Source organism: Sorex araneus, chromosome X (genome assembly GCF_027595985.1).
Source record: "Sorex araneus isolate mSorAra2 chromosome X, mSorAra2.pri, whole genome shotgun sequence".
NCBI lineage: Eukaryota > Metazoa > Chordata > Mammalia > Eulipotyphla > Soricidae > Sorex > Sorex araneus.
This window is the reverse complement of record NC_073313.1, coordinates 9165464-9290565: the sequence shown is the minus strand read 5'-3', so window position 1 is coordinate 9290565 and position 125102 is coordinate 9165464. Positions and strand designations below refer to the sequence as shown.

General features: G+C 56.1%; 1 protein-coding gene across 5 annotated transcripts; it reads right to left on the bottom strand.

Moving 5' to 3' along the window:
* Window positions 1-3700: 3700 nt before the first annotated feature.
* On the bottom strand, window positions 3701-65302 carry LOC101551001 (transducin beta like 1 X-linked). 5 transcript variants are annotated; one of them, XM_055122921.1, is made up of 16 exons: window positions 65215-65302; window positions 26452-26538; window positions 22156-22261; window positions 13035-13180; window positions 11456-11723; window positions 10619-10751; window positions 10328-10469; window positions 9810-9873; window positions 9616-9713; window positions 7560-7620; window positions 7043-7164; window positions 6093-6167; window positions 5885-6012; window positions 5181-5346; window positions 4761-4862; window positions 3701-4653 (listed from the first exon to the last, which is right to left on the bottom strand). In XM_055122921.1, the coding sequence occupies exons 3-16, from the start codon at window positions 22211-22213 to the stop codon at window positions 4627-4629; spliced, it is 1590 nt and encodes a 529-aa protein (XP_054978896.1). In that variant the 5' UTR covers window positions 22214-22261; window positions 26452-26538; window positions 65215-65302; the 3' UTR covers window positions 3701-4626. The 5 variants fall into 5 exon arrangements, with proteins under 5 accessions (XP_054978896.1, XP_054978897.1, XP_054978894.1 ...); XM_055122922.1 differs by lacking the exon at window positions 65215-65302 and adding an exon at window positions 65075-65093; XM_055122919.1 differs by lacking the exon at window positions 65215-65302 and adding an exon at window positions 64772-64837.
* Between the last annotated feature and the right edge of the window lie 59800 nt (window positions 65303-125102).

Here is a 125102-nt window from a genome sequence, read left to right as displayed (position 1 = left end):
AAGTTGTCCCTGAGCACAGAGCCAGGAGTAAGCCCTGAACACCGCCAGGTGTGACCCCCAAACAAACAACAGGAAAGGGGGCAGACGGGGCGGGCGCTCGGAGCTGCTCTGGGCTTGATCTCTTGCCCGAGGTCCGCAGGAGATCTCTGAGCGAAGGGCAAGGACAACAAAAGCCAAACACCGAAAAATCCCCAAAGAGAAGGGCGGGCGGGAAGGACAATGGATGCGTCTGCAGAGGCTCTGTCCAGCCACCCCCTCCCCGGAGGCCTGCGCCAGCCCAGCTGCCTCCCCCTGACTCCCCCCTGCCCCCGCCACCCAGACATCCAGGTCGGCTGGAGCCAGGCCGACTTGGCTGAGGCCACGGGCCGGGGCCCCTGGGCAGTCAGGAGCCGGGCCAGGCGGAGGCCCAGCTCCCACGGCTTGCCCTGTCCGGGCGCCGCGGTCCCCATCTCCATCTCGGTCTCCAGCCACTTGGGCTGCAGCCGAGCGTCCGGAGGCCAGACATGCCTCCCAGCCGACCACCGGCCCCTCCTCAACCTTTCTCTGGGGCTCAGTATGAAATGCAGGAGGCTGACAGGTAGGAAGCGCGACCCACGATGTCCACCTCCAATATGGGGGCACACGGGCAGCCCGCAGTCGTCACGGAGGGGGTGGACGGAGCGCCTGTCTTGTACGGCGCCTACCCGGGCAGCATCGGGGCCACGCGCACGCCATGTGCACGAGAGCATGAGGAGGACGAAGGGCGGCCGGCAGCCAGTGGCGAGTGCACAGCTAGTGACGTCGATGGCCGTGTTGGTGGCGACAATGGTGAATGCTAGTGGGTGGCTGCAGTTCGGGCCCTGCTTAGTGCTCACCCCTCAAAGGCCTGTCCAGGACGGTCCTGCTCCAGGGCACCAACTAGGCGGTGAGGCCGGGGACAGGCGCTGTGCCGCTTCTCAGCACCAGCCTGCAGGCTGGTGCCACACACAGGGGCCGCGCAGGCTCAGCCAGCAGCCGCGCCACACGCTCCTGTGTGGGCCAGCCTGAGTGGCCGTAAGTGCAGCGGACAGGGCGTGTCCACCAGCTGCGAGCCTGTGCAGGGAGAGGGGCATCCACCCTCTGCCCCCCTCTTTCCTCCACGAAAGGCAACACAGCCACGGCCGGGCTGGGGTCACAGACACACACAGCCCATGCCCACGCTGGGTTGGGGGTCACAAAAACAGCAAATGTCCACAGTCAGGGTTAGGGTCACGGACACGCACAGCCCATGTCCAGGCGGGGCAGGCCTGGAGCCCAGAAACATCAGCACAGCGGGGCCTGGCGTGGAGACAGTTGTAGAGTGGGCACGACCAACGCAAAGCCAACCCGAAGGGCACTCGCAGACCCCGCACCCCGGGGCCAGAGCGTGAAGTCCAGCGGCAAGGGCGTTTGCCCTGGACACAGCTGACCCAGGTCCATCCTGGCACCCCACAGCGTGCCCTGAGCACTGCCAGGTGTGATTCCTGAGAGCATCACCAGGTGGGGCCCAAAAAGCAAACAAAGGAAAAAAGAAAAGAAGCCCGGTGCCCCGTCTCTGCACCCGGCACCTCATCACGTTCCTTCAACCCAGAAGCCGAGTCGCCCTGGGTTGGGTCCAGCCGGTGGTGCCGAGGGCCTGTGCAGGCCCCACTCCCACCCTACGCCCCAGCCCTCTGAGCTGCCTGCCCAGCCCCCGAGACCCACACGAGTGCCTGAAAGCCCCGTAGTGGCCAGCCCGTCCCAGGGGACCCTTGGCGCCCACCCGAGGCCCCTGGTCCTGCTCGCACCCCTCTCTCCGGGCCAGCTCTCAGCCTTCGCATCGTGGGGCGCCCTTGGGCACCGTGGCCTGAGGGGAGGAACCTTGCTGGTGAGGCCGAGCACTGAGGAAGGCACTTGCCCGGCCCCTGGCCTGGCCTGTATCAGCCCCCAGCAACGCTGAGCACAGAGCAGCCCCCCGGCCCCGCCCCTCTCAGACCCGGAGTCCAGGAACCGCGGGAGACACAGCAGAGCCTTGCACGGGGCCTGGTGGACACCCACCCGGAATCCAGGTCACCCCCCCACAGCAGGACCCGGACAGACGCTCTGGAGGACTGGCCAGGGCACCCGGCACGGCCCGAGCAACGGGGAGCAAAGGGACACGTGTCCTGCAAGGGAGGGAGGGAGGGACGCCAGCTTGCAGACACGCCGACCCGGCGCCACCCGTGGACAAGCCCCCGGCAAACCAAGCCACCAGCTCCTCCAACCTGAGGCTGGCACCACGGTGCCCGAGTGCCGGCCACTGTCACCGCCCTCCCCGCCCCGGGCCAGCCCAAGGACGCAGCTCACTTCACCCGGGCCCCCGTAGCGAGACAGTGCCTTACTCTGCACGCCACGGCGGGGCACGAGGCGAGTGGCGGGGGCCCGTCTGACAGTGAACACGGCAGGGCAGAGGCCCCGAGTGGGGTCCGGAGGCGGCAGGAAGAGTGGCGGCTCGTTGGTGCATCGTGCCAGGTCTGGAAGCTGAGGGCCCCGAGAGAAGCTGGGCCCACACCCGCCTTCAACCCAGGGACAAAGTTTTGAGTGTGGCAAGGACAGGTCCCTCCCGGTGCGTCCCGCACCACCCACGCAGCGTACCTGCTGCCGCCGAACGCCAGCACCCACCCAGGGCCCCTAAGGGCCCCGCAGACATGGCGGCGGACAGCACAGCGCCCCACCCCAGGGCTGGCCGTGTCCGCATCTCGCCCCGGGAACCCCGGCTCGGCCAGACCTCACGGTTCAGCTCCGCGTCGCTTGGCACCTGCCAGCACCCGGGGCGTTTCCGGCAAGGAAGACGCTAAAGGCGCAGTGACGAGCTTCACAGCCAGGGCTTCTGTGATGTGGCCACGGGGACACACACCCCAGAGAAGGGCCCCCACAAACCGCAGCGCACAGCTCACGTGCCATGGGGATGCAGCGCCTTAGGGCAGGGCACAGCTCACGTGCCACGGGGACCCGATGTCTCAAAGAAGCTTGAGAGTGCCCGGAGCAGGACATGTGCCAGCATCCTGGTGGGTGCCGGCATCTGCTGATGGGGTGGGGGGGTGGGGGCGGGTCCCCTGGTCATCGTCCTCTGCTTGCTGGGCAGATGGCCGAGGAGCTCGTGGACACAGGCCACAGAGGCCAGGCCACGGGTCCCGCTTCACCTGTCCACCATCTGGCCTCCAGGGAGATGCCCCTGCCACTCACCGCCACTGCCTGCCCCCGTCAGAACGGCCTGTCACGGCTGCGAGTGGGGCCGTGACGGAACCCCCTGCGCATAGCCCGGCCGGCCTCGCCACAGGCCGGAGCCCAGTCTCCCCGCTCCGGGGACATGCCGCCTGCGGTTGGGGCGGGGCTGTGAGGGGTCACCATCCGCAAAGACCAGACACCAGTGCCACGACGCAAAGTGCTGGTGACAGAAGACACAGGCACCTCTTCCCCCCAAAGAGAGAAAAAACTCAAAGCCTCCAGAAAGATTCCTTTCGGGAAAAAGTGCAGCCGAGAGCTTCAAGCCACCCGCAGTTTTCCTCGTGCTGTGCTGGCAGGAGCCGGGGCCACAGGGTCACTCAGCTGCCCCCCGCCCAGGTAAGGACACTCCTGTCCCACCTCCATGTTGGAATCTGTTCCTGTCCCTGAGAGCCCGCCAGCTCCCGGGACCGACCTGTGTCAGCGCGAGACAAAATGTGTTTGAAGGCCACGCTAGGATTTTTTTCTTTTTTAATCATTTCAACATAAAAATAACTGTTTTTGTTTTTGTTTTTTTGCAAAAATACTCAGGGCTCTTCTTCCTCTTATAAGTCTTTCCCCCGCCCACCCCCATCTGTAAAAAGCCCCTCGCCTTCGTACATAAAGCACTTAGTAATGCGCCAAAAAGTGCCCTGGACATCAACCCGATGGACATCTGAAGCAAGAGGGACGCGACGGGAGGGAGGGGCGGCCAGACACACGAGCTGGACGGACAGATGAACAAGACGGGGACAGAGGGCTGGGCAGGGGCGGGCACCTGAGACAGTGACCCCCGGTCCCCTCCCCAAGCCCCAGGCCACACGGTCGCAGTTGACCGGAAACTACCCAACGGGGATAGTAGAGAAGCACACAGTGTGCGGGTCACAAAGCCGCGCGCCTGTCACGGCTCGCCTTCGGTGGCTCCGGGCGTCCTGGTGACCGCCACGTCCGGACTGCTGGGGACACGAGGGGCGTCTCCGAGGCTGGCCTCGCTGCCCTTTGGCTTCACCGCAGCGCCGCGTCCTTCCTTTTGGCACAGCTGTTCCCGGCCACCCGCTTCGGGAGTGGCGGGCACCTGGGTCCCGAGGGGGTGTCAGGGGCCCCTGCTCCTCGGCAGCCCCGGGAGGGGGCCTGTGCACGCGCTCCTGCCTCACGCCCGCGCCAGGATTCCAAACAAACAAACGAACAAACAAACAAAAGAAAACCAATGGACCCTCGTGTGGCCGGGGCTGCGCGGATTCCCAGCCGCCTGGACCGCAGGCCGCGCCTCGTGTCCGCCGTGCAGTGGACAGGGTGAGTGAGGCGACACGTTGACGCCGAAGGCTGCCACCGCAGCTGGACCCGACGCCGGCGTCTGCTTCCGGGCCTCCTTGAAAGTCTGCGCGTCTCGGCGACCCCGCGTGGCCTTCACTTCCGCAGGTCTAGGACGCACACCTGCAGGGGGCGACAGCGGCCCTCACCTCGACACGGCAGCCCCTGCTTGCAGCACACGTAGCCCCCCACGCCGTGCCTCGTCCCCATGGCCCCAGGGAGCTGCTTACAGAGCCGTCGGACGCGCTGGCACCCACTTTGTCTCCTCGGGCGTTCCAGCACACCTCGAAGATGCCGCCGGTGCCCCGGTAGCTGTGTACCAGATTCCCGCTCTGGAAGGCAAAGCCGAGCGTCAGCGTGAGTGGGGCCATGCCCCCCGCAGCCCGCCCGCCGCACCGCGCCATTCGCACGCGGGAAGCGACTCAGGGTCGGGTACACCCACACCCTTGCCCACAACCTTCTTTCTGGGGCCAGCGCGGCCCAGGAAAACCTGGCCCCGTGGGACGCTAGGCCAGCGCCCGGCCCACTGAGCTACCTCTCTGGCCCCGTGCTCACGAGTCATTCTCAGTGGAGTTCGGGGGCGGTGGGGATCATAGCTGGGTGGCCGCTGTGCCAAGCCTGTGCCCCCCCAGCCTGCCCACATTGCTTACCTGGGTGCTCCAGATGTGCACACACTTGTCGAAGGAGCCGCTGGCCAGGTACTTGCCGTCAGGGCTGAAGGCCACGCTGTACACGGGCTCCTGGTGCTTGGTGAGTGTGTGCATGCACACGCCGCGCTCCACGTCCCACAGCCGCACGGTGGAGTCGAAGGAGGCGCTGGGGAGAGCGCGCAAGCCGTGAGCTCCCCCGACCACCCCCGGGCCCACACGCCTGCTGCCCGGGCCCCGGCCCGCTCCAGAGGCAACAAGGCGGAGCCACGAGGCCCGTGTCTGCTCACTCCGTCTGCCGCTGGTGGGCGGCACCACACCCCATGCACTCGGGGACTCACTCTCGGCCACGGTCCCCCGCGGGCTGGGGGGGTTGCACCCAGGCACATGCTCTAGCAACTCAACATCCCCCATGCTCCTAGCATACGTTTTCTTTTTCAGGGTGATTGGGCACAACCCAAGGGTCACTCCTGGCTCTGTGCCCAGGGATCAGCCCTTCTGGGGCACGGGGAAGCCATCTGGGGTGTCTGGATGGAACCTGGGCCAGGCAGGGCAAGGCCCTCCCCCTCCCCCCAACACCCCCCCCCCGGCACGGCCCCAGCTTAAAGTGCCTTTGGGACCCTCTGGAACGTGCCAGCCGGCAGCTGTGACGGCACCGTGCCCCTGTCATCTGGCCAGCCCGCCCCTGCCAGCCCCCGACCCCGTACCTGGCCAGCATGTTGCTGGCGTTGGGGTTGTTGGTGGCCGACCCCATGGGGCTCCACTTGATGGTGTAGATCTCTTTATTGTGAGCTTGCAGATCGTGGACACACGTGTCCTGCTTCATGCTCCAGATCTGGGGGGACACAGGCAGCCGGTGAGGGGACCGCGGGCCCACGGGGGTGGGATGCAGGGGGTGGTGAGGCAGGGCTTTACCTTCAGCGTCATGTCATCCGAGCAGGACGCCAGCAGCATCCCCGATGGGTCCCACTTGATGGCGTTGACCTCATTCTGGGAGAGAAGCCCGCGCAGGGGTGGGGCCGACCCTGAGTCCCATGCAGGGAGCGTGACCGCCAGCAGGGGGCAGCAGTGAAACATCGGTGCCCACCCTGAGCCACACGTGGACACCTCGTAAGCCCTGACGTAAGAGCTGGTGGAGCATCAGCGCCCAGCCTGCGTCCATGGCCCTCCAAGAAAACGGCATCCCAGGCAGAAAAAGCCCCGTTGCACAGCAGAAAAAAAACACCGCGTATGATGAGATTTACCCCCCCACACACACACAGAGTGCATCTTCCGTGCTAAGCTAGTGCGAGGGTGGGGAGCAGATAGGAGGGACGGGGGCCGCCAAGGGGAGCGGAGGGCATGCACCCCAGACACAGACACACATACAGACAAGACACAGACACACAAAACTCACACACCATACAGATAAAACACACACAGACACACATAACAGACACAGATACCAACAACATACAGACACAGACACAGACATGGACACACCATCCCAGGGCAGGGATGCTGTTTAAAAGGTGGAACATGGGCTGCAGAGGAGACAGCACAGCAGGCAGGGGTTCGTGTGTTTGCACACGGCCAACCAGGTTTGATCTCCAGCACCCCGCACGGTTGCCCGAACCCGAGCACGAAGTCTGAGTACAGGGGAATCTGCAGCCTTGAGCACCACACACACATGCACGCAAACACATGTACACACACACAGAGCATTTTTAAAGGGGGGGGGGGAACGGTGAGCCTAGCACTGCATCACAGCTACCCTCTGCCACCCCGGAGACGCTTGGCCTCGCTCCCCCGACAGACACCCTCACAGGTGCACGCCCACCCAGGTGTGTGTCCATGGTCGAGCCCCCTGCGCACCCCCCACTCACTGTGTGCCCCTGGAACGTCTTGACGGGCCGGTCGCAGCCCAGCCGGCAGACATGGATACACATGTCAGTGCTGCACGAGGCGAAGGTGCTGTTGTTCTGCCAGTCCACGTCCAGGGCAGGAGCTGTGGGCACGGGGCGTGGCTAAAGGGGGGCACCCTGGGGACCCTCAGCAGTGCCCCCCTGCCTCACACCGCTTCACACGCCAACCCCCAAGGTGTGTTGGGGCGGGGGGAAGGCGTAGCGCGAGGGTCCCCTGGGGCTCTGGGCGAGCGCAGCAACAGGGCCACGGCATGTGCCAGAAGGGCAACCCTGGGGGGGTCACCGTCTCGGGGACCCCACTAACACCTCCCTCCTCGAGCCAGAGGTGGGTGCCGGCGTCCTGAAGACAGCGTGCCCTGTGCAGCGCCCACCCCCGTTCCAACCCCGGCAGGACAGATCCCAGCAGCGCCAGGACACCCGCTCCCGCCGTGACAGGTGACACGGTGGGCTGATGCAGGCCCGCAGGTGCGACACTCACCGGAGTGGAAGGGAAACTGCTGCTTCGACTCGCCGGTGTGCGCGTCCCAGATGATGGTTGTCTGTGCTCCGCAGACGGAAGCAATGCGTCAGCAACCGCCCCACGTCTGGGCCGGCCCCACCCAGCAACTGCCCCGGGACCCCTGTGGTGTGGGGCGCCCGGCTCGCAGCCCACACGCCACCGCGCCTGCGTTGGTTTTGGGGCCACACCTGGCAGTGGGCAGAGGTGACGCCTGGCTCTGCGCTCAGCGGGCCCGATGGGTAGCTCTGGGGACTGGACCCAGGCCGGCCACATGCAAAGGAAATGCCGCCCACCGCCCCCCCCCGCCCGCTGTGCTCTTGCTCCAGCCCCGCTTCTGCATGTTGGTTTGCGCGCGGGAGGCCACGGCCGGCAGTGCTCGGGGCTCCGCGCAGCTGGGACAGCCCGGGCCTGAACCCGGAGTGGCCACACACACCCTGTCGAGCCCTTTCTTTTTGGGGCCATGCCCGCTGCTTCTCAGGCGCCGTGGGCTCCCGCGTGAAGCCTCTGTGCCTGCCCTGAGTGACGGCCCGGGCAGTACCGGCGCTCCTGAACTCCAGCCCGCGGCAGGGACGAAAACAGCACTGGGAGTGCTCAGTCTGTATCCACCGGGGACCCCCAAGGGCCCAGGAACCCGAGACCTCTCCGTGGCTCACTGAAGGCGGGTGTGCTCCGCCCACGGCATGGATCCCCACCACACGGCCAAGCTGCGACACGCACGTGCCTCAGACGACAGCACCTCCTCCCGAGTGGCCTGCTGCCTGCCCGGCATCCTCCGGCCGAGCCCACGAGCAGGGATGTGGCTTCTGCGGAAGCCGAGCTTCCTGGCAGCCCCCGAACTAGCCGTTTCAGACCAGCCAAGGAAACTCTCCTGACAAAAACAAGCCGCGAGCTGCTCTTGGCCCACGGGCCTGTTTCCCAAAAGACTTCTGCAGAGCACCACAAGGCTCCTAGGGGGCATCCATGGCTTCCTAGCAAGGTACAGAACTCAGGTGAAAGCCCTAAACCAGGTTTTCCAACGCTCCCAAACTATTCTAACTATCTCTCCGCAGCGAGAGACCGTTACACTGAAGTCATGAAATTTGCTTATAAGTGGATGGTCACGGAGAGCATCATGCTCAGTGAAATGAGTCAGAAAGAGAGGGACAGACATAGAAGAACTGCACTCATTTGTGGAGTACAAAATAATATGAGACTGACAGCCAAGGACAGTAGAGACAAGGGCCAGGAATATTGCCCCATAGTTGGAAGCCGCCTCACGAGCTCGGGGAGAAGGCAGCTGGGATGGAGAAGGGGTCACTGAGTCAATGATGGTTGGAGGGATCGTTTGGGATGGGAGATGTGTGCTGAAAGCAGATAAAGGACCCAACGTGATAACCTCTCAGTGTCTGTATTGCAAACCATAATGCCCCCAAGTAGAGAGAGTGTGGGGGAAATTGTCTGCCACGTAGGCAGGGGGAGGGGTAGAAAGGGGAGAGGATACTGGGGACACTGGTGGTGGGGGCGAGAGAGAGAGAGAGAGAGAGAGAGAGAGAGAGAGAATCATGTAGCAAACAGAAGGCAGCCCAAGGGGCCTGAGCTGCCCCAGACTCCGCGTCCCCACGGGCCAGCAGGCTCCCACGCCTGGGGCACACGCGGTCCCATTCTAGGGCCCCTCCACGAACACAGTGCTCCGAGAGGAGCTCGGCCAGGACAAGGCCAGCGTGACAGGGCACTGGCACGGCGGCTGGGCGCTTGCCTGGTGTGCAGCTGACCTCGGCTCAGTCCCCGAGCACCGCCAGCAGTGCGAGCAGATACGGGTGTGGCCCCGAAACAAACCACAATGAGAGCTCAGCAGGAAGCGCTACCAAACCATATTCCAGCACGGGAAGCCCAAGAAGGCAGAGAGTGGGTTTAATCCCTGACACCCCACAGGGCTCCCCGGAGCACCTCCAGGAGTGACTCTTGGGCCCCAACACAAACACAACAGACACGCCCCCAGGATTTCCTGGGATCCCACTGGGCCAGCAGGAAAGGCACCTTGGGCGGTAATACTCACTTTGTCCACACCTGCGCTCAGAATATAGTTCCCCTTCTTGTTCCACTTCAAGGCAAAGATGGGGCCTTTGTGTTGGCCTAAGGTGCTGGCAAGGTTACCTGCGGTCAGAGCAGAAACGCACCCGTGTCCAGCCCAACACGGTCATGTGCATGCACCCCCACCCCCATCCTGCACCCCCAATGTCAGGACCTTACCGTCTCCCGTCCAGATTCTGGCAAAGCCGTCATAGGACCCCGTGGCCAGCAGTGTCCCGTCACTCTGCGGGCCGGGAGAGAGAAGCAGCTGACAAGAGCCGCTCAGCTAGGGATGGGGAGCCCTGCCACCCGTCCACCAGGACTCAGCGCCCGCATTCTGCACGGAAGGAAGCGCCGGGAGACCGCGGCAGCCTGGACAGACGGACGTGGCTCTGTGACACCCCGCAGGATACCTGCATGTCTACACCTGTGGCCCCAGGGGTGAGCCACCCTGCACAGGACCACACATGCATGCAGCGCCTAAGCATGTGTGTATCCCGGCCGAGCGTGCGGCCCAGAATGAACATGCGCACCCCCCATCGCAAGGGCGCGGACCCCCAGCATTTGTGCACGTGCCCCGCAGCATGTGTACGCCCCGAGTATTCGTACGCACGCCCCGAGCACTTGTGTACGAGCCCTCCCAGCACGCGCACGCGCCCGGAGCAAGCATCCCCTGGACTGGGCGTCGGGACGCTCACGTTCCAGTCCAGCGAGGTGACGTCCTTGTTACTGGGCACATCGTGGCCGCCCTCGCGGATGCAGTGCCGCAGCACCAGCTGCGTGGAGCCCCCATTGCTGTTCTCATTCAGGTTCCAGATCCGCGCCGTGGAATCCCCGGACCTGTGGGAGGGGCATGTCACGGGGGCCGGGCCGGTCCTGCCCGTCTGGGGCCCCAGGCAGCCGCCGCCAAGGACGGGGTGTCTCCTGGCGCCCCAAGGCCAGGCGGTGGTGGGGGACCCCGTGGGCCTGCCCCCCACCGCGAGTCTCACCCCGAGGCCAGCAGGTCACTGACAGGGTTCCAGGCACAGATGAAGACCTCGGACTCGTGGCCCCGGAGCACCGTGGCCTTGCTGGCAGGAATCTCCACGTCTCCGTCGATCTCCATGGGTTTGGAATGGTTGTCTGCGGGCAGAGAGGCTGAGTGGGGGACGGTCGCGGGCTGGCACCGAGCGATGCCACGTGATGGAGCCCAACTAGGTGGTCACGGGCTGTGACGAGGACACAATGGGAGGGGACGCCAGAGGCAGCCTGCACCTCTGTCTCTGAATCCCCCGTTTCAGAATCATCACCCGGGGCTGGAGTGAGCGGGAGGCGTGGGGGAGCGCCTGCCTCACGCAGCAAACCGGGTTCAATCCCACCAGCCTGTAGACTCCCCTGAAAATTGCCAGGTATGGCCCCCAAGCAAAACAGAACCAACCCCCCTCAAATGCCAGTCTGGGGCGTGTCCCAAACTGTTCCGTGGGCTGTGGGGCCACCTCCCCTGAGACGCAGAGTGGCTGACTCAGTGCCGCACTCCACATTCAACCGGGGGCCCGGCACATGGACGGCAAGCCCCCCAGCCCAGAGCCAGGTCCCCGGCGCGTGCACTGTGCGGACGGGGTGCCACAACACCCACACAGGCAGGCCAAGCGCCCGCTGCCAGCACACCCTCTCCCCCTCACTGGCGAAGCCAGGCAAGGACGGGAAATGCAGCATCTCCCCAGTCTGTGGCGCCAAGGACGTGCGCCCCTGGCCGGGATGGAAACCAGAGCCGCAGGCCCCACGCTGGCCGGGTCCCGCCAAGGGACCACCGCGAATGTGGCCGAGGCGCCCGCAGACACACTTACTGATGGTGTGTGCTCCATTCTCGTCCCCGTTCACCGTGGCCTCTCCGTTCTTTGGTGCATTCTGCTGGGACACAGCCCCTGGTGCGGCCGTGCTCGGCGTGGCCGCGGCTGCCGAGGCCGTGGTCGCTGTGGCGGCCGCAGCAGCGCTGGCCTGCTGCTGGGCCAGCTTCTCCCGGAAGGCCTGCTGCCGGGTCTGCACCACATCGGGCATCACCGCGTCGATGAGCGACAGGGACTCGATGGGGCGGCCGTCGAACACCGTGCCATCCTGGGGAGAACAGCCCCACACGGCTCTCGGTCCGGCGGCTGCCCGACGAAAGCCCGGCCCCGGAGGCCCTCGGAAGACACCTGGCCTTGCGAGGGGGCGTCTGGGCGGGTACTCTGGTACGTACCCTCCCAGCACTCTCTCTCTCACACACCCACACCAACATACTCAATCACACCCACTCACACTCAGACTCACACACTCTCTAACACATCCACAATCACAGACTGTCCCACATTCACACACACACTCTCACACCCACTGACAGACACACTAACTCTCACACACACACACACACTCTCACATTCACAGACACATACATACTCTGTCTCACACACAGCCCCCGTGGACACGCCGTGGCCGGGCCCTGTGCAGGTGCGGGTACAGGAGCAGCCCTGAGGGCGGGCTCGGACACGCGTCCAGCTTGTCCCTTGCAGCCACAGCTCGGCTGAGTGGGGACGCTGCTGGGCTCGCTGCTGCTGTGGGCTTTGGGGCTGGGGAGACCGTGGGGTACCCGGAGAGTGCGGGGTCTCCTCCGTGCCAAGTGGGGCCACTGTTCTACGTGTCCGGCCTTTACTGCTCCTCCCACTACGAGAATGATTTCCACAACAGGGGGACCCGAGCGATAGCACAGCGGGAGGACGCTTGCCTTGCACGGGGCTGACATGGGTTCGATCCCCGACCATCCCACAGGGTCCCCTGAGCTGGCAGGAGTCATTGCTGAGCGCAGACACACGTGTCATCCAAGTCTCACTGGGTGTGCCCCACATAGGTGGTGACCTTTGCGCTCAGAGTAGTGCTCACCGCTCAGGGCCAGGGGGGTTACAAGCAAGGGTGCCATTTAAACCTGTGGAGTAGGCCCAGAGTGATGGGACCACGGGGACGATGCTCGACCCAGGTTCCATCCTGGCATCCCATAGGGTCCCCTGAGCACCGCCAAAAGTCATTCCCGAGCACAGAGCCGGGAGTCACCCCTGAGCATCACCGGGTGTGGCCCCAAACAAAACAGAACAACAACCAACCCAAGGGCTGGCAGGAGAGACAACGCAGCCTGAGCCCTGGCACCCGAAAAACTGCACGGAGCACAGAAGGAGCCCTTGAGCACTGTGAGACAGAGCACCCCACTCCAAAGGCCAAAATAAAAGAAGTTAAGTCAGAGCTCGGGACACATTCTGCCCCACAAGCTGCGCCACGTGCCACAGAGGCCAGCAATGTGCCACGGGACCGAGAGTTTCTGAGTGTTTATGGGAGCCGAGGGCTGTGGTGGGGCGGGGGCGCCTATGTTCCCAACTTGCAGGTGCCAGGTCCACGTACCTCGTTGATGCTGATCTCGGCCTCCACATACTGCAGCCCCTTCTGCAGGATGGACACGAGGGCAGCCGGCGGCACGAGTGTCCCATTGATGTTGCTCTGGCTGATGTGGCTCTCAATACCGAATGTGAAGGCCGAGTGGGAAAACCCTGCAGGCGACAGAAAGGGGGACGGTGAGCACTAGCGGTGCAGGGGAGGAGTCCCCAGGAGAGGGAGGAAACGCAGGTGGCGGGGCCCAAGTGTGCGCCTGTCCCAACCACTGAGAAATCCTGTCACCAACCCTAGGCAGGGAGGAACCGGAGCGAGAGCATAGCCAGGAAGGCGTTTGCCTGGCACGCGGCCGACCCAGGTTCCATCCCGGCATCCCAGCAGTGAGTTGTGAGTGCAGAGGCAGGAGTGAGCCCTGGGCATCAGTAGGTGACTCTACTCCCCCACCCCCAAAACCACCCCAGCAGCGAGGGAGGCCTGACCATAACACGGCACATATTGCCTTGCAGGTGGCCAACCCACCCGGGTTTAATCCCCGGCACGACGTAGAGTGCCCATGAGCACTGCCGAAGTGATCCCTGAACAAAGAGCCAGGAGAAGGCCGTGAGCACGACAGGCGGGATCCCAAAACATACTGACTCCAGGGGCACGCACTCACTCATAGCATCCACTCAGGAAACAGTTCTGGAGAACGTCCTTCGTTCACGGGCTCACGCACACGGGGAACGTCCTTTATTCATTCCCTCATTCGTCCCCACCACGATGGAGGTTAGAGCATGCCTGACCCCTTCCCTCTTACCACACGCAGCCAGCCCTGGGCGTGTGCGCGGCCGCTGCCAGTGGCTCTTCCCCCGCTTAGCCACTGCGGGGAGCTCACGGCACACGGCTGCAGGGCACCGTCCCCTTGCTCGGATTCTGAGACGCCATGTCTCCCCCTGCCAGCACAGAAAGCTGCAGCCTCTGCTCACAGAAGGGCAGAGCAGCTTGGCTGGGCCCGGCCGGAGGCGCAAAGGACCCCTGAGTTTCTCCGTCAACCTTCTTTTTTCTATGCCCCCCCCCGCCCCTTAAACTTTATATAAGCACTGTGGTTTACAGGTTGCTCATGATGATTCGTTACAGGCATTCAACACCCCAGGGCCCGTCCCCCCGCCATGACACCTTCCCTCCACCACAGTCCTCAATTTTCCCAAGCACCCCTTAAGCCACAGCAGGCCCTCAATAATTTATTTTATATTGGTTGTCATCAATAACGTGCTAACAGAATAATCAAAAAAGTGTTTCCTTAGAAAAAAGCCAGGGAAGATTGTTGAATCTCATCATGGAACCATTACATCCTCGTCAGAGATTACCAAGATGCTGCTCCAGTGTAAACACCCTGTATTTATACTTTGTTCATCAAGATCGGTTGCCTTCTACATTACATCCCATCCATTCAGGTGTGCTACTACTCATGGTTTATCAGTGTGGTACAGTTTGAGATGTTGCTCCAGGAAGTACAAAATTTTTCACAGGGTGATACAGCTGGAGTTAAATTTCTGAACTGGGTGGTTGGTGTCTTTGGGGTGTGTGCTGACTGCCAGAGCTTTAGGAAGTACAAGGGTATGGGGGGAGATAGCCCATCCTGACTCAGTGAAAGCCTGGAGATTTCAGTCACAAAACCTGCATATCTGAGTGTTTCAGCAGATTAACTCCTGGGTGAGGCTCATCCCGAGCAGTGGGGTCCAGCCAGGAGCATAGTGGCGACTGTGAAATGTGGAGGTTTTCAGCTGTTGGGGTTCCCTTTGGGTGGATGCTGGGCTCACCCACTCCCCTCCGGGCTGCCCTGAATGTTTGTCAACGTCTTTAAACACAGAATGCGTGATTCTCTGGGGATAATGTCCAGCTGCAGATGTGGACCATCTTGTTGCGTGGGACCAGGGGCTGAGTCTTTAGACAGCTGACGATGGAGAGGTCCACGGCAGGACCAGGAAGGAGGGCCGGGCGGCAGGGTCTCTGCTTCGGTCTGTAGGACATGTAGGTGAAAAGGTACCTCAAGGAGCTGAGGGGAGAGTCCCCGGTTTGCCGCGTGCAAGAGACTCTGGCACCTGTGTCGCTTCAGAGACCTTTGTGCGGGGCAGCTGGCCGAGCTGCTTGTGACGCGTCGAGCACCTCTGTGTGGACCTGTCCCCTGCTTCCCACTCGGATGGTGGACGCTCTTAGCTCGCCCTCCCGCTTCCTCGTCTCTCACCAAAGCACTCGAGGGGGAGCGTGGTCTTCCAGCCACGAGGAGGAGGGGCTCTGGGTCCTGCCTTCAGCGCAGCCGTGACCGTCCAGCACGCAGGACCGGAGGCTCTTCTGGGTGTCGCTGGTGGGTGGGGATCGGGTGCTCCCGAGCCTCGGGTTGACTTCTTCCAGAGCAGAGCTGGCCACCGCTGTGGGCCTCGCCTCCGTGCAGAATGCTGCCTGCCCCCAGACATTGATGGGGTGCCCTCTGAATACAGCCGGAGAGGCCAAGGGCGCGAACCCGTGTCCGTCACTTGAGCCTCCTTGCAGGCCACCCCCATTGGGCGGGGCTGGTGCTCTCGGCACAGCGCTCGCCTTGCCTTGGGAGTCCTGGGCCTGACCCTGGCCACGGCACTCATAAAAATTGAGACACAGGTGCCAGAGTCTCTTGCACGCGGCAAACCGGGGACCCCCACATCTGCCCCGTGCACTTGTTGGGAAGAAGAGATAACTGAGAGAACTGAGCAGGCGCTTGGTAGCTGGTGCCAGAGGCCCGTAAATCCCAAACGGCTTCACCGCAGTCACTGCGGCCGCGCAGCCCACTTCCTGGCCACTCTCAGCTGGCCGCAGTCACCAGGATCTGTCTCCAAGCACGAGGAAGACAGCTCAGCGGCCCCAGGGAAGCAAAACCCCATGCACCCTTTTCTCGGCAAGCTCTGCTGAAGCCCGAGGCACTGGCCTGAGGCAGAGACCAGAATCTGTGCCTTTTGGACTAGGCACACTTGGAACGCTGCTGGGTTCCGTGGGACACGGTGTGTGCAGAGGTGGGACGTGCTTCCTTGTGATGCTCGAGACGCTGAGGTAAACTGAGCGGTGGGGACCAGCTTCCGGCCCGAGGTCTGCAAACCAAGTTTCACTGGTGTGCAGTTGTGCTTGGGGTCATGCCTGGGGACGGGCTGCCCGTGACAGCGGGGGAATCAGTGCCACAGGAGCGCTCAGGCCTACAAAACCGCACTTAGAAACGTGCCCCAGTGCACAGCTGTCCTCCCGCGCGCCCCAGGGCGGACGGCCTCAAAGCAGCAGTACAGAAGCATGGATTTCAAACTAGCGACTGTCGTGTGTGTGTTTGTGTGTGTGCATGCGTGCATGCGTGCTGAGCCCACAACCAGCAGCGTTCAGCCACGCTGGGACTTGAAGCTGGGCCTGCCCTCCAGCCCTGCAGCCCCCTGGGACCCGCCGCCAGCTGCAGCGTGCGCGGTGCGGAGACACGAGAGCAGCGCGTGCTCCAGGGCAGGGCAGCTCACTGGCACCGGGAGGCAGGACGGCGACGTAGGCTGGCGGACACGGCGCACGCTCACGGCTGGTCACAGTCACTCTCAGCCAACGTGCTCCCAGGGGCCGCTGCCCGCGCCTCTGGGACGGGCCCAGCCCACGTGGTTAAGCCGCTGCCTGAGAGGGAGCGGGACGCGCCAGGCGCGCTTGGAGCTTTCTAGGGGAGGGGACGATGCCAAGCAGCTCGCTGAGGGGCCAGGGGGAAGTGGCGGGGGCCGAGCATAAGCCAAGTGTGCAGGTGGCAGCCTGGACACCCCGGAGCACAGAACCCCCCACCCCGGCCTCACCAAGTAGAGCCCAACAAGGAGAAGAAACAACAGCCACGTCCTGCCATCGCCACCAGTTCAGGCTGGCCCTGCCCAGAGACTCCCGGAGAGCCGCGAGTTTCGCACGCCCGCAGGAGCACGCCCGCGCGGACGGGCTGTCCAGGGGAGCCTGGGAGCACCGGCACCGCAGGCCACCCTCGGCTCAACGTCCCGTGGAGAGACACAGAGATTTTCAAGAAAGTTCCTTTCCTTAAGAATTCAGAAATCTATTTCTAGTAGCAGACAATGTAAAGTGACCGGGAGCCTGCTACGGGGAGACACAGACCAGGGCGGAGGGAAGGGGACAGCGCTGGTGGGACTGGGGCCGGCATATGCAGTGCCTGGGACAAACCATCACGGATAACCTGGTCAACCATGGCGTCTAAATAAAACGGGAAAGAAAGAAAAAATATAAACGGGAAGAAAATACAGTAGCAATAGGCTGAACACACGCAGCCACCATGAGCTGGATCCCCAGCAGGGCATGCCCCCCTGGGAGCACTGAGGCGAGAGTCGCCATGAGTACTGCATGGGAGACCCCAGCCCGACAGACAGGAAAGCCTTAAAGGCACCTTTCCCCCTGCTTGGAGGGTCACCCAGAGAAACTGTCGGGCTCCAGGAACAGGACACACTGCCGCGGACAAACTAGCCCCAGGGCTCTGCAGGGTAAGGGCTTCTCCTCGACGCCTCGTTGATTTAACTTTTCTCTACTCTGTTCGTTTTATTTATTTGCGTTCCTTCTTCCTTTCATTGATGTCGGGGGTTGCGGGGACAGTGATCTGACCCTGAATGCACCCAAGAGACCCTCGGGTCACGGTGGTCAGGCCGGTGACCAACCCCCACCCAGGAGCAGCGACACCCTGGGACCGGTACGATCTCCCTGACCTCTCCAGAACCATTTTCAGCCGGTTCTACGTATCTGTGGTTTGGCTGCACACCCAGAAGCCGCCGAGGCAGGCTGACTCTCTCTGGTCCTCACGTCTCAGTTCAGGCTCTGCGCACAGCAGTGCCCCCTGGTGGTGGGAAGGGGGAAGAGAACCTACGTCCTTTTCCTGACTCAAAGGCCCTTTTTGAGGGTGGGGGGTGTGCTTATCGGTTGATGCTCAGGGGTTACTTTTGCCTCTCCACGAGGAATTGCTCCTGGCGGTGCTTGGGGGACCCTACGGGATGCCAAGGATCAAACCCAGGTTGCTGGTGTGGAAGGCAAACGCCCTCTCTGCCATGCTATTGCTCCAGCCCCAAAGGCCTTTTAAACAAGGTAATGTCAGCATCTTGTACAAGGCACTCGGAGAAGATTGGGAGGCAGCTTTGGGCAAGCCCCGAACCTCTGGCGCATTAAGAGAGAAGAGACATTCCCACTCCTCCCTGGAAACGCACCAGAGACAAAGGCCGACCTGGTCCAGGAAACCTGGGGGTAAGCAGCCCCTCCCGTTCATGGCACCGATTCCTCACCAATATAAACGCTGTCCTCTGAATTATGTAACCTCCCCCACCCCGCTACGGGGGGGCGGGGGGGACCTTCTATTCAAAGTCAGCTACCCCTAATTATTTTATTATCTGCCGGAGAACATTCTTGGCAGACTTTCTCCTTCCTCGAGGGAAAAAATACCATGGAAAATTTTAATGAAATTGGGGAGTGCATTGAAAACATCTATTTGAGCTCTGCAGCTGCAGGAAACCAAAGGCAGGCCAAGAAGATAAAGGAGGAAGAAATGAGAATCCCAGGAAAACTCCCGGGCAGACGATGACAGACACGACTCTGAAATCTCACATTTACAAAATGAGTCAAGTCTGGTTTTCCTTTCCTTTACTTTTTTTTTTTTTCTTTCTTTCTGGATCACATCCGGCGATGCTCAGGGTTACTCCTGACTCTGCACTCGGGAATTACTCCTGGCGATGCTCGGGGGACTATATGGGATTGCCAGGGATCGAACCCTGGTTGGCTGCCTGCAAGGGCAATGCCCTCCCCGCTGTATTATTGCTCCAGCTTCTCAAATCTGTTTTTTCAAGATAGGTCTCCCCCCTTCCTTTAGGAGGGAGGAGGCGAGCAGGGGAAATTCATTAAAGCCCAAATTTTATGTTTGATTTGGGGGCCAGACCCAGCTGTGCTGGGGGCTTCCTCCTGGCACTCAGCAATCGCTCCTGGAAGCGACTGCATGCAAGGCCAGCACCTCCCTGCTGTGTGGTCTCTCCAGTTTCTCAGGATCAAACTGAGGGGACGTGGGTACTGGGACACCTGATGGGGACACCCACGAACTGATAGACGAGGCATCTGTCCACGGCCTCGGGCGCCCGGAAAGGGCCGTGGAGCAGAGAAGCGCAGATGCGAAACGGGAAGGCGGAGACGCGTCCCCGCTGAGCCCGTGCTGAAGACGGCTGGCACCCCAGGCACTGCCACAGCGAGGCAGAGGCCCGAGCCCCTTCCTTCCCACCCCAAACAGAGCCGGGGCTCCATTCCCTTCACCAACGGCCCCAGCAGCACTGTGTGAGGCGGTGCCAGGGTCAGCCTAGTCTCACACAGCTGGCCCCGCTCGGACCCCCTGCACCAAAAGGGCTCCCCCGAGCAACACTAAATTTTACTGAAAAAATAAAATAAATAACACACACACATAGGTGTCCACAAGTGGGTCTCAGTCATACAATCAACCTCCCAACACCCATTCGTCCATCAGTGCGCATTTCCCACTACCAATGTCCTCAGTTTCCCTCCCGCCGCCCCCCTCGCCTGATCTCTCTTCCCTCTCTCCTCTCTCCTCTCTCCTCTCTCTCTCTCTCTCTCTCTCTCTCTCTCTCTCTCTCTCTCTCTCTCTCTCTCTTCCCCCCCCCCATTACAGTTTGCAATACAGGTACCGAAAGGCCATCATGTTTGTCCCTTCACCTCGCCGTAGTGGTCCCGTCTCTATCCTCGCTGCCCACCCCCTCCACTTGTGGCGAGCTTCCAACGTGGACCCGTCCTCGGGGCCTTGTTTCCACTGCCTTTGGACGCCAGTCTCGAACTACCTTTTGTTACGTCCCACCAATGAGTGCAGTCACTCAGTATCCCCACGACTCTCCCCAGGTCCATTCATTGACATGCGACTTGCATGACTCCATTTTTTCTGGCCGAGCACTTGCCTTGCACGCAGCCTGCTTCGATCCCTGGCAGCCCACAGGGTCCCTCGAGCCCCACCAGGAGTGATCCCAGAGCAGAGAGCCAGGAGTCAGCCCTGAGCACCGCCGGGTGTACAGCAGGTAGGGCATTTGCCTTGCACACGGCCAACCCGGGTTCGATTCCTCCACCCCTCTTACAGAGCCTGGCAAGCTACCTGTGGCGTACTGGATGTGCCAAAAAGCAGTCACAACAAGTCTCACAATGGAGATGTTACCGGTGCCCACTTGAGCAAACCGATGAGCAATGGGATGACAGTGTTAGTGACTGCAAACCACAATGCCCAAAAGGGGGGGAGGGGGAGGGGGAGAGAGAGGAGGGGGGGCGAAAGCCTGCCACAGACAGGCAAGGGGTGGGGTGAACAGCGGGGACTCTGGTGTTGGTAAATGTCCATAAGTGAAGGGACGGGGCAGGGGATGGAACACTGCATGTCCGAAACCCAACTAAGAACAACGTTGTAAGTCTACACCTCACTGTGATTCAATAAAAAATAAAAAATAAATCCCCGAGCGCAGAGTCAGAAGTGACTCCTGAGCATCACCCAAAACTGAAAATAATACCCCCCCCCATCCACACTGTACCCACAGCGCGGCTCGGGCCCCAAGTTCAAGCCCCAGCTCTGCCCCTGGCTCCTGGGCCTGACCAGGCCCTCAGCCGACATGGGGCCATGGAGGAGCTGAGCGTGGGGGGTGGGGGCGGCAGGTTGTGGGGGGTGGGGGCGGCAGGTTGTGGGGGGAGGGCGCACCCGAACCCACAGCGCTGCTGAGGCCAGGCCACGCTCTGCACAAAAGAAAATCAAAGTTAAGAAAACAAACAAGCGAAAAGCTGCCTGCTTCGGAATGACTGGTAGCCCCCAGCCCCGGCCCGTCCCGTGGGCAAGAGGAAAGCACAAAATACCTCCTGCACTTCGCTCGGGATGGACGGGGCGGGAAACGGCCGCAGTGACCAGGCAGTCTGGGGCCACCGCGGCTGAGACTCGGCCAACACAACGCTCAGTCGGGGGGCTTTGGGCTTTTTTTTCCCTGCTTTTTGGGACACACCCGGCAATGCTCAGGGGTTCCTCCTGGCTCTGCACTCAGGAATCACTCCTGGCGGTGCTTGGGGGACCTTATGGGATGCCAGGGATCGAACCCGGGCTAGTTGCGTGCAAGGCAAACGCCCTCCCCAATGTGCTATGGCTCCGGCCCTGCTCTGGGGTGCTGGGGTGGGGGAGGGGCCCAGCAGGGCTCAGGAGGGGTAGCAGGGCTCAAACCCAGGCCGCCCTGTCCACCCCCTCCCCAGCCTACACTCACATGAGATGCGTTTCACATTCTCTGCTCCTGCCAAGCCACCATAAAAATAGCAAAACCCACGCCGCCGGGCGTGAGGGACCCAAAGTCCAGTCTGGCTGCTCTACCTCCTCCTATGGTCGGTTAGTCAGAGCCTGGCCGTGTGTAGCCAGCAAGATGGTCAGCAGCTGGCCGACGTCCACCTCGGAAATCGTGGCAGGAGACACACGCACCGCACCTGAGACACGAGCCCACCTGCCCACGGCTCCTGGGCCAGCTGACTGCTCCCAGCAGCGCACACGACCCGAGGCCCCACGGGGCCCAGCTCGGCCTGGGGCCCAGCAGGACAGGGCGGTGCTCCCAAGTCCATTGGGCTGACAGAGAACACGGCGCAGAGCGCGGCCATCGGGCAGGGCAGGGCGGGAGCGAGTGCCTGGCCCCATCCCACACCCCTCACGGCCCCGTGCGCTGAGCCAGGACTGGTCCCCAAGTGCCCGTGGGTGCGTGCCCGCACGCCCACCCACACCAGCCGTAGGCTATTCCTACGCTCAGAGCTCGGCCGGCCCGGGAGGTGCCGGAACAGCACTCACCGAGAGCACTGGGGGCCGAGGCCAGCGGGGAGGGAAGAGCAGGACAGGGCATCTGAGCGCGCTTCCTCACCAAGGACAGCTCATGGCCCGCCTGGGCCCCTTGCACCACCTGGGGGAGTGCAGCCTAGTGGGTAGCTCTGGAGCCACGCCGAGGCGAATCTGTCCCAACTTCCTCTCCCAGACAGAAAAGGCAGGGAAAGTCCAAGACGCCCGGCTCAGCACAGCCCCTGTCCCCGGAGACCCAACGGCCCACCCTCCCCACCCGACACCCCGCCACGGCCCGCGCCTCACCTGACTCCTGTAGATACCGATACACCAGGAAGTTGACCTCGTCACTGGTTATGCTCATCTTACTTCACCTGGCGGTGAGGAGGTCGCAGGAAGCAGCAGCCGGGCTCTGCGGGAAGGAGAGATGGGAGGCGACAGCTTTGACACCGGGCCTCGCGCGAGGCTGTGTCAGGGAGGCTGTTCATTGTCTGCTGTGGTTTGTGAAACGCATTCCCTTGGGGGAGCCCAGAGGAGCACCCCGAAATACCAGTAAGACTCGTGACGGGGAGCCAGGCGGGAGGACGGCAGGGCTGCAGGCACGGAGCCAGGAGCACTGCCGGGAGTGACCCTGAGTGCAGGCCACGACAGCTTGAGAACTGCCGGGTGCGCCCACCCCCCTGGAAAGCAAAAACAAACCACCCCTGACTCGGGGCGCGGAGCGACAGTCCCTCGGGAAAGCCGCGTCCTTGCCTGACGGCAGCCCCCAAGGAGCCCTGGGAGTCAGCTGAGCACAGGCCCGCACCGCAGAACCCCTCCCACTGCGTCCTTCTGGGCTGGGGTGGGAGGGGTGACTCACTCCCCCCGGTGCTCCTGTCCGCGCTTGCACATAGCACGTCCCCTCTCTCACTGCCCCCAATTTTTTCTTGCGGTAGGGGGATGTGTGTTGCTTTCTAGCAATAGTTAAAAAAGAATTTTGTCATCATTTTTTGCCAAGATGCCAGGGGTGGTCCCTGGGCTGGCCTTGGGCGAGCAAAGCACCCTAAGCATTGTCCTGTGTGGCCCCCACGTCAGGAGCATGTAAACTGTGCTGGGGCACAGCGGGATTCTCAGGGATCACGCCTGGCAGGCGCGGGGGGGACCAAACCTGAGCGGGCGACGTTCAAGGCAAACGCAGATCTGCTGGGCCTGTTTCTCTCTCTGCAGGGAGCTAGTCACGAGGAGGGCGGGGAGAGGGCAGCTAGGACCAGAAGGGACCACTAGGACAGTGGCAGCTGGAAATGAGCACTCTGAGTGCGGAAGGGAGGGAAAGGGACATGCATGAGAACCTCTCGGGGGGCGGGGGGAGAGAGACGGCGGGGGTGAGGGGGAGAGGAAGAGAGGGAGAGAGAAAGCGAGCGAGCGAGCGAGAGAGCGAGCCGCCAGAGCCGCAGGTGGGGGAAGGAGGGGCGGGAGGGAACCCGGGGACACTATGGCAGAAAGACACTGGTGAAGGAGTGGGTGCTGGAAATTTGTATGACCGAACCCCAATCATGTGCAACTTTGTAGCTATTTATCTCAAGGAAACTTAATTAAAAATGTTTTTAATTAAAAATAAAAGAAGACTCTCTAGCTTCCCAGGAGGGCCCAAGGAGGCCCAGTGAGGACCCTGTGCCAACAGCTGCCACACGTGCCACCCAGGAGTGGCTTCAAGACTAGGTTGCTCAGGCCAGTCTACATGGCCGCCACCCGCCTCTGCTCCCAGCCCCCACGGCAGCGCCGGCTCCCTACGGGTCTTCCCCCAACGGGATGAGTTTACCTCCACTGCAGCTACGGCCGGCATCAGCTGGACGTTTGGGGGAATGCAGCGCCGGGGGCCGCCAGGGCCGCCAGCATCCACTCAGCCTAACGAGCTGTCGCTCTGAACCCAGGGCTACTTGCAGATAAACGTGCGTGGGTTCTAACGCAGACACACACACACACACACACACACACACACACACACACAGACACACATTCTCAGATGAGCTGCAGGCAGCAGGGCCTCTCAGGGACGCGCTGACGCTGCAAACATCACGCACTTGTTTTGCCCCTTTGCCTGGCCCTGAACCAATAAGCATCTCGGCCTGGCTCGAGATCGCTGACGGTCTGGCTACTTAGGCCGGGCGGGGGATGTGGCTTAGTGGCAGAGCGCGTCCTGGCGTGTCAGTCACAATGGGCCCGCACGGGTGTGAGAAAAGAGAAATAGGAGACAGAGCAAATGGATTGCACAGACTGTCAGCCGGCTGAGGCCGGGGCACGGGGCCCTCTCACGGCCAGCCACGGCTCATCCTCGTCACCTTGTCCACTCAGAGATAAAGGTCATCACTGGCCCTGTCATGCCATGTGGCAGGAAGCTGAGCGCTCAAGAGAGACGGTTCATTTATGCCAGTCCCAAACCCGACACATGCAACCTCTGTTACTCGTGACTGAGTCACTTTGTGACTGCCAGGTAGAAATCAGAGAAACGAAGCTCAGGGCAGAGAGAGAACTGGGTGAAGGTGCTGGGTCTGCCCGTGGCCACCCAGAGTGATCCCACATCAGCCCTGACATGCGTGGCCCCAATCCCCATCCACCCCACCAGCTAGAAAAAGAATTTATGAACGTGTTTCGGTTTTCTTTGGGGGCCACACGGACAGATGCCCAGGGTCTCCAGTCACTGCTCGGGGCCCCTGCGGGATGCAGGGGACGGAGCCGCCGCTCCCAGAGCACAGCGGCCCCGGGCTACAACACACAGCCTCGAGGCCACGCGGGCCCAAGCAAGGGGAAAGCAGGGGACTGTGCTGTCACCGGGATGGAACCGGAAGGTCTTGTGTGCAGGGGGAAGAAGGTGGTCAAATGCCAGCCCACCTCACTGATGTCTGGAATCCAGGACAAGGGAATGCCACAGGGTGGGATTGAAGGGGCCAAGCCGTCCCCAGATTACAGTCCAAAGGGCCCAGAAGAAGAGAAATCAGGGCAAAGCAGAACGAGGCGGACGGCAGCATGGCAAGGACAGGCGCGGCATGGGCGCTGAGCCAGCGCAGGGCCAGCAACACTGTCGTCTGCATGCAAACCACAGGAATGAATTTTAAAAATAAAATGGGGGGCTGGAGTGACAGAACACTGGGAAGGGCACTTGCCTTACATGAGGCCGACCTGGGTTCGATCCCCGGCATCCCAGAGGGATGGGGGCAAGCATCAGCAGGAGTGATCCCTGAGAGCAGAACAGGTGGCCCCCAAGCCAACACTGCTGAGTAGACAAGGTAGGGATTAAACCCAGGCACCTCCTCTAGACCTCTGAGCACTGCCAAGACCGATCCAGGAGTAAGCCCTGAGCACCGCCAGGTGTGACCGCAAAAGGAGGGGAAAAAGATGCATGTCGAGCGAGCAAGCGTGGGGTGAAGGGACCCGCGGACATTGTGGAGGGAAGCTGACACTGCTGGTGGCACCAGTGTCAAACCACTCTTTTAATATAGGTCCACTTCAAAAACTTAGCCACCTTGGCTCGAAGAAAATGATTGTGGGGAACCATCGTCTGCCTGAAAACTTAGCACAAACAAAATTATAAATCACGTGCCCAAATAATTTCATCACAGAAATACCCACAAACAAATCAAAAAACAAAAACAAACGAACAAAACACAAAACCGAAACCCAACAAAACCCTACAGCACTATTCACAATCAAGGCCAGTCACAAACTTCACTAAGCAGATTGCAACCTTTTTGTCCCCTCCTAAACACTGGTTTTCAAATATGTACATGGGGGTTTGAAGCGACAGGACAGCAGGTAGGGCGCTTGCCTTGCACACAGCTGATCTAGGGTCAATCCCCAGTGCCCTCTCTGGTCCCCGAGTCCTGCCAGGAATGACCTGTGAGCACAGAGGCACCGATGTCCTGAGCACCCATGTGTGGCCCCAATCAATTAAATATTCAAGGAGGAGAAAAAAAAAAGTAATGCACAATGCTTTTATAGGCTCACTTGGAGTAGTGAAGAGCTCGGCTGGCTCAGAGAAAATTGGTCCTCTGGCCCCAGTATGCAAACACCACATCCGGGTCCCAGAGAGTCCAGGCTGAGACGCCGCCTCCCGCACAGACGGCTCAGCCCTGTGGGCGGTGTCTGCAGCTGCCCTCTTTACCGACACTGCTTTTGGTTTTGGAGCCCCACCTGGCGATGCTCAGGAGACCCCACGCCGTGCCGGGGAGCAAACCTGGGTCAGCCGCGTGCTCCCCGTCTATATCAAGGAGGGCCAGTGACCCCATCTGCAGACACTCGAGACGGTGTTACACCGCCACGAAGGCAGAGAAGGAAGAACCAGGAGTGAAACGACAGCTATATTCTCATATGTTCAATTTGATTTGGTTCTTTTCCTGTCTTTTGGGGTCACATGCGAAGCTCAGGGGCTCCCCCTGGTGCTGCACTCGTGGTGGTGCTGGCGAACCATGCGGGATGCCGGGGTTGGACCCTGTTTTCTCTCTCTAGGGGTCACATCCAGTGGCCAGCATGACGGAGGGGCGCAGCTCAGCCCAGAAGTACTCCGGGCCCCCCGGCTCAGATGCCCCACAGGGCGGCGCCCTTGGCGAGGACACGGCCGGACCTTACCTTTAGAGTGACTTCATGTGTCCACGCCGCTCCGGGGAGCTGCCAGCATTGGTCACATCCACGACGGTGCGTCCGCGGGGAGCCTGTCTGCAGAGAATTGAGGACACGTGAGAAGGAGCCATCACCGGAAGCCGCCACCAGGCTCTGCCAAGCCTCTGCCCCTCGCCTTATGACGCAAGCCGCTGGAGTCAATGGCCGTGTTTCCATGTTCCCATCTTGGCAAGAGGCGTCTGAGAACGGTTCCATCAGCACTCCCCCACCCCCGCTGTACCCCGAGCTCAGAAACACAGAGCAACAGTCGCAGAGAGTCCAGGGCGGGCCGGGCACTGGCCTTGTCCGGTTAGAGCCCCAAGCTCGGTCAGGGATCACTCTAAGCACAGTATGGGGACAGAACGCCCACAGCACAGCCAGTGGGGCCCCCAATAAACAAGAACAAAGAATAAATAAAAGCTGGATAAGGGCGTGCAGTGTCTGAAGGAGGGGGATCCCTTGGTCAACCTTGGCCCAGAGCCTACGGCCAAGGAAAGAAGGAGCAGAGGAGACAGCACAGCAGGAGGCCTTGCACCGGCAGACCTGGGTTCGATCCCCCGCCTGCCATAGGGTCCCAGAGCACCACCAAGAGTGGAGGGGAGGGGGAAAAAAGACAGGCAACTAGCGACAGGGAGCTAGGGCACAGGTGGGAAGGAATGAGGGGCCGAGTTGGGGACACAGGGACACGGGGGGAAGGAATGGAGAGCTATAACCAGGCTGCAGGCAAGCACACTGACCCCCAGAGACCCAAACTTGAAGCCAGCTGAGAAAAGTGTCTGTCAAGGCAGGCCGGGAGGCGCGGGAGGGACCCAGGGGACACTGGAAAGGAAGTCGCGCCGGAGGCGGCATCTAACCCCGACCACAAATCACTTTCTAAATCAACGATGCTTTAATGAAAACAAAAGATGCGCGAATAAAAACAGCAACAACCGAGACCAGATCCTAGATGCCAACGCCGCCAGCCCTCAGCACAATGAACACTCGGACCCGCGGCCTTCCCCAGGCGTCTCTCACACCACCTCGGAGCCGGGCCACAGCTAGATTTGCACCAGGGGCGTGTCAGGGCTGGAGCAATAGCACAGGATAGCACAGCAGGGAGGGCGTTTGCCTCGCCAGCCCGGGTTCGATTCCCAGCATCCCATAGCACCGCCAGGAGTAATTTCTGAGTGCAGAGCCAGGAGTAACCCTGAGCATCACTAAGTGTGGCCCAAAAAGCAAAAAAACAAAAACAAACAAACAAAAAAACAGCCAGAGGGGCACCGAGTCATTGAGTCACTGGCCCATCGAGGAGAACCACAACAACCACAACAACCCCCCCCCCCCATTGTTTAAACTGACACTGAACACTGCCTGAGAGAAAAATAAGACAACGCTTCCCAGGAGAACCTGGCTTGGGGCCCGGAGAGGAGGGCGCTTACCTTGCACGGGACCCCCAGGTGTTTGAGTCCCCGCATCCCACAGGGCCCCTCCCCTGAGAACTGCCCGAGAGCCAGGAGGGACCCCGGAGCCTCACTGGGTGTGGCCCAAACACCAAAACACCCAAAAAACAACAAAAACACCTTCAACAACTTGGCTTTGATTTGGTACACAGACACGCACGGTGAGCACGGGACTGCAGAGTCCCCCACACTCCTCAGCGCCGCTCTGGCTGCCGCAGCGTCCGAGACGCAGCCAGGCCTAAGAGGCAAGCGTCTGCAGAGACTCAGCCATCGGTACGCTCCTGCAGGACAACGGACCACCAATGCACGACAGAAGCGTCAGCAGCTTGGGCTGCAGAGATGCTACAGTGCGGAGGGCACCGGCCTGGCACCCCACCGGGTCTCTGAGTCCCAGGAGTGACCCTCTGCGCAGAACAGGAAGAAGCACCCCCGTCTCCTAAAGGGCACCAGGCTGCATTTCCCAGGGCGCCCCTGCGAAGACACCAAGTGCAAAGGTGTTCGCTACTTAGGAATTTCCAGACCTTAGGAAAGGGCCCTCCTGTTTCTTAGGATAGTTAAAAAAAAAAAAAACAAAAAACCCAAGATTACAGAGATTGTTTCCCAAAGCAGGTCACACTGCAACCTCCTCCCGCCCCCACAGGTTAAAGAAGGTAAACTGAGGGAGGAGATACCCACTGCTTTTTCTTCTCTAGGAAAGAGGGCCGTTGGTCAGTCTATATGAGAATTCATGACATGGAAGATAAAACTTACAATCTGGGTCAATCTCCCCGTTCTTTTAAATGACACTGAAGAATGATGAGTGAGGAACCGAAATGTGTCTACAAATGGACTGAAAAGGACACAAAATCCAACAGCTGAAGGGAATACTGATTTTGCTGGGAAAAACGGGAAATTCCATTTTCTGGAGTGTATATGTGTGTGTGTGTGGAGGGGGAGATGGAATCACACCATGCTCCTTACGGCAAGGAAGCCAAAGTCAAGTTTTCAGGGCTGGCCTTCTGAATTACGGGGCGAGGGACAGGAGGCTTCTGCTGAAATTGCCTAATGCCACCAAGTATCAAAATATGGGCAGCTGTCACCACAATAAGCCCCAAATTGCTAGCAAATTAAAACACTAAAACCCGTAATAATTCAATAAGTGATTAATACATAAACAGCTCCTATTACAAGCTGTTCCGGGTTGGGGCGAGAGGGCGACAAAAAAAGAAAAATCTTTTCAATCGAAATTCTTAATCTTTGGTCTAAAGCAGATGGTAGTAACAAATGAGCGTCTTGGAATTGAAAATAATCATTTATATGTAGATACGTGTTGTTCAATTCGTTAGCGTATAATGAACATCGTCTGTTGTAACTGCAGGGGGGATGGAAACTCGAAATGGGGAGAATAACACTCCGACACAGGGCATGTCAACGTGAATTACGTTGGCTGCCAGAAAGAATAAAGACAAATAAGAAATCTTATGACTACCTGGTCGTTACCATATTTCCCCGTTAATCGAACCCGAATAGAACCATCTTTCATAAAGAACACTGGGAAAAATTATATACACTAGCCTGGAGCGATAGTGCAGCGACCCGGGAGAGCGTTTGCCTTGCACGCGGCTGATCAGAGTCCGATCCCTGGCATCCCATAGGGTCCACATGGCACCACCAGGAGTGATTCCCGAGTGCAGAGCCAGAAGTCAGCCCTGAGCATCGCCAGGTGTGACCCCAAAAGCAACAGATAGATGTCACGTGTACACGGCAGGTGTCCTACCCATTATGCCACCTCTGGCCTCTCAACAATCCCCCCACCCAACCTTTCTTTTGTTTTTTGCCTGCTGCCTATTTGGGGGCTTCGGTCACATCTGGCGGTGCTGTGGGGAGTGAGAGTTCCATATGGGATGTCAGGGCTGGAACCCGGGGTGGCCATGTGCAAGGCCAACGCCCTCCCCACTGTCCCATCTCTCTGGCCCAGCACGTCCTCTTGTGTCTTCTATTTTTTTTTGGGGGGGGGGGATAGTGCGGGGGCTGGAGAGCTCGGGCCACATTGCAGTGGTGCTCAGGATCACCCTTGGCTTTGCACTCAGGGATCAGTCCTGGTCAGCTGCAGGCAAGGCAGACACCCTCTCCACTGGACTATTTCTGTGGCCCGAAAACGCTGAGAGTTTTTTAAAATTTTGCCAAGTTGAAACTTACTGATTTATAACTTTCAATAAACAACTATGACTTAGAAAATCACTGAGAGCTGATTTACAAAACTAATAATTTTGCTTGATAGTTGCTTTACATAAGAAGTCTGGGGGCTGGAGTGATAGTACAGCGGGTAGGGCGTTTGCCTCGCACAAGGCCGACCCGGGTTCGAGATGGTCGTGTCACTGTCCATCCCGCTGTTCATCAATTTGCTCGAGCGGGCACCAGTCATGTCTCCATTGTGAGACTTGTTACTGTTTTTGGCATATCGAATATGCCATGGGTAGCTTGCCAGGCTCTCCAAGAGGGATGGAGGAATTGAATCTGGGTTGGCCACATGCAAGGCAAACGCCCTACCCGCTGTGCCATGGTTCCAGTCCAGCGATGGTCATGATGGATGAACATAAACGTTCCCTCTCTCATGCTAATAGGAACAGAAAGTAGGACGCTTCCAGAGTCTGCCTCCACAGGAAGGGAAATGAGGGCCCCTCCTTCCTGGTTCTTCCCCCACCCTTGAAGAGCGTGTGCTCGGAGCTAAGCAGACACAAACGCACAGCTCACTCTCATACCAAATAATAACAGTAATAATAATAACAATAATAATCCCGTTGCTCATCGATTTGTTCGAGCGGGCACCAGTAACGTCTCTCATGGAGAGACTTATTGTTACTGTTTTTGGCATATCCAATACGCACAGGTAGCTTGCCAGGCTCTGCCGTGCGGGTTCCATACTCTCGGTAGCTTGCCGGGCTCTCCGAGAGGGGCGGAGGAATCGAACACAGGTTGGCCGCGTGAAAGGCAAACACCCAACCGCTGTGCTATCGCTCCAGCCCAATAATAACAACAACAACAACAAAAATGTGTATTTCCCCCCTTCCAGGCCATATCCGGTTTGAAGGGGAAGGATGACATTTCGCCGGGCCGTATTGGGAAATCTCACGATGCCGGATATCGAACACAGATCTCCTCCATTCTTTTTCTTTTCTGGTTTTTGGGCCACACCTGGTGACCTTCCGGAGACCCTAGAGGGTGCCAGGGAGTGTGACCCCTATCAGCCACATGCAGGGCAAGCGCCCTGCCCACTGTACTGCTCTCTGGCCCCGTCTCCCAGCCGCCTTCTACACGCATAGCCCAGTGGGCAGCCTGGCGAGTTTATTGCTTTTTTCTTGGGGGGGGGGGGGGTCACGGCCAATGGTGCTCAGGATTCACTCCCAGCTCTGTGCTCAAGGGGATCACCCCTGGCCGTGCTCGGGGTGGGACCCTGTGGGATGCCGGGGATCGAACCCGAGTCAGCTGGGATTCCCAGTCAGTGAGGCGCACAGCACAGTGGAAGGGCCTGAGTGAGGGACAGACAGGCCCGACGAGGCCACTCTGCCCACAGCCCTGCCTGCAGCCCCGCATGGTGCCAAGGACCGAGCTGGGGCCGGCCCGGGCAAGGCAGCGCCTTACCCCCGTCGGACTCTCCAGCTCCAGGCGCGTCCAAGTTCTAAACACATGTGCCAAGGGCCCCCGCCTCGCCTGTGGCCGCCCACCCAGACTCCACCCACACCTCCTCTGGGCCCCTGGGCACTGCCAGGAGAGACCCCGGATGCAGAGCCGGGAGCACGCTCTGAGCACCAACAGGACTGGCCCCAAAACACAGGCCAAAAGGTGGGTTTTTTGTTTTGTTTTAAAGCCACAGACTGTGGAGCTACAGGGTGCACGGGAGGGGGGGGGGAGCGATGGATTTCCTTCAGGGGGACCGGTCACTGGCAGGTGGGAGGGAATCTGGGGTTCCTGCATGCAAATCTTGGGTGCTCCCCGACACAGAAGTTCTCGAATCTGTTCAGGAATTACAGAAATGCCACAGCCCACACCTCATGCGTTAGTCCTGGGAAGCTGGTGAGTATCTGTTCTTGGGGGTCTAGTGGGGCTGGTTGTGTCTAGAGCCGGCGATGCTCACCACTCCTGCCAGGGCGCAGAGGACGCTATGGGGCAATGGGGGGTCAAGCCCCGGGGATCAGCCCTGGTTCTGCCGTGGGCAAGGCAAGCGCCCTCTCCACTGTGCCATCACTCCACCCCTGGTATGCCTGAGAAATTCTGGGGACAGGATGAGTGACCATTTCAGGCTGCATCGTGTCCCCGTGACACGGAGGTTGATGCCCTGTCCTTTCCCTTGTCCACCGGACCCCGGAAACGGCTGTGATTTCACACTGGGCCGCGTGAACGGAACTTTACGGTACTGCACTCAGCCCACCCCCGGCACAGAAAAGCTTTATTTCATTTTTAAAAAGCTACCAAACACCCTCAAGGTCCCAGAGTGACATTTCCATGATTTCACAGAAATGTCATGGATCTTAAAAAGAAAAAGGTGGGCCACAGCGCAGCAGAAACTTTGCAGGGCTCGAGCCCTGGGACCACGCAGCCAGCCCGAGCACCCATCCAAGTGTGGTCCCTAAATGAATCGCCAATAGAGACAGCAGGAGCAGGGGTGCCGAGCGGGGGGCAAGGGCGGGTATCTGTGAAGCGGGCAGGGTCGGCCATGCAGGTGTGCGCCGGAGCCAGCCACCAACGCGAGGACGCAACACACAGGTGGGCTTCGCCGCCCCTGCTGGCCCTGGTGGGCCTCGGGGAGCTGCATTTGCACCCAGCCCAGTCCGAACTCAAAACCGGCCTCGTGTCTGCCAGGCCGGACAGGCAGTCCGGCTGTGGTGACCACTGGGTTCAAGGCCGCATGGCACCTGGGGGCCCTCGGGACGCTGGCGACCAAAGCAGGGTCAGGGCGATGCAGCCTAAGCCTGGACTAGCACAGACAGTGCAGGGCTGAAAGGAAAACCCCAGGCCCATGGGGTCTGCACAGCCGCACAACGGGTGCGTCCTGCACAGCTTCGGACGGGACCCACAACCTCAGGGCTGACCACGTCCTGTACCAGGTTCTCTACCAACTCGGACCCACGGCACCTCTGTGGTCTCGGACACACGTACCCCTCCACCCTCGGATGGAGCAAGGCACCCCTAGGCTCCCGTGGACCCACGGCAGCCTTGCGGGCTGAGACCGGGGTATTTCTGGGTCTCTGAACAGCCGCGCCCCCACATCGTCGGGGTGTCCGTGCACATCTCTGGGGGCCTGGCCCCGTGGGAGCTCGAGGGAAGGATCATTTGGAACAGAGGTTCCACCTGTACTCAGATTTGGGGGGCTTGGAAACAGACATTTCGTCAATCAAAGCCAGCCAGGAAAGCCACCGACAGAAGGCAGCAGATGTCAGGAAACGCCGCCTGGGGTGACCCGTGCCTGGGCAGGAGACACTCACACCGCAACGCGCTGGGTCGACATCAAAAGCCAACATGGCTTCACGGGGCCGCGAGGCAGAGGCGCGGGAGGAAGCGCCCGACAAGGTTCATCCTGATCTTCCTATAGGGCCCGGCCTGGTCACTAGCCCGCGGCACCCCGCGCCCCACCCGCCACCGCGCCAGCCTCCTGGAGTTTCCCACAGCCGCGGAGCCCGGGCAGCAGTGGGCGGAGGGCAGCCTGGCCCGAGGACGGCCCACGGCCTTCTGGGCTCACTGTGAACTGCAAAACGGTGAAGACCAGAGCAAACACCCAAACAACACCCTCTGGAAGAACTGTACAAGACAGACTGCAGGGAAGGACGGAGAGGGTGGGACAGACAGAGAGGAGAGGGAGGGAGAGAGAGGGGGGAGGGGGAGCAGGGAGGGAGGGAGGGAGAGACAGAGGGTGGGACAGAGAGAGAGGGAGGGAGAGGAGGGGGTGGGACAGAGAGGGAGAGACAGAGGGAGAGGGGGAGAGAAAGGGAGGGGGAGAGGGGGACAGAGAGAGAGGGAGGGGAGAAAGAGGGAGGGGGAAGGGGAGAGGGAGGGGTACAGAGAGGAGGGAGGGGGAGGAGGACAGAGAGGGACGGGGTGGGACAGAGAGGGAGGGGAGGGGCGAGGGGGAGGGGACAGAGAAAGAGGGAGGAGAGGGGTAGGGGGGCAAGGGGAAGAGGGACAGAGAGGGAGGGAGAGGGAGGGGGACAGAGAGAGGGAGGGGGAGAGGGGGAGAGAGGGAAAGGGCGAGGGGGAGGGGAACAGAGAGAGGGGGGGAGGGGAGCGGGGTCGGGGGTGAGGCGCCAGGGGCTGCAGCCCAACGCAGAGGGCTGGAGGTGCGTCCCGCGCCTCCGTTGCAGGAAGAATGTACCGTGGCGGCGCAGCTGCGGGCGGGATGGCGGCGGGCGCGAATGCGAGCGCGGGTGGATGAGGGGCAGCACTTCCTTCCGGTGGGCGCGCAGGGGGGGTCCCTTGACCTCCTTGACCCTGACCTTGCGCACCGGAAGCGGAAGCGGGGGTGAAGCGCAGGGAGGCCTGGTGGGGGGCGGCGCGGCGTTGCAGATGCTCGGGCTCGCTGTTTCGTCTCCCGACTATCACCTGGCGCGCACAGCGGTTCTCCTTACAGGTCACTGCAGTGATTGGGGGGGGGGGGGTCACACCAGCGAGGCTCAGGGGCTACTCCTGGCTCTGCACTCTGGCGGTGCTCAGGGGACCCTATGGGACACCGGGGATCAGGTCATCTGTGCGCAAGGCAAACGCCCTCCCCACATCACCGTGCTTTGATGTTAGCTTCTTTTCTGTGAGATAATTAGCCTTTAGAAATGCAGGTGGCGCAAGGCCCCAGCCCACGGCCTCCCCGTCTGTGGAGCCCCGAGACGGCCAGGCCCCGCATCATGCCGCGGCTCACGGGCCGCAATCCACACGGGACCTGCAGCAACGGGCTCTGCCACGAGATGAGACGGACCCTCAAGGACCGGAGACGCCTTGCAATCAGTCTGAGGCCTCAGGCCCACTGCCCTTCCTACTATTTATAAGTTTTGCTATTTCCAAATTTCATGTTTCCAAATTAATACACCATCTTCATTAAAAAAAAAAAAAAAAACCCAACCCTGCAGGATGCATTATAGAAACACGGCCAGTCAATACGGCATCAGCCCCAGAGGTGTGAGGCCCTGGATGGGATCCCTTCCTCCCTTTTCGCCCTCACATAAATGATTTAATATTCATGAGTTGTGGCAAAACTCGACATTCTAATCCAGGCGGACAGCTTGACACGTTCAGTGTGAAAGTACCAGCCGCCGCAGAGAGGAGAGAAGGAAGGACGCCTTCAGCAACCCCGTGTCTGCCCTCACCGATGCGACCCACGTGCAGTGCACGTGGCGGGAATTATAACGGCAGTGGGGACTTCACCTCGAGAGGGACATGGATGTCTCCCGACGAAGCGCCATCTCGGCACCGCATTCCACACGGAGGCCAAGACAAGCATAGCACGGAGACACAGCCACACCCCCGGGAGGCTATGGCAAAGGGAAAGGCAGTACTTCCAAGTCCCGGGTCTGTTCCTCAGCGTTTGCCATCGGGGTAAATTACAGAGAGCGAGAAAGAGAGGAGAGAGGAGAGGAGAGAAAAAGAGAGAGAGGGAAGAGAGCATTAGAGGGAGAGGGAGAGAGAGAGGGATGAAACATCCGAATTGAGATAGGTGGATGGCGCGAGAGATGCAGTTAAATCAGAAACTGCAGCAAGTCCTGGGCCCACCGGGCCGCCCCGCGCAGCAGCTGCCAGTGAGCCGGTAACAATGCACCCTCCCCCCGCAACAGACAGGCCCAGTCAGCCCCTCAGTCCTAGGAACCGGCGGCAGCACGGGGAGGCGAGGAACAGCCCAGTGCATCTCTCCCTGCCCAGCCCAGCCCCGAGCATGTATTACTCAGTCGCCTGACGCTCCAGCGTTTCCTGTGGCTCGCAAACTGCCTCCGCCTCCCCATCACCGGGAAAGGTCAGCCCCACTGGCTCCAATATACTGAACAGACAGCGGATTCCTTTTCCCAACAATCAGAGGCAGCCACTCGCTCACGCAAACCCCGACAATCGAGGGCACATCGTCCCCCACAGCAGGTGACTCTGGAACTGCGCTTTCGTGGCAGACACTGACACATGGACACAAGCACACAACCATGGCCCAGGCCACTGAATGGATGAGTGTGGGAGCATACAGAGGCGCAGGTACACACGGTTTGTACACATGTGCTGCACACCTAGGGACACTTGCATACCACAGCCGTGCAATATGTGCCCACATGGTGGTACAATGTACACACATGCAGCATGCCAAGGCACACGAATGGACAACAGCCCTCATACCTATCAACAATGCAAGGCATAGGTACATGCGTGTGTTAACACACAGAAGCTCACATGCTTGCACAATGAAGCCATGGATACAAACACATGCCCATGTAAATGAACGGAATGTGCACACATGCACAGAGCATGCCGACACCTTCCATGCTGACTAGCCAACACCACTATCCTGACACGCCAACACCCCTTCATCCTGAGGCGCCAACACCCCTGCATGCTGACACTCATGCAATGCACCTGTGTACAAACACGGGTCCCTATGTCAACGCAGAACCATGCAGGGAGGCCCTGTGGAAGGGGCAGACACAGGCCGACACAGTGCAGACATGGCCAAACACACATCACAGGACAATGCACGACACTCGTGAGCCCTGTGGGGGGATGTGTGGCTGCGTGCCTGTGCGCAACACATACGTGTGCTGACTTGCTTGAACAGAGAATCTTAGTGCACATGTGCTTGGCATCAACCAGCACAGAGTGCATGCAGTGCCACTAACACACACTTAGATACACACACTGGCAGTGCCCCGGCGTACAAATGCGTGCACCTGTCAACAGACTCCTTCTACACACACAGTGTACCCATGTACAACCGCACATGAAAGCCAGCACATGCAGGGAGCTCAGAGCCCCCGGCGTGCACCTCTGGACAAACATATGCACACATGTTCACAGTGTACCCTGTAGTCACGTGTGAACATGTCAACATGCCTATGGAACACAGGCATAATGCACCTATGTACAAATACATGCACATGTGTTCACAGTACACCCATGTAGAGATGTGTAAACATGTCAACACACCTATGTAACACACGGGCATAATGCACCTATGTACAAATAGATGCACACGCATTCACACAGTGCACCCATGTAAACACATGTATAAATACGTCAACACACTGATGGAACACAGAGACACAATGCACCTATGTACAAATACATGCCCATGTGACAATGCACAAATCATAGTCCCAGGGGGACTGTGCATACATGGGCACACATGCCAACACATGGATACATACAAGCTTGAACTGTACTTGGTACAAGCACATGCAACATCTATCAATGTACACAGGGCTCATGCACTGTCCCAATATGCCAATGTGTTTCAACACACCGACACATGTATACATGTCACACATTTGTAGAGCATGCAGTTACAAATGTGCATGCATGTCTGCACATAGCAACACATCGAAGCGCCTGCTTGCACCTCTCTACAGGAACTCACATGGTACTCAGATGTGTAGACATGGGCAACCATGACAGTACTCCTGTGCACACGGACATACACAGTGCACTGTGTAGACACACACATCACCTGCTGCTACTAACAGGCCTGCATAATGCAACTAGGTAGAAACATGTACCCACATACAACAAGACATAGGCCCAGGGGAATGTGTGCACATGTGTACAAATGCCAACACATGGGTACACATATGCTTACACAGTACCTGTGCAGTTCATGTACACAGGACTCATGCACTGTCCTGATACAGCAATGTGCATGTATGAACGCATCCCTGGAAACATGTTTCTAGGTCAACAGTCCTGGTGAGACACACACGGTACATCCACAGACACACACACTCACAGGTCAGCACACAGCAAGGCACCAGAGCTCACAGCCTGCGTATGCCGCAATATAAACACCTGCACATGAGTTCACACAATGCACTGATGTGTAGACACCTGTGAACGTTTCAACAAACCTATGTATAAACACATGCAAATGTCAGAGCACACACAGTGCATGGTGTAGACACATATGTGTTAACACACACACAGGAGCTGGCGTGCCCACACAATGCAACAACCTACAAAAACAGGCCCATGTGGCAATGCACAGCCAATCATAGGCCAAGAGGTAATGTGCACACATGTGCAGACACACCAACACAGATACATGCACACCTGTACAGTACGCCCAGTGCAAACACGTGTGACACATGTCAATGTGCACAGAGCTCACGCACTGTCCTAATACACACGTGTACCAGTGAACAGACTCCTGGACACACACAGCTGCAGAAAATAGCCACTTATGAACCTGTTCTCATAGCTCTGCACACAGCCACACAGCAGAGCTCAGAGCACCCACGTGTTTGACATGAGATTGCAAACGTGTGCACATGAAGGCTGGAGCGACAGGACAGCAGGGAGGGTGTTTGCCTTGCACGCAGCTGACCCAGATTCGATCCCGGCATCCCATATGGTCCCCTGAGCCCTGTCAGGAGTGATTCCTGAGTGCAGAGCCAGTAGTCAGCCCTGAGCATCGTCAGGTGTGACCCCCTCCCCCCCAAAAAAACCAAAAAAAAAAAACCCCACAACCCCAAACAAAAAACCACGTGCATATGAGCTCACACAGAGCACCAATGTACAGACACGGACAAACATGTCAGCACACTGGAATGCACGACACACACATGTACAAACACATGCACGCCTGTGAATGCACACAAGCTCACAGGACACCTGGCAAAGATCAAAGATGACAATTTGCAGCTCGGGGCTCCCACGACAACAGGGCTAAAATGCAGGCCCGACACGGGCAGAGCCGGGCGCTGTGCTCGCAGCCATGGGACAGCATAGTCACCCTTTGTGTACCTGCTCTGCGCTGTGGCATCTAGCAATGCTGCCAGCGCACCGTGATGGCTCGGCAGGCAGGAAAGCCCTGTAAGGCTGGGAAAAGTTTGCAATCTCAGGCCCAAAAACAGTTGGCCTCGCCGCTTGAAACAAGGTGCATCCCTACACATCACTAGGCGACGGTGCCACTTTGCAGCAGCACAACAAACAGAACCGTACCTCACCATGATGACAGAAAAGACAGTTATCAACCAATTCTGTTGTTCTTTGCTTTGGGGCCACACCCAGTGATGCTCAGGGCTTATGCCTGGCTGTGCCCTCAGGAATCACTCCTGGTGGTTCTCAGGGGACAACATGGGATGCCGGAGCGAGCGACGGTCGGCAAACACCCTCCCCGCTGTATTATTGCTCCAGCCCGTTTGATTTTTGTAGTGAGTTTTTTTTTCCCCCTCCGGATAAACCAATCTGGGAACTGAACAATGGGGCGATGATTATGCAACAGAACACGGCCCGACAAGGAAAGCGGCGTGTCCAGGCTCCAGCGCGCAAGGCCAGGCCAAGTCTTGTGAACAATCAGGCGATGCCACCAACTGGAAGAGCCTGCGGCCAGACAGAGGGTCCAGCAGGGAGGGCGCTGAACCCAGGTTCAACCCCTCATTCCATACGGCCTCCTGGGCACCAGCAGGAGAGACCCCTGACCAGCGCCAGGTAGGGCCCTCCAAAACCTCAACCCAAGAAAACAAAGAATAATTAGGTCAACACGGGCTTGGCAAACGAGGTGCAGCCACTCGGCACCTGAGCGTGCTTCCTGGGCCCCACCTGGCCAGGCGGGAGCACGGAGCAGCTGCATTCGTCAGGATGGTCGCCAAGGAAAAAGCGGGTGCTTGGCCGTCTTGGGCATCGGCAGAGCAGCAGCTGAGTGACAGGACAGCAGGGGGGGCGCTGGCCTTGCAGGAGGTGCCACGCCCCCACCAAGAAACATGGAAAGCTGACATCGGTGACGTCAGAAAGTCCATTTTCTTCTGTCACACAGACCCAAGTGAGATCTGCTTTGACCACACAGCTCAGGCTGGGTTGGCTCCTGCTTTGTCCCTGCTCTGTCCGTCCCCTGTACTGTCCCCTGCGGCACAGAGCGGGAGTCGCCTCCAGACAGGACTTCCAGTGCCGGGGGGGCGGGCACGAGTCCCAGCAGGCCCCAAGTCCAGTGTGGTCTATTTACAGGCGTGTCCCACACCACCACAGGCCACTTGCCCAGGTCACCGCGAGCAGCGAGCAGAGCACTGGGATTGGGGCCAGCCGGTCCAACAGGCAAGGGCTCCTGCCCGGCACACGGCCAAGCCAGCCTTAACCCCCAGCCCCGCTGGCATGATCCCTGAGCACGGAGCCAAGAAGCGTGGCAGCGACCCGCAATAAAAACAAACAACAGGACGACGTGGCGGGAGGGCTTCCAGGGCCGGCAGCAGGAGCGCAGGACGCCACCACCGACGCATCTCAGCTCAGCCCGCTGCCCGGGAGGCCCGGGCGCCCCCACACCCAACGCCCGCCAGCACCCCCGCGCATCCTGAGTCGGCCCTGATGCGCAGCCCCCGGAGTCACACGTTCTCGCTCCTGACAGCCCGGTAGGGGCACCGCAAATTGGGTGGGCAAGTCGCAGAGACGCCCGCTCGGGTCAGCGAGCGAACAAAGCCGCGCCGAGCACTGACCTTGAGCAGCTAGGAGACAGCACGCAGGGACCAGCAGGAGCGAGGAGATTATTTTGGGCCTTGTGAGGTGGGTGGCAAACCGGGGACACTGGTGGAGGGAAGGTTACACTAGCGGTGGGATTAGTGTTGGAACACGGAATCCCCGGAACAACTGGATCACGAACCACTTTGCAAATCACGCGCTTACAAAATTCCAAACATTAAGCAAGAAATAAAAGTTTCTTGAAAAAAAAAAAAGTTTTTTGAAAGAAAAAAATTTGTTTTTTATTTCAAATTGCCACGTCCTGTCAATCAGCAGCTACTGTCAGGCCCAGCTCTGCCCAGCTACGCTCACACCTGGATCAAACTGGAGTTGCCACATGTCACGCAGGCCCTCCCGCCGTGCTATGGCCTCAGTCCCACACTTCATGTGTTGGTGTCATATCTGGTGGGCCAGGGCCATGCCTGGCCGAGTTAAGGCCTGTACAAGTGTGGCTGGGCTGGGAGTGCAGGGCATGGAACTGCGACTGGCTACGCGCAAGCAACTTCAACCCTGGGGGGCGGGGTGGGGGAGAGAGTGAGAGAGAGACAGAGAGACAAACAGAGGCCGAGAGAGACACCACCAAATCCCCCACCCGCTCAGTCGTGCAGGGGGAGAAGCCGAGCCCCACCCCATGACAGGCTCTGCGCTGCACCCTGTGAGTGGCCTTGGCTGTGCAGAACACGGTGGCCATGCTGAGTACGTCACTGCTCCGGGCAGCAGGGGGGCCTGCCCCCTGACTTCCGCACACAGCAAGAACACCCAAAGAACTCTTCAAGGAGAGAAAAGTTTTCGAAGGGCTGGAGAAATGGCACGGCCTGGTGAGCCTTGGCCTTGCACGCAGCAGACCCAGGCCAGAGCGTGCTCTGAGCCCCGCCAGGACTGAGCCCAGAGCACCGCCAGCATGGCCCAAAGGCCCCTGGCTCAACAACAACAACAAAAAGGATTCAATTCATCAGAATATTTCCCAGAGGAAGATAAGTATCACTGCTAGCCGAATCAGGGGTCAAAGGAAAAGTCTTGTCGGCTTACTCAGGAAGGAAAAGAGAGCGACCACTACCACTATCAAGACAATCAGAAGGAGCACGCGGTCCTCTTCCGAAAAGCACCATGTGAGATGGTGACAGCCACGAGGCACCTGAACACAAGTGAAGCCTTTCCTTGTGGCCTGCTGAGGGGCACAACATTCACCACACACGGCTTGCACGCCAGACAATCACTTCGGGCAGCACCATGGGGCCCACAACTGGTTCCGTCTCTGCTCGTTTGCCAGACACTGGCCAAGCCGCTGACAGCCACCGACAGCCTCCTCCCTGGTCAGACACAAAGTGACTCCTGGGGTTGGAGCGACAGCACAGCGGGGAAGGTGCTTGCCTTGCATGTGGCCCACCCAGGTTCCATCCCTGGCTTCCCATACGGTCCCCCCAGCACCGCCAGGAGGAACTCCTTACCTCAGTGGGGTAAAAGCATTTGCTGGCAACACGTGTATCCAACTGAGCTGAAAAGGAGGGTGCATTGCCCCAGATACAGAGGCCTCAGTCAACACAGAGCGCCTGCGAAGTCGGCCCGCGGCCCGCAGCCCACGGCACATTGGGCTCCGTCTGCACACGCCAGCTGCAGGAGCAGCCCATGTCAACTGTGTCTACCCACGGCCACTGTGCTGCCCGTGGCTGCCCTGTGGAGTAGCCTGAATCCTCCTCAAGATCACAAGAAGAACCAGGGCTCCCGGGCTGTAACAACCATCCAGGGAAGAAGACAGAGACAGCTCAGTGGGGTAAAAGTATTTGCCGGCAACTGCACGTGGCCGACCCCAGCTGTACCCCTTGGCAAGGCCTGTGTCCCTTCGAATCCCTGCTGGGAGTGATCCCTGAGCACTGAGCCAGGAGCAAGCCCTGAGCACCACCAGGTGTGCTCATGAGCAAACCAACAAAACCACAAACCAAAAAACTCTATTAGCAATCAAGGCCGCACACCCTCACCGGCGCTACGGCTGCGCCAAGGGCTCCACTCCAGCACGGCACAGAAAACGTCTCCACCGAGACGCCAATTTGTAAGTAATTCCCGGGGCCCGGCAGCCTCCGCCCCACCCTCCACAGCCGCAAAGGCCAAGGCACCCAACCCACCCCCTAGAGCCGTCTCATGGCAACTCACGGGCCGATACCGCACACCCTGAAGCCTCAGGTCCAAGCGGCCACCAACCAGTGAATCAAGTCTTGCACTCGACCTTAACAACCCTGCGATCAGCTAGGACAATCATCACCTAAACTGATTTTCACCATCTATTGATTTTAATTTGGCAGCTTTATTAAAGCAATGTTCATTCTAGAACCGCATCAACAGCCGTGAGCTTTTTTTCTACATTAAAATAAATAAAATTTAAATTGGAAGAAACAGGCGGCAGAGACAGCACAGTAACTGGGTGCCTGTGTTGCACTCAGCCGACCTGGGTTCAATTCCTGGCACCCAAGTAGTCCTTGAGCGTCACCAGGAGAGACCCCTGAGCACAGAGCCTGGAGTAAAAGCCCTAATTACAGGTGGCTATGACCGAACAAGAACCTAAGGGGACACCGGGGAGATCTTCACTCAAACCAGAGAGACAGTCCAACGGGCAGGGCACTGCCTTTGCATGCTGGGCCCGGGTCTGAACCCTGAGTGAACAAGCCTGAGTACTGGTGGCTGTGGTCCCCACAGTAAGAACAGTTATGATAAGAAATCAGAATCAGTAGAGGCACAAACCCATTCTTAACTCTCGGGTTACAGCAAGCCCCGCAGAGCCCCACCCCTGCAGGGGTCCGCCAGAGGCGCAGGGGTGAGTACTCTGCAGCCACACGCCATCCTTCCCGCCCTCACTCGCGGCCTCCACCCACACAAGTGTGGGATCCTGAGACTTGCAGCCATGACTCGCCCAGGCGGGGTGCAAGCCACACAGGACTGTGCACTCACCCTGGAGAAAGACCCCTTTTAAGGTCCTGCTACCAAGCCGTTCAGAGTGAGCTAAAATACAACAAAAACCAAAAAAGCTAAAGAAAGACGGACAAGCCATGCAAAGCACAGATCCCACAAAAACCCCCAAATTCCCTCGGCCTAATGGACTCCCCCCCGCAGCCATAATCCCTCAGGCACAGAAACAAGTGACGAATGACAAGGTGCCTCTTGCAGGCAGACCTCCTGGACTGTTATTCCGGTGACACAAACAAACAGACGCACACTACATGACACCCCCGTGGAATCACCTTCAGGCCACATCTCAGAAAGCAGCTACTTCTTTGACACACAGGCGACAGTCACCCTGTGGGGAGGGATGGGGTGTGCGGCCTACCCTGAGGTGTGCCGGGAGCTTGAGCAGCCGGAGGCAGAACCCAGGTTCCCTCCATCCCGACTCAGGACCCAGAGTTTGGAGCAAGTGAGCAGGCACCCAGCGGGAGGCAGGAACAAGCAGGAGACACCTCGGTGGCGAGGAACAGGAGGCGAGTCCTGGGCACGGCCTCAGGCATCCCCGAAGTGCTCACCTCTGACAATCAGGAAAAAAGGGGACCTGAGCAATGGGCAGTCGCCTTGACCTGGCCAACCCGAGTTCGATCCCTAGAGCACTGTCAGGAGTGACCCATAGCACAGAGCCAGGAGAAGGAAGGAAGGGAGGGAGGGAGGGAGGGAGGGAGGGAGGGAGGGAGGAAGGAAGGAAGGAAGGAAGGAAGGAAGGAAGGAAGGAAGGAAGGAAGGAAGGAAGGAAGGAAGGAAGGACACCCTCCCTCAAGGAACAGCCCAGTGTCCATGGGCCCTGCCTGTCCCCCACAGAATCCTGCCTGTCCCCGTGGGTCACACACCCAGAGGGCCCATGATGCAGGCCAGCCACTCCTGCTGTTTCACACCACACCGGGACGCCATGCCCTGGACAAACACGGTGTAAGGGGCCACGGGGGCAGCTGAGAGAGAGCCAGAGACACAGAGAGAGTCAAAGAGAGACGGAGAGAGGCAGAGCTAAAGAGTGAGAGTGAGAGACAGCGAGGCCAGAGGCTGCCAGACACAGAGCCAGAGCGGGCTGGCACCGCAGCCCCGGCAGAGCCAGGAAGGCACAGTCCGGGCGACCTGCCACCCCTCCCCCCAAGAAAAACCTGTTGAATGTGGCTGTGAGCAGGACAGGCTCCTGGCTGCGCTGGAGCCGGGACACCGCGGGCGTGGCAGTATGGGTGACATCCGGCAGGGCCTCGGAGCCCGGAAATGCCCTTGGGCCCGGGGCCAGCGGGCAAGTCTGACTCGGGTATTTCCTAGCTGAGCCCCGGGCTCCCCACCTCTGCAGCCCCAACAAATGACAGGGGGCGCTGTGCGTCCTTTCTGCTCACAAGCCCCCATCCGACACAGCAGCTTACACGCTGGCACCTCGGCCAGCCCCCCCCCTTGCTGCTCACGCCTCCCCAGTGTCCCTAACATTCGGTGGGGTTCGGCAGTGTTGTTTCAGGGTCCCACCTGCACTTGTCAGGGCTCACTCCTGGCTCTGCACTCAGGGATCAGGGACGCCGGGGAGGGGACTGTGTCGGCCGCGTGCAAGGGGCGTGCCCTCCCCGCCTACTACCCCCCCCAGCCCAGAATGTGCTTTCTACTCTTCTAACCCTCTCTGCCTCTGGCGGCCTCTCGGGGGCTGAGCCAGAGGGAGGAAGGACAGGATAAAGCCTGTCCCCAGCCCTCGCCTCCCTGGGGACGCCAAGCTCCAGAAGGGCGGGCACTGGGAGGCCTTGGAGACGGGTTTTCTGGAAAGGTCACTGTGGCCCGCGTCCAAGCAGAGCTTCCAGAGCCCGCGGGGATTTTCAGACACCGAGAGTGTAAGCGAGGCACCCCGGGCCAACGAGCCCGCACAGCAGGGGGGCTGGCTGTGCACAGGCCGGATCTGCACTGGGTCCCAGGAACGCAAAAAAAAAAAAAAAAAAAAGAGGGCCCAGAGATAGCACAGAGGGGAGAGCATTTGCCTTGCGCATGGCCCATGTGGGTTTGATCCTCGGCATCCCATAGGGTCCCCGGAGCATGGCCAGGTGTGACCCAGAAAGCCAAAGAAAAAAAAAATCCCAAACCAGATCAGCCCACCTTCCATGCAGATGGACAGGCACGCCTTCACACCACTCAAGGCTGGGAACAACAGGGGCTGCAGCCAAAGGACAGCAGTTTGCCTTGCGTGCGGCTGACCAGGGTTCAGTCCCCCGCATCCCATAGGGTCCCTGAGCAATGCCAGGAGGAATTCCTGAGTGCAGAGCCAGGAGAAATCTCCAAGCATTGCCAGATATGACCCCAAAAGCCAAAAAAAAAAAAAGGCTGAAAAAACTACCTAGTTCCTTCCCAATCTCCTTTGGGGGGACGGACCGACGAATTCCATCGTCTGGATCAGAGACGCCGGCCTTGAGCCTCAAAGCTGATGGGTCCCTGGCGGCTTCTCTCGGTGTTGCAAAGAAGGCCCAGTGGGCGAGAGCACAGGCTTTGCTTCCGGGAGCACCAGAATCTGCCTGCAGCACTGAGCCGGGATCTAACCCCCAGCATCCCCAGCACGTGTGAGTGGGTTCCCCTTCCCCAGGAAAGACAAGCCTGGTCCACGCCAGCTGCCAGGGCGTCAGCCTTCCCGCCCAGCACGACGCGGCCCCATCAGCTCAGTGGCACAGACGTGGTGCAAAAAGGCAGGAGGCACCTGCAAACGGTTTGCAGCTGGATCGTGGGGTGTGTGTGTGAGAGAGAGAGACGGGGGGGGGGGGGGAGAGAGAGAGAGGGAGGGAGAGAGAGAGAGAGAGGGAGGGAGAGAGAGAGAGAGGGAGAGAGAGTACACGCACATGTCCATTTCCCTGGGCGTCCACGGTGCCCTCTCCTCCCAGTGCCCTGCGCCGGCAGCCCTCGACTCCACCCCGAAAGCCTGCAGCCCCCGCAGGTGATCAAGGGGTTCTGACTCCCGCTTCTGCACACAACTGAGCCCAGCTCCATTCCGGGCACTGCACAGGATCTGTGGGGCACAACCAGCGTGGCTCAAAAGTACTCCCCAACCACCAGCCCCCTCCCATAGTAACGCCGGCCGGGTTCAATCCCTGGCATCCCATAGGGCCCCCTGACCACCGCCAGGAGTGATTCCTGAACCCCTAGCATCCCTGGGAGTGGCCCCAAACCAAAGAAATCCCCCAACCTGTAAAAAAAAAGTAAGACTTAAAACCCTTAATTCCATCTCGCAGGGGATTCTCAGAGCCCCCCCAACACACGAGCATTCAGAGACGTCAACTGCCTTCAGGCAGCTAACTTTCCCCAGGGAGCCGAGCACGCTCCACATGTATACACATATGCGTGTGTGTGCGTGTGCATCTGAGCACACAGGGAGATAGGTCCTGCACACAAGCCCAGTCACCCGGGGGATCCACACAGGCTCCTCTTTTGGGAGGGAACTCTGAGGAAACCCCCAAATCAATCCTCGGGCCTCTGGCGGGCATTCAGGGTCACTGAGCATGCGCCTCCGATTCCCCACGGAGCAACGCTTCCCGGGGTACAGGGAGCCCAGAAAGTATGCTGGAGCCCGCGGGGGGGAGGGGGGTGGAGAGAGAGAGAAAACACATCAGTGTGACGGGACAGAACGAGAGTGAGCGAGTGCCCAAGTGAGCGAGAAAGTGAGTGAGCGAGCAAGAGCAGAGTTAAGGCCAGTCTTGCACGCAGCTGCCGCTGGCCGATGCTGGCCTCCCCCTGAGCCTGTCCAGCTTCCCCTGGCTTGTGGGGCACTTCAGGCACGGCAGCGCCACGCGATCCTCCGGCTCAGCTGGCGGAGCAGGGCCCGCACCACCGGAAAGCCACCCCTGTGCCGAGGTCAATGCCCCGGACCTAAGAAAGACACACCTAGAGCCAGCTGGCTGCAGGCAGGGCGCTGGATCCCCGGCACCTGCACGATCCCCTGAGTCCCGCCAGGAGTGATTCTGAGCACAGAGCCAGGAGTCAGCCCTGAGCATCATCGGATGCGGCCCACAAGCCGAAATAGAAAAAAGGGAAAGGAAACGAGGCATCGATAACCTAATGAAATACTATTCCGCTCTAGACAAAGGTCCTGCAAGCTGCTGCCATGTGGGACTCAAGCTGGCCGGAGCAGGGCAGACACAGAATGGTTTCTCTCGGGGTGGAACAGCTCAAAGGCAACAGACCTCGGGGCCTGAGCGACAGGACAGCAGGGAGGGTGTTTGCCTTGCATGTGGCTGACCTGGGTTCAATCCCTGGCACCCCATAGTGTGCCCTGAGCCTCACCAGGAGTGATTCCTGAGTGCAGAGCCAGGAGGAAGCCCTGAGCATCACCAGTGTAACTCCCCCCACCCCCCCAAAAAAAAACCCAGGCCAGAGAATGGAGGTTACCATGGTGGCAGGGGATAGAGCAGGAGCTAGAACAAGGTGAAGGGGCTGGGGTGACAGCACAGCAGGTAGGGCATTTGCCTTGCATGCAGCCAACCCAGGTTCGATTCCCAACATCCCATATGGTTATCTCCCCCCACCCCCCCCCGCTGAGCACTGCCAGGAGTAATTCCTGAGTACAGAGCTAGGAGTAAACCTTGTGTATTGCCGGGTGTGACTCAAAAGCCAAAAAAAAAAAAAAGAACAAGATGAAGAGTGGGACCCAGCCACAGGGCCCGAGACCCAGCTGGAACACTTGTGTGCCTGGACCCCATCACAAACATGATCTAAGTCACGGGGACTGCAGCAAAGTACGTGCCGTGTGCAAAGCCACCTCACTGCATTCTCAGTACGCAGAGCCATGCCTAAGGACAGGTCACGGGCCCTGTCTCTGGCCACCAGACCAGCACCCCACACTAGAACAAAGATGAGAGCCGCCAGTCATGGGGCCTTTCAAAGCCCATGTATCAGCGTGGGCGCCCCATGGGCACCACTTCCCTGGGTGATTCAGCAGCTGAAAGCGCCAAGCCGTGTCCCCACAGGAGACAGCTCGAACACCGCCAAGCGCCAGCCCAGGGCTGGGGCCGCCACAAGGCACGAGAGCACTTTTGTCCTGCTCTGCCACTCCCCAACAGAGGGGCAAATGTTTCTCATGGGCTGGGGGTGGGCCAACAGGGCGGTGCTCAGGGATCACTCCTGGCTGGGCTGGGGGAGCCTTACGGTCTCAGGGATGGGACCTGGGTCAGCTGCGTGCAATGTCAGAGCCCAACCCACTGTACTATGGCTCCAGAGCTGAGACGCGAACACGCCCCCGCCACCATGCTTCTTGGGCCACCCCCAGCAGTGCTCAGGGGTGACTCCTGGCTCTGTGCTCATCCATCACTCCTAGAGCTGCTCGGGGGAGCACTATCTGATGCCGGGGATGGAACCCAGGGTCCGCTATGTGCAAGGCAAACGCTCTCCCCGCTGTACTATCATCGTTCCGGCCCCCGGAACTTAAAAAAATAATTTTAAGAGAATAACAAATCAGAGAAATAATACCTCCATCCAGCATAAAGGGTCCCCAGAGAAGATTCTAGAAAAAGATGAAGCCCTGCCCCCCCCTCTCTCTCTCTCTCACACACACACACACACACACACACACACACACACACACACACACGTGATGACAGCCACAATTGCTCAATCACAACTTGCGCGTAGAAGGAAGCCCCTGGGAATGGCCAACCCGTGCCATCTGTGCCCTGAGAGCCAACCCTCGGGGCTGGAGCAACAGCACAGCAGGTAGGGCGTTTGCCTTGCACACGGCGGACCCAAGTGGGTTCGATTCCCAGCATCCCACATGGTCCCCCAAGCACTGCCAGAAGTGATTCCTGGGTGCAGAGCCAGGAGTTGGCAATAGCTGCTGATGCCGTGGATGTCTCCCTTCTTGTACAACAGAACGGTTCTGCTGGTTTTCCATTGGGATGGAATCCTGCATTCAGACAGGTAGCGTGTGAAGAGCAGAGCCAGTGTATTGATGAGTACTGGCGGCAGATTCTTCAGGTGTTCGGGTCAGACCTTGTCTGGACCGGGTGCCAGTCCACTTACACTTCTTTACTGACGAAATGGTATGTCAGATTTCGGAAGGGAGAACGCTGGGAATGACAAATCCATCCTGCGGAATTTTGTATGTGGGCAGGTGGACATGGTTCTTGAAGAGATCCGAGTAGAAGTCGTGGATAACCTTCTCCATTGCCCTTCTGGAAGGTATGACTGATCCATCAGGACGTCGGAGGGCAGTCATCTTGGTCTTGTAGTTGGCGAAGGACAGGCGAGCGTTTGGAATACTTTTCCCGGCTTCGGCTGCATGAGCCAACACTGCTGCTCTTCTCTCTTTGAGGTCTTTATCATTTCTCTGCACAGCTTTGCGAGCTCCGACATCGTGCCAAACCACATTGGCAAATGAGCTTGAGAGTTTCCAAAGACAGGCGTCTTTTTGTGGCTTTCTCTCTCTGGGTGTTCCTCGCACAATTGTGGAGGTGCTGAACCTGTCGATCGTATTCCTTGTTGATGTTGTCAATGATGGCATCTTCCCATACTGCCGCAACAGTGCGAAGGAGCTCCCAATTGGTGGTCGTTCTGGGAGTTCTCTTCTTAAACTTTGTAGCCCCTTCTCCCTGCTCCGTGAAGTAGAATTTCACACAAAGGAGATCATAGTCTGATCCTATTTGGAATTTTGGGACAAAAGCAACATCGGTCAGGCAAAACCATTGACTGAATATGATGTGGTCGATTTTGTTGTGGAACTGTCCACCGGGAGATTCCCATGTCCAGCGTTTAGATTCAGCCTTCTGGAACTGCGAGTTACCATAGATGGTCTTGGTCGACATGATAAACTCAAAAGTCTCTCACCCTGTTTGTTCCATTCTAGGCCGTGGGTCCCAATGTGGAGTTCTTCAGGCAACCTTCTCGGTCCTATCTTGGCATTAAAATCACCAACAATGATCTTGTAGAAGGTGTGGTCTTCTTTATAGAACTTCTCCAGCTCCATGTACAACCTCTCAATTTCTTCTTCATCGTAGTTGGATGTTGGTGCATGGACGACGAAGATAGAAACTGCCAGCAGTGAGCCACATCTATTCAAGCGTAAGTGTCTGATTCGGGTTGTTAGGCATTCAAACAAATCAATGCTCCTGACCAAGTTTGTGTTGACGAGGACACCGACACCACTGACGCCTCTACTGTCACATGTTCTGAGGAACAGTTCTTCTCCAGTGTCAAAAACGGTGTGATGTGATCAATGCCTTCTCCTTTCGGTAAGACCAATACGTTGTACTCGGTGTCTTGCACTTGCACCATCAGGTCCTCGATGGATGCTTCCGATGCCAATGTACATGCATTAAAAGTGCAGACAGTCATTTTAGTCCTTCTTCGTTTTGGCAGCCTGGTTCGGCTCTGAGATTTTAGCAGTCTCTCTTTGCTTGTCCTTCTCAACGCTGCCATATTGGGGGCTCTTCCAGGGTCAGGGGAATGAGGCCCATTTTTGTTACTATTTTTGTCATATCGAATACGTTACGGGTAGCTTGCCAGGTTCTGCCATGCGGATAGCTTGTTGTAACAATCTGCACGCTGACAAACACGCCACACACCTTGTGCATTGGCGTGCTGCTTACATACAGAAAGTACTGGCCAGATCGACACAGTTGATCCAAGAAGTCCAGCCCTACACCTGCCTACACCTCTGGGCAGCACCTGTTGGTTCGCTCTTTGCAGGTTTGACACCGTTGCAGCCCCCTTGCCATGCTGAGGCAGTGAACCATGGAGGTTGGTGAACCTTCCTACTCCTCACTATCTACAGTGGCTGGCCCCCTCCCTATCCTCCCTTATCTACAGTAGCTGGCCGACCCTATACCTCCCTTATCTACAGCAGATAAACAAAAACCAAAAGACTGAAATTACACAGAATGAGGATCTCCTTGATAGAAAGCTCTAGAAACATGCAAATGGACTTACTGAAGTGATGCAAAGTCCCTGATCCACTGATGCTGCAAGAGGGTAAGGAAGCGCCAGACACACGGCAGTGATGGGCAGGATTGCAGGTCCTGCTGTGTTCACACACAGGCCTGTTGGTGGGCGGGTAAAAGCTAGAGAAGATAGAGCCAGGGCAGCTGGAGGGGGATGGCTGAGTCCCAGCACCCGCCCAAACAGAGCCCCAGCAACTGAAAACCCCCAAAACCCTGTCACCACCACCATGCTCAAGGCCAATCTCCACACCCTCAGACAAGCCTCATCCATGAGTGAATCTGTTGAAAAACTCAGGTATGCGGGTTTGTGACCGAAATCTCCAGGCTCTCATGGAGTCAGGAATGGGCGACCTCCCCCATCTCCATATGCTTCCCGGAGCCTGGTAGTTACGCCCACAAAACAAACACAACAAGCAAACCTAAAAAGCAAGAGCCTCGTGTGAAATATAAGTGCATGTAAGTGCATGCACGTGCACGTGCGTATACACACACACACGCACGCACGCACGCACGCACTGATGCACACAAGGCGCTCCTGAACCCAAGGTTCCAGACCTCCGTCCCCTCCCTCCGTCACTGAGCGCCATTCTTTGCAGGCCTGGGGAACATCGTTACATTGGAAAAACCAGGCAGCATGTGCAACCTTTAAGATGCCTCACCCCCAAGTCTGTAAGAGCGTCAGGCATCGCCCCCTGGAAACCTGCACACGACACGGTCACTATTCAGGTCACTGTGCTCCGGACAAAGGCAGGGGCTTGCCCCCCAGCTCCGCAACCACCAATGCCTGCAAAGAAAAGAAGGGTGCGTGGCTGGAGGGCAGTACAGCAGGGCGCCTGCCTTGCACGTGGCACCCCCGGCCAGAGCACCAGGCCACAACTGAGTCTTGAGCATCGTCAGGTGCGATGCAAAAATATAAAAGGAACGAGGGGCGTGCAATTGCACAGGGGAGGCGGATGCAGGAAGGAGGACGGCCACGTGACGGGGGCTCTGGGGTTCTGGCAAAGCACTGAGGTCTGCCTTGCATGCGGCAGACCCGGGTCAGGGCCCCAGCACCCACAGCGTCCCCTGGGCCCACCAGGAGTGATCCTGACTGCACGGCCAGGAGTAAGTCCTGGTGTAGTCAAAAAAATAAAAATAAAAACAAGACTCTCTACACTGAACTGGGCCCTGTATGAAAAAACCCCTCCAGATTCTCAGCATATATGTAACATAAAATGAGAATATGTGTTTAATTATATTACATCTGTCACTGCCACTGTCATCCCATTGCTCATCGATTTGCTCGAGCGGGCACCAGTAACGTCTCCATTGTGAGACTTGTTGTTACTGTTTTTGGCATATCAAATACACCATGGGGAGCTTGCCAGGCTCTGCCAATCGTGCAAGGTACTCTCGGTAGTTTGCTGGGCTCTCCGAGAAGGGTGGAGGAATCAAACCAGAAACTCTACATGCCAGAAGAGTGGAGAGAGATATTGTTTGAAAAGACAAAAAACAAACAAACAAAATAGTCTTTCTCTGGCAATGTTATTTTTCTTTCAAGTAGGAAAAAGAAAGAAAGGCTTACTCAGACCAAAGGCAAGGGAGTTCACCACCTCAAGGCTGCACTTGGGAGCTCTTCAAGCTGGTACATGTAAAAATATACATACATATTTTAGGGGCGAGAAAGGGGAACACCTTAAAAAAAAAAGCCCAGTACAGGGCAATCTAGAGGCAGGAAAGAGGCATCCAAGGGGCCTCCGTGTGGCCAGGAAGGCTCAGAGATGACAGAGGTCAGCGAAGAACGGTCAGTGCTGGCCCACCTCAGTAAGAACCGCTACATCCACTAGAGGCGCCAGAGCGACAGTACAGCGGGGAGAGCACTTGGCTTGCACACGGCCAACCTGGCTTCTACTCCCCGCAGCCCATAGGGCCCCCCCCCCCCCCCAGCAGTGCTAGGAGTGATTCCTGAGTGCAGAGCCAGAAATGAGCCCTGAGCATCACAGGGTGTGTCCCAAAAGGAAAAAAAAAATCTGCTAAAGAATGGAAAGAGGCACTAGGAAGTGGCTATTTCTTTTCCTGTTCTGTTTGCTTTTTGGGTCACACCCCAGCAGTGCTCAGGGGTTACTCCCTGGCTCTGCTCAGGAATCACTCCTGGCGGTGCTCAGGGGACCCTATGGGATGCCGGAGATCGAACCCGGGTCACCCTCTGTTGGACTATTGCTCTGGCCTGGAAGAAGCAATTTCTTTCTTTTATTTTTTGGTTTGCTTTTTTTTATTTTGCTTTTCTGGGTCACACCCGGTGATGCACAGGGGTCCCTCCTGGCTCTGCACTCAGGAATTAACCCTGGTGGTGCTCAGGGAACCCTATGGGATGCTGGGAATCGAACCCGGGTTGGCCGCGAGCAAGGCAAACACCCTACCCACTGTGCTATTTGCTCCAGCCCCGAAAGGCAATTTCTAAGACCCCTAAATGCACAGCTTCAAGAAAGGTCTTGCAGCAAAATCTGCGTGCACTGGGTTAAAAGGAACCTGGCACGTCAGGTGAACCCAAAGGGAAAATTTTATACAGATCCGCTGGCAAACCTGGCAAACCGCACCTGGGAGTGTTTGCCTGTGCAGGGCTAGGAGTTACAAGTATCCATGTGAATCCCAAGAGAATATGGCGTGCATCTCCACAGAAAGTCCACCTGTCAAGTGGGGGCCACCAGACACCCACACCTGTGGGGCCAAAGGTAACTGGAGCCCCCGGAACGGTTACTTTTAGCACAGCCTCTCCACACCCCTTAATCAGTGCAGCCCTGCAGCGTCTAGGTTTAAACATCTGTTCACTTCTGAGTTTCTTAGGACACGGGAACGGGAGGGAGAACCGTGCATTCTGCTGTCTGCACTCACCTTTCTGCAAACCCGTCCAGGATGGTCCCCACCACCATCCCCCACCCTCTAAAAAAAAAAAAAAGACAAGATATAGCTAGACAACCAGAAAGCAGAGCCCAGCTCCTCACGCAGTAGTGCGAGAGAGCGCGCTGCGTGGGCTCACTCGGTCTTTAGCCTCGTCACATGCACTGTCGTTCGCCACGGAGAAATCACTGTGCTCACCTCAGATTTCCAATTACCAAGCTCCACACACCATTACTGGGGAAACTGTGTTTTGTTATTTCAATGGAGTCTGGGGGGGTGGGGAGGGGTGACCCACACATTCAGGGTTCCCTGGCTCGATACTTTGTACCAACCCAAGCGCCAGCGCTCACAGCCTGTACTGTGACCACCGGAGGTCTCCCTGAGCCGCTCATCTGAAACTGAGGTGGGGCCCACAACGCGTTAAGTGCATGATAGTAGGAACTGGGCACACTGAGCAGCAAAGCTTTCACCACGTTGCAGCTGCCCACACCTGGACAGGTAGACTCCAAGGGACAGCTGACACAGCAAGAAATGCTTTGTCATCCCTCTTCTCACTTGGAGAGGGAGGAGACAAGAGGTACAGCGGAGCGGGTAGGGTGCTGACCTTGCAGGCACCGCCCTGCTGGGACCCCCGGCACCAGGGGTGGGTTCCCCAAGCCCTGCCGGCAGTGACTCCTGAGCACAGAGCCAAGAGCGAGCCCTGAGCACTGCGGGCTGTGACTATGACCCCCCCCCAACCAAAATATTTTCAAAAGGGAGCACCTTTCCAAATAACCCCAGTTCAGACTGAATTCTTGACAGGAAGTAAGTGGGAGCATCTCCCCGGAGTCAGCAATGGATAGAATTACTTTTAAAAATCCACGTCCTGGGGCTGGAGCGATAGCCCAGCGGGGAGGGCGTTTGCCTTGCACACGGGTGACCCAGGCTTGATTCCCAGCATCCCATAGGGTCCCCCGAGCATCGCCAGGCGTAATTCCTGAGTGCATGAGCCAGGAGTAACCCCTGTGCATTGCCGGGTGTGACCCCCCCCATTTTTTTTTTTTTTAAATCCACTCTCTGGGGCTGGAGCAATAGTACAGCAGGGAGGGCATTTGCCTTGCACATGGCCGACCTGGGATCGATCCCCGGCATCCCACAGGGTCCCCCAAGCACCACCAGGAGTCATTCCTGAGAGCACAGCCAGGAGTAACTCCTGAACATTTATAATATAAATAAAAATAAATACAGTCCACTTGCTGTTTCCCTTCTGAAGAGAGAAGCAACCCTGCTCCTGGCAGGTAAGCGCGTCAGTGAGCAATTCGCCCTGCACGCGGCCACCACTGCCAAGGTGGCGCAATGAACAGCGCCCATGGGACGACAAGGGCCCCGCTCTCTGCAGGGGCCACAAAGGGCACGTGGAGGGGCAAATCCCGGGCGCACACACAAGAGTCTAGTTCTATCCCCGAAACGAAAACAAAAGGGGGGGAAGGAGGAGGAACTAGTGAAGGGCGCGCGTGGTGGACAGCAGCAGAGGGGTCGGGACAGTGAGGGGGCGCGCAGCAACCCATCAGCGTCACCCAAAGGCTGCAGGTGAGAGCCAGCTGCGCTCCCACAGGAAGAGGGAAGGAGAGAAGAGGGGAGGAGGGCAGGGGAGGGGAGGGAAGGAAAGGGAACCCCCCGCCCCCCGCAAAGACCGAGTTTTTCTCTTTTCACTACAAAGCACTGCACTCTGAAATGTGCCAACAGCGCCAGCAGTTCATGTGGGCAGACACAGGTGCCACACCTGGCAGGAGACACTCTCACAGCCCTGGGCGCGCCCCAGCTCACACCACCTCCTGGTGGGAGCCCCCGGGCCGCTGGAAGCAGCAGCGCTGCAGAAACGGCGTTCAGTGAGAGCCCCTGCAGCGGCACCTCTTGCAAACGCAAGGGCTTCTCGGCACAGAACGGGCCCAAGCTGGCCGAGCCCGGCACGCCTGCTCTCCCGTCACTGCAAAGCGTTCCTTCACCAGGCACGCCGGGAAGCGGGGGATCGCAGCCACCACACTTGGCACCCGTGCCGGGGGCACGGCAGCTTCTAGATGCCACGGGGGCACAACAGGGTCTGCCCTGGAAATGTCACCACGGACACCGTGTCCCCAGTGACTGGCGCGTCGCAACCCACTAACAGTCACACTCCAACCACTGACTCAAGAGCACCCCAGGCAGTGGCTGTTCAAGGACTCACTGGTGAATCGGCCACCTTGGGCAGGTTCTTCCTAACGGGCCTTGGGCTCCACCAAGTGCCAAATGGACAGAGCCCAGGCCTGGGGCCTGCAGAGCGCGTGCTTCGGCCCCTCCCCCCACCACACCCCCACACCCTGTTCCTTTACTGCACACAACCCTGCGCGCACTATACGCACTCCAGGCACTGCGGAACGAACACAAAGACGGGCTCCAGGCAGCAGGAGATTTCCACGGAACAAGCGCCCGAGAGGCCCTCCCGCCCCCAGCCTCAGCGCGCCTGCGGAGGAAAGCCACTAACGCAGCTGGGCGATGCTGCGGCGGGCAGGGCGCAGGCCGGGCTCGCAGCCAACTTGGGCGGAGCCCCAGCATCGCGTATGGTCCCCCGAGCCTGCCGGGGTCGTTCCTGAGCATGGCCTACTGGGGCCCCCAAAACAAACACAAAACACCTCAGCAAGCCGTGCACGTCACCCATGGCCCTGGGGAACTGCACCTGGCCTTGGCTCCCCGAGCATGTGGGGTGCCTGCCCGGGACCATGACCTCCTCACAGGAAGGGCCCTGCGAGCGGAGGGGGCAGCCCACGGCCTCCCACCCCTACACCGGCGGCCACTCTGCTCTGGGCACCCCTCGCCGAGAGCCACCGACGGACCTGCTCACCCCCACCCCACGGGCCTACACCGGCTGACCCCCACCCCATGGGCCTACACCCAGCTCACCCCCACCCCACGGGCCTACGCCGGCTCACCCCCACCCCACGGGCCTACGCCGGCTCACCCCCACCCCACGGGTCTACACCGGCTCACCCCCACCCCACGGGCCTACACTGGCTGACCCACACCCCACGGGCCTACGCCGGCTCACCCCCACCCCACGGGCCTACGCCGGCTCACCCACACCCCACGGGCCTACACCAGCTGACCCACACCCCACGAGCCTACGCCGGCTGACCCACACCCCACGAGTCTACACCAGTTGACCCACACCCCACGGGCCTTCGCTGGCTGACCCACACCCCACGGGCCTACGCTGGCTCACCCCCACCCCACGGGCCTACACCGGCTCACCCCCACCCCACGGGCCTACACTGGCTGACCCACACCCCACGGGCCTACGCTGGCTCACCCCCACCCCACGGGCCTACGCCGGCTCACCCCCACCCCACGGGCCTACGCCGGCTCACCCACACCCCACGGGCCTACACCAGCTGACCCACACCCCACGAGCCTACGCCGGCTGACCCACACCCCACGAGTCTACACCAGTTGACCCACACCCCACGGGCCTTCGCTGGCTGACCCACACCCCACGGGCCTACGCTGGCTCACCCCCACCCCACGGGCCTACACCCGGCTCACCCCCACCCCACGGGCCTACACCCGGCTCACCCCCACCCCACAGGCCTACGCCCTCCCGCCTGTTAACCCCCTCAGACCCCAGCAGGGGTCCCGAATACAGGACCCGAAGTGACAAGGGCCACCCAGGAGCACAGGGGTGGGGGCAGGGAGACATTCCTGCCGGCACAGGTGGGTGTCCCTGGTCCAGTGATGTGGACACCGAGGTACAGCCCCCACCAAATCTACGTTTGAAAGAGCAGCAGGGGCTGGGGTCGGCAGACACGCTTCACAGCCTCCCCGGGACGCTCCGTGGCAAGATACGAGGGGAAGTTACTGCCTGCCCCCCCTCGCCCGGCCCTGTCCCGGCTCCACGCATGGCACCTGGGAAACCCACAGCCCACAGCTGTGAGAAGCCACGTTGTCAACACCCGCACCTCCTCCTACCGCACAAAGGCACCCAGAGCAGCTTCGAGACTCACCCTGCAGCTGCTCAGCGCGCCAAGCTAGCCCAGGGCCCCCGTCAGCTTTGGTGGCCACGCGTGGTGCTGACGTGGCACCGAGACACCAAGCCAGCTCAGAGCACGCCACCCCCACCCCCCCCGCCACACACCCAGTAGCTTCAGCGGCCGGTGCTGGTGCGTACGCCCATCACGCCACAGCGAGCACTGAAAGGGGTCAGCCCACCTGGGGACACGACCCCCAGGGGCGGGAAGGAAGATGGGGTGACTGGGGGGGGCAAAGGCTGACAGATTCTCACAGGAACACGGGGGTGAAGGGTTAGTCCTGTGCCCGGAGTAGAGGGAGGGTGAATCCATGCACAGGTGCCATTCATAACACCCACCCCCAAGGGGCAAGGGATGGTATAGAAAGGGGCACTGCAGCCCCGCTGATATAGACAGGGGCACTGCAGCCTAGCTGGTGTAGAAAGGCACACTGCAGCCCAGCTGGTGTACACAGGGGCACTGCAGTCTAGCTAGTATAGACAGGGGCACTGCAGCCTAGCTGCAGGGTACCAGGGTACAAGTGTGCAAAGGCTGAAGAACGCTGCCCTCAACTCAGGGGGTGGGGGTGAGAATGGCAGACAGACAGCACGACGGCGGCAGAGAGTCACAGGCCTGCAGCAGATGTAACTGATGCCTTGAGTTTTTGTCATTTGTTAACAAAAACACCGGTAAGACAAGGCCAACAGCGTCCTACCTGCCCAGTCTTTGGGGGCGGGGAGACTGGAGTGTACCCCAAACTCAGAAACACCCACTTCTGGCCTCCGAAGGCATCACAACTCAGTTGTGCAACATCAGGGACAACTGCACAGGGGTGCGTCTGGTTGGCAGGGGTGGTACACGAGCCCCCACTAGGAAGCCCCGCTCAGGCCTGGCTCAGCAGAGCAGCCGGGAGACCCCCAGGGTACGGCATTTCCCTGCCCGCAGCCCCACTGACACCACCAGGATCCGAGTCACGGAACTCGACCACGGCAGGCCTGGTCGCCGGGAACGCAAAGGTTAGAGAAGGCGATGCTTGAACAGACCCTTCCAAGCGTCCAGGAGCCAGCGCGCCAAGGGGCCGGGCCTGGAGCGGTGGCAGCAGTGGTCAGCGCTCGCCCTGAATCCATCCCAGCACCCCTAGGGGCCCACCAGGCCCCTGAGCACAGAGCCAAGAGGAAGCCTGCGCACCGGCCAGTGTGGCCCCCCAAAACCAAACGAAAGACGAAGACGCGAATCAAGTCTCTCCTGCCACCCGCCCTGCCCCACCCCGGCACCAGAAGTTCTGGCCACGTCTGGGGACCAAAGGGCAGAGGCTGCACACTTGGCCAGTGGCCAGGAGGCATTCTCGGTGCCGTCTCCGGCGGGCAACGGGGAGCAGGTAGGAAAGGCCAGGGGGTGCTGTGGGCTGACACCATTCCACAGGGACCCTCCACCAAGAACCCAAAGGCTGGGCTGTCCGGGAGGGCAGGGGCCAGTGCGGGCCGCAGAGCTCGGACGGCGCCAGGAGTGAGCCCTGAGAGCGCGGGGCACACTGGGCAGGGCCATCCTGGCCGCTGACCGCCCTCTCGTCTCCCTCGGAAAGGTCGAGAGCCCACGCTGCCCTCATGGGTGGGGTCCCTGCCCGCCACCCCAGGCGCGGAATCCAGGAAGAAGCAGCAGGAAGGGACAGGAGGAGCAAAGGGCGGGGACACCCCGATCCGCTCAAAGGGCCTCTGACTTCCGTCCTGCTAAAAATAGGGTGGAAAAAAAAAAGTTTATCTTTCCCACTTGGAGAAAAAGGGGAAGAAAAAAAAAAAAAGGATGTTTCGAAGGTTTGGCTTCCAGATCAAAACTGTGTTTGTGTGGGCCGGACCCACAGTACAGCGGGGAGGGCGTCTGCCTTGTACGAGGCTGACCGAGGTTCGATCCCCGGCATCCCACAGCACTGCCAGGATAATTCCTGTGTGCAGAGCCAGGAGAAACCCCTGAGCATCGCTGGGTGTGACCCGAAATCAAAAAATAAATAAAACCAACACACTCTATTTGCGCAGCATCAGGAAGAACTGGACAGGGTCCATCTGGTTGGCGGGGCAGCACACACAGCCCCACGGGAAGCCGCAGTCGGGCCTGGCTCAGCAGAGAAGCCAGGGGGCCCCCAGGGAAGGGCCTGGTGCGAGGAGCCAAAACTGACGCGGGCGTCCCCAAGATCCAGCAAGACATAAGGCAGCTCAGACCAGACCCGAGCTCTCAAAGGCCTCTGACCAAGCCCACGTCCAGTGCTCACAAATGGCAGGGGTTCGGGCGAACGGACAGAGTCACCTCTGGGGGCTCCCCTCACTCACACTTACTTAAAACTTTTGTTTTTCCAGCTTTAAACACCGAGGTTGACAGAGCTGCTCCTGAGGTTGTTACGGGCATCCAATAGCCCAGCTGCAAGGCCACCACCACTGTCCCCTTCCCTCCACCCAGGTCCCCACTTCCCAACCGCCTGTCAAGCCGGCCCCGTGGCAGGCCCGCAGTCATTTCCTACTGCCTCTTACCCCTCGGTGGCTGACAGAAGGGTGGAAACACATTTCTGTGAAAGAACATTAGTGAGAACGGTTGCAGCTCACCGTGGGGTGGGGGTGAGTCCTCGTCGTGGGGGGGTTAGTGTCCTTCTGCGTCCGTGACTGTGTTTGCCCAGAGTAGCTGGCTTCCGGGTTATGTGGCACCCGGTGCGACGTGTCAGTACTGGAGAGTTAACCCACTGCCATGGAAGACAAAACTACGCAAATGACACATGAACTCAGGTGGGAAAAATAAACCACCCTGACTCGGGAAGCAGGGGTCAAGACCGCAGTGACGACACCGACCCGCCTCTTGCTCGAACTCCGCGTAATTCAGGGACGAATGCAAAGACGCACTTGGGTGGAATGCGTTCCTTATCTAACACCAAGACTCTGAGGCCAAGAGCTTAGACTCGGAAAACCTGGGGGTGTGGGTACCCCGAACAAGCCGGGACTCAGAGCACAGAGCCTTCATAGTAACCCAGCCCCCACCTGTCAACCCCCACCCCCCGAGCCACGCGGCAATTAAAGGCTGGGGGGAGGTGTCCGCCCTCCACCACCCATACAGGCGGTCAGCTCGGACTTCTGGCCACACCTTTATCCTAGCCAGTGCAACTGAAGCACAAAGCCACCGTCAGACTCTGTCCAAAGCTACACGTTCAAAAAAGAATGCTTCCCGGAGTGCTTCTCGCCTCTGAAACAGATCCACAGCACTTGACTCTGAAAGCACCTTTGCCAACGTGGGGGTTGCGGACAGACCCGTGTGGGCTTTAGACCACACGTGCGGAGAGCAACAGTACCTAGGATGTCCAGAATCCCACACGGTCTCCCCACAGCGTGGCCAGGACTGATTCCAGAGATCAGAGCCAGAAATGACCCCTGAGGTGTGGCCCAAAAGCCAAACGAAGAACTGCCCACTAAAACGGCTGACACGAAACAGGCTCATCCCAGGAGTGGGGCGGATGAAAGAGAAAACTCAAAGCCTCCGTCTGTGCCGAACAAACTTCGTTAGTGCTGAACCTGCAGCCACCCCCCTGGGGGCCAGGAGCACACACAGGACCACGCTGCACAGTGCCACAGGGGGCCCACAAAGGCTGAAGGGTCCTTCCTTTCTCAAGCTCCAAAGCCCTCTTGCTGAAACCGCTGTACAGGCCAGCACGGAGCCCTCAGAGAAACACTCCCGCAAAGCTCTGGGCCCCCCCGGGGTTGGCAGCCACCTGGCACTGGGGCTGCGGTGAGTCACCATACCTCCGTCGACACCGACGCACGTGGTCAGCTGTTCTTCTGGGCAACTGAGCGTGGACACGGATCAGGGGACAGACTTGGAGGGCATGCAGAGGAGAGAGAAAAGGTGGTTCCAACGCTTTTCGGGCACTTGCCTCATACCGGGCCAACCCAGGTTCATTCCCCAGCCCCCCATATGTCCCCAGGAGTGATCCCCGAGTGCAGAGCCAGGAGTCATATGCCACCACCGAGTGTGCCCCCAAAACAAAACCAAAAGGAAAAAAGGATCTTGGGGGGCGGGGGAACGTAGGACCACAGAGACAGGGGAGTGGGTAAGGCCTTGCATGTGGCTGAGCCAGGTTCCATCCCGGCGTGGCATGCGGTCTTGTTAGTTCTGCCATTAGTGATCCCTGAGCACAAGTGAGTGTGACCACCAAAAAAAGAAAAAAAAAATTTTTTTTTTCTTAATCCAAATGAGAAGAGGGATACTTGGAACTCATAAAAGGAAACTCCACCTCAGGATCATTGAGATGAAAAGGAAATCCACCTCTGGGTCACTGAGATGAACTTCGCAGAATCTAACCTTCCTTCCTTTCCCTCACCCGTCCGTGGTCCGGTTCCAAGGCAGCAGAAAGGAAATTAGTGGCCAGTGTGAGGAAAACCCTCACCACATGGCATTTCAGAAACGTAAGGATAACAATTTCATCGGTCCAGAAGCGCAACAAGCTCAAAGGCACCGGTAGTTCCAGAGTGTCAAGAAAAAGCAAACTTGGCCACGAGCACTAGTCTCTCTTACCGGTCTCACGAGCCAATGAAGGGCGTTTTACACGCACGCATGAAGGCCCCAAGGCCTCAAGGTCAATGGCAGCAACGTCAAAGGGTGGCTGCCTTCCACCAGTCCACGTTACACTCCTCCAAAGAGCCCACGTGTACCACCTGTGCAGGAAAGACCCACCTGAAACTCCCAGAGAGACTCACAACCGACAACACACAACATCACAGAAGCCCCCTTCCCACAATGCCCCCTGGCCCCCCAATGGCCAAGCCCGGCCCAGCCCAGGGGTTGCCCAGCTGCCATCGTCACACGCATTTCTGAACATTTATCTGCCCATGTCGGGAAAGGGCTGACGAGAGAGGCCGAGGTTGGGGACACTCTGGCGGACACTCATTTTCAAGGGCTCCAACCGTGTCCTCTCCAAAAGTGCCCGCATAAGGGGGTCCCTGGGCCACTCCGGGTGGAAAACCCGCGGGTGGGAGGGGGTCTCTCCAAACTCCCCCGTCTCTGCCCCAGAGAGGACGGCGCTCATGCCCACTCCCTGACTCCCCGGCCCCACAATCTAGCGAGAGGCCACGAAGAAGAGTTTTTTTCCAACTTCTTCCTGGCTCAGTCCAGGATTCAGACGCCGGTTTCCCAGCGCGCCTTGGAAGCGCCAGAAACCTTAACCACCAAGGCGTCGTGCTCGGATCTGAATCGCAACCTTGCACCCGGAGACTCTCTCAATCTCCACCAGCTTTTTTTTTTTTTTTTAAACAGTGGAAAACTTTTCCTAGCATCCTGCACAGCCACTTGGCACCCTCCACCAAAAAAAAAAACAAACCACGAAACTTCCCTCCAAGGACCTTCCCGGGGCGCTCCCGCCCACTCCCACCCGCACGGCCCGGCGGCACCCTGGCGGCACCCTGCCCCCGGCCAGGTAGAAGCCGCCACCGGAAGACACTGCCGCTTCAACCACATGTGCCCTGTCGGGCAGAAAAAAAGTAGCACCAGCCGCAGTGGCTGTTATTTCCTTGGGGGTGGGGGAAGGGTCTCGCTCTGCAGCGTCTTGGCGACTGGAGGGGACGGGTAGGGGGTGAGAAGACAAAAACGGCGGCCCGGGACTGGGAAGCGCCGGGACGGCCGAGCAGGCCCGGGCGCGCACGTGAACTCCAGGCCCGGAGCGGGGCGCGCGCGCCAACGGCGACCTCCAGGCGCCCGCGGGGCCACCCCGTCCCTCTGCCGGCACCCCGAGCGCGGCCCTGGGGAGCACGCCCCTAGCGACGCCCGCCGGGGGTGCGATGGGGCGGGGGGGGGGATCCCCGAAGCAACAGGTCGGCGCCCTGCAGCCCCGCCGGGGGTGCAGCCCGGCACCTCCCCCCCGCGCCGGCGACGTGGCCCCGCGCCCGCGAGTCCTGCCGTTTCCGCGCCCGGGGGCTGAATGGGGGCTCCCCTCCCCCCACGGGGCTCCCGCCAGACAAAGGGGCGCTCGGGCCGGGGGGCGCGTGGCGCTTCCCCCCGCGGCCCGCCGCCGCGCCGCCCCCGCCGGGCATTGTTCGGCCGGCCGCCGCGCGCCCCCGGCCCGGGAAACGGGGCGCCCGGGACCCCCGGCAGCGCGGGGCGGCGCCGGCCCCCGCCCCCGCACCCGGCGCGCCCGCACTCACCGTGTCGTCCCGGCCGCGCCGCGGGGCCCGGGGCCGCCGCCGCCGAGCAGGGCCCGGGGCCGAGGCAGCCGCGCGCGCCCCCCGGACGCCCCCACGCGCGCCGGCGCCGCAAAGTTTGCAGGGAATGGCCGCCGCCGCCCCGCGCGCCCGCACCGCCGCGCGCCCCCGCCCTGCGCGCCCCCGCCCTGCGCGCCGCCGCCCCCGCCCACCCCGCCGCCCGCGCCCACCCCGCCGCCCGCGCGCCCGCCTACCTGCGCCCCGGCCCCAGCCGCTCCGTGTCGCGCGCCGGGGACCCGAGCCGCCACCCCCGTGATTTGCAAAGAGGCGGAGGGGCGGGGGGGAGGGGAACCCGAGCCGCGGCCGCCGTGCCCTTCCCCCACCTCCCCGAAGAGGGCCGCGCTCCCGGCCCGCAATGGGCCGCGACCCCAAACTCCGCGGCACTGGGACACCCCGACACACCCCCCCCCGCCTTCCCCCGCGCGCGCCAGTCGGACGCGGCCTTCCCCATCCCCCACCCCATCCCCCATCTCCTGCCCCCGTGGGCAGAACTGGACCTTGGATTCAAAGCCCCTCCCGGGGAGGAGGCAGAAGTGCTGGGGGGAGCACACGCGAGCACTGCGGAGTGGAGGCCCGGAGCTCCGAGGGGCCCTGGGGGGAGGGGGTGCAGCGGGGTCCAGCCCTGGGGACGCCTCACCCCTGCGCGCTGCGCGCCGCCGGCTTCCGACGTCGCGCGTTTGCAAAGACTGTTTCATGTTGCAACGCCTCGCCAGGCCCAGCCCCGGCTGCACCCGGGGCCCCGGCGCCGCTTCCTCCCTGCCACTTACTCGGGGACCCCCGCGCACCTCCGCTCGCCCCACACCCTCAGCCCGGGTTTCTGGCCGGGTGGACACCTCTCCAGCGCGCCCCTCCCTCGGCCATCCGCAACACTCAGCATTTTGCACGGGAGCCGCACTAGCTCCCTTCCCGGGACCGGCTGCAGTTTCGGGTGCAGACTAGGGACTGGACGGGGCAAGGGCTACCCACCAAAGGGTCTTCCCGGGGGATGCAGAAAAACAAAAAGAAAAGAAACGTCGGACCTCCTTCACCCCAGCCAACTTTGCTAGCCCGGGCAGACGTCAGTGATGTTCAAACGGCCGTTGCGAGCTACCTCGCCTCCCGGAGCACCTCAATTTTAATTTTTTTTAAATGCGTCTCCATAACTGTGAATCTAGAGAATGTGTCTTATTCTGTATCGCTGGCCATTCAAGGCATTTCCCGCCCCCACCCCCATGCAAAAAAAAATGTATATATATATATGTATATATACATTCAAATTAAAAGAGTTACAGGGGACCTTTCCTCGAGTCCGCCCTTCTGGGACAGTGCAATAGAAATTTTAAAACACACACACAAAACCCCAAAGTGCACACACACACGCCCCAGAGTGCTCAGAGGGGCGTCCCGGGCCACCCAGCCCGGGTTACACGTGCTTCCCTTCCCCCACCGCCCGCCAGGGCTGGGGGCGGGGAGCGCGGCGTTTTTTCCGCTTGTAGGGTCACATTGTGGTGGCTGGATTCTCCTTTCGCCCTGCTCAGTCATTCAGATTTGGAAAGTAAATAACAAGTTGACATCATTACGGCTCCGGGCGGCGCGGGGACGCGGCCCGGGCTTACCGCACAGCCTCGAGTAGCCGCGCAACCACAAACCGCCCAACCCCACCCCCAGTCCGCTTAAAGCTGCAGGGGAAATTCCCCCGCGGAATCCCATGCAAAGACCTCTTTTCTTTTGTTTTCTTTTCTCTTTTCATTTCTTTTCTTGCCTTTCCATTTCTTTTCTTTTCCTTTTTCTTTTTTGTCTGTGTTTGAATGACTAGGCAGATGCCAATCATTTAAAGTCTGGGAAGGAGAGGTGGAATCCTCACTCTAAATGGACCCCGATGCTACTAGTTTTAAGAGGATCACTAAACCAGCCACTCAGATTCTACCTTGCCTGTTTCTTGACGTGCCCGGCGCCTTCTAGCAATTAAAAAAAAAAAAAAGAGTTCTTCGCTTTTATCACAGACCAGGATTCACCAGGGACTGTCAGACCTTGGAGAGAAAACCTCAACATCACCCCCCCCGCCCCACCCCCATCTCTTTCCGAAACGCTGCGTCGGCGGGAAAACGAAACGATTTCCACTGGTTTTGCAGATTTTTTTTCCCCCTAACGTGCAGCCCTGCAAAGTGGGGGTGGCGGGTGTGGGAGGAGGGGAGGAACAGGCACGCTGATAAAAGATTAACAGAGAGGGGGTGAGCCCCTGATCGCAGCCGTGGCGCCGGGGAACGGTATCTCTGGTGCAGAAGAATGATTATTTTGCTTGCTGACTTGGAGGAACCAGCGTTCAAGAATGTACTTGTAACAAACGCTATCTGCATCCCCCTAGCCCAACAGTAGCCAGCGTTTTCATTCAAAGGCAGGAGGAATTCACCCAAATAGATGAATCTCATAATGACAGGTTCCGTGCAATGCCCACGAGGTCATTGCCTTTGTGGGCGACTCGGGGCTGGGGGAGGGTGAGGTTGACCAAACCGAGACAATCCTGCTACAGGGCTCAGCTGAATGGGAGAACCCAATGGGCCCAATGCGCTGGGCTGACACGCTGTGCTCATCGCTGACAAGAGCAAGGACATGTGTGGAGAAAGAATAGCTTTTTAGCCAAGGGTTATGGAACAACTGGCCATCTTATGCAAAACAATAATAAATGTACCGGCCCGGCATTAATACAGCAAGTAGGTAGGCACTTGCCTTGTGGCTGGCCCAGATTCATTCCCGGGGGCCATCTGCGGGGCCCTGAGCACCACCAGGAGTCATCCCTGTGAGGAAGGGCAGGAGTAAGCCTTGAGCACAGCTGCATGTGGCTCCAAAATAAAAAAGTATTAAGAAAACCAAAATCTAACCTTTGAATTTGAGGGAGGGTTGGCTTTTTGAGTCCCACCTGGCGGTGCTCAGGGGTTATTCCTGGCTGTGCACTCAGAAAGTACTCCTGGCAGTGCTCGGGGGACCATATGGGATGCCGGGATCAAACCTGGGTCTGCCGTGTGCAAGGCAAACTGGACTATCACCCCGGCTCTTAACCTTTGATTTTATCTTTCTCACAAAAACTACTTCAAAATGGACCATATGCCTGAATGCAAAAGTATAAAATACCTACATGGTTACATTGGACTACATGTAGATTACTTTGGTTTAGATACCGTGCCAAAAGCATGATCTGTGAAAGAAAATAATAGATAAATTAGATTTCATTAAAATTGGAAACATCTGCTCTGTAGAAGACACAGTGGCGGGAAATGAAAAGACAAGTCATAGACCGAGACAAAATATTTACAAAATCCTGGGCCGGAAACATAGTACAGCAGGAAGGCACTTGCCTTGCACTTGGCCAAACTGAGTTCGATTCCCTGGCACCCACTGGTATCCTCCGGCTCCCGCCAGGCGTAATTCCTGAGTACAGAGCCAGGAGCAAGCCCTGAGCACTGCCAGATGTGTCCCCCCAAACAAAAACAAAACGAAAATTTTGCAAAATTCATGTCTAGCTATGGGGGTTCGCATCTGAACCATGCAAAGAACTCTCAAAATCCAGCAGCAAGTAAGCCATCCGCCTAAAACAGGCTGTCCATCACGAGCCGTCCATCACGGAGGAGATAGACAAATAACAGGTAAGCCGGCAGAGGCACTGAGCATGCTGAACCTCTGGCAAAGGCACCTGACAGCAGCCAGACACGGGCCGGGCATGAAGCGCCACGGCAGGACACGCGGCTCTCATCTGTTGGAGTCCAGCTTAGACCCTTGGCACGGAAACAGAAGGTCAATAAAATTAAAAACACCATCAGCGACAACAGTCACTCCGTTGTTGTAGGTGAATAGGCTGAAGCGGGGAGCAAGAGGTGCGTTCAAGAAAGGTGCGCTCTCCCCCTCTGCTTGGCCCCCCTCGACCACCCCGCCAGAAATGTCCTTCGTGAATTAGGACTGGTAAACAGTCTGCTCTGAGCCCCTCCGCTGCAGGAGCGCTGGCCCCACCCCGCCAGCGCCACCGGGCAGCCTTGTAGCTTCCTCTCAGGCCCGCTGGCTGTGCCCAGCGTCGGAACTGGGGCCCCCACCGCCCACCTTCTCGGGAGCCACGGACTCAGGCTGGAGGGAGCAATTGCTCTTCGCAGGAAAAGGAAAATTCCCTCCTCACTCCTGCCGGCTCCGCCTGCCTTCCCTTGCAGAGAACTTCAGGAGGCGGTGGGAGAGTGCAGTGAAACAGTTTTCTTGGAAGACATTTATCTAGGGGTCAAAAATATAGGACAATGGGCAGACTATTTGTCTCGTATGCAGCCTGTATGGATTCAAGCGCTGGCAGCCTACAGGGTCCCCCTAACCCCGCCAGGTGTGATCCTTGACTGCCCTGAGCGCTGCTGAGTGTACCTGTCCCCCCACCCCCCCCAAAGAAGAAGTCGACCAGAGAGAGATCGAGCATGGAGCACACCACTTGCCTTGCACAACGCTGGCACGGGTTCAATCTTCAGCACCTTATAGGGTCCTCCAAGCCCCGCCAGGAGTGATCCCTGAGTGCAAAGTCAGGATTATCCCTGAGCACCGCCAAAAAGAAGGAAGGAAGGGAGGGAAGTTTGTTTAGGGAAATAGGGCGGGGGAGGGGGGTGGAGAGACAGAGACAGAGAGACTGAGAAACAGAGACAGAGAGACAAAGAAATAGGAGAGACAGAGAGAGAGAGGGAGAGAGGGAGGGAGAGAGAGAGAGAGAGAGAGAGAGAGAGAGAGAGAAGGGAGAGAGAGAGGGAGGGAGGGAGAGGGAGAGAGAGAGAAGGGAGAGAGAGATGAGTGAACTTCTCCAGGGGCAAAACTAGAGACACACTTGTGCGGTGCGCTGCAGACCCGTGTCCAGGCAGACAGTGTCCACCATGTAGCCTGGAAGTCTTCCTCTCAGGCAGATGTTCGAGCCGTCACTTCCGCCAAGTTTACTTTATGTACACTTTTCCCAAACAACCCCCAAATTCTGTTGCTAGGGCGGTTGGGGCAGAGGAGGGGGAGGGGGAGTCTGGCAGCGCGGCGGGTTAATCTTTGATATTCTCCACAGGGTTTCATTCCAGCCTCTCCTCCCTGGGGGTCCAGCCACTCTCTGGGCCTGTAATTCCGCATGTCAAAGGCTTTCTGACCTCTTCTGATGCGTTTGTTTTGAGTTTCAAAGGTCTTCAAGCCCCTGAGCTGGTTCAGCCCCAGATAGTGACTTTTCCCTGTGGCCATTCCCAAGTTCCCCAACCCCCATCTCTCGGCCTGCAACTGTGGCATACTAACCGGTCAGGGCTTTTTTTTCCCCCCCATGAAAACACTTAAGGCTAAAAGTAGGTAGGATGGCAGAAATTCTCCGACACTGCTGGTGGCAATGCAAAATGGGGCAGTGCTTTGGAAGACAGTTTGGCAGGTGCCTCAAAACTAAGTATATAGTACAAGCTTCGTCTGTCTAGTACAAATAAACTACACACAAATATCCAGTCTGGGGGTCCGACTGATAGCATAGCGAGGAGGGCACTTGCTGATCCAGGTTCGATCCCCGGCATCCCACAGGGTCCCCCGAGCCCCACCAGGAGTGACCCCTGAGCACAGAGTCAGGAGTAAGCCCTGTTCTCTGCTAGTGTGGCCCCAAGACCAAACAAAGCAAAAACCAAACAATCTGGTCCCAAGATTCTTATGTAGATTATGTCTACATAAGACCCTATGTCCATTGAAAACAGACGGAGGGAACACACTCAAAATCTTCCCAGTGAAACTTCTGACAGCTTGACTCATCACTGCCAGGCAGCGAAGGCCACTCGGAGGGTCTATGGCCATGTGTGCGCCAACCAACGTAGCAGCCCGAGATGGCGGAATATTATTCACATATGAAAAGAGATGGGGGGCAGACTGGAGCGATAGTACAAGCAGTTTGTGCCTTTGCCTTGCACACAGCCGACCCAGGTTCGATCCCCCAAGTACCACCAGGAATAATTCCTAAGTATTGCCGGGTATGACCCAAAAAGCAAAAAATAAAATGAAAAGACAGGAGGGGCCAGAGAGATAGTACAGCAGGTAAGGAGCACGCCTTGCATGCGGCCGACCCCAGTTTGATCCTCAGCATCCCTGAATACCACTGGGAGTGATTCCTGAGTGCGGAGCCAGGAGTAACCCCTGAACATCACCGGGTGTGGCCCCCAAAACAAAACACAGGGAGGGAGGGAGAGAGAGAAAGACAGATAGACAGGGATAGAGACAGAGAAAGACAGAGACAGAGAGAGACAGAGAAAGAGAGAGGGGGGCGGCCTGGGAGGAGGCGCTGAGCGGCTGGGCTGGAGCCCCGGTACCCCACTATTGCATAGCTCCCCGGACAAGAGCACCAAGCTCAGAGCGTTAAGTAACCCCTGAGCACTGACAGGCGTGGCCCAAATATAACCTCAAAAAAAAAATTAGATAAATAAATAAATAAATAGGATAATTTTCTCTGGAGGCAGATGAGCCCCGGAGCGTCTCAGGAGCCTGTGGACTGCCTAGAGGGACTCCGTGCTGGCAGTTTTGGAAAAGGTCAAACACTACAGACGGTTTCTTTGAAAAAAGAAAAAAAAAAACACTGGTGGGGCCAGAGAGAGAGTACAGCGGGTAGGGCAGCTGCCTTGCATGTGGCTGACCCAGGTTTGATCCCGGCATCCCATAGGGTCCCCAGCCGAGCACTGCCAGGAGTGTTTTGTGAGCACAGAGCCAGGAGTAAGCCCCGAACAACACCCAGTGTGCACCCAGAACAAAAACAAACTAACAAGGAAACATCCTGAAAGGCCAGACAGGGCTGGGATGAGGGGGACGGTACAAATGCCCCCCCCCCCATTCCTCTCTGCAGTAGCTGGAGGGTATTATTTTTTCTAAGCAGACAAGCCGCAGAAACTTAAACACAAAGCCAAACTGTCAAGCCACCTCTGAGGTGTATAAATTAGAATTCACTCATTGTGACAGCTGAACCACACTTCGAAGAGAAATAATTCATGTCCTTGGAAACAGGGCCGTGGAGGGCTTGTGGCGGGTGGCGATTCTGCACAATTGCTCTGGAAACCTAAAACTCTTCTAGGTTATTAACGTCCCCTTCCCTGCCGCCCCCCCAGCCCTTGCTTTAGTGGTGGTTTAGATAACTAGAATTCACACACACACACACACACACACACACACACACACACACACACACACACGTTGTTGGAGCTTGCCGTAGCACTTTGTTATGGTACCAAAGGACAGTGTCCTGGGATCACACTTGTCATTTGGGGGGTGGGGGCTGAGCTAGGGATCAAATTCACCACCGCACTCGAGAACAGTGCTCTTTTGCAGGAAACTGTCCCAGCCCCCTGCCCTCACCCCAACCCAAAACTGTTGTTTTGCAAAGATATAGTACAGAGATGGAGGCACTTGCCTAGCATGTGGCCAACCCTGGCTGCACACGGTCCCCAAGCCCTGCCAGGGGTCATCCCGGAACACACAGCTGGATAATCCCCAAGCACTGCTGGGTATAGTTCAAAAATAAACAAAATGATAGTGGGAATGGTACTAAGCTTGTTTTAAGTTTAATTGCCCAGTTTTCATTGGATGCAATAGGCAATTTCCCCCAGGTCTATCTGATTTTCTTTTCCCTTTTCTTTTCTTTTTTTTCTTTTGGGGTGAGTGGTTGAGGGGTGGGGTTGAGGCCACGCCTGATCAATCCTTGGGGGCTCAGGGAACCGTATGGAGGTACTGGGGACCAAACCTACGTTGGCTGCATGCTAAACAAACTTCCTCTTCTCTGTGCTCTTGCTCTGGCCCTCCATCCAGTCTCCAGAGATCACTCACACAAACACTCACATTTGTTTCCATGACTGGTATCTTTGCCTTGTTTGCTTGTTTGTTCTCTCTCTCTCTCTCTCTCTCTCTCTCTCTCTCTCTCTCTCTCTCTCTCTCTCTCTCTCTCTCTCTCTCTCTGTGTCTTTCTCTCTGTCTTTCTCTCTCTCAATTTCTTTTTTCACTGGTGTCTTTGGAAAGTCTTTATCTGGTACACTGACCCAGACTTCAGGAACCCTCTTTCCTCATTGCTTTAATAAAAATATATAAAATATATATATTAAAAACATATCACTGTAGGGGCTGGAGCGATAGCACAGCGGGTAGGGCGTTTGCCTTGCATGCGGCCGACCCAGGTTCGATTCCCAGCATCCCATATGGTCCCCGGAGCACCGCCAGGAATAATTCCTGAGTGCAGAGCCAGGAGTAACCCCTGTGCATTGCCAGGTGTTACCCAAAAAGCAAAAAAAAAAAAAAAAAATCACCGTATCACTGTCATCCCATTGTTCGTCGATTTACTTGAGTGGGCACCAGTAACGTCTCCTATTCCACTCAGCCCTGAGATTTTAGCAGCTTCTCCTTACTCATCTTTCCCAATGATGGGAGGCTCTTTCAGGGTCAGGGGAATGAGACCTATCGTTACTGGTTTTGGCATATCGAATATGCCACGGGGAGCTTGCCAGGCTCTGCCGTGCAGGCAGGATACTCTCAGTAGCTTGCTGGGCTCTCTGAGAGGTATATATATATATATATATATATATATATATATATATATATATCTGTTACTGTATTTGCGATATGAATATGCCATGAGGAGCTTGCAAGGCTCTCCGTGTGGGCGATAGACTCTTGGTAGCTTGTCAGGTTCTCCAAGAGGGAGAACAAGGCTATTATGTGGCTTTTAGATATATATAAAAATTACATTAAATTAAGTTTAAAATATTTAATAAAAATTAAAAAAATAATCTTTTTGTCTATTTGCTTATTTGTCTGGACCAAACCTGGCACCTGGTGGTGCTCAGGGTTTACTCTTGGCTCTGTGCTCAGGGATCACTCCCGGTAGGGGTCAGGGGACCCTATCCACATGTGGTCCAGGAGTTGAACTTGGGTCTGCCACATGCAAGGCAATAACAGAATCCACTGTACTCTCTGGCCCTGAATGCTAGTCTCTCTCTGTCTCTCTCTCTCTGTGTCTCTCTGTGTCTCTGTCTCTCTCTGTCTCTGTCTGTATGTATGTCTCTCTCTCTCTCTCTCTCTCTCTCTCTCTCTCTCTCTCTCTCTCTCTTCTCCTTTTGGCCATTGCGCTTTGCAGTACAGAGATTGAAAGATTCTCGTTTATTAGGACTTGTTAACCTTTCCGGGGCCTTGGACCTTCTCAAACAATATTCTTTCGGAGAGTGGTTTCTGCCCTTCTCTCGTTTATGTTTTGGGTGGGGAGAGGAGCAGTGCTAACGGGAACGAGGGATCATGTCCAGGGAAACTAAGTGTCAGATTTGCAGGTTTGAAAGTTCAGGGTCTGGACCCACCTGAGGCTGGGGCGATAGGACAGCGGGGTGGGCGTTTGCCTCACTCATAGCTGACCCGGGTTCCATTCCCCGCACCCTATATGGTCCCCTGAGCCCGCCGGGAGTGATTTCTGAGTGCAGAGCCCAGAGTCAGCCCTGGGCACCACTGGCTGCGACCCAAAGGCACCCCCCAGCAGTGTTTGGACACAGACCTGGCCCGTGGTGGATGTACCTAATAGTGCCTAGCAGTCAGGGGGCGCCGGGGGTGGGCGCCGGGGGTGGGCCCCGGGCCAGTTCATGCAAGACATACGAGCGTGGGGCCGGCGAGACAGTACAGGCCCTGGCACGGCATGCCAAGCTCAGCAGCCATGATTCCTGAGCGCCGAGCAAGGAGTAAGCGCTGGACACAGAGGGATGTGGACAGAAGCGAAAGCAATCAAAGAGAAACAAAACAAAGGTCAGTGCAGTCCTTCCCACTGCCTGTGGGCAGTGGCATGGACCAGGATGCAGAGACCTTCCTGTCTGTTGGTGGCCTGCCTGGGACAGCCCCCATTCTGCTTCCGGGGCGCGGGTTAAGGGAGTGTGTCGGGGGAAGGGGGCCAAAATCATACTGGTGCTCAGGGGTCCACGAGAAGGGGCTGCACTGCAGGGTCCTTGCACCGACCCAGCACCCCCACCCCCTGAGTACTCAGTGACCGAGCTGGACTTGAACCCCAGAGCACCAATGACGTGGGTGCGCCCACAGCATGCTCTGTCCCCAGATGCTGCAGGGACGCTGGCCAGTTCTTTGCCTGCCCCGAGCATCTGACTCTGCCCTCCTCACATGATTTCCACCCACTCCCCTGCCTTCGGCCGACGCCCCAGGGAGCAGGCCATGACGTGGCACCCACCTGCTTCCTCTGGGCCCTGGCCTGTTGCACAGTCTCCTGTGCCAAGACACGGGGATGGATCAGAGCGTGGACATCCCAGGCCCCGGGGCCCGGCCCTGTGCCCTGTGTGAAAGAAGGGGCAGTGAGCCCGGTGGCCGCTGTGACCTCCAATCCTGGTTTTGTGGCCGCCTTAACACTGGTCCCGTGGCCTCTACACCATTCCACCCAGGAGCAAAGAAGCGAAGCCTGAGTTCCCTCCAAACACGGATGGCACGCGTGACCCCATACCTGGCCCCTTCCCACCCCCCACAGTAAACCTCGGCCAGCCATAGTTCCAGGACGCCGGGAGCCCAGAACTGGCCAGACCCCTCCCCCTTCTCTGGGCTTTGTGCTTCAAAGGACATTCTTTCACAATGACATACCACTGGCCTGCGCCCAGCGCACTTCAGTATCGCACTTCTGAGCAGCGTAGCGAGCCCACCTGGGAAGGGACGACTTCAGAGCAGAACGCAAGGGCAGCAGCGCATGGACACTTGGAATGCACGGGGTGTGAGGGGCCAGAGAGATAGCACAATGGGTAGGGCGCTTGCCTTGCATGCAACTGACACTGGGTTCAGTTCCTGGTGCCCCAGAGGGTACCCTGAGCACCACCAGGAGTGAGCCCTGTGTGCAAAGCAGGAGGAAGCCCTGAGCACTGCTGGGGTTATGGAGAAAGAAAGAAAGAAAGAAAGAAAGAGAGAGAGAGAGAGAGAGAGAGAGAGAGAGAGAGAGAGAAGAAAGAAAGAAAGAAAGAAAGAAAGAAAGAAAGAAAGAAAGAAAGAAAGAAAGAAAGAGAGAGAGAGAGAGAGAGAGAGAGAGAAAGAAAGAAAGAAAGAAAGAAAGAAAGAAAGAAAGAAAGAAAGAAAGAAAGAAAGAAAGAAAGAAAGAAAGAAAGAAAGAAAGAAAGAAAGAAAGAAAGAAAGAAAGAGGGGCTGGAGCAATAGCACAGCGGGTAGGGCGTTTGCCTTGCCTGTGGCCAACCAGGGTTTGAATCTCAGCATCCCATATGGTCCCCCGAGCACCGCCAGGAGTAATTCCTGAGTGCATGAGCCAGCAGTGAACCCTGTGCATTGCCGGGTGTGACCCCCCCAAAAAAAAAGAAAGAAAGAAAGAGAGAGAGAAAGAAAGAGAAAGAAGTGAAAGAAAGAGAAAGAAAGGAGGGAGGGAAAGAGGGAGGGAGGGAGGGAAGGAAGGAGGCAGGGGAGAAAAAGAAAGGAGGAAGGAAGAAAAGAAGAAAGAGAGAGAAGAAAGGTAGAAAGGAAGGAGAGAGAAAAGAAAAGGAAGAGAGAAGGAAGGAGAGAGAGAGAGAGAAAATGAAGAGGGGGCTGGGGTGATAGCACAGCGGGGAGGGCGTTTGCCTTGCACACGGCCAACCTGGATTGAATTCCCAGCATCCCACAGGGTCCCCTGAGCACCGCTAGGAGTAATTCCTGAGTGCAGAGCCAGGGGTTACCTCTGTGCATTGCCGGGTGTGACCCAAAACGGAAAAAAAGTGAAAAGACGAAAGAGGGAAGGAGAAAGAAAAAGGAAGGAAGGAAGGAAGGAAGGAAGGAAGGAAGGAAGGAAGGAAGGAAGGAAGGAAGGAAGGAAGGAAGGAACTATGCCAGGATTACTTTTCCTGCCTCCATCACTGGATTGCTCAATAAACCACCTTAGATGTTACTAATAAAACTCCTTTAGCTCCAAGTGTCCCCGGCTAACGAGCACTTACCCTGCATTATGTACTTGGGTCAGTGTGCTGTGTGGTTTGCTGCTCTGCCCGGCTGCAGCCTTGAGAAGTACCCAGTGTCCAGCACCTTCCATTCTCCCTGTGCACTCAGTCTCGGGGAGCTGAACGGCTTGGCCAGCCCCTGGCGCCTTTCCCAGCGCTGTGAGCAGGAGCAGTGGCACCTGTGGACGCGGCCCTGCAAGTGCCCCAGGACTGAGGCACTGACTGGTCCGAGAGGCCGGAATGTTGTCAGGAGGCACTGTGAACTAAAGCCACGGGGATCGGGGACGTGCATAGAAAGATCGGACTCACTTCCGGGCGGCGGGATTCCTGACACAGAGGCATTGCTGATGCAGCTGGGACCTTCGCGGGGGACTCAGGGAAGGGCTTGAACCATGGCTGGCCATGCCCAGGGCACACTCCTGGCTCTGTGCTCAGGGTGCACTCCTAGCTCTGTGCTTGGGGCTGACTCCTAGCTCTGTGCTCAGGGCTGACTCCTGGCTCTGTGCTCAGAGTGCACTCGTGTCTCTGTGCTCGGGGCTCACTCTTGGAGGTACTAGGGCACACTCCTGGCTCTGTGCTCAGGGCAGACTCCTGGCTCTGTGCTCAGGGCTCACTCCTGGCTTTATGCTCAGGGAACACTCCTGATGGTGCTCGGAGAACCATAAGTGATTCCGGGGACCAAACCTGGGTCCGCTATGTGCAGTCTAACCACTTAACCTCCTGTACTCTTTTCTTTTTTTTGGTACTGTCTCCTACACGCCTTAAGCAAGGTGTACTCAGAACAGCATTGCAAGGGTCCTCTGACAAAACCCTACATCCTGGGGACCAGAGGGATAGTACAGCCAGTGAGGGTTTGCCTTGCACAAGGCTGACCTAGGCTTGATCCCTGGCAACCAGGATGGTTCCCTGAGCACTTCCAGGAGTGATTTCCTGAGCACAGAGCCAGGAGTAAGCCCTGAGCATCACTGGGCATGGGGAACCCTCCTTACCTCCCCTATCCCCCCTGAAAAAAACCCGGACTAGAAACTAGAGCCCCTGAATATTGCTCAGACATTGCTTGGATGCATTGTATACACCTGTCTGGAGCGCAAACGATGGGTAATACACAGAGATGCATTGTATACACCTGTCCGGGGCACGGTAGACAGGAAGTACACAGACTGTCTTCTTGGGGCTTCGTACCCAGGAGCAGACAAAGGGCCCGTGTCACTCCTCTAGTGGGGGAGTCACTGGCCCATCCGCGGTGACCCGAGGGTGCCCTGGTGCTTTAGGGACCGGTCACGGTACCCCCAGCTGGCAGATGGTGATAGACAAATGATGGAACAGGGCTTCCAGGCTGGTTGGCATCAGTGGCCTTTATCCAAGTCTCCCAGAGTTAGTTACAGAGAAATCGTGAAGGGTCGGGGTAGTAATTACCCATAGGTGGGGTTGGACATTATCATAAACAATGAACAGAGGTAAAGCCCTTCCTTCAGGGGAAGTTCTCCTAGGAGATACTCAAGACAAAATCTCATCTAACTGCTAGGCACTCTAGATTCCTGCTTGGAGATCCACCCAAGGGCGGGATTCCATCTGAGGCTGTATTGCTTTCTCATTTCCTTAGCCAGTATCCATTTAAACAGTCATCTTAAATTTACTTCTGAATAATATTTCTAGCAATGTTGTATGGACACAGTGAGAGATGTATTAAGTTTAAAGGGTTGCTCTTCCTGGGGACATTATGTGTGCATGCGGTACGCATGTGTGACTGCATCTGTGCTTTCATCTGTCCGTGAGTACACACCGCATGCCTCTGTGCGTCGGGACACTTGCGTGTGTCTCTGCCTCTGCACATGTGAATAGGCATTGCACGATTCTATGCATTGTATGTATGGCTCTGTATGTCTATGTGTCTCTATGCTTGCATGCATGCATCTTTGTGTGCATCTGTGCGCCTGCATGATGTTAGCACATATTGCATGCACCTGTGCATCTGCAGGCATACATGTGTCTATGCATCTATATGTGTGCATGCATGAGTCTGTGCATGCATCCATACACGTCTGCACGTCTGTGCTTGTGTCTGTGCACCTGTACATGAGTATGAATTGCATCCATCTGTACACATCCATACATCTGCATTTTACGTGTGCATATACACTACATGATTCTATGCACTGTGTACATGAGTCTGTGTGCATCTCTCCACATACATGCATGCGTCTGTGCGCTTGCATGAATGCATACTGCATCAGTCTGTGCATCTGTACATATATGTGCGTTGTAAGGAAATACTCCCACGTGAGGGATGTGTGTTCGCGGACTATCCGGGCGGCTCTCTCACCACCCGCGTTCGGTGCTCTCTAGCCGCTGTGTATGGACAGGATCGGGACAGCTGTAGGCGATGGGCAGGTGAAGGAAGAACGAGGACCAGGCTGGTTGCTGATTAGTTACTATTTATTTAATTTCTTGTCTCTCCTCTCCCATTTGAAGCACTCTCCTTTCCTAGCTCCTCATTCCTCGATCATGCTCAGTTCTCTGAACTGCATCTTGCAGGCAGAGCTCTCCCTCTCCTAGCTTGGATTCTGACCTTTGGATTCAGACTCCCTGCTTCCCCCACCACCCGTATTTATCTCTCTCCTCCTTGCCCTCGGGGCTCAAGCTTCACCTGGTTTAGAAGCAAAAACAATTTAAGGCAGCCATTCCTGACAGCCAGCGGGCAAAATACCACTTAAGGTGTTTTTCTCCTTTAGTTATTTCTTATGGACACAGTAAGAGATACATTGCGGCTTTTAGGGCAGCTCTCCTGGCAACATCTTGCCACAGACTCAGACTACAGCGCTCAGGCCAGATTAATCATTCCTAACCCTAGCAGGGCCCAAATCTAGTTACTACTTTTTGGATCATGACAGCATCTGTCCATGACCAAGCTCTTAACTTATAGTTAAGCATTAGACACCTTGGCCAGACCCATCTCGATGCTAGGGTAGCACGTAGCTCACCGCTTGCCCTGGGTCCATCCAGTCCCTCTTACGGACCCTGCTTTTGGGGGTCTAGGAAGTAAGGGCAGCTGAGGCTTAGGTCCAGAGAACAGATGCCCGGGAGGAAAATATCATTTAGAGTCAAATGACTCCCAGGTTACAAAAGCATAGCATTTACTACAGTCTTCCTGTGCCCATGCAAAAAGGACATAGCTCTGAATATACTATACAAAGGATTTAAGAAGAGAAAAACAATATTCACAAGTCAACAGAACACAAATAAAGAAGTTACAAATAAACACGGAGGAAAGGGAGCACTGTGATGGGAACAATCCAACAAAACTAAACTACCTGAGGCTACGTTAGTCCACAGTGTATCTATGCATCTATTCCGTGTATATATACACGTCTGTACATGTGTGCATGTCTGTACGTGAGCATGAGTGCATCTGTGCTTGTGGGCGTACGTCTGTACGTGTGTCTATGCATCTGTATGCATGTGCGTGCATGAGTCTGTGTGCCTGTATGTACATATGCATCTGTGCGTATGTATTGTGTGCATTTATGAGTCTGTATGAATGCGTGCATGTGTTTCCGCATGTATCTATATATATGCCTGAATGTGTCTGTGCTTGTGTATGTGTATCTACATGTGTGTGAGCATGTATTATGTGCATCTGTGCATTTGTATGCATGTGTGCATGTGTCTGTATGTGTGTGCACACATGTGCACATGCTTCTGTGTGTGTGCGTGTGTCTGTGCACGTGTCTATACATGTGCTAGTATGCTTATATGCCTGGGTGCATCTGTCTGTATGTCTGTATGTGTGTGTGTACATACCTCTGTACTTGTGCATGAGTGCATATGTGCATCTGTACATATGAGTGTGTGCATCTGTACATATGAGTGTGTATGTGTCTATACGTGTGTACATGTGTGTGCTTGTGCATGTGTGGGGTGTCTGTACCTGAGTACATCTTCCTGTGTGAGTGAATGCATGTGTGCATATGTACACCTTTGCATGTTCATGAGTGCATACGTGCGTGCATATGCGCATGTGTGCATCTATACGTGTGCTTGCACCAGCTTGTGCATGTGCATTTGCACACATGCATGCGTGGGGTTGTACAATTAGGTGTGTACATGTGGGTACATGTCCATTCAGGTTCAAGCAGTGCTGCCCCTTGTGTGTGTGTAAGTGCAGCTCTCCACGGACTTGGCATTTGGGAGAGATGCACTGGGGCAGTCGGGATGCTCAGGGACTGAATTGGGTGTGGGGGCGCTGCACAGGTAAATGCACGGGCCCAAGGGCCCCAGTCCGGCACTCCTCTCTCCCCAACATGCTCCATCTGGCACGATTATGCACCCCCAGGTGGTGGGCCACCGCAAAGCAAAGTGTTGGATTTCCTTCCTTCCTTCCTTCCTTCCTTCCTTCCTTCCTTCCTTCCTTCCTTCCTTCCTTCCTTCCTTCCTTCCTTCCTTCCTTCCTTCCTTCCTTCCTTCCTTCCTTCCTTCCTTCCTTCCTTCCTTCCTTCCTCTTTTTGGGTCACACCCAGCAATGATGGGGGGGGGGAGGTTTACTCCAGACTCTGCACTCAGAAATTACTCCTGGCAGTGCTCAGGGGGAACCATTTGGGATGCCAGTGTCTGAACTCGGGTCAGCCACTTGCAAGGCAAATCTACCTGCTACACTATCGCAACGGCCCCCAAAGTGTTTTCAATATTTGTGCAAACACTGCTCTTTTCTAATGCCATTTCGTTGTCTAGTGCTGGGGAGTGACCGTGAATATAACCCATTGTGCTGATATCAGAGTGAAATCAGCCCTCTGTGCTATTTCTGTCTCATATAAGCTAAAAGACATTTTCTATATATAAAAAATAGAGGAATCTGTGTGTGTGACAGATGGCTATAGGCATGCATGCAAACAAACTATTAAATACGATAGTAGAATATATACGAAGAACACACACAAAATTTTAAATATACACAAGACTTTAAATCCAGTAACCCTATTAGAATAGTAAAAAATAAAATAGTATGAGTCCTGGGCCTGTCTCAGTGGCGGAGCACGTACTTCTCTTGCGCATGTGAGGTCCAAGGTTCAAATCCCTGACTGAAAATATAAATAAACTAATTAATTAATAAAACCTTGTTTCCAAGTATTTAATTCTTTTGGATGCAATTGTAAATGATATTATTTAAAAATATTCTTGTTGTTCATTTGTATCTAGAATTGTAACAATTTGTTTTGGTTTTTTGGGGTGATGTTCCGGGGTTACTTCTGGTTCTGTGCTCAGGAATTACTCCTGGGAGGTGCTCAGGGGACTTTAATTCACTAACAGCCTTGAAAAGACGATGTGAAATAATCACTGTTTGCAGATAATACACACAGAAGCCCTGAATACGCCACTAAAATTATTAGAAATAAAGCATAAAGAACAATTGGTGACTATCAAAATCACTTATTAAAAAATCTGTTGCAGGGCCAGAGTTATAGTATAGTGGGGAGGGCGTTTGCCTTGCATGCGCCCACCCCGGGTTCTATCCCTGGCATCCCATAGGGTCCCCTGAGCACACCAGGAGTAATTCCTGAGTGCAGAGCCAGGAGGAAGCCCTGAGCATTTCCAGGTGTGGCCTAAAAAAGAAAAAGAGAAAAACAGAGAGACAGAGACAGAGACCAACAGAAAGGGGCAGGGCTTGGAGAGATTCAGGGCTTCAGGTGTGTGTTTTGCTTACTGCTGACTGTGGTGGCCCCGTGGCACTTCATGGTCATGAGCCCCCAATCATTGCCAGGTCCAGCTGTGGTGACACCACGTCCCGCAGAATCCCCTGTAAGCCCCGGCAGCACGGCGCCCAAACAGAACCGCATCCTTGTACCTTTGCATTGACCCCCCTGCCTGCTTGGCCAGAAAGTGTACCTGCATCTCCAAATAAAAACACTCCAGGGGCTGGAGCGATAGCACAGTGGGTAGGGCGTTTGCCTTGCACGCGGCCAACCCGGGTTCGATTCCCAGCATCCCATATGGTCCCCTGAGCACCGACAGAGGTGATTCCTGAGTGCAGAGCCAGGAGTAACCCCTGTGCATCGCCAGGTGTGACCCAAAAAGCAAAAAAAAAAACACTCCAAAAAAAAAACCACCCCAAAAAGATGAGATCAAAGGTCATGTGTGGCATGATTTTCTGATATGAAAAGTACAGAGTAGGTTGCTGGTCAAGGACAGGAAGCAGGCTGAGGCTGGCGCTGGGGAGGGGGGACAGCGGGGGCGGAGCGGGTGAATGGAGTGGAGAAGGAAGGCGGGAGAGGTTTCCAGCCTCCGTGGGGTGATGACGATGTTTTGGATGCAATTAGAGATGTAGGCTGCGCGGCTCTGTGAAAGCACCGCCTGCCAGCGAAGCTGGCACTGGAAAACGCCTCATTCTGTATGAATTTCATCTTAGTCGAAATTTTAAAAAATGTAAAAGAAAGAGGGGCCAGAGCAAGAATACAGCAAATACAGCAGGTAAGGCTCCTGCCTTGCACGTGGCAGACTCAGGCTCAAGGCCCAGCACCCCACAGGGTGCCCCAAGCCTGCCGGGAGTGACCCCTGAGTGCAGAGCCAGGAGTCAGCTCTGAGCACTGTCTGGTGTGGCCCAAACACGCACGCACGCGCACACACAGAGTGTTCACAGTAGGTATGCGTGAGCAGTGCAAGTCAAGTGTCTGTGTATCTCTCTCACACACGCGCAGCACCTAGTGCTATGCAGGTGCCACAGCCAGGAGTACCGGAAAGTCCCCGCCCACCCTTAATACAGTTCATGCACTCTTCAACCAAGTCGTGCATGGCTCCAAGAGGGCCCCCTTCCCCTCCCCCCAATCGCTCTTGGAGGCCGTCCCCCGGGCACTCCTGTGGCACTGGGGCCAGCAGCCTCTTCTAATAGCAGTTGGCTATAACTGGCTGACGGGCTGCCAGGCCAGACTGTTTGTGGCAGCGTACACAGGGGGCCAGCCAGCAGGAGAGATACATTTTGTATTTCTTTCTCTCCAAGGAAGGAGACAGTCAGAAAACATTCCTCAGGCTAATGCCAGGAAGATGATATTCCGCTGGAAAGTGCTACATCTTGGTGCCAGAAGCTGGTTGGAAAAGAATAAAGTAGCCACTATAAAAGCTAGGGCACCCAGTGGGGCTGGAGCGATAGCACAGCGGGTAGAGCGTTAGCCTTGCACGTGGCCGACCAGGGTTCGGTTCCCAGCATCCTATATGGTCTCTTACGCACCGCCAGGAGTAATTCCTGAGTGCAGAGCCAGGAATAACCTCTGTGCATCGCCAGGTGTGACCCAAAAAGAAAAAAAAAAAAGCTAGGGCCCCCGGAAGTGAGGGGTGTGAGGGGTGTGTGTGTGTGTGTGTGTGTGTGTGTGTGTGTAGGGCTGCATGTGGGAATCGCAGGATTTGATTGGCATTGCCTGCTGTCCCAGCCTTGGGTTAGCTTGGCACTCTCTGTCTCTGTCTCTGTCATCTGTCTCTGTCTCTGTTTCCGTTTCCCTCTCTCTCTCTCTCTCTCTCTCTCTCTCTCTCTCTCTCTCTCTCTCTCTCTCTCTCTCAGGGCCTAAGCTGTGTTGCTTACCTCCACTCACATCACAAACCTTCAGTGACATCCACGTGGAGGACTTTTCTAGAAAGGGTACTGTTCTTCCCTGCTCCCCAACACCCCCCCCCCCACACACACACTTTGTCAGTATTTCCACACAAATTGGCCAGGAATCTGGAGTGGCACAAACTTTTGCTTTCAGCAGATTTTCATGGCAAAGGGTGTGTGGGAATGAGATCGGAGGAACAAAGACAAACATCTTTTCTTTTTTTAATTAATTTATTTTTTAAAAATTTTTATCGAATCACCATGTGGAAAGTTACAAAGTTCTCAGGTTTATGTCTCAGTTATACAATATTCAAACACCCATCCCTTCACCAGTGCCCATATTCCACCACCAAAAACTCCAGTATACCCCCGCCCCCTACCCCCAACTGTATAACTGATGAATTTCATTTCATTTTCTCTTTACCTTGATTACGTTCCATATTTCAACACAAAACTCACTATTCAAACATCTCTTTCTCGAAGACACACATTTGAAAAGATTGGAGGTGCTGTACTCAGAGATGCTCAGGGCTGACTCCTGACTGTCCAGGGATCACTCCTGGCAGGGCTCAGGGGTGCAGGGAAAAAACCCAGGCCAGGGCCAGAGTTATAGCTGCTGGTAGGGTGCTTGCCTCAAGCCCCACCTGGAGAGATTCCTGAGTGCAGAGCCAGGAATAACTCCTGAGCACCGCTGGGGGTGACCCAAAAACTAAACAAACAAATAAGCAAAAGAAAAAAGAACACATCAGCCATGTGCAAGGCAAGTACCCTCTCCCGACTCTCTCTGCTCCAATACACTCAGCCTTTTTATTCCCCGCTTCACAATGAGTCCTGGCCAAATAAAGGCTCCTGCCAACAAGCTGGGGCCAGAAGACTGCAGTAGACAAGGCTGTATAGTATTCCATTGTTTAGTCGGACCATTGCTTCTTTAACTAGTCATCTGTTCTCAGGTACTCCGCTTGTTTCCAAATTCTGGCCGCTGTGAACAGTGCTGCAATGAACATACAGCTGCCAATGTCATTTCTGCTGTGTGATTTTGCACTGGGGGCGGGCAGGTGTTTTCCCAGAAGTGGTATTGTGGGGTCCTATGGAAGTTCCATATCAAGGTTTTTGAGGAATGCCTATATTGTTTTCCAAAAAGGCTGAACCCTTCAGCATTCCCACCAATAATGGAGAAGAGTCCCATTCTCCTCACATCCACGCCGGCACTGGCTGTTTTGTTCTTTTTGATGCGTGCAGACTGTGAAGACTCCCATCCACCACTACTCTTGCCACCCTTCCCCTCTGCTTAAACAGCTGCCCAGCAGAGGGAACAGAATCCCAAATTCCACTCCTCTCAGAATGCTTTTCTCCTTATGTAAACACGTTGGCTCTGGGCGAGTGTAATGCGCTCATTTCCACCAAAAATAGTGCAGCGGGCTTTAGCAGTGCTGGGAACAGAAAGTCACGGAGAAATTGGGTCCTGTGTGAGCCTGCTTATGAGAAAGGACTCTGAATTTAGCATCGTTTATTGAGAACCCGGCACAGCCGACTGGCAAGTCAGCCAGACACTCTGACCTGCTTTACCTCCCCTGCAAGCTCAGAGCAAAGCAGCAAGTGCCCCTAGCCAAGAAGGTGGTTACAAGGAAAGGTGGGCGCTGCCCGCACTTCCTGCGGGCTCTGCTAGGTGGACACTCACTCAGAAGACACTCAGTGTTTTGTTTATTGATCTTTTTGTTGTGGGGGTGGGGGGAGTGCAGGGGGCACCCCTGACAGCGCTCAGGGTTTATTTCTGACTCTGTGCTCAGGGATCACTCCAGGTGGTGCTTGGGGGACCAACTGGGGTGCCGGGAATTGAAGCCAGATTGGCTGTGAGTAAAGCAAGGGCCATATCCCCACTGTGCGCTCACTCCAGCCCCTGCTCCCACCTAGTTATTTTTTGTAATGACAGGAAAGTTCCTCTGCAGAACAAGCTGGAGAAAGGAAAGCTCCTCAGTAGCGGATGGGATGGGGGCAGGGTGTCCTGTGTTTCTCCTACCGCCTAGAAGACCCAGTTTCAGAGCTAGGTGTCCCTGGGGACAGATGCCCCATGGCCGTGGGACAGTAATGAAGTCTGCATCCCAAGATGAAGGTTAGTGATGCTAATGATTGTTTGTGTGGTTGGTTTGGGGGCACACCTGGCAGTGCTCAGTGTGACTCTTGGCTCAGCACTCAGGAATCACTCCTGGCGGTGCTCAGGGACCATAGGGGATGCCTGGATTGAACCTGGGCTGGCCGCATGCATTGGCCGCTCTATCCACTGTACTGTTCCTCTGGCACCCAGCAAAAGAACACACTTGAAATCGTGCAAGTCAATGGTTTGTTAAAATGAGGAAAATTTTGGACTTTTTTTTTTTTGGCTTTCTGGGTCACACCCAGCGATGCTCAGAGGTTACTCCTGGCTCATGCACTCAGGAATCACTCCTGGCCGTGCTCAGGGGACCATATGGGATGCTGGGAATCGAACCCAGGTCGGCTGCATGCAAGGCAAATGCCCTCCCCGCTGTGCTATCGCTGCAGCCCCTGGACTTTTTTTTTTAATGTCTGAAATATTGCTGTTTTGAAGTAGCTAGAAAATCCTTTTGGTTTGGGGGGGGGTCACACGTGGCGGTGCTCAAGGCTTGCTCCTGGCTCTGTGCTCAGAGATCATTCCTGGTGAGGCTTGGAGGGCCATAGAGGGTGCTGGGGATCGCGCCTGGGTCGATCTCTCCAAGCCCTAGAAAACAATGTTCGGATAATGCCTCTGTGCTTACCAGAGTCACACTTTGATTTCCTTGAATTTTATTGATGTGTCTGTCCCCAGGGATTGAACGCAGGGCCTTGTACAGCCGAGGTGAGTGGTCTACTGGGGAGTACATCCCCAGTCCCCTCGGTCTGAAGGCTGACCCTTCTGTGTGCCACTTCCCCACCCCCACCCCCAACACACACCCGGTGCCCTACAGCCACGGAGACCGCTGGGCCCTGGGGTCCATTGTCTGTTTCTTCCCTGGTCTCTGTCCCGTGCCTCCCTCCACAGCCATTCAGCTCCCTGTGCAAGGGTTCAGGGCTGAGGCTGAGAGATCTAGGATCACATTGTTAAAAATAAAACGCGGGAATGCATTTTCAACAGGCATCAGCTTGCATCTAAAAATACCCGCAGAGCCCGGTGGCCTCGAAGGGCCGCTGTCCCCCCGGGGCTGGGGCACCCGGAGGCCTCTCTGTACAGAACTGCTCTGCCTAATTGCGTCACCCACCCCCAGCACTCCCTACCCGCAGCAGCACAGGCGCTTTTTCAGAGAAAGCATTTTCACGCCTTAGATTTCACAGTCAAAGTAGGTGCCGTATTCACTAGGAAAAAACCAACCAAACAACAACAGAAAAACCCAAGACCACAACTCAACAACCTCCTTCTTTTTCCCCCCTTTTCTTTTATTTTATTGAATCACTGTGAGCTGCAGTTGCAAAACTTTCATGTTTGAGCTTCAGTCATACAGTGCTCGAACACCCACCCCACAAGCTGCTTTTCTATGCTGATGAGCTCACTTAGATCAACCTACATTCCGGCGGTGGGGCACATCGCTAGGACCACTCTTGCTTTTTGGTTGTTTACTTTTTACTTATGGCCACTCCCACAGTGCTCAGGCCTTACTCTTGGCTCTGTGCTCAGGGGTCACTGCTGGTGGGGCTCAGGGGTGCCACTCGGGGTGCCAGAAGCTGTGTGTCAGGCAAGCGCCTTAGTTGCTGCACTAGCTCTTGGGCCCTGGTTGGGGGCTTGAATCCTGACTAGTTTGTTCTGTGTCCCCTTCTCCACTCGGCCTTCTGCAGCAGTTACATCCGGCCCTGGGGAGAAATCTGCCCCCCACCTCCAGCCCCCAAACTCAAGGGGCCCTAAGGAAATGGAGCCCAGACCAGGGAGACTTGGACCTCAGATGCTTTAGGGGTGCCAGGAGCCAGCTGAGAGGAGCCAGGCGTTGTGGGGCGCCTGTGCCTGGGGCGGAGTTTCAGCCAAGAGTCTTGCTTGCTTCTGCTCACACCACTCAGAGCCAGGGAAGCCTAAAGCCAGGTACCCTAGAGGGCAGCACTGGCCACACGCCCTGGGCAGGTGCCAAGTTTGCAAGGGAACTTCCTGTTTGACTCATTGGCTAGTCAAAAATCTGCTAGTGCATACCAAATCTGTCTTTCCTCTGTCCTCCCTTCCCTCCCTCCCTTTCTCCCTCTGTCCCTCCCTCCCTTCCTTTCACCTTCCCTCCCTTCCTCCCTTCCTCCCTTCCTTCCTCCCTTCCTTCCTTCCTTCCTTCCTTCCTTCCTTCCTTCCTTCCTTCCTTCCTTCCTTCCTTCCTTCCTTCCTTCCTTCCTTCCTTCCTTCCTTCCTTCTTTCCTTCCTTCCCTCCCATCCCTCCCTCCATCCTTCCTTCCGTTCCTTCCTTCCCTTCCCTTCCATCCTCTCTTCCTTCCCTCCCTCCCTCCCTCCTTCCCTCTGTTCCTTCCTTCCTTTTCTTTTTTTCCCCAGTTTTCTGAGCCACACCCAGTGTACTCAGGGTTACGGGGTGGAAGCCAGGTCAACCACATGCAAGGTAAGCATCCTACTCACTGTATTATCTCTCTGCCTTTTTTGTGTGTGTTTGTTTTGGAATCACGCTTGGTGGTACTTAGGGCTTGTCCCTGGCTCTCTGCTCCCGGATGACTCCTGGTATTGCTTGGGGGACCCTATCTGCTGCCCAGGATCCAGTCCGGGTCAGCTGTATGCCAGGCAAGCGCCTTACACACTGGACTATCGCTCTGGTCCCTATGTCAAATATTCATTCAGAGTTTTTCTGTACTTTTGGGGGGACAGGGCTGGATCGTACTTAGCTGTGCTCAGGGAACCCTCCTGGAGGGGTTGGGAGAGTATGCGTGGTACCAGGGCTCGAACCCGGGTTGGCCGAGTGTAAGGTAAGAGCCTTCCCAGCAGCACTCTTTCTCTGGCCCCTGACTTCTCATCTTCTTTTGTTGCTTTTTGGGGTCACACCTGGAGATGCTCAGGGCTTTCTCCTGCCTCTGCACTCAGTAATCACACCTGGCAGTGCTCAGGAGACCCTGTGGGATACCAGGGATGGAACCTGGGTTGGCCGAGTACAAGGCAAACCCGCTGTCCTATCGCGCTGGCCCATCCAGTTCTGATCTCCCACTGAACTCAGCTCGTTCACGTCAGAGCCTTGCGCTTGCAGGCCGCACGGCGGAGTCGCCGCAGGAACTGCAGCCTTGGCAGGAGGGAGGGCCAAGTGGTGGCCAGAGTGGAAATCAGGGCCCTCACTGCTCCCTGGGGAAGGGACGCGGAGGTCAAGGGGAGTGTTGCTTCCGCCAGCCTTGGCGAAGAGGCACGAACAACCCGCTCGCCTAGAGGAGCCGGTCCCCCTCCCACCTCTGCCAGCTGGACCACATAGTTGTCTTCTGGCCAGCAGAAAAAAATGTGCGTCCTTGTTCCAGATTGCTCTGCCCTGGAGCAGGAACACGGTGATTTGGGAGGGGATGGGGGTAGGTCAGGGAAGGCAACACCAGCAAACGGTGGAGGGGAAAGTGCTCAGCACGAAGGCAGGCTGGGGGGCGGGGGGCAGGAGGGAAATGGGGACATTGACAGAAGGTAGTGGACACTGGTGAAGAGACTGGTGTTGTTGGCATGTGGGACACCGGAAACTCAGTCACAAATAATTTTGTGACTTTGTAATGCGCAGCGATTCAAAAAGATTTAAAGGATAAACCCCAGCTGGCGAGCGAAGCCCTAGGGGCTGGCTCTGAGTGCCAGCAGGAGTGCTGTCAAACCTTAGGCACCGAGAAATTAGTTGGCTGCCTGTAGGTTTCAGTCACTCATCACAGAGCAAGGAGCAGTGCCAGGGACATGGCCCAGAGGGCTCCTGGACATCCTGTGATGGCCGGAAGCCCGGGCCCGCTCCTGTTCCTGCACGATGCATCTGCTGACAGGCCACAGATGCGGAGGCTGGTGGGGAGGGCAGCCAGGTCCTGGACCGTCTTGTAACAACCGCCAGGCGAGGTCTCGGACCCCAGCCCAGGAGGGAGAAAAATTGGAAAGGAGGGCTGGAGAGATAGCACGGGGGGTCAGGCATTGCCTGGCATGCGGCATCACCTGCGTTGATCCCTAGCACCACACATGGTCCCCCGAGCACTGCCAGGAGTGATCCCCGAGCACAGAGGAGGCCCTGAACACAGCTGTGTGCGAATCTCCCCTCAAAAACAGGAAAAAAATCCCAAACCCTGGAAAGGAAATAACCCTCTCATCAATCATTGTGAGCGAAGCTTCTAGTGGCAAAGACGTGCTGAGGGAATGGTGTCTCCCCACAGCCGCGTGGACCTTGCTCCAGCGGACAGGGCCAAATGAAAGCTCCTATTGTTCCCGGGAGCGCTCAGCCCTGGACAAACACTCTCAGAAGTTTCTTATTTTTTCTTCTGCTTTCTTCAAGCCAGATCTGGAAGCTACCACCTGTTCCCAGAGAAGGTTTGCTTCCAGCCCCTCTGCACCCCAGCCGGAAGAGCTTATTTCAGGGTTCCTGAAAGTGCTGAGACAATTCTTCCTCTTAGGGGTGGGCGGGACACGCCTAGTCATACTCAGGGGTTACTCCCGGTTATGCACTCAGCAGTTACTCCGGGCAGTGCTCAGGAGACCATACGGGATGCTGGGGATCAAATCCGGGGCGGTCACATGCAAGGCAAGCGTCCTACCCGCTGGACTATCTCTCTCTCCCCACCCCACTTTGCCCTGGACTCTTGAAGGCTGTATCCTGCAAGGAAAGGCATGTGACATGATCGATCTCACCGAGAACAGGTGCTTGGAATGCAAACATATCTGTGTGGGTGGGAGAGAGCTCGAGACCAGTCCATGCCTTGCATGCTGGAAGCCCTGATTTTGCTGTCCGCTCCCCAAGCTGAGCTAGGAGTAGCGTTGACCACCAAGGGGTGGGACCTCCCATAGAAGAAAAAAAAAATAGATTTAATTTTCTGATGCATCTGGAATACGGCCCTGAAATTAAATGATTAGATGCTGTCCCGCCTGGGGCTGAGAAGCTCACGTCTCGCCCCTTCCTCTCCCCAAGCAGCCTGGTCCCTTTTAGGGGTGCACCCCTTCACCTCTCAGAATCAGCACGCATTTCAGCAGCAACTCCGAGAGCTGTCCCCGACTCTGTGGCAGGGGAATGCCCATGACCCCTTTGTTCAGCTTTTTCCCTCCCCTGCTTCTTGGCCACAGAGATGCATCCTGGGAACCCTCCTTGAATAATTAATTTTCTGTTTTAAATAATTCACCACTTCTGGCTTCTGCAATTGCTGGGGGCACAGGATTAGTCAGCAGGTTTGTTTTTTTCCCCCCCTTATTTCTTCCTTTGTCTTTGCTTTCGGGGAGGCAGGGCTGGCTGGAAGCTACCCAGGGTTGTCTCTAGCTGGCAGCACAGTCTGGGTCTGAGGCCAATCACGCTTGGAGCCTGTTCGGCAGGACTGGGGGTAGGGAGGTCGGATCGGGCTGCTGGTTCCTCCCATAACTCGACACCCCACAGCCCTCGCCTCAGACATGGATAATTTTAGTGGTGAAGACCAGCTAGGCATCAATAAAGAAAATCAGCACCTAATTCTAAATCCTGTTGAGAAGACAGTAGGGTTAGGGGCTGGGATTGGGGTTGGGTTAGGGTTGGGATAGGGTTAGGATTGGGGTTAGGATTAGGGTTGGGGTTAGGATTAGGGTTGGGGTTAGGGTTAGAGCTAGCATTAGGGTTGGGTTTAGGGTTGGGGTTAGAACTAGGGTTCGGGCTGGGGCTGGAGTTTGGGCTAGGGTTAGATTTGAATTTGGGAATAGTGTTTGGATTGGCTTTGGGGTTACAGTTAGGACTGGGATTGGTTTTGCATTAGGGTTGGGTTTAGTGTTGGGGTTGGGGCTGGTGTTGGGGTTAGGGTTGGGGCTGGAGCTTGGGTTAGGGTTAGAGGATAGTGTTTGGATTGGGTTTGGAGTTACAGTTAGGATGGGGACTAAGATTAAGGTTGTGGTTATGAGATCAGGGTTGGGCTGGGGTTGGGGTTAGGGTGTTAGATGGCTAGGGTTAGGGGTCTGGGGAGGGTTGGTGTAGGGGCCAGAGCGATAATACTGCGGGGTAGGCAGTCGCTTTGCACACGGCTGCTCAGGTTCAATCTCCAGCAGCTCACAAGGTTCCCAGAGCCCCACAGGAGTGACCCTGAGCGCAGAGCCTAGAGTAAGCTCTGAGCACCTCCGAGCGTGGCCCCTAAAACAGACCAATTGTGGACACCATAGTCCATCCCTGACGAATGTATAGGAGACTGCTGTGACCCTGGCCGGGAGACGTCCTTCAATCGCTCTCGTCGCCGCTTCTGGAGGGACGCAGACTGCATCAAGGGCTGGATGGAGTCACAAAGGCCAGGCTGACCCTTTCTCTGTCTACCCAGGCCCGCGACTTGGAAAGCACGTTCGGCTCCGCTCGGCTCCGCTCGGTCCCGCTCGGTCCCGCTCGGCCCCGCTCGGCCCCGCTCGGCCCCGCTCGGCTCCGTTCGGTTCCTCGCGGCTCGCCCCTCTCGGCTCCACGCGGCTCGCTCCGCTCGGCCCCGCTCGGCTCCGCTCGGCCTCCCTGGGCTCCGTTCGGCACCTGTCGGCTCGGCCCCGCTCGGCCCCGCTCGGCTCCGCTCGGCCCATTCGGGCCCGCTCGGCCCCCATTCGACTCCTCTCGGCCCCGCTCGACCCCGTTCGGGCCCGCTCGACTCCCACTTGGCTCCGCTCGGCCCCCGCTCGGCCCCCGCTCGGCCCCCGCTCGGCTCCCTCTCGGCCCCGCTCGGCTCCGCTCGGCCCCGCTCGGCCCCGCTCGACCCCGCTCGACGCCCTCTCGGCTCTGCTCTGCTAGGCTCTGCTCCGGCTGCTTTTGGGAAGGAGGGTTGGCAAGCTCGGGAGAACAAAGCTAGCTACCGAAGGAGACGAGAAGCGAATTGGGTCTGCTTCTGCAAACAGGCCAAGAGACCCTCTGCTTGGCGCCAGGAGCCAGCAGGGCTCGCAGCAGGAGGCAGAGGAGGGAGCGCGCGGCCACCCGCCTCTGAAACACAGCCAGGCCCCATGGACGTTGCCCAAGGGACCACGTTGGGGTGCTGTGATCAGTAGGCACCGGACAAAAGCACCGAGACCTCCCGCCCGCCCTCAAAGCGGGGGCAATGAAGTCGTGGTGCAGTAGTTAGGGCACTTGCCTTGCACACGGTAGACCCAGGTTTGACCCTGGGCACCCACGTGGTCCCCTGAGCAATGTCAGGAATGATCCCTGAGCGCCAGAAGGTGTGGGCCCCGCGGGGGAAAAATATATATACTCGGTCTCTCTCTTTCACACACACATACACATATGTATGTATCTACGTATATACACACATACACATATTACATTATATTTCACTGTATCACTGTCATGGGCTGGAGTGATAGCACAGCGGTTGGGCGTTCGCCTTTCACGCGGCCAACCCGTGTTCGATTCCTCCGCCCCTCTCGGAGAGCCCGGCAAGCTACCGAGAGTATGGAGCCCGCACGGCAGAGCCTGGCAAGCTCCCCGTGCATATTGGATATGCCAAAAACAGTAACAATAAGTCTCTCAATGAGAGACGTTACTGGTGCCCACTCGAACAAATCACTGTCATACAGTTGCTCATTGATTTGCTTGAGCGGGCACCAGTAACCTCTCCATTGTGAGACTCGTTACAGTTTTTGTCATATCGAATCCTCCACAGGGAGTTTGCCAGGCTCTGCCGTGCGGGTGAGGTACTCTCGGTAGCTTGCTGAGCTCTCCAAGAGGGGTTATTTATATATTATACATTATATTTATATGTATGTATTTATGTTTTAATATTAATTTAGATACCGAGAGAATCCTGCCCGCACGGGCAGAGCCTGGCAAGCTACCCGTGGTGTATACGATATGCCAAAAACAGTTACAATAGGTCTCATTCTCCTGACCCTGAAAGAGCTTGCAATCATTGGGAAAGACGAGTAAGGAGAGGCTGCTAAAATTCCAGGGCTGGGAGGAATAGAGACGTTACTGGTGCCTGCTTGAGTAAATCGATGAACAATGGGATGACAGTGATGTATATAGTTATATATTATTATATATATAACACAGTGTATTTTACACTGTTGGGTGTGGGCCCCCAAAGGGAAAAATATATACACTCTCTTTATATATATCACACACATATACATATATGTATTTATGTAGATACACACAGACATATTACACACACACATATATATATATTACAGACACACACATATCTATATCACACACACACTCCATAGTCTGGAGAGACAGTGCAAGGCTCAATGCTCTTGTACCTCATCCCTGGCTCCCTCCATCAGGGGTGGCTGTGTCCATCCCCCGGGTTATGACCAGCTGAAATGCCCCCTCCACCCACTGTACCCCAGAGGGTCCAGGTGCCGCTGCGTGAGAACCTCGGAGGTTACTGAGAGGCATGTGGCGGCTGCCAGCTGGAAGGCCACTGACCTCTTGGCTGTGCCCAGGCCAAGTCCCGCGTGTTGGTCTGCAGGGCCAGTGGCCGTCTGCTGAGCTGTGTGGGTATCCTGACCTGCCCCACCCCCTTTCTGATGCCTCTTTCCTGGGAACCATCCTTGAGAGATTCATTTTGTTGAGACCGTGAAGAGTCCTGTCCCACTGTTTACAATAAAGAGTCCACACAGAGGGCCTGGGGTACAGTACTGGGAGCGGGGACAATGATTCTGGGGGAGGGAAGCGTTCAGCTGGGGGAAGGACGTGGCTCCGGAAGGTGGGGAAGTGTTTGAAACCCTGTCAGCAGTGGTACTGTCAAGAAGTGCAGTGCAGAAACTTATAGAAAGAAGAGTCACATCGCGTTCGGAATGTAGACTAGAGACTGAACACAATGGCCGCTCAACACCTTTATTGCAAACCACAACACCTAATCAGAGAGAGAGAACGAAAGGGAATACCCTGCCATAGTGGCAGTGTGGGGTGGGGGGAGATGGGACTGGGGAGGGCGGGAGAGATGCTGGGTTTACTGGTGGTGGAGAATGGGCACTGGTGAAGGGATGGGTTCTCGAACTTTGTATGGGGGAAACATGAGCACAAAAATGTATAAATCTGTAACTGTACCCTCACGGTGATTCACTAATAATAAAAAAAAGAAATTAAAATCACCAGCAACTATAAAAAAAAAAAAGAAGAGTCACCTCCTAGAGGCAGGCTGTGGGTGGGAGGGATGTGGAGGAAGGAGGGAAGCTGGTGGACGGAAGGAGACACAGGTAAAAAGATTGGGGCTGAAACTTTGTATTCCTGAAACCCAATCCTGAGTAATTTAGTAATCTCATGGTGATTAAATAGAAAAAAAAAATCCGGACAGATACATAAATTCATACAATATTCATTTGCCAGCCGCTTTTTTATTTTATTTTGTTGCTTTTTGGGTCACACCCGATGTAGGATAACATAGCCTCTGATAGTTAAGGTTTATTGGGTTACTCCCATTACAGTGCTCCCATTCCTCTTTGTTTATTTGTAGCTTCTTTCTTAGTGTTCTATTGACTTGTAAATATTGTTTTCCTCTTCTCCTTGAGTCCTTTGCATAGTTTATTCAGAGCCATGTCCTTTTTGTATGGACACAGGAAGACTTAGCAAATGCTATGCTTTTGTAACCTGGGAGTCATTTGACTCTACATGATATTTTCCTCCCGAGCATCTGTTCTCTGGACCTAAGCCTCAGCTGCCCTTACTTCCTAGACCCCCAAAAGCAGGGTCCGTACGAGGGACTGGATGGACCCAGGGCAAGCGGTGAGTTGTGTGCTACCCTGGCATCGAGATGGGCCTGGCCAGAGTGCCTAAGGCTTCACTATAAGTTAAGAGCTTGGTCATGGATAAATGCTGTCATGATCCAAACAGTGATAACTAGATTTGGACCCTGCTAGGGTGAGGAATGATTAATCTGGCCTGAGTACAGTAGTTGAGTCTGGCAAGATGTTCCCAGGAGCTGCCTAGCAAGCCTCAATGTATCTCTAGCTATGTCCATACAAAAATAACTAGTATTAAGATGTTAATGAGTGTTTGGACTAAGGAAAGGAGAAAAACACCTTAAGAGTCAGGAATGGCTTTGTAATGCCCGGCCCTCAGGAAGGGCTTTCTTATGTTGATTTTGCTACCTGGCTGGGTGTAGCCTAAAGGGCAAGTAGGAGGAGAGATGAGAGAAGCGAGGGAGGCTGGAGTTGATCCTGAGAGAGGACTGAGCTGGGAGTGTGGGAGATGAGAAAGATGGAAAATTGAATAAACTGTAACTAATCAGCAACCAGCTTGATCCTCGTTCTTCCTTCGCCTGTCCTTGGTCAACGGCCGTCCCGATCCAGCCCATACACAGCAGTTCCAGAGCACCGAACGCGGGCGGTGAGACAGAGCCGCCCGGAGAGCCCGTGAGTGCACACGCCCTTCAGCGTGCCTTAGTTTTACAACCCGATGATGCTCAGGGTCACTGCTGGCTGGAATCACTCCTGGCCGTGCTCAGGGGACCATATGAGATGCTGGGGATTGAACCGGGGTTGGCCGTATGCAAGGCAAATGCCCCCACCCCAGGTGTATTATCGCTCTGGCCCCACAAGCCGCTTTTTTAAAGGCTCTTGTTTTTGGTGGTCGTGGTGGGATTCGGAAGCCAGGCAAATTAGCGAAGAGCATCTCAGAAAGGCAAAGCCTCGAGACTGGAGAGATAGGACACCAGGCTGAACTCTCACTTTGCACGTGGCTGACCCGGGTTCAAGCCCTGGCACCCCACATGGTTCCCTGAACCTGCCAAGAGCGATCCCTATGTGCAGAGTTAGAGTAAACCCTGAGCACAACCAGATGTGACCCCGAAACCAAACCGAACCAAAAGGAGAACACGTCAGTTTTTCTTTCAGAAAGTTCAATTAATTAATTAATTAATTACTTCAGTTTGGGGGCCACAGCCAGCGTTGCTCAGGGTTTCCTCCTGGCCCTGTGCTCGGGAATCACTCCTGGTGGTGCTCGGGGACCATATGGAATGCCAAGGATCGAGCCTGCGCCAGCCACGTGCGAAGCCAGTGCCCTCCTCGCCCTGCTGGACTCTGGCTGTCGCACCGTTCAGAGGTGAAACTGTCCCCGTGCTTGCTTTGGCTCCTTCCCACCTTTTAGGCATAGTTGAGGAAGTTTGCAGGAACCCAGGTTCCCTCTGGCTGCATTTCCTTACGTGGATGCCGCCTGTCCGCCTCCCAGCGAACGTGACCCGGGGAGAGTCTCTGCACCCACCTGTTGCTTTTTCTCTTTTTGGGGGGATTTGTTCATTTTTCTTGTTCATTGCTTCTCTTTCCTCCTGGCCCTGCGTCAGTGGCTTTGCTTCTCTCCCTTCCCTGCTGTTACCTCTGCTGTCCCCTCATGCCCGTGGCTTCGACCTCTTCAGCCCCGCCTGAGCTTTTTGTGTCGTGGATTGCAGGAGAGAAGACAGGAGCCTGTTTGTTCTTTCTGGAATCCGCAGGAAGGGGGAGAAGGGATGGGGAAGGGGAGGGCTGCAGCGGCTGGCTCCGGAGGGGCTGAAGGCGAGCGCTGGTGAGCTGACTGGGGGGACAGCAGGGAGAGAAGATGGGCAGCCACCCGGACCTTGCCAAACCACTCCAGTTTCACAAGCCACCTGGGGCCCCCGGGAGACCGTGGCACGGCTGGAACACATGCTTTTAGTGCAGGAGCACCCCCGCGGACCCTGAGCGCTTCTGGGTGTGCCCCCCCCAATAAATGGGTCAGGGGTCAGAGAGACAGCTCGGCAGGCTGAGCACGCGCTCTGCACATGTGAGGTCCATGTTTGCAGAACAGGGATTTACACCCCTGCCCATCCCATGCCCCCACAGCACTGGGTGTGCCCCCCAATAAATGGGTCAGGGGTCAGAGAGACAGCTCGGCAGGCTGAGCACGCTCTCTGCACATGCGAGGTCCATGTTTGCAGAACAGCACGGTTCCCCAGGCACCGACTGGAGAGACCTCCCACTTCCCCATGATTCGGGGAGGGCTAGATGGGAGCAAAGTGACAGCAAACACGGACAGAGCAGCCAGGTGCTTGTGTGGGCGAATTCAGACAGAGGAACGGGGGGGGGGACTCGGGCTTCCTGCGTCTGCATACTGGGAGCCAGGTGCACTTTCGGAGTTGGCTGGACTTCTGGAAGACCATAGCCACCCCCCATCCCCTCCCCCACAGGCCACTGGTCCTGGGTTAGGATTTCAGTAGGTGACTAGGAGGAAGGCGTGGCCAGAGCTATTACAGCGGAGCAGACGCGTGCCTCACACACGGCCAAGCTGGGCTTGATCCCTGGCACCAGTCCCTGCCTGGGGTGACCCCTGAGTGCAGCTGCCCCAAGCAAACCAAACCACCAACAAAAGCTTTGTGGAAGGCGCTGGAGGCGGCACAGTCCATGTGTTTATGGGCGACCCTTCCAGAATGTCTCCGAGGGAGCACGCGGCTTTCTCCTGCAGGCTGCCTGCTGCCCAGGGTGCAGGCCGCAGATGCCTGGGACCTTTGCTTTCCCCACTGCCCGCGGGGGCAATTCCAGGCTGTCGTCCTTTCTCCCTGGAGCACTTTCCAGGGCTGCTTCCGTTCCCCTCTGTCCTGCGCTGGAAATCAAAGCTGCAGTTAGCTTCACAGCTCGCACCAGGAGCAGGCTCTTGTCTGTATGGAGACAGAAGAGCCCAGGAGAACAGAAAACCTCAGAGCAGTTTGCAGAGGGAAACCTGGGCCACGGCAGGGGGTCAGAGCTCTGAATTCAATTCTACTCCCGGTCTTAGGTCTTGTGGTAAAAACTGAATTGGGGGTTCCCGGCGTGCCTTCCGCCCAGAGATGAACCGAGAGCCGCGGCACGAGAAGCAGAGCCTCCGCGCCTATTGACTGTGATCCTGAGGTCTCCTAACCCATTTTGGCACCAGAGCGGATTCTTGCAGCCATCCATTTTGACTGTGAACTGAGCTAAAATATTAGAAACCCAAAACCGCGCGGCCGCGATAGCGGCCGCGCGGACTCAAAGTCTTCACTCTTACAAATGAAGAGAAATTATTAGATGATGCCTATTCAGCAGGCCTGATTGTTGGGGAAAATTTCCAATCAATAATAGTGAGTTCTGTATGGAAATATGAAATGTACTCAATATATATAGAGAATAATGGGAATATCATTAGCTACTTAGATGGGGGGTGGGGTGGGAGGGGGGTGTATTGGGGTTCTTGGTGGTGGAACGGGTGCACTGGTGAAGGGATGGTGGTTTAATCAGTATTTGACTGTGACTTGAACCTGAAAGCTTTGTATTTTTTTCTTGTTTTCACGGTGGTTCAATAAAATATTTCTTTAAAAAAAAAAAACAAAAAACTGAATTGGGGCTGGGGGAGGCTCAAAGGGTGGAGTGTGAGCTTTGCAGGGAAAAGCCTGGGGGGCGGGGTGGGGAGAGAGACAGAGAGAGAGGGGGGAGAGAGAGAGAGAGACAGAGACAGAGACACAGAGAGACACAGAGAGAGGGGGGGTAGAGAGAGAGAGTTCTGTAAAGCAGACTGCGGTGGAGGGTGGAAGGAGGGAAACTGGGGACACTGGTGGTGTGAAATGTATGCTGGTGTGGGGACAGGTGTTGGAATATTGTATGCTCAAAACCCAATTATAAACAAACTTTGTAACTGTGTATCTCACAGCAGTTTAATTACAAAGAAAAGAGGAGGAGGGGTATACCCAGGATGTTGGTGGTGGGGAATGTGCACTGGTGGAGGGATGGGTGTTTCATCGTTGTGGGATTGTAACCCAAATATGTAAATATCTCATGGTGATTCAATAAAATTAAAAAAAAAAGAAAGGGGCTGGAGCAATAGTAGGGCGTTTGCCTTACACGTGGCTGACCCAGGTTCGGTTCCCAGCACCCCATATGGTCCCCTGAGCACCGCCAGGGATAATTCCTGAGTGCAGAGCCAGGAGTAACTCCTGTGCATTGCCGGGTGTGACCTAAAAAAAACAAAAAACAAACAAACAAAAAAGACAAAGAAAGAAAGGAAAGAAGGAAGGAAAGAAAGAAAGAAAGACCCTCAGGCTCAATTTCCTCCTCACCTAGTCCCCGCAGCACCACTGGGACCAACACTGGAGCACTGAGCTGGGAGTAGCATCTGAGCATCTCGAAATCAAATAAACCAACCAATGGCTGCCTGTGAGAGTCTTGGAAACGCCAAGTCTGAGGGCTGTAGCCGCTGCGGACAGACCAATCTAAACACGCTGCCGTTGAAAGGAAGCATCTGGAGGCCCGAGCGCTCGGGTGGGGCTAAGGGGCATCCTTGCGTATGGCGGACGCTGGTTTGGTCCCCAACATCACATGGTTCCCTGAACATGACTGGGTGCAGCCTGGAGGCCCCCAAACATCCCCTGGCATGGCCCTGGTGGCTCCTAGGGTGGCACTGCCAATGGCCCAGATAATCTACAGGATGTAAAGACCCGAGCACGACTGCATCCTGGAACCGCTGCACTGAAGCTTGGGCCCAGCTGGCTGAGAAACACCAGTTGGGTCCGAGGGCTCCCTCCACACCATCTGAAAGCACCCCCACCCCCGACACACACGGAAAGCATTTCTATTTAAAATGAGTTATTTGAGCTGGAGCAATAGTATAGTGGGGAGGGTGCTTGCCCTGCACAAGGCAGATCCAGGTTTGATCCCTGGCATCCCATTGCTGAGCACTGCCAGGAGCGATTCTTGAATGCAGAGCCAGGAGTAACTCCTGAGCATCACCTCGCGTGCCCCACCCCCCACCCCCAGAGCGTACTGAACTCAAAGTGCAATTTCCATGCAGGAAGAGCATTGTCCATTGGCATGTCCTTCGGAGGCTAGAGTTTCACTGGCCTAACGATGAGGTGAAAGGGACATTTTAGACTTAAGAGGGCATGTGGGAACAAGATCAAGCACTGATAATACTTGGTCTTACCCAGGACGCTTTCTGGGAAGTGTGTCTGATACAGGACAGTTTCTGATGCAGGATGGTTCTTGATGTAGGACGGTTCCTGGGAAACGTGGTCTGATGCAGGACGGTTCCTGGGAAACGTGGTCTGATGCAGGATGGTTCCTGGGAAACGTGGTCTGATGCAGGACGGTTCTTGGGAAATGTGGTCTGATGTAGGATGGTTCCTGGGAAATGTGGTCTGATGCAGGACGGTTCCTGGGAAATGTGATCTGATGCAGGACGGTTCCTGGGACATGTGGTCTGATGTGGGACAGTTCCTGGGAAACGTCTGATGTAGGACGGTTGCTGGGAAACGTTTTTGAAACCCAATGAGTCCCCTGCCTGTGAATCCTGGGTGGGGTCTGAGAGGCTCAGGGATGGGAGAGGGTCTGTGTCCTACACATGCAGCCCACATATGTGATCTCCAGGTGCACACTAGGAGTTGAGGAGGAAGACACAGGGTAAGCACATGCCACCCCTACATCTGGTTACAATGTTCTCCATTTCACACACATGTGGTCGCCATCAACATGTACCGTGTTTGGGATTTAACCTGAGACACACAGGGGCCCGAAGTCAAATTCACATGCTCTCTGGGGTCAAAGGGTCAAAGCCCAGCCCCATTTGGACATGAAATATTTGAAACTTAGCCTCCGGCAAGTTGTCCTGGCCCAGCTTGGACTGTGAACCGCACAATTTTGTTGCTGCTTGTGTGGAGGAGTGCCCACTGGTGCCTGGGTGGGGGCCCCTCCCAGCAGTGCTCAGGGGACCACATGGGACACAGTGTGGCAATTTAGAAGCCAGTTGAATGGGCACCTTTGACCTCTGTCCGGTGGGGGTGGGGGTTGGAGAGAGACAAGGAGACACACTCATACGCAGTGTCCCAGGGTTGGGGCCAGCTGGGCGGCCTGCAGGGAGCCGCCAGATGGCCACTTATTCAGACAATGTGGCTGCCCCCGCCTGGCTCCCGACACGGGAGACACCGTGGGAGCTAACAAAGACGGTCGGGAGAGTGAGCACGGGAGGACTCAGTGAACCCCGGGGAGCAGAGGCGGGGGAGCGGCACGCCGCCAGCCAGCAGGCTCCCTGTGAGCGCCAAGCCTGGCAGTTTCCTATTCTCTTTCATTTTTATAAAGTTGTTCACAGTGCTTTATTACATTCAGTATTCCAGCAGCAATCCCACCCCAGTACACCTTCCCACCACCATCTCCAACTTTCCCAGCCACAGTCCAAGCCTGCCCCCAGAGCAGGCCCTAAATAATTTTGTAAATTTTTTTTTCTTTTTGGGTCACACCCAGCGATGTACAGGGGTGACTCCTGGCTCTGCACTCAGGAATTACTCCTGGCGGTGCTCAGGGGACCATATGGGATGCTGGGAATCGAACCCGGGTTGGCCGCGTGCAAGGCCCTACCCTCTGTGCTATCGCTCCAGCCCCCAGGCCCTAAATAATTTATCTTGTATTGTTTATTAGAACAATTCACTAAAAATGATCTAAAAGGATTTCCTTAGGGGAAAAGTGGGTGGAGTTTGTTGTATCTCACCCTGGAGCCTTTAAGCCTTGGTATAAGAGATTACTAACAGGTCGTTACAAGCTAAGAGGACTGGAGCGAAAGCACAGCGGACAGGGCGTTTGCCTTGCACGTGGCCAACCCGGGTTCAATTTTTTTGTCCCTCTCGGAGAGCCCGGCAAGCTACCGAGAGTAACCCGCCCACACGGCAGAGCCTGGCAAGCTACCTGTGGCGTATTTGATATGCCAAAAATAGTCAAAACAAGTCTCACAATGGAGATGTTACTGGTGCCTGCTCAAGGAAATCGATGGGCAATGGAACGACAGTGCGACTTTTCTTTTCTTTTTTAAAGATTTAAAAAAATTGAATCCCTGTGAGATAGACCCTTACAAAGCTGTTCATGATCGGGTCAGTCCTACAGTGCTCCAACGCCCATCCCTCCACCAGTGCACATTTCCCAGCACCAGAGTCCCCAGTTCCCCTCCCATCACTACACCTCTCTCTCTCTCTCTCTCTCTCTCATTTCATTTGTGCCTGTGCGTCACCCTCTCCATCTAGAAGACCCTGACCCGTTTCATTCTATCTTTTGCTGGCGTTACTTGCCTTCATCTACTCTTTCCTACAGAAGTTTGCCTGCCAATAAGACCGTCCCTGTTTCACCCAGGGGACTCACCCAACCTTGGAGCTTTTGTTAGGGGGACGATTTTCCATAACTGGGAATCCAGCCTGGACCCTCCCACAGCAAGGCTGGGGTCCCGAGGAATAGTTCAGCTGGGAGGACGCTTGCCTTGCATATAGCCAACCTGAGTTCCATCCTTGGCACCACAGCGGGGTGTGACCCCCAAACCAAAACCAAACAAAGCATAAGTAATGTGGCTGCTCTAGGATTGGGCCACCTCCCCGGCTGTGAACAATCATTTTTACCTTTTGTTTCCTTTTTAGATTTTTCTAGTTACACTGAGTGGTGCTCAGGGGCTATTCCTGGCTCTGTGCTCCGGAGTGACCCCTGGTGGTGCTGGGATACCCTACACATGCTGGGGATTTAAATCAGGGTCCCTGGGATGGAAGGCAAGTGCTTTTCTCCCAGTACTGTCTCTCTGGCCCTGAGAGTGCTTTATTTTTTGGAGGGGACAAGTTGTTTGGGTCACACCTGGCAGTACTCAGACTTACTCCTGTTTTTGCACTCAGGGATCACTGCTGAGAGGGCCAGGGGGCCATACGGGGTGCCAGGGATGGAACCCAGCTCTGTGTGTCCAGTGTAAGTGCCCTACTTGCTGTACTATCACTTAAGCCCTGAACCATCATGTTTGGGGTTTGTTTTTGGGCCCTAACCTGAGATGCTCAAGGATCACTCCTGGCTCTGCTCTCAAGAATCACTCCTGGAGGGGCTTGGGGGCCCACATGGGCTGCTGGAGATTGGACCTGGCCAGGCCAGTCATGTGCAAGACAAGTGCCGCGCCACTGTCCGATCCTTCTGCCCCAGCCACCCGTTGTTCTCAATGTCGGGCCATCCCATGAGGGGTTTGAACAGGAAGGCGCTTCCACTGGCCTGGGAAGCTGCTGCCCGAGACAGCAGAGAGAGCTGCAGTGCCCTGTGCTCACGGAGACCGGCTCCTGCCAACAGCAATGACAGTTCCTGACAGCAGCCGCAGCAAACACCAGCTCAGGCTCACGGGGGTCTTGGTGTCTCTGCGAGCTGCCCGCCTCTGTGTTGGCTGCGTGGGTTTGATTATACCAGGGGATGTCTGCAGCAAAACTGGGGCATGGAGGGAGGGAGGGGGAGCCGGGAGAGAGGAGGGGGAGAAAGAGAGAGAGGGGGGGGGAAGAAAGGGAGAGAGGGGGAGGGAGGAAGAGAGAGGAGGAGAGAGGGAGACAGAGGGTGAGAGAGAGGGAGAAAGAGAAATAAAGGGAGAGAGGAGAGAGGGAAGGAGAGAAAGACAGGGAGGGAGAGGGAGAGAGAGGAAGAGAGGGGCAGAGAGAGAGAGGAAAGGGGGAAGGGAAAGAAAAAAGAGAAGAGAGAGAGAAAAAGAGATTGAGAGTGAGGGAGAGAGAGGAGAGATAGGGAGAGAGAGGGGAGAGAGAGAGGGGGAGAAAGGGAGAGAGGAGGAGGAGGGAGGAAGAGAGAGGAGGAGGAGGGAGGAAGAGAGAGGAGGAGAGAGGGAGACAGAGGGAGAGGGAGAGGGAGAAAGAGAAAGGAAGGGAGAGAGGAGAGAGGGAAGGAGAGAAAGACAGAGAGGGAGAGAGAGGAAGAGAGGGGCAGAGAGAGAGAGGAAAGGGGGAAGGGAAAGAAAAAGAGAAGAGAGAGAGAAAAAGAGAGATTGCTCCTAGAATTTCTCCTTTTCTGGGGCTTCCCTCGTTATATCCGAGGCTGCATGAGTCAGTTCAAAGAGACAGCTACAACGCTTCTTTCCCTCCTAGGAACAGCATCGAAGGAAAAAAAACAAAACAATCTTGGGCTGGAAATCTAGTACAGGAGTTAACGTGCTTGCGGCTGACATGGCTCTACCCTGGCACCCGCATAGGCGACCCCCCAGCACCCCTGGGTGTGGGCCCAAACCCAACCAAAACAGCAACCAGAAGGTCCTTTGGGAGGATACGGTTCACCTGCCATACGATGCATAGCCGAGGGCCTGGAACGGAGCACACGGCATAAGGCACACGTGTGGTTCTTGGCTGACTCTGGTCACGCCTCCCCCACCACATAGGGTTCCCCAAGCTCAGCCAGGGGTGACCCCTGAGCACTGCTAGGTGTGGGGCCCCTAAAAAAAATCCAAAAATGTTTTAAAAGAACATGGGGCCGGAGTGATTGTCTAATGGGTAGGTTTCTTGCCTGGCATCTGGCATTTGATCCCCAGCATCCCATACAGTTCCCTGAGCACCGCTAGGAGTAATTCCTGAGCACAGGGCCAGGAGCAAGCCCTGAACATCTAAAACCAAAACCAAACCAGAAAGCATGGTCCTCCAGAGAAGGAAAGAAATGAAGAGGGGGAGGAGGAAGGCGGGAAAGGGAAGCAGCTCGAGAAGGCGAGTCGGGCTTCGCGCATGCTGGCGAGCTGGGAAGGAGCAGGGCCCGCACCCCGTGCACAGACTCAAGGACCCGAGCTCTCAGTGCAGCCACCGCACTCTGATGTGCCCGTCAAGGTGGCCACTGCGGGCCGGGGTGGGGGACAGAGTGTGCGAGCGCTGGAGGAAGGAAGTTGACACTGGTGTTGAATTGGTGTTGAATTGGTGTTGAAATATATGCTTCAGAGTCAACTCTAGATAACCTTATAAATCACAGTCCTTTAATTCAATTAAGAAATAGAAAAATTTTTTTAAAGTATGGTCCTCTTTTTTTTTTGGTGGGGGGCGTGATTTGGGTCACACTTGGTGATACTCTGGGGCTACTCCTGGCTTTGCACTCAAGAATTACTCATGATGGTGCTCAGGGGACTATGTGGGATGCTGGGGGTCGAACCTGGGTGGGCCGTGTGCAAGGCAAACACCTTCCCTGCTGTGCTATCTCTCGGCCCCAACATGAGCCTCTTTGGTGGGGAATTATCATTCTCAATTTGAGGGTGCCTCCAAGGGAAGAGGGAGAAGGGGTAGTTGCTACCAAGACATGCCACATGGTGTGTGTGTATGTGTGTGTGGCTGTTTTTTGGATTCCCCCTTCCCATGATTAGGGTTGGGAGTCCTATTTCCACATCCATGTTGTACACTTACAGTGTCTTCCACATCCTTCTTGTTACAGGAGAGTTTCCGGATGGGAAACCAATTGCACAAGTCCACCATATTGCAAAGCATCCAGAGAGTCGCTCCCGTCCCTGTCATAAGGGAAGCCACCATCTCCTGAGTGGGTCCCGGGTTAGGGCCTCCCCTTCCGGAAGACAGGCTCGTGTTCCCATCTGGAATCCTGGGTCCTGCCTGTCACCTTACTTACCAGCAAAGGGTCTTTGCGGACGTGAGTGGAGATGTTCAGGGAAGGTGCCACCAAGTTAGGCAGCAAAGTGCAGAGGGAAAGAAGAGGCAGAGGAGGGCCGAGTCATATAGAAACTCAGTTTCTAGTTTTTTTGAGGTATACCCATATTGTTTTCCAAAAGGCTGGGCCAAGGAAAGAGAGTCCCTTTCTCCCTGCATCCTGTTGGTAATACCCTCTTGGGAATATACCCCAGCACCCCCCTCGCCCCCCCCCCACCTCCATGCTGCAGAAGAGCCGCCTGCACTCGTTGCAGCTCGACTCACGGTAGCCAGAACCTGGGAACCACCCGGGTGCCCAAGAACAGACGACTGGACCAAGAAACTATGGTACAGCTACACAATGGAGTACTGTGCAGTAACCAGGAAAAAGGAAGTGAAATTGGCTTAGACATGGATAGGCAGAGAGTATCCTGCTGAGTGACGCGAGGCGGAAGGAGACAGACAGACATGGAACGATGGCACTCATCTGGGGGATCTAAGGAAACAGAGTATGAGACTAACACTCAAAGACACCAGAAACAAGGGCCAGGAGGAAGCTTGCCACAAATGGTGGGGGAGGGCAGCTAGGACAGAGAAGGATCCTCTAGGACAGTGATCGTTGGAAATGATCGCTCTGGATAAGAACTGAGTGTTGAAGGGAGGGAAAGGGACATGCATGAGAACCTTTTTAATAACAGTATTGCAAACCACAGTGCCTTAAAAGGGAGGGGGGAGGTAGGGGAGAGGGAGGGAGAGTGGGGGAGGGAGAGGGAGAGAGAAGCTTCTGCTGTAGAGCAGGCTGTGTGTGTGGGGGGGTGGCAGGAGGGAAACTGGGAACATTGGCAGTGGGAAACATGCACTGGTGAAGGGATGGATGTTGCAACGTTGTATGACTGAAACCCAACCAAGAATGGCTTTGCAACTGTGTGCTGGCCCCTAAGCTCAGGGGTTAGAGCACTGGTCCTGTAGTCAAGGCGAGCCAATAAAAAAGGGAAAGAAAAGCAATTACCAGGGGCTGGAGTGATAGTACAGCGGTAGGGCGTTTGCCTTGCACGCGGCCGACCCGGGTTCGATTCCCAGCATCCCATATGGTCCCCTGAGCACCACCATGGGTGATTCCTGAGTGCATGAGCCAGGAGTAACCCCTGTGCATCGCCGAGTGTGACCCAAAAAAACAAAAAAAGAAGAGGGGGACCGGCCTTGTGAAGACAGAGCAGATAGGAGAGACAGGTCGAGTGCCTCTAGAAACTGGGGGTACATGGAAGGAGCAGCCCCAGCCAGAGACCCCAGAGGGACCACATAGTGACCACGGAGGTGACACCTCAGGGATGAATCCCTGTGGAAGGAAGAGAAATTACTAACGGATCATCACGCTCCCTCCGAGCCCAGAGTTAAGACATACGGACAAAGTGGGGCCTCACGCACGCACCCAGTGCAGCCCCCCGGACGTCTGTGCAAAGACAGGAAGCAGAGGACTAAGACTGGAAGTGACTGCCGAAGTCAATGACTTCCCAGACCCCTGACCACCAACCCAAGCCCCCGCCCACGGCCGGAAGTGCCTCCTGGTCCCAGCCCTTCCCAGGCCCGCACGCTCTTGTTCTGTTACTCCCCACGCGCCAGGACCTTCACACGCCCCGGGGTCCTTACTCCTTCCTGCCTGGGGAGGTGACATGAAGTGGCATCTCTGGGGAAGGTCCCTGGTGCCCCTCTAGCCTGCCGGGTCCCCTGGCCTCTCACCTGGGAGAGAGATCTTCCCGCAGCGCCTGCGTGGCCAGCCAGCACCCAGCCGTCACCAGGGTACACTTGATTGGTCGGGGTGGTTTTCTGTTCTTACTGTTGTTCTGGCTTGGGGGCACACACAGTGGAGCTCAGGGCTCACTCCTGGAGGGGCTCAGGAACTGAGTGGGGTGCCTGCGACTGAAACCAGGTCAGCTGCAGGCAAGGCAGGCACCCAGCTTGCTGTATGATTGCTCAGTGCTCCCCCCACCTCACACACTGCCCCACCCCGCCACTATTTTTATTTAAAATGAGCCATTCTGGAGGTGTGGTATGGGGGCGGCTGGAGATTGCATTTAGGCCTCACACACTTATTCCAGTACTTGAGCTCTCCTCCACATCCCAGAGGTAATTTTTTTTAATATAAGGATTTTGGGGAGAGGGGCATACCTGGCGATGCTCAGGGCTCCACACTCAGGAATCACTCCTGGCAGTGCTTGGGGAACCGTGTAGGATGCCAGGGATCGAACCCGGGTTGACTGCATGCCAGGGTAATGCTCTACCCGCTGGATTATAACTCCAGCCCCTGGTAGCCAGATTCTCAACAGGGCACAGACATTTGTAACTACCCTAAGCCCAGCACCCCTCACCGTTGTCCCTTCCTCCCAGCCTCTCCCCACTCACCTGAGCTTCGTTCAAAAGCCATGTCCTGGGGCTGCACAGCGGGTAGGGCATTTGCCTTGCACGCGACCGACCGGGGTTCGATTCCCAGCATCCCATATGGTCCCCTGAGCACCGCCAGGAGTAATTCCTGAGTGCAGAGCCATGAATAACCCCTGTGCATCGCCAGGTGTGTCCCAAAAAGCAAAACAAAACAAAACAAAAAAACAAAAGCCATGTCCTTTCTTCCAGATTCTCCCACCTCCACCCCTGACCCTCTTCCAGAATCTTCCAGGTTCTTGGTCTCCGAGCAGCCTGAGTTCCAGCTCTCTATCCGCACCGTCCCTGCTCAAAACATTTCTCCAACTCCCCAGACCCAGACCCAGCTCCACGTCTCCCCATCCTGCTCTGCTAGCCCTTCCAGTCTTTGTTTTTAAAATAGATTAAAAAAAAATGGAATCACTGTGAGACAGACTCTTTACAAAGCTGTTCATGATTAGGTTTCAGTCATACAGTGCTCCGACACCCATCCCTCCACCAGTGCACATTTCCCAGCACCAGTGTCACAGTCTCCCTCCCATCACCCCCACCCCCCCCAGCCTGCCTCTATGCAGGCACCTCTCTCTCTCTCTCTCTCTCTCTCTCTCTCTCTCTCTCTCTCCCTCTCTCTCCTCTCTCTCCCTCCCTTTCTTTCTCTCCCTCTCTTCCTCCCTCTCTTTTTCCCTCCCTTTCTCTCTCTCCCTCCCTCCCTTCCAATCTTAACACTTTCCTTCCTGTTTGTTTTGCTGTATGGGGCAAGGATTGTTCTCCGTGCTTGGGGACGGGTGTGATGGGAGTGCTCCTTGCATTGAATAGGGCCAGAGACCAAACCTGGCTCTAGCTACTTGAGCCCTCTTAGACCCTGTCTCCTGAATTTATTATTATTAATTAATTTATTATTAGGGGTCACACCCAGCCATGCTCAGGGCTTACTCCTGCTCTGTACTCAGGGATCCCACCTGGCGAGATCAGAGGACCAAGTAGGGTACCAGGGATTGAACCCGTGTTGGCCATGTGCAAGGCAAGCGCCCTACCCTCTGTTCTATGGCTCCAGCCTGTCTCCGGACTTTAAACAGCGCCTCCCTTGCACTCCTTCAGGATGCAATCAAAGTGGATCTATATACAGCAAAGAGCTTAGGATAAGTGAAGGGTCAGGAGGGACTGGCTCCCACAGAGTTCCGGTGACACAAGATACCAGGGCTCCAGCACGCCCCTCTCCCTCCTTTCGTGTGGAATTCTCCCCAAACTCATCAACTCTTTGCCTTTGCTCCTGGAACCCTCCCCTCCATGCTCCTTATTTTCTCAGTCCCTACCCGTGTCCTTCCCTATCCACTCTCCCTCCCACTGCCCACGAGGTCATGGGTCTCCCCCATCAGCCCTCCTCCAGTGCTCCCCAAAGGCGAGGATGCAAACAATCTCAACCTCTTCACATGGAAGATCCTTGGAGGCCGAGTTCAACTTGCATTTCCAGCTCTATTTTCCACGATTTCTCTCATCCCCCTTAGAACGGAGCCCAATGACAACAACCACCCACCTGGAACTAGAGAACAGGGGCTAATTGCTGTCGTGATGAGCATTAGTTTGGGTTTGGGGGATACACCTGGTTGCTAGTGTCTTCTCCCACCTGGGTCCTTCAGGACCCCTGCATTGGGGATCCAATCCAGTCTTCCTCCATGCAAACGTGAGGTGCAAGGTGAGTGCTCTGCGATCGAGCCATGCTCCCAGCCCTCAGAGACAGATTTTTGTTTTGTTTTGTTGGGGGCCACATCAAGCGGTGCTCAGAGTTTACTTCTGGCTCTGCATGCAGGGATCACTCCTGGTGGTGCTCGGGGGACCCTGTGAGGTGCCAGAGATTCAGCTGCACTCCAGACAACGAGTGTCTTAACCTTTGTACTATCTCTCTGGCCCCAGCTTGCAGTACATGTTTAACAAGCAGGAAGTTCTGGGTGCAATCTCGATGAAGATGTAGCACTGTAGCACTGTTGTCCCATTGTTTTTTGATTTGCTCGAGTGGGCACCAGTAACTCTCCATTGTGAGAGTTGTTGTTACTGTTTTTGGCATATCCAATATACCACGGGGAGCTTGTCAGGCTGTGCCGTGTGGGCGGGATACTCTCAGTAGCTTGCCGGGCTCTCCGAGAGGGATGGAGGAATCGAACCTGGGTCGGCCGCATGCAAGGCAAAGGCCCTACCCGCTGTGCTATCGCTCCAGTCCCAATGAAGATGTAATAGATATTAATGTCAGCTCCACCTGATGAGACAGATGCTGCTATTAATGGAATCTGGAAATGGAATATCCCAGCCTGGAAGCTGCAAAGCTACAGTTGCTACTCAGGATCAGGTGTCTGACCCTGGACCTGCCCTTCTTGGGTTTGGCCCAGGCTGTCCCACCGGCAGAGCACTGTCAGCCTTCTCCCCGCCTCTCAGCTCTGCTCTGCAAGACACAACTCAAGGGCTTCCTGCTAGAGCCATGTAGCAACAGCCTTTGTGAAACGGCTTTTCCTCCCACACCTGCATTCACGCACTCATGTCCTGTGGTCCCCTTGGCCACAGCACTGACGAATCCTGAACCACGGTCCTAACTGGGGGGAAATGTGGGCTTCAGTCCCTGCAGCCACTGTCAAAGTTCCATCGACTCTGAGATATGAAACTGGACTTATGTGAGCTCCTGTTCTGAGACACCTCGTGTGTTTGTGCATGTGTGTGTGTGTGAGAGAGAGAGAGAGAGAGAGGAAGAGAAAGAGAGAGAGAGAGGAAGAGAAAGAGAGAGAGAGAGAGAGAGAGAGAGAGAGAGAGAGAGAGAGAGAGAGAGAGAGAGAGAGAGAGAGAGAGAACCTGGCTGTGCTCAGAGCTTACTACTCCTGATTCCGCATTTGTGGATCACTCCTGGCAGGCTCAGGGGTCTGTATGGATGCTGGGGATTGATCTCTGGTGGCCGCATACAAGGAAATGTCGTACTCACTGTACTACAGCTCCAGCCCGGAGACGCCTCTGTTTAATAGATTGTTGATACTCTGAGCATATGGAATTTGTGGCCAACACTGTGTGGCACTTGGTGGCACTGCAATGTGATTCATGGCTGGAGAAAGGATACCATCAGATGTCCCTTCTCCCCAAGGACTAGTAACAGCCTTCTCAGGCCTCGGAACACTTGGCTCTTCAGTATTAGTGGTTGCGGGTAGGTGAGGGCAGGGGGTGGGGGGAGAATGTGTGTTTGAAGCAAGGAGAGGAAGAACATAAAAAGCCCAAACAGGGCTGGAGTGATAGCACAGCGCGTAGGGCGTTTGCCTTGCATGCGGCTGACCAGGGTTTGATTCCCAGCATCCCATATGGTCCCCCAACACTGCCAGGAGTAATTCCTGAGTGTAGAGCCAAGAGTAACCCGGCAGCATCGCTGGGTGTGGCCCGAGAAAAAAAAAGCCCAAACAGGCTGCGAAAAGGATACGCTTATAGTCTGAGAGCTGGGAATGCATATGTCAAGAGAAACGGCGTTTCCTGCCATGCTCGAGTGCTCCATAGACACCCGGATTCCAGGGGTATAAGTACATCCATATTGAGCGGTCAATCTGCAGAGAGAGCCCTGTTCCCCCCCCCCCATGTATTTCTTATTTCAGTTATGGTGACTGTTGCTGATGCATTATTGTCTCCACAGGGGAAAGGGCTTTTATGTCCAACCCTAACTTTGCACCCCTCCCCCACCCAACTAGCCCAATGGAAAGCACTCAATACATTATTTATTAATTAAAAGAAAGAGCAGGAAGTGCCTGCAGGCTCAGAGGGCCACTGTGCAATTTCTCTGGGCTTGCCTGTGGCTTTCTGACCCCCTTCCGAGGGCCAAGTACACATTCTCCACCCCAGGGGCGACCTTTGGTCAGGCCAGCCTCTTTTCACCCTTACCTTCAAAACCGATTCCTTTTTGTTTGGACACCCAAGGTATTGGGATGGGGGGTGGTGGTGAGGATTGGAAGAATATTTTTAACCATTTAAGAATATTTTTAACCATGTGTTCTGATTAAAAACCACAGTAACAAAACAGTGAGGAAGCGACTTGGTGGTTGCCTTGCATGAGACTGACCCGGGTTTGATCCCTGGAACTCCATATGGTCTCCAGCGCACAACAGAAGTGAGTCTGGAGTGCAGAGGCAGGGGTAAGCTCTGAGCACAGATGGTTGTGGCCCGAAGGCAAAAAAAAAAAAAGAAAAAAAAGAAAAAAGGAAAAGAAACCCTATGTAGAAGAATCTTCCTAAGGCCTTGGGGAAGGGGGAAGGGACAGGCCCTGAGCCACTGGTCATTTTCAATGGTGGCAGGAGCCCGGGGCTCCCCAGGGAACATGTTGCTGATTTTTCTATTCAATTATTCTTGGCTAATATTGCTTTCTCTTGGACAAGAAATTAATGATTCTCTGGGTTTTTTCCCCCCTTTTCTCTCTCCTCTTTTAATAGAGTCAGCTTAGCTTGTCTCTCCCTCCCCCACTCAATTTTGCATTTTGAATGGAACACAGTAATAAAGAGGCTGCTTTGTTCAGCACCAAGGAACTTTCACTATCTAAACCTTACATCGTCTTAATTTTTTCCCCTTGCCTGGTGGCACTCTGTCTATGATGATCAGGCGCGATTTCCCATTGCTGTGGAGGAGACGGTAATTATTTCGCTGAGCAAACTAAACAGAGTGCTTTGGGAATATGTTTAGAATCTGTGTGGGGCAGAGAGAGCTCAGAGGGCTGGAGCGCATGCTTAGCGTGCAGGGGCTTCGACGCCTGGCTTTGGATGTGCCCTGGAACAAACTCTGACAACTGCCACAAGATAAAGAATCTGATTTTTTGGGGGGTCAGGAATGTAACTCAGCAGTCGAATATTCGCCCGGCACTCAGGTTTTGAGTGATAGGGTGCCAGGGATCAAACCCAGATCAGCCGCATGCAAGGCAAATGCTCTACCCGCTGTACTATTGCTACAGCCCCTCATTGCAGATTATTTGAACTCTTTGGCTGTTTATTGATGTAAAACCTCTTACACTGAAAAGAAATATTCTGAAAGATCCTATTGTTGGGTGAGCGAGAGTTTTCTATAGCAGGTAGGGTGTTTGTGTTGTATGTGGCTGACCTGGTTCAATCCCTGCACTCGATACAGTCCCCTGAACACCCAGGACTGATCCCAGAGTCCAGGGCCAGGAGTAAGCCCTGGGCACAGCTGGGCTTTGATGTTGAATTCTAGTTTTTTTGGAGGCGGGGCAGGGAGGGCACACGCAGCGGTGCTCAGGGCTTACCTCTGGCTCTGCACTAAAGAATCACTCCTGCTGGACTGCCGGATCATGTGGGATATTGGGGATGGAACCCAGGTCGGTATCATGCAAAGCAAGCGTCCTACCCGTTGGACTTGTTGTCCTGGCCCACAAGTTTTTAACTAGACATACATACACACCTAAAATATCTAAAACAGTGGAAAAGCACAAAATCTAAAATATCCAAATAGTGGGAAAGAGCAGGTCTCCAGCGCTCCTGGGCAAGCCAAGTCCCCACCGGGAGGCAAGCCGCGGGTCCCTGCTTGCGTTTGCTCGCATGCTCCCAGAGACCTAGTTTTCCATGCATTGGCATGGGGGAGCTCCTCAAACCCCCGTCCGGCCTCCGATTTCCTCCAGGCCCACTGTTCTCTGGACTGGGTGTAAGTAGTGAGCTGGCAGGGCTGGGGAGGGAGGGGCCGGCGGGAGGATGATGCGGACGGATTCTGCAGCTGCGCCTTTGCTCACGGAGCACTGCAAGAAGGAGCCTGGGGGGCTGGAGCAATAGCACAGCGGGGAGGGCGTTTGCCTTGCACGCGGCCGACCCGGGTTCGATTCCCAGCACCCCATAGGGTCCCCTGAGCACCGCCAGGGGTGATTCCTGAGTGCAGAGCCAGGAGTAACCCCTGTGCATTGCTGGGTGTGACCCAAAGAAAGAAAAATAAGAAGGAGCCTGGGGGAGACGGTGCAGGGGGGGACAGGGAAGAGAGACGAGGGCGAAGCTGTGTGGTTGGGTGCCCCAGTGTCCTCCTCGCCAGCAGGACCCCGCCACACAGCCCTGGGCGCGGCCTCCGGGCGGCTCAGAATGTCACTTCCGCTGGCCGTTAATGACGTTACAGTGCGCATGCGTAGTGGGAACCCGCGCAGGTGTGGCGCCAATGCTGGACACCAGCCGGGGCAGCAGGTGCGTTAGAGCCCGAGGCGCGGAGCGTTGGGGAGTGGAATGCGGGGTCTGTCAGGGGGCAGGCCATCAGGGGAGTGAGCCTGTCAGGGCGTCAGGTGCGTCAGGTGCGTTGCAACACGAGCTCGTGGAGCCTGTCAGGGGGTCGGGGTCGGTCAGGGACAGGGCGTCAGGGCGCAGTGTGTCAGGGGGTCGGGGTCTGTCAGGGAGCGGGGTGTCAGGGGCGCAGAGTGTGTCAGGGGGTCGGGGTCTGTCAGGGAACAGGGTGTCAGGGGCACAGAGTGTGTCAGGGGGCGCGGGGTCTGTCAGGGAGCGGGGTGTCAGGGGCGCAGAGTGTCAGGGGGCGCGGGGTCTGTCAGGGAGCGGGGTGTCAGGGGCGCAGAGTGTCAGGGGGCGCGGGGTCTGTCAGGGAGCGGGGTGTCAGGGGCGCAGAGTGTGTCAGGGGACGCCGCGGGGTCTGTCAGGAAATGGGTCAGGTGCGTCGGAACACGGAATGTGTCAGAAAGCGGGGCGCGGGGCATCTCAGGAAGTGGGGTGTCAGGTGTGGCCAAACAGGAGGCATCTCCTGTGGGGAAAACAGGGTGTCGGGTGTCAGAGAGCAGAGCCTCGGCTGTGTCGTAAAGTGGGGTGTTGTGTCCAAAAACGGGGCACCCAGTGGACTGGAAAGCGCCAGGTTGATTCAACAGCGCGCAGCCCTGGGTGTGAAGTTGGGCATTGGGTGTGTCACAAAGTGGAGTTTTGTCTGGTGAGAGTATGGGCTCTCCCAACATGCACTCACATTCAGACGCGCACACCTGCACACGTGTGCACAGCCACACGGTGTGCACTATGTTGTACACATGCAGACAAGTCACACAATGCACATTCAACACATGCATGTACGTACACACGTGGTCGCACCCACACTCACATGGGTATAGTGTGCACACACAGGTGTACACATGCTGACACTTGCAGATGGGCACACAGTCACACCTACACAGATACATGTGCATGTGCTCACATGTACACTCACCCACATGCATGTTCTCACACATGCACACACATCAATACACATGCACACGCACACGTGCGCACACACACGCACACAGGTAGATGGCTGCCGGTGGGAGCCAGGTGCCTGCATCTTTGTGGAGTGTTTGGAGTTGGGAGCCAGTAGGGCTCTGGAAACCGTGAAGCCGCTCTGTGCCATTTGCTCTGTTCATTTGCACTTGGGAGCGCTCTGGGGGCTGCTACTTCCTGCTTGGTGTTCGGGCCGCTCCTCGTGGAGTGGCGGTGCTGCTCATGCCACGTGGGCCCTCATGTACAAAGTAGGCACCCCTCCATGGCACCGTCTCACCACTGCCCTCAACCTCGGCTGAGCTCCTAGGTCCCTTGGCTCCAGGCCCCCTTCCTCACTGCTTCTTGCTCCCCCAAGACTCCGTGGCAGAGATAAAACCTCCTAACTTGGGGTGGCTCAGATCTCTACTGCCTTGGCAACCCTCAGAGACCTAACGAACATCTTGGGACCCTCCTCAAGCCCCTGCACCCCAAAGCTGCCTGGGTGTCTGCCTATGCTCCTATAGGGGCCCACCGTTTTGGGGCTCCAGGACAGCAGCCTCTGCTTGCCAGGGAGCTCGAGAGGGAGTGCAGGGTTACGAGACCCACCTGGGTTTGATTCCCGGCACTAGATATGCTCTGTCCCTGAGCACTTCTAGGAGTGACCCCTGGGTGTAAGGGCCAGGAGTAAGCCCCGAGAGCCCCCGGATATGGCCCAACTGCCCCTTCTCCACGAGAAAGAAGATGCCAGTCGGGGTCCCACTGTAGCTAGCAGATGTGCCTACAGGGGTGCTTACACTGACGCAAAGAGGAAGGAGCCCTTCTGTCCTGGGTTTGAGCCTTCAGACCTTGGAGCTCCCAGCAGCACCAGGTGGAGGAGCTTGAGTCCCCAGCCTTCCTGCCTAATTGAGCACCTGTGTTGGGAGATTTGCAAGGGAAAGGAGAAAGGGAGGGCAGGAGGGGCTTTGGCCTTGATCCCAGGTGTATCCTTTTGCGTTGGAAAGTGCCACTGTTTGTACTATGGCTGAGGTCCCCAGTGGTGGGGGCCACCATGAAGCCACCGTGTCCAGTGGTGCCTGTGCATTTACCTTCCCTCATTCCAAGCCGAGCGCTTTGCCCCATCTGCAGTTATGGAAATAAACTGTGGCAATCCAGACCAGTCCCATTCAGGCTGAGGCGTTTTCTCTGTTTGGAGCAGCTAGGGCCCTGACACCTGGTGTTCTTTGCCAGGGTTTTCCCATTTCCTGGGCACGTACCTTGTTGTTTGGGAAAGAGTTGAAGAGAAGGATAAATCCTCACTCACCCTAATTTGGAGTGTCACTTTGCACAAGCTGGACCCATGCATACCCCTGGGTCCACAGAGCCTTTGGCACTGTGGGCAGTGGGAGTGAAATGTTTGCTCAGTGAGTGTTTACAGCAGACTCCATCCTCTCTGTCTCCTGGGAGGCAGCAAAGCTAGGCAAGCCTGGATGGCAGTTTCTGTTAGGATCTTTCTCAACAAGCCTTTCTCTGTGCCTTTGCAGTGCGGAGGAGCCCTCTGTCCGGTCTCCGTGGGCTAATTGGTGTTACTCGGGTCCTTTTACGCTGGTCTTGCAATTTCTGGTCTTGCAATTTCTAGGGGCCCTGAAAGTCAGCTATTTTTGGCAGCTGTCCTTGACTGTCTTTGTTCTCTGACACCTTGAGATGCCTACAAAGAATGGCTCTGTGCTTAGGGATGTCAGCCAAAGGCCGCTTGGGCAGTGGCTGGAGGGTCGAGAGCTGCCGTGCAGCCCGCCTGACCTTGAGTGGTCCTACTCTGTCCCTTGGGCCTTCGGTGTGACGAGAGCTTCTTGAAATCAAATCAAAATTCCTTGGGGGGCATCTTGCTTTTGCTTATTTGCTTCATCACCAGCCTTCTTTGCCCATTTCCTCTTTGCTAATTTTGAATAATGGTGGAGAGACTCAACTCGGGGGGCTGGAGGAGCTACAAAAGGAAGCTTCCAGGCTTTCTCTTGTCCCTCAAGGAAAGAAAGTGTTGTCCCTAGCAAATCTGCAAGGACGTCTTTTGCTGGGGGTGGGAGAGAGGGGAGAGGGTGCCACCTCTGTCAGTGTTGAGGTTCCAGATGGCTAGGAGCCCTGGGCTGCTGGGATATTGCCCAGTGCCACTCCGCCAGCCACCTGCAGGGTACCTTTCACTTCTGCACGTTTCTCTGAAACCTCTGCCAGGCTGTGGCATTCTTACCACCGCCTCACAGAATTTACCAAAGTTTCTGAACCCTCATCTGTAACCGTCTTATTTTCATCCTCTTCTTCCTCCTCACCTCAGTTGTCCCCGCGCCCTCTCTCTCTGTCCACTCCCCCCCCCGCCCCCCACCCACACACACACTCGTTCTCTCCATCTCTCTCCTGCTCAGGACTGTTTGTGCTCTTGGACTTGGATTTTATTTTTTGTGCTGTGGATCCAACCCAGAAAAGGAGACACATGGTGCTCTTGTGTTTCCAAGTGTCTTCATAGTTTAAATAATGAAACTAGCACATCACCTATGGCAACATTTCAGCAAAGGCAGGCAAAGTTCTGCCAGATGGCACCCTTCCACAGTAATCAAAAGTGCTGATTAAGACAAGAACGATTTCCTTTTCTAGAGTCTCCTGGAGCTAATGAGTTGCATGTATGTGTGTATATATGCATAAAACACACCCCACACTTAATACATGCACACACCACATAAACATATGGCTTGATAAGCAGTGGTGACAGGAAGATGCTAAGTTAGATACTCTGAAATAGAAACTAGTGACGATAGTGTAATGCAGATGAGTTATAATGCACCCTTTTTAAAAGGTGTTTGTGGGGCCAGAGCGATGGTACAAGAGGTAGGGCATTTGTCCCCACACCCCACATGGTCTCCTGAACACCTCCAGGGGTAAATTCTGAGTGCAGAGACAGGAGGAACCTCGGAGCATCACTGGGTGTGACCCCAAACCCAGTCCCCAACCAAAAAACAAAATCCCATAAAAAATTCAAAAGCAGCCAGTCAGCTGGAGCAAGAACTGTCAGACTGGCACTGGGCAGTCACTCTCAATGGCAGGTTGCTTCCCGGCAGCCCGGGGGTTCTGTTACAGAGATGGATTCTAGGACTTCACCCCGGGCCTTGGTCTGCAGAGCAGGACATATTCCAGTGCAGGACGTTTCAGTTACTTAGGTCAGGAGACAGTGGATGACAAGTGGCAGTCCTCTGCTGAAGCACTTCATCGTATTTCAAGGAAGGCAAGGCCTGCCTGGTGTTGTGGACTGTCCGTACATTTATTTCAGTGCTAACATCATGGACGGTGCTAATTTTTCTTGGCTGTTTTAGAAATCAGTGGAGAAGTGTATGACAGGAACAGAATGAAGAAATGCTTTCGTGACTGTATGCTGCATGTTTTCCTTGGGTAGTTACTGATAATGTTAAAAACAGTGGGGAGAGGGACAGACACAGAATAATCTCTGTCATGTACAGGATATACAAAAACACCATCAGGGAATAACTGAGCCCAAAGGCAATAGACAAGGAGAGCAAGAGAAGCTTGCCACTGGGGTGGGGGTAAGAGTGGGGGTAGGACAGGGAAGGGACACTAGGACAATGGGGAAGGGGAACATCGCCTGGCAGAGAGACAGGTGGGGTGCAAGGGAAACAAGTCATTGGCGGACGGAAGTGGATGCTGGTACAGGAATGGGTGTTGGAACATCATATGCCTAAAACTCGACCATGAATAATTTAGCAACACTGTAATTTACTGTTTCAATATCAAAACACAAAAAAGTGAAAAGTAGAAAATTTTGAGTGTGAAAAAACAGGAAAGAAAAGAGAAGGAAACCTGTGGGTTTGGAATTGAGGAGAACAAAGCGGCTATAGCAAGAAGGCCTGAGTGGAGCTTTTGAGGATGGGGTGAGGGGTTGGAGCGATATTACAGTGGGCAGGGTGCTCGCCTTGCAGGCACGGGCCCAGATTCAGTCCCCCGAATCTGTGTCATCCCTGGAGCTTTGCCAGGAGTAACTCCTGAGCACTGCTAGGTGTTGCCCCAAAACAAAAAAATGTAAAAGTGGGGGATGGGAGTGTGCCACTGCTGACAGAACACTTGATTGTATCCCTTAAACAGGGCCTGACATCTGGAATTGGCCAAAGCGCCAGTGTTCCAAGAAGCCAACAAAAACAAGAATATCCTGTTGAACGGACTGATAATAGAGAACTTTCACCTACTTTTTCTGTGACCCCCCCTTACCTCACTATTGCTTCATCTTTTTATTTATGTCTAAAAAAGAAAAGAAAATAAGCCCTTTATTTTGGTGTCTCCTGGGACTTCTACTTGGGTGTTTACCAGAATCTGTGCTCTCTGAATTACAATTTTTCAATTCCTTTACGCTTTCTTAAATTTTTATTTTATTTTTTTGGCCCCACGGGTGTTGCTTGGAGCCCCAGTAGAAGTGATCCCTGAGCTGCTGAGTGGGCCCCCCAAAGCCCAAAACTGAACAAATTGAAAAATGAAAAGAATCCCCTGGAAGTACTGAAGGAACAGTGTAACTGTAGTATAGTTAAACTGAAACCAAAATAAACAACTCCATAAAATGGTTATGGTCCCCTGATTCCTGCTTGGAGTGATCCCTGAACACAGCCAGGGGTGGCCCCAAACAAAACTAAGTAAACAAAAAGTACCAGTTGGGCTGGGATGCGTGTGCTGAATGTCTGAATCCCAGGATCAGTCTCAGGAATTGCATACTCTCCAGCTGCCACCGCCAAGTGTGGGCCAAAACAAAAGGGAATCGAAGCAAAAATGAAACAGAACATTTTTAAATGTTTGAAACTTTTTTATTTTGGAAGAAAGTTTTTATTTATTTTTTATTTATTTAAATAAAAAATTTTATTGGTGAATCACTGTGAGACAAAGTTACAGACTTACAGGTTTTATGCTTACGTTTCAGTCATACAATGATCGAGTTCCCAACCCTCCACCAGTGCCCATTTTCCACCACCAATGGTCCCAGCATCCTTCCCACCACCCCCACCCTGTCCCCTTCACCCCACCCTGCCTCTGTGGCAGAGAATTCCATTTGCTCACTCTCTCCTTTTGGGTGTTGTGGTTTGCTACAGAGGTATTAAGTAGGCATCATGTTCAGTCTATAGTCTATTTTCAGCCTGTATCTCTCATCCTTAGAGGGCCCGCCTAGCACCCTTTGCTTGGTGATCCCTTCTCTATCAGAGCTGCTTCTTCACCTAGCATGTGAGGTCGGCTTCCAAGCTGTGGAGTACTCCTTTTGGTACTTATCTCTACTATTCTTGGGTGTGAGTCTTCCATTCTGTTACTTTATATTCCACAAATGAGTGCAATCTTTCTATGTCTGTCCCTCTCTTTCTGACTCATTTCACTTAACATGATATGTTCCATGTTGATCCACCTATGTGCAAATTTCATGACTTCATCTTTTCTAACAGCTGCATAGTATTCCATTGTGTAGATATACCAAAATTTCTTTAACCAGTCATCTATTCTTGCGCACTCGGGTTTTTTCCAGATTCTGGCTATTGTGAACAGTGCTGCAATGAACATGTAAGTGTAGATGTCACTTTCACTATGCTTTTTTGATCTCCGGGATATATTCCCAGAAGTGGTATTGCTGGGTCAAATGGGAGCTCAATTTGAAACTTTATTTAAACACTGCGTTTTACCAAATTGTTCACAATACAGTTGTTTCAGGCATTCAGTGTTCCAACACCAATCCCACCACCAGAGCGACCTGTCCACCACCATGGGTACAGCTTCCCTCCCACCCCCCCAAACCTGCCCCCTTAGTTGACACAAAATATATTGTTTGTTGCAACATAAATGTCATAATGGTGTTCCCCACATCCATGTTTGAGGATTTTCAGAGGTGTTTTTTGCCAGTTAAACCTTCTGTGTTGTTTGATTGAGCTTAATGGGGTTGTATGCGACTTTCACATCCGCTTTGCTGTGTTGTGAATGCGGCCGAGTGCTCAAGGAGCTGTGGAATGGGGCCAATTCCGCAGCTGGGTGTCTCAGATTAGTCGTGGTGCAGTGCAGCCAGGTGATTGTAGACGGGAGGATATCAGGAAAACACTAATCATTTTAGTTTCCCTGAAACACATCTGTGCAGAGACACACGTGAGACCTGCTCATGCTGCAGGAACAGTGGCAGCACAATGACACGTCCCTGGTGGTGGTTGGTGGTTCCCAGGCTTGTCAGTATTTTCAGGAGAATTTCGAGCAATAAAGATGCTTAGACTCAGAGATAGAAACATTTTCTGGAAAGAAAGAGAAGAAAGTCCCCTGGCAGCGAGGAACTTAGCTAGGACTAAGTTAAAGTATGGATTGTTTGGATGCTTGGTTTGTTTTGGGGGACCACACTGGACATGCTCAGGGCTTGCCTGTGACCCTGCACTCAGGGATCACTCCTGCTGGTGCTGGGTGGGGATGCTGCACGCGCCGCTTGGGGCTTTGGCATCAAACCTGGGCCGGCCTGGTGCAAGGCAGCGGCATTACGCCTGTGCTAGCTCTTCTCCCAGCTGGAGGTCTAGGAGTGTTTATAAGAAATTTTGAGTCTTTGTGTCTCTTATCAAGTGATGGGTTGTTAAACTTCTGAAGCTTCTTTGTTCATTGAGGTTCCTTTCATGTTTTTAAGATAAGACTAACATCCAGTTCCCCCATCTTCCTTTTACCATCTTTGGACGGTTGGCTCAGGCACAGCCTGTTATCTCTCAGCCTCCCAAGGCCAAAGGCTGGCTAAGGCTGGGACATAATTTAATCCACTCACCCCACCAGCTGGGACATAGTTTAATCTACTCACCCTAAAGTATGGCCTTGGAGGAATGACAGGCTTCCTCAGTTTCCAAGCGAGCCCAGAGCTGTGTGGCCACGGGGGCCCTGAGGCTCCCTGCAGTCAGTGGGCAGCCCCGGTGCTGTCTGAGGCTGTGCAGATCCGCAGCACTGGCGGAGAAAGCCATTCCCGAGACCAGCCTGGCTGCTTGCCTTCATCTCGGGGCTTTGCCTCCAGTTGAATTTCTACCTTGTTGCCAGCTGCTCCTCTTCGTTCACCTGCGGTGGTAGAGGAAACACAGGCACTGCTCTCACCCCAGCCAGCCCACTGCACCGGCATGCCCAAACATGGGCAATGTTTGGAACAAGTGTCTGTTTGTTTTTGTTTGTTTGGTTTTGTTTTGGGGTCATACCTAGTGATTCTCAGGGCTTACTACTTGTTCTGCACTCAGGAATCACTCCTGGCGGTGTTTGGGGGGACCATATGGGGTGCCAGGATCAAACCTCGGTCAGCTGCATTCAAGGCAAGCATCATACCTGCTGTACTATCACTCCGGCCTTGAGTGCATGTTTTAATATGGTTTAAAAGCAGCAGAGGCCAGGAAGATAGTAGAGTGGGGATGGTGCTTGCCTTGCATGTGGCCAACGTGGATTCAATCTCCAGCATCCCACATGGTACCCTGGGCCTCACCAGAAGTGACTACTGAGCACAGAACTAGGAATAAGCTGTGAGTACTGTGTGACCCCTTCCACCACCACCAAAAATTAAAAATAAACAAAACCCAAAACCAGCCCCCCTGCCCCCTAAAATGGGCAGTCAAGCAGATTTGGGGATTCAGATGGACTGGAGTCCAGGTTTGGCACATGGAAGCACCAGGTTCCATCACTGGTATGTCACGTTCCTTTAATCAGGAGTGGCCCCAAGGCTGAGAAAATAAAGTCATAAAAGCAGAAGTGATTTACAACAGGCTTCAAGTAGTGGTTCTCATCTGGGGGCTTTGTGGCAATGTCTGGGGACAGTTTTGGTTGTAACAACTGGATGGGGACCTCCATTTGTCATAGGGATGTGGCTCAAGGACTCAGGATGCACAGGCTGACCCACAACAGAGAATCATCCAGCCCCAAACACCAATAGTGCCAGAGTTGGCTCCAGTGAAAAATTATTTAAAAAAGAACCAAATTTGTATCTCCCCTGCCCCCTGTTCCACCCCACAACCAGAATCATGTGGTGTGATTTCTTCCCAAGGAGACACTCCCCTGTGTTACAGTTTAGAGTATTTGTCAAGGGAGAACAGTGCCCCAAAGGTGATAAAGGGGGTGTGTGTGTGTGTGTGTGTGTGTGCTTGTATGTTTGGATTTTTGGGTCACTGCTGGTGCTGCTCAGGATTTCCTCTTGGGTCCATCTTCAGGGGCTACTCCTACTTGGCTCAGGGATCATCCTACTTGGCTCAGGGCAGCAGATTGGGTGCTGGGGTCGAACTCAGGTTGGTTAGTGCGAGGCAAGCCCCCTCCCCGCTGGACTGGTGCTACATTCACTATGGATTCTTATAAAAGGAGTCAAAACATTGACTTCTTTGAGGTTCCATAAAGGGAGAAGAAAAAAGAAACGGGGTGTTGGCAATGTCTGTGGGGGTACAGTTTGGTTCTTCATTTTCATCACATGTTAAAATCCCTGGGAGCTCTCAAGCTGTGCTGTGTGTCCACATCCCAGATCAAAGAAATCCACATCTCCACGGTCACGGCCCAGGGCCCAGATATTGTCACACAGACCAGGCACTAGGGGACTGGAACACTTCAGTGTGTGTGTGTGTGTGGGGGGGGGTTGGGGGGATGGGGCGGGCTCAAGGGTGCGCACAGTTGGCAACAACGACCACAAGCTGCAAAGCTGCATCCTGGCTGGTTTCTGCTTTCTCTGGTGACAGTGACAAAGCCGAGAGCTGGGGCCAAGGAGCGACATTCCAAAGAAACAGAAGGCTGTGCAGGAGGGAGCCCGGCAGGGTGGAGGTTCTGGGCGGATGTGGGTCTGGAGTGACAAATGGGCCACAGGGGTGGGGTGGGACACTCAGCACTAATGGAGGAGGGGAGCCAGGAGTGGGAGGGGCTGTGGGCTCAGACAGCACCTTCGTCTCACACTTCTTTCTTGCTTTTGTTTTTGGGTCATCCCTGGCAGTGCTCAGGGCTT

Bases quoted from the DNA above. Each gene is read 5' to 3' on its own strand.
- LOC101551001 (XM_055122921.1), bottom strand. From the start codon at position 22,213: ATGAGCATAACCAGTGACGAGGTCAACTTCCTGGTGTATCGGTATCTA. The intron at 10,470-10,618 runs GTGAGACTCGCG...CCCCTCCCACAG, and splicing joins AGTGACCTGCTGGCCTCGGG to GTCCGGGGATTCCACGGCGC. The intron at 7,621-9,615 runs GTGAGTATTACC...TGCGGAGCACAG, and splicing joins TGAGCGCAGGTGTGGACAAA to ACAACCATCATCTGGGACGC.